Raw genomic sequence first — 141203 nt, 5'->3', positions numbered from 1 at the left:
TACCCTCTTGGCCCCAGCCTGGGCAGGCTGTACAGCCCCGGGAGAGGGCCAGAGACCCAGTGCTCCCCGCCCCACATTCCTGCGTCCCACGTCCTGGCTTGTCTGGCTGCAGCACTGAAAAGAAACCATCAGAGGAGGGTTTGGTTTGGTTTGGTTTTTGAACATAGCTTTTCTTACACACACATACACACACGTTTGGAGTCCAAGGATCCCCGATGCCACCAGATGTGCAGAGCCCCTGCACAGGCAGGGAGAGCTGTGGCCCTTCCCCAGCACCAGGGCACCACGATCCAAGTTTTCCGTCAAGTGTGACCCTGACGGTGATTCGTCCGTCCACTTTGCTGATGAGAAGAATGAGGCCTTGGGAAGGGAAAGACTTTCCTCCGCCCCCCCGCCCCCACCCCTGCCCCACCAAGTCTCAACACCTGTGGCAAAGCAGGCCACGGGAGTCCCCGTCGGAGAGAGCCCTTTCCACTCTTGTTTGCTCTCGAGACAGCGTCCATGGGCTCGCTGAGGGCAGCACTGCCAGCCTGCCTCCCTCCTCAGACAGATGTCGACTGCTGAGGAGTCGCTGCACTGAGTTATGGTTTTGGCACCAGCCGGCAGCCAGGGGACCCAAGCCTCTCCGAGCTCAGTGGGAAGGAACTCAGCTAAAGGCCCTGACACCCCCGTGTACCTACCTGTGGGGACGTCTTTGTTTCCAGAGCTGACGAAGGAAGGAATTTCACAGGTGGCAACATCAGACTTGTAGAGTCCTGGAAGGAAGGACCCAAAAGTAGCAGCTTTTGAATTCCTCGTGATTGGCATCTGAGGCGCTTGCCCTTAAAGGCTCCATCTGCCCAGCTGTTGTCCCCACACGACGTCGCCATCATAGAGGGATGGACACAATGGCTGCTTCGTGGGCTCAAACGTAAGAACAATTGTGCAGCTGGAGCAGGACTGGGCGGTGTCTGGTTCTGGGGTACACAGGGGCGGGACCAACTCAGGGGCCCCCACCATCAGCAGCGTTCCCCTTCCAAGCTCGCTGCGGCCTTACATCATCTGCTCTCCATTTGGGACTGAGAGGATGAAGAGCGAAGGGGTGGAGTCTAGGCTGTCAATCGGGTCACAGCCAATGAGGCTTCTGGGTGGGCATGGCCTTCTCCTGAGAACTCCTGTTCTTCCCCCCTTGGAGGCTGGAGAAAACTCTCTGCTCACTTCCTTGGAGATCCCTGCCAGCGCGGAGATGCTTACCGTGCCACTGGATCTACAAGACTTCCCACCCACCGGCCTGTGATCTTCCTGCATTTGGCGTCATTGCATGTGTTTCGTGAGTCAGTAGACTTTATATGGGCTAATAATCGGACTTAAGGACTTGATCTGGACTGGGCTGGGATGTTTTCTCCATATTCAACTGCTCTTGTGTACAAGCCTCTTTCTTATACCCATATGAGTGTCCGTGGTTTGTTTCTCTGTCTACCCAGATTAATACACTCGCCAATCCCATGAAGAAATTGAGAAGTCCTCAGAGCAGCTCTGGTGTCTCCAACTCAAAAAAATCAGAGATTCTGTTGAGATAGTGAAATTCACCAGACACAAGAGATTCCCAAATGCCTTTAAAATATACCAATTTTTGTTTTGTTTTTTGCTGTTGTTTTTTGCTTTTTCTAACTATACAACACTTAGCAAAAGGCCAAGCCAAAAATACCTAATAAGTGTTTTTTTCTGGGAAAATCATAATTGATCATTGTGATCTCCATTACAAACCTGTATTCAATAACTCACTGCCATCAAGTTCATTCTGAATCATGGTGACCCTATAGGACAGGGCAGAACTGCTCCTGAAGGGTTCTGAGACAGGAACTCCTCATGGGAGTAGAAAGCCCCATCTTTCTCCTGAGAAGCAGTTGGTGATTTTGAACTGCTGACCTTTCTGTTAGCAGTTCAAAGTGTAACTACTACACCACTACACCCGGGCTCTTCAGTGGGGTCTTCGCTTCCATATGAATCATTTCTCTAATGACTGTTTCTTGAGGACTTCCTATGTGCCTCACACTGTGCTGAGCAGGGGAAACAGTGAAGAAACTAGGCCCAGTTTGGCTCACATGGAGTTTATGGAGTTTAGCTGCCATTGAGTCGGGTCCGACTCATGGCAACTTTATGTAAAACAGAACAAAGCATGGCCTGATCCTGTGCTGGCTTCACCGTTGCTGTACGTCTGAGCCCATGCCTGCTGGGCATCGGTAGAGCCTTCCCACCATGGAGACTTGTCTTCTAGCGCTGTCTGTCTCAGACAACGTTCTGCATGCTCAGAACAGTTTCCCTGGCCTGATTTTTAGATTGCTAGGTCTGCTGAAACCTGCCTACATTTAAAAGACATCTATTTTATTGTGTTTGGGGTATAAGTTTACAAAGCAAATTAGGTTTCCCTGAAACCCATCCCCACTTGAGATACTGTTGGCATTGCTTCATAGCAACACGCAAGCCACTTTTCTGAAACAAACTGACAAAAGACACAATCCACTGTGTAGGAATTTTTTAATTGTCGCACATCATAATGTAATAAGGATTGAAATGTAGATTAATAGAAAGAAATGAGACTTTTTAATCATAGTATCAAAGCAGAAAATGCACGGGCCATAGCTTTTGTAGTATCATGTGGTGCATTTCTTTGTTTTAGGGCCGGTGTCCGTTGTGCATACAGAACCACAGGGAATTATTGATGGTGGGTTGAAAAATCCAGTGCACTTGGTTCTCTGATCATAACCTGCAATCACCTGGCTAATTAAATTTCCTAATTCAGGAACTGATAGTTATCAGAGGAGTTTCAGAAGAGACTTAAACTAACATTTAATTGTTTACTGAACATGGGCTGTGACTATGTAAGGGATAAAGCATGAAGCCGGCGATGAACGAAAACCAGGAGAGATGTGGGGCTCTTTGGTATTTGTAAGTAATAAGGGCCGTCCCACACTGGGCTCACCCACATGTTACAGATGGTTGACGCACAGGAGGATGCCCCATGTCACTAATTGACTGGGTCCATTCACTTGCTGCTTGTTCATCTTCCTCCTCTCGGAAGTGCCTGTCAGGAGATGAGGAACCCTGTCTGTCTCATTCATGGCTATCACCTACGGGCCTGCTAATTGCTCACCACATTGTAGCCCAAACCCACTGCTTGCGAGTCTACTCCAACCTCTAGTGACCTTGGAGGGCAAAGGAGAAGTGTCCCATAGGCTTTCCAGAGCTGGAGATGGTCGCTACGGAACCAGACTGCCATGCTTTCTCCCAAGGACAGACTGGGGAGTTCAAACGCCCCACCTTTTAGTTAGCACTCATGCACACAACCACTGTGCCACTAGGGCCCCGTTCACCACAGGATGTTGTTGCTTCTGGTTCTGACCCGTAGCGACCCCGTGTGCTTCAGAGCCCAACACTGCCTGGCCCCGTGCCAGCCTCACAGTGCCTCGAACTGGCAGCCACTGTGTCAAACCATCTTGTCGAAGGTCTTCCTCTTTCACGAGTCCCTGCCGCTTTACCAGGCAGATGTCCTTCCCCGGGGATTTGTCTCTCCCGACAACGTGCCTAACAGACGTGAGGCATCCTTGCCTCTAAGGAGCATTCTGGCTGTACTTCTTCCAGGAGAGATGTGTGTCCCCTTTTGGAAATTCGTAGTCCTCTCAGTACTCTTCACCAGCACCGTCATGCAAACGCCCCGAGTCTTCTTTGGTCTTCCGTAACCAATGGACAGAACTGGAGAAACACATTATAGGTGTCCAGTAAAAACGTGTGGGGTCAAAGGAAAAGGGTGACGGGATGGAGGAGGGATCCGAAAGCATGTCGTAGGAAGAACCTTCGCAGGGGCTGGGGTTGTTTAGCATGAAAAGGGGCACAGCGGACAAAGAAAGGACCCTGTTTTCAGATCTTAGACAGCCTGGGGGAAAGAGACAGACTGCAAGTCCAGTCACCACCAGGAAGGACTGAGCTCCGTCGGCCAGCGTTCCCAGAAAAGCAGAATCCATCTGGACCTAAGGAAGAGTTTGGTCCCATTCAGAGCTGTCTAAACATGGAACATGGTGCCCAATGAGGTAAGGAAGAACGCGTTCATTTTGGATTCGAACCAGGCAAGCACGTGACTCGGGTGGCAAGAGAAGGGATTCAAGTTACATTGGGCAGCTTTCAAACCATACCGGAGGGTCTCATTGAGTGTGGGCCTCTCCCTTCATCAATGGAGACGATCTCGCTCAATCCAGTGCGGTTTTACACATCTGGCTGCCACGTAAGCTTTCGTCCTAAGAAGGTGTTCTGCGCTGTGAAAGCACAGTTGGCAGCCTCTCTCTGAGCAGCATGCTTTCAAAAGTCTTGTGCCTGATGGTCTATGAGTTTCTCTCTGAGCAGTGTGGAGAAGAGGGAGGACAATCAAAGACTCACGGAAACAATTAGTCCAGAGCTCTAAGAGACCCCATGAGCAGCCTCCTGAGACCAGAAGAACTAGAAGGTATTCGGTCATCACTGCTGACCGTGCTGATTGGGACCACAGATGGTCCCGGACCAATTGGAAGAAGCACAAAGAGCAACATTAAGTCTTTAAAAGACCTCACTTCCTGGTCTGACAGAGTCAAGGTGCCGTGTGAGCATCATCTATAAGGAATGCCAAGGAAGCCAGGAACCCCCATAGCTACCTGCAGGGAGGGAATCAACATGCTCAAGACCCTGATTCCATCGCTTAGCCTCCAGAGCTGTGAGGAAACACAGCCTGTATAATATGTGTGTGTAATTGTATATTTATTATCTTATATATTCTAATTAAATATATAGAGTATCCATTCTAGTGCTGATGGTCACAAGTTGGAACCAAGTGAAAGCCCAGCTTGGGTGGACAAGGAGGAAAATGGCGCAAACGTGGTGTGAATGTTCTCCTGTCCCAGCACTAACAGTTACTAACACTGACTTTGACCAAGGTCCTGATGGTGTTTCCCTGCTCATTCTAAAGGCCAGCAGCTCAGACCTACCAGTCACTTTGAAGTACAAAGATGTGTCTACTTTTGTAAAGGTTACAACCTTGGAAACGCTGTGGGGGTGGTTCTCTGTGTCCTATAGGAACACTGAGTCAGGATCGACGCCTTGGCAATGAATCTGACCTTGACCGCGTTACTTAACTCTTCTAAAGCCTTACTTTTCTCATCTGGAAAAAAGAAAACCATTCTCTCACCATACAGCTTCAACAGCACAACTCCCGTGACGCACGTGGATAGGGGCAGTGCTTGATATAAATGAAAGGCAGTCGTTCTTATGGCCACCGTTGTGATTCTGTTACCACAACCATGGGCCCCAGTCCTCCAGACCTGCAGACTCTGGTCTGGCCTGCCTGCCCCTCCCCCACCCACGTCAGGCCTGCTCACCCCCACCCAGCACAGTCACCAGAGAAAGGGTTGAATGGGCTGGCACGGCCACAGAGCAAGTCACAGAGAGAATTCCAGTTTCCACACTGAGACCTGAGAAGGTTACCTTAGGTCAGTGATTTCCAAACTGTGGCCCCAGAGCCAGGAGATTGGGGTGGGGGAAGAGTTCAGCAGTTTACATATTAAGGTTCCATGGGAATGAGTGTCCCCAAAGAGGCCTACAGCTACTTCAACGTTTATAAAACCGAATGTGGTCTATGACCTTGAAGGTAATTGTCTGAGTTTTGTTTTTGTTTTTATCTATGAACTAGTATTTCTTGAACTATTACTGAAAGCAATCCTTCACTTTCTCTGTTCTCCCCCAAAACAACTGGTTTAGTGGCAGGAAACATACACACAGGGTGCAACAGGTCTCTCGACTCCTCGCGTGTCACTGTAGATTTGAAGCTAAGGCCGGGAGAGGGAGCACACAAGACTGTCCACCTGGCGCCTCACACTCGACTGCCAGGGCTTGGCTTGTCAGTTACTCCCATCTTTTGGTTCTGAATCTTGGGATGGATGCTAGGAAACAGGGCAGGCCAGGAGGCGGTCATCCACTTCGAGGCCACATCTGGGGGATCTACCTTGTGCTCTGCTGTTCCCAATGCAGAATGGTTCACTTAAAGACCCAGAATCCTCTTGGCCACTTAGTTTTTAGCTCCATGCTGGATGTACAAGCTCAAAGGCTTTGGGGCAGACAGACAACTTCTCTGGGAATGCGATGGATCTGGAAGGGGAGAAGAGACTCCAAGGTGCAAGGGTTACCAACTCTCCAACTGGGCTCCTCGTATAGCCATCAGAGCCCCAGGCCAAACACCAAATCTTAAGCTTCACCGGGTTGAGCCACTTCTCTTTTAAGTTTATATTTAGGGGGGGAAACTACTTGGTAGAGATGAGTGGTCTCTAAAGGGTTTCATTTCCTTTCTGAGTCAGAGTTCGTCAGCCTCTTGGGCCTCCCGCTTTCGGTCTCTGCAGCCTCACCATCCCTGAGGGCTCAGAGGGCTTCAGGTGAGGCCCCCTCTACTTTGAGAGCCCCCCAAAACTAAGTGCAGTGAGTAAAGATAAATTTTTGGTACTTTCCAAAATTAAATGATTTCCTTTGGTAAATTTCCACCAAATGAGCTCATTCATCTGAAAACAGGATGTGGTAGTGTACAGAAAGCCAGGCCAGATCGCCTGCTCTTTCTCACTTACACGGGCCTGAAGCAGTGAGAAAGAGGTGGGGTGGCAGTGGGGGGTGGTTCTAGGGACCAGAGAATAACTGTTTTTAGGCCCTGAATCCCTGAGAAAGTCTGCATCATAGGTTAGACTGAGAACCAATGAATTTTTAAATCAGAGAGTCAAATAACTCTTGGAATCATTTTCCCTTCTAATTGAAAACCCCACAGAGGTGGTCACCTCTGGTCAACCTTCCACAGTCCACAGCTGTTCTCTCCAGGTACAGGGATACAGCGATCCACTGCTTGTCCACATGCATCTTGATTACAGATGGTGAGACCTGAGACCCTGTGCTTGTGCACCCCACCTATGGGCGCCTCTGACAACTGGCAAGGCCACCTTTCGCCCAGTCGGGAAGGCCCAGAAGCTAGAAGACAGCTCGGTTTGGAGGGTATCCGAAGGAAAGCGTAACTACATCATTGGTTCAAAAACAGAAACCTGGAAGGAAGGTTCCCTGTGCTTAGAATCCTAGTAGGAATCAAGGGGGAAAACAGAACAGAGAGGTCCTAAGGGCACGTGGAAAGGTTCTTAGGTGGCACAAACTGTGTTTTCAACTGTGTAACGCAAAGTCTCGCAATTGAACCCACCAAGCGACGCAGCAGAAAGGCCTGGTGGAATGCTTCCGTAGACTACAGCCAAGGAAAAGCTATGGGACCGTCCTGCGTGGGAGCACAGGCCGTGGCCATGGGTTGGAATTGACCCCACAGTCAGGGAAGGAGTCCCGGTGTTACCCTGGTTAAACGCAGGCTGGTATCCAAAGGTGGGTGGTTTGGGCCCACCCACAGCTCTGCCGAGGAGGAAGGGGGGGAGGGAGTTGGGGTGGTCTGTAGATGTGACGGCTTACTGCCTTGGAAACTGCGGGGGAGGGGCGTGAAGGGGGGCATTCTACTCTGTCCTACAGGGTGGCCACGCGTCCGGGGTGTTTTGGTTTCCACAGCAAATGGTTTGTGAGCAAACAAAACAGAAGCAAGCAAGGCGGGCAGCTTCACCCTTTCAGCAAACAGACCTGAGGGGCTCAGAAGTCTGATGGAAGAAGGATCCGGATGGTGTGCACAAATGAAGCTTGCTTGTATCTTTAAGCAAAAACTTATCTCAACACCAAGTTTCCCAGCACTTTATTTCTTTAAGTTTGTTGGTATATAAGTCCCATATCATACAGTTCGACAGCTCAGTCACATCAGGGAGCGTGATCTTCCTTACCACAACTGGAGCACATGTGCTTCCTTCTTGCACTCATTGTGATTAGCCCCCAATGCCACCCCCCAACCTCCCCTGCCACACCCCTAAGAAACCCTTAGTCCCGTTTACTGTCTTTATAGATCTACCTATCTTGGATTTCATATACAGAAAGACATGCAAAATGAAAAAAAAAACTAACAGAAAAATCTCAATAAACAAGGAAGTAGAAAATACTAAAAAGTAGTGTGGTACTTACATCATCTGGTGTCCATTTGAGAGGATTCTGAGTGAAGGGGTGAAGTTTGGCATGTCAATCAAGATATAACCAATGAGGCCTCTGTGTGAGCATGGCCTTCTCCTGAGAATTCTGGGAATTCCTGGATTCCTCCCTGGAGACAGGAGACGTGCCCGCTCTGTTTACTACCTTGGCGACTCTCTACTGACAAGGTGGACTTCCTGCAAGACATCCCTGAAAAGAAGCCACATGAACCTACCCTGATGCAGTCCTGGGAACTGAAAGAGCCACATGAAGACCCCTGCCAGTGCTGAGATGCTTACAATGCCACTGGATCCAAAGACTTTCTACCCACTGGCCTGTGTTATCCAGCATTCGGAGTCATTGCATGTGTTTCACGGGTCTGAAGATGACTTCATAGATTGGTATCAGACATGTGGGCTAATATTGTACTTATGGACTTGGACTGGACTGGGTTGGGATGCTTTCTTAATGTACAATTACCCTATCTATAAAACTCTTTCATACACATATGAGTTTCTATGGATTTGTTTCTCTAGTCTACCCAGACTACCACAAGTAGAACACATTTTGAATGGTTCGAAAGGAAGATCAAATGATAAGGGGTTAAATTTTAACCTGACGGTATCTGAAATAATCCACTTTGCTATGGGACTGAAGGGAGACTTGACCCTTGTGTATTTCCCCTTCACTTTTTTTTTTAAGCTGAAAAACAACTTTAAACGGGTATGTTTCCTGACATTTTGAATGCATATACACACACTCCTGGGGACTAAGTGGCTCTGTGTGGGTGTGAATGGAGCCCTGGTGGCTCCGCGGACTAAGCACTGGATGGGTAGCACACGGTAGGTGCTCATAAATGTTTAATCTCGGACGCCCTCGGGCGCGCTTCTAGTTTATCACACAGTCGCTACAGCCGGGCTGACTAGATAGCAGTGGATGGGTGCATCTGTTTCGGGAACCGATCCCTTGAGCCGTCGTGTTGTGAGCGCTCTAGGTCCCCAGAGCACTCTGCGCTGTCTCTTTACTGGGGCAACCAGGTGGGCTTGGATGAGCCTGGCCCTGTGCTCTTGGCAGGACTCCAAAAGAAATAGGCTTTCTGATACTTCTCACCCCATCTTCGACATACAATTCCAGCCGAGAGAGAGTTTCCGATTCCAATGTGTTTCTTCCGTGAATACATTACATGCGTGCCTAGCACCGCACTAAGTGAAGGCAAGAACCGGCAGGGAGAGGAAGTGTGTTGGTTACCAATGGACGAACAGAAGGAGACTCACACACACACACACACACACCCCAGTCACTGCCATCGAGTTGGTGCGCCCTCATAAATGACCCTCTGTCGGAAATGGTAGAACTGCCCCCGTGGGTTTCCAAGATTGTAATTCTTTACGGGACTACAGAGCCTCGTTTTTCTCCCGCGGAGAGACTGGTGGTTTTGAACTGCTGACCCCGCGGATCGCAGTCATGCATAATCACTACGCCAACCGCAGGGCTGGGGCTTCAAAACGTTATTTGGGAATAGAGCGCAAAGAGAGCACGGTGTTTTCCTGCGCGGCCGGCTGCTGGCCTCCGTTTCGACCGGCGTGCCCGGCGCCGGCCCTGCAGCCCGGATCTGCCGGGCGGGTCCCCCCGCGCTTCCGCCGCCGCCGCCCCGCCCGCCGCACCGGAAGCTCCCGGGCGGGCCGCAGGGCGGTGCGGCGCGGCGGCGGCGGCGGCGACGGCGAGGTTGGTTGCACGGCGCCCCCGCCCCACCCTACTCCACCCGCCGGGGGCCGGCGGGGAGGCTCCTCGACCTCCGGCGCCCCCCAGCCCCGCGCCCCGCGCTCCGGCTCCGGACACCCCAGTTCCCGCGCTCGAGCAGCTCCCCCTTCCCAGGCCCGGGCCCCCGGGGAGCGTCCACCCGTGGGAGGGTCACTGGCGTGCGCAGAGCCCCGTGCTGCGCTGGCATCTGGGGAGCTGGAGGTGGCGAAGAGACAGGGCCCTGGTCCTCAGGGGGTGCACGTACAGCGGTGGGGGACACAGACAGTGACGGGGGTGGGGGTGGGAGGCGCTGTCACGGGGCTGGGCAGCAGGGGGCCTGAAGGACGAGGTGAATCTCAAACCCCAACGTCCAGCCCTGTTAGGTGGGGGCGGCCCACGGAGACTTCCCAGGCGAAAAGGAGGTGTGGACCCTGAAAGAGCCGAGTGGAAGTCTGGGGATATTGGGGTGTAGGGTGAGGGAGCCCTCCGTGGGGGTGAGGGAAGGGGTGTGAGATTACTGAATGGGGCAGATGCTGGTTAGGGGTGGAAGAAAGAGGAGCCCGGGGAGAGAGCAGCCAGAGAAGTCGGAGGGTGGGGGGCTACGGAGGGGTCCAGTCAGGTGCTGGCCAGAGCGGAGAAAGCGACAGGTTCGGGGCATTTGACAGCGGCCGGGAGATAACCGTGGAGATTGGAGTGAGCACGTGGAGCTCTAGCCCAGCCCAGCATTTCTAGCCGTTTTCCTGGCTCTGCAGGTCAGGAAAGGGAGGTGGAGCGGAGTTTGGATGGAAACGTGTAAAAGACATCCCGTAGTACGATGTGTACCGGAGCACAGGCCTTGGCAGGAGCTGCGAGATCTTGGGCTGTCCCCAGCTGGGTGAAGGAGGATGCTCGGGGGCAGACTGGAGAGACGGCTCCGAACTGAGAAAGGCCTGGGTACCTCGTCCATCCTGCACCCAGGGAAGGAAGGAGCACGGAGCTTGGATCAGAGCTGGGATGTACAGTTAAAGGAGCATCATTCTGGCCGTTCGTATTTTCTCTGAAGCAAGCATAGGGATCCCAGTGCTCGCTGAAAGCGTCCTTGGTTTAGACTCCGGAGAAAGGAGAACATGTCTGCTCCGGAGAGGACTTACAAGGCCTCCGGAAACCTACGGAGAAGTCCCCCCTCTGCCCTGTAGAGGAGCTGCAGAGTAGCAGTGCGTTTGGGTTCTGAAGTAGGTGTCAGGTCCTTTGCTGGCCCAGGGGAGAGTGGCCATCCTGACGGACACAGTGCTGTCAGGTGCCTTGCCTTCTCTGGCAGCCCAGGGCAGGTGAGCAGGTGAAGGTTTCCAGGGCCAGGGGACAGGATCCAACTTGTCCTGCCAACCTGTGAGACTACAGGCTGATGGTCCCCAGGACATTGTAGAAATGCTTTAACGTAATCCACTCCCCAGGAGCCCTGTTGGCGTAGTGGTTGCTCGTTGGGCTGCTAAGCAAAAGGTTAGCTGTTTGAAACCACCCAGAGGGAGAAAGACAGGCCTGATGAGTTACAGTGTCGGAAATTCACAGGGGCAGTTCTACCCTGTCCTATAGGGTCCCTATGAGTCGCCCCTGGTGTTTGAATGCTAGGAGAGTAGCTATCATCTGAGGGCAAGGTCAGACCCGTTGGAGCGCTTCGATTGGCCCAGGCACTGTGCCAGGTCCTCACCCAAGGTCTCAGTCATCACAACATTCAGGTGTAGCAGGCTAGGCACTCTTAGCCCCGTTTTGCAGGGGTAGATGCTGAGGTTCTGAGATGCTAAGGACTCTTGCCCAGCTTGGAAAGCTAGTAAATAAATAAGTAAATGAAAGGAGGAAGGCCCTCAAGGAAATGGATTGACACCATGGGAACGAGTGTGAGGATGGCGCAGGACTGGGCACTGTTTCGTTCAGGTGTCCCTAAGGTCCCTATGGGTCAGAACCAACTGCATGGCCCTCAGAGCAAACAGCAACATAGCTAGTAAGTGTCGGGCCTAGGATCCCCACTCAGCTCTATCTGCCTGTCCTGTGATTTGAAACTGCAATGAGAATTCACAAAACACGAACCCCCTTCTAGCACAGCAGGGCAGGAAGGTGTGTGGGGACCTTCTGTTCCAAATGACAGTTGAGAAAACAGAGGTCAGATGCCTGTCCCACCTCTGCAGCTTCCACCAAGTGGCCTTGCTCTCGTCTCAAGGCCTTAAGCTTTGAGTCAGACACAGTGGCTGGGGTCTGGCTTCTGACTGCAGAGGAAGGTTGTGCTGAGAATCAGGAGGCAAAACACTGGCCGACACACAGCGCACACACCAGGAACCCTAGCATGCGTAGTTCCCCTGCTTGCCTCTGCGTGCTGTCATGGATCTGCCTGCTTTGGAACTGAGCCTGACTCCCTGCGACCTTGTACGTTTAGTTCTTTGTTCCTCTTGGGGCAGAGAAGTGGTGGTGCCTGACCCGGGCGTGTGGCTACTAGGACTTCCTGATTGGGGACCTTCATGGGCGGATCCAGAGGAGTCTGTGGTTCCGAGACTTTGGGCCCAGAAAATCAGCTGGGGACGTCAAAGGAGGGGAGGACCAAAGGGCCCAGTGTCGTCACTGTCTATTAAAATGCCCTGGGTGGGCGGGGTCATCAGAGGTCTTCCTGCTGCCTCCGGTTGCCTTAGTCACAGACCGCCCGCCAGAATCTCAGCGCCCAGAGGGCACTTGGAGCCCACCTGTTGCATTACATTTTCCTTCTTCCTTTGTACAGATGGGGTACCGGAGAGCTGGTCTAAAGAAATGACTTACCTGAGGTCACCCAGCTTGGCTGGACCAGCCTTGGGCACTTCCCCCAGGAAGGTGAACCCTCCCACCAAAGAAGTCTAGCCTGCCTGGGGACTCCAGGGACCACAGCCCAGTGGCCAGCCAGCTGTGGCTCTCTCTGCTGAGTGGCCCCCAGATCCTTGGAGGAAGCCGGCAGCAGCCTGCGGTTCTCAGACAGGGGAACTCTAACTGAGGTTCCTGACAATCCGTGACATAGTTCTCTTTTCTCTCTGACTTGCTCTCTGGTTCTCTCTCTGTCTAAAGAATGGGTGGACACCCTTGAAGCCTCTAGTCACCGTTCAGGGGATTTCTTCACCATGAAGGGTAATTCCTGCTCCATCCCTGAGGTGACTCAGCTGTGACGTTGACCCACACCAGCCAGACAGAAAAAGATAAAGTCACCAGCGTCTCCCTGCTGGTCCGAGAGGGTGGCCCAGGCTTGAACCCACCTCTTCTTTCATCACAACTTCTACTGGTCTGGGCTCTGGCCTGACAGGGATCCCAGGATGGCCTCTGGCTCCTCCAGCAGCCCCCGCCCAGCCCCTGATGAGAATGAGTTTCCCTTTGGACTGCCCCCGACCGGCTACCAGGACCCAGCAGAGCCCAGGGCCCTCCGCTGCACCGCCTGTCTCTCAAAGAACATGAGGTGAGGAGGCAAGATGGGGAGCCAAGGGTGGGTCCTGAGAGGCATCAGGGAAGAGATGCGCAGAGGGTGAGGAGCACTGTGGGTGCTGGGCAGGTGCCTTCACCTCTGTGGGCCTCCCTACCCACACCTTGTCCTCACTGCCTTGGCGCTGTGTCTCTGCCTCTTGGAAGCCAAAGTAACCACAGAAAGTTGTTAGCTGTCACGGGGGAAAGCTGTCTGTCTGGTAGGGGGACAGGGCCTTTAATCCCCGCTGGGCAATGTTGGGGCTTCGTGGTCTGCTGATGTCTCTCAGTTTAGCTTGCTTGACTTTAAAATGCCCATAAAGTGATATTTTTACCTTATAGAAATGTTATGTTAGAAAATCCAATCAATAACATCTAAAACTGGCATTTATTCAAGAACGTATCCCTTCTTGGTAAATGGCAAATGTGTACAACTATGTCTCTTTGCACGACAATGACTGTGCACCACTTTTATACCGTTTGCCGAGGAGACCCCTTTGAAAGGGGTGGAAAGTATTTGTATGTATGTCCATCCGTGGTTAATTAGAGAGCTGCCATGTCCACACTATCAGCCATAGCTCCCCTTAACTAGGAAGCACCTGCTGTGTGCCATCTCTTTGCTCGGGGTCACCTGGTGAGGTGGGCACCAGTAGTTTCCACCGAGCCCTAATGCACTAGGTCAGTACACCCGGTCACTCTCCTGGCAAATCCCTCGGAGGCTGCCACATACCCACGTACCTCTGTGTGACCTTTGTTTGGGGTTTTACGGCACCATAGAACTGAGTCAGACCTGTGAGAAGGTCACAGGGTGGGGGGACCTGTGGGAGAGGGAGGGGGAGGCTGTGGCTGGGAAAGGCCAGGGGGAGGGGGAGGAGACAGCTGAATCAAAGCCTTATCTGGTTGTATCATCAAGGAGATGGCTATAAGGCTCCTCCCAACACTAGCAGAGGAGGAGGTGGGAACTAGTAGGGTGGTGAAGGGGCCTGGGCCTGCTTCAGCTCAGCTGATTCACTCTTATTCAATCCACCTGCCCATAAACTAGGCTAGGCCAGTGGGTGCACTCTGGCCTGCTGACCTCAAGGATGGTGGTTTAGGCCCACCAGCAGCTCTAGGGGAACAAAGAGCCGGCGATATGCTCCCAGAAAGCCTGCTCCCAGAAGCCAACTGGGGAGGCTTTCCTCTGTCCCCGTGAACCAACTCAACAGCACATGACAGCAAGTCACCCCTGGCATCAGACACCCCTGGGGTGCGTCTTTGACACCCATGTCCGAGTTAACCTGAGTTAGCCTCTGACCCCTGCTCTCCTGGCTAACAGCCTTCAGGTGACCTGGTCGCTGAGGGCCCTTCGGCCACTAACAAACCATGTGTGCCTCTGATGACTAAAATTAAGAGACTAAACCAAATAGGAGATGAGAAACCCGCTGGCCCACGAGTCAGTCCGCTGTCCCTGCAGCCCTGTGGGACAGACGAGGACTGACTGCCCATGGCGCTCTGGGACTCCACCTGGATGGCAGGTGGCTGCCTCATCTTTCTCAAGAGCAACAGCTGGCAGGTTGAAACCACCAACCTTTGGGTTGGCAGCCCAAACCAGCGGGGCTCCCGGGCATGGGCAGCATGCTGTTACCCAGCATGCAACGCGCTCTGCAGTGAAACAAGGCTGGGGTACGGAAGGGCTGGCACGGCCTCCACTCGGCTCAGCTCGGGCTTGGCCACCACATGAGTTCACATCAAACCTATGGATCCGAGGGTCAGATTCAGAGCGGTGGGTGCAGGGTGTGGACCTGCACCCCTCCGGGTATCTGCCACCATGCTGGCAAGGGACTGGCCTTTGGGAGTGGTGGCAGGGAACCGAGTGCCTCACCCAAGGAATTCTGCTCATGTTTCCCCAGGAACAGCGAGGATGAGATATGCCCCCAGTGCAGAGGGGACGACCTCCAAACCGTATGCCCAGGAAACCCACCTCAGAAGGTACGTGATGCACTAGGAAAAGGTCTTGGACCTCCCTCCTCGTGTTTAGTCTCTGTTGTGTCCGAGGTCCCCAGAGGTGAGCGGTGAGCCTGAGGCCACGGGGCTGGTCTGCGACAGACCCAGGGTGAGGACAGCCATCTAGACCAGGGTCTCCAGATGACAGCCAGATTTTGAATGGTTGAAAAAAAAATCAGCTTATCCTTCTCCAGTGCAACGAGTTCTGTTCTCAGCTGTGGTTCAGTGGGACATGCACAATAAGTCACTTTCCTGCTGTCTTGGTGGCATCTGGTTACACGTTGGGCTGCTAAGTACAAGGTCGGCCATTGGCTCCTTGGGAGAAAGACGGGTTTTTCAACTCCGGTAAAAGGTCACGGGGCAGGTCCACCCTGTAGGGTCACTAGGAGTCACTAGGAGTCAGCATTGACTCTGAGCCAGTGAGTTTGGCTTTTGCTCTTGCTGCTGTCTTATAATAATAATATTTTAAAAACAAAGAAAGATTCAATTCATTATCTTTATTATGGAAGTAGATGTTGTTTGACAGCTTAAATTGTGACAAAATCATTCAAATTTTTGTAAGAACAAAGAATAGATAAGTTTTACATTAAAACATGAAAGATCTATCTAAAAATAAAATATAGCCGTTTGCTGTCATGTTTTTTGGCCCAAGGTCACACTCTTCGCTCATGAATGGACTCAAAGAGAGATGGCCGCTTGCACCGGCCATGACAGAGCTGAGTGATGACAGAGAGAGTTTCTGGCCCACAAAACCCTAATAATGTCCTTTCCGGTCTTTTACAAAAACTGTGCTTAGTCCCTCGTGATACTCTTCCGGCCTGCCTCCCACAGGGAAGTGCCGTAGGCCAGGATCCTCTTCCTGGGCTCGGCCAAGCTGTGCTTCTAGAAACAAGAGGAGCTAACTTTGGAAATGTGAGAAAGCAAAGAGACAGGCTCAGCGGCCACAATTTAGAACCTTAGTCCTTCTAAGCAGGAAGGTCCCTCACGGGTCATCTCCCATCCAGCGGGCCCCAGATGCTGGCCAGAACTGCTCTGGTCCCAACAGTTCTTGGGAAAATGATTCAAAAAGAAGGCAGCAGCGGGTGAGTTTTCCTAGCAGTAAATTCTCCACCCTGAGATCCTGCGCTCCTGTAAATGACTTTGTGTAAATTAAATGATGGGGAGGGTGGATGACGAGAGTGGGGAAGCCTCTACTTGGTCAGAGAAAATGACAGCCATTTTCATGCTCCCCTCTCTATTCAAACAAACAAATGTGCATTGATCCATGAACCTCACTGTGAGAACCACTGCTCCCCTTTGTTTGGCTTGTGGGACCCTAAGACCCAGTGGGGAGTCTCCATGCTGAAGTGCCCTGTGGCCAGTGCTTACCACACTGCACTGGCCCCTCTGTACGGTGAGTTCATCTTGCACAAAGCACCCTTTTTGCTAGTAATTCTGGTCCAGGGCTCAGGAGCCAGGTGTCCATGCCACTTCCAAAGGGTCTGTTGTGTGGGCCAGGACTGGTCCTGTGCCTTCGCTGGGCCTCCGTCATACCATCTGTCAAATGAGACATTTCTTGGGCTGTGCATGGGCTCTCCTGCGGAGTCCGGCTTGTGGTCAGGGAGCAGCAAAGTGACTCCCCCGCCCCACCTTGAGGAGCCAGAGGTGGACAAGAGTCCAGCCTCCTCCTCCCATGCTGTCAGGCACTTTGGGGGGATTTCCTGCCCCACCCAGGGCTGCCTGAGGATTTCCCACCCCCTTTCAGCAGCCCCTGCAGGGCATGAGAACCCCCCAAACCAAGCCCACCACTCTCACATGCATTTCTACTCATGGCCACCCTCTGGGACCTGGCCAGAGCCCAGGTGGCACTGGGGGCTAGGCTGCTACCCAAAGGTCTGCACTTCAAACCTGCCTGCCTCTCCACAGAGGAAAAGACCAGGCTGTCACCTCCAGGAAAGATTTGGTCTTGGGACAGTAAAATTGGGAGAGGAGCATGAAAATGGGGTCAAAATCAGCTCAATGGCAGTGAGTTGGGAAAGTAGAACTGCCCCCACCTCCTCCCCCAGGTTTCCAAGTCTGTAACTCTTTTGGTTTGCAGCCTAGTGCTTTAACCACTGCACCACCATGGGGCCCTCCGTGGGATCCTAGTAAGGCTCAAAGGCATTGTCTGGAACCTCACGCTCCACTGCAGAGTTGATGGAACAGGCCCTGAGCCCCCCTGGGGGAGTCTTGGTAAAGGTGCTGTGTGGAGAGCAGGCTTCTCTCCACGCCACGGCACCCCATGCTCCACCTGCCACGTGCAGGACTGGCACGTGCTCGCTTAAGACTTCTGACCTCCCGAGGCTGGAGGGCGGGCTCGTGTTATCTCGTTTATTTGTTCCTCTTAGCAAACATAATAGGCTTTCACCGTACAAATCTTGGAGATAATACATATTTGAAAACCCTTAATCTAGTGGTTTTAGTATTTTCAGCTTCGTTGAAATGAAATCAGATAAAAGTAGAAAGGCCCCGATTAAAGGGCAGCAGAGAGCCTTGCCCTGGATGCCGCCCCAGTTCTCTCTCCCCAGCCGTCATCTCCCCCCGCACCCCGTCCACACACTTCTCCCCTCCACGGGGCTCTCGAGACCACTTTCCGCTTTCAACCACCCACGTGAAGTGACTCATCCTGGAGTCGCGGGCCTCTACAAAAGAAGTCCTGGTGGCGACGTGGGTTAAGTATAAATACTACAGTCTTGGAACTCTATGGTCAGTGTCTTTGGGAATCGGTTCAATGGCAGTGGGATTTGGGGCTTATCAGGCTATCAAAAGGCGCCTTGGGGACAATGGCAGTTCAGCCACCCAGTGGGGGAACACTGCGGCTGTCCACAACAGCAAAGAGTTACAGCCGCAGAGACCCCACAGATCAGTTCCAGGCTGTCCCAACACACTGCCCTTCAGGTCACTTCCACGCATCACAGTCCGATCGGGTTTCCGAGGCTGAAAACTGCCTGGGAGACTTATGGCCTGGACGCCCAGTGGGGCACTTCCACTCAGCCCTGCCGTGAGGGCTCAGCTTTAGAGGGCGCCCAGGCTAGCTTTGGGTGTGGGATCCGGCAGTGGAGTGGGAGAGGGGCATGGTCTCTGAGAAGTGTCAGTCATCTCTTGGTGAAAGGTTGTGTGAACCAGTGGTGTGATCACCTGCAGGAAGTCACATTGTGGAAATACCAGGGCCACCTTGGGCTCCTGACCCTGGTGGGAACTTCAGGGCACTTGACCAGAGAAAAGCAGCTGGTTATAAATCAACACTTGGCATGTGTGGTCATCGCTAAGTCTATCTGGATGTGGGCACTGTGGGAAGTGGAGGCGGCAGACGGCAGGTCTGGAGGCAGCTGTGCTGTGCCCACCTTGCCCACACTTCCTGTGCCATCTGCTTATCAGCTGCCCTCACCCCCAACTCCATTAGAGTAATACCCCCTAAGAAGGCCCAGAGCCAGGGCGATTAGCTGATGTCAGAAGCAGATAGGAAGGGGATTAATGGTGACCTAGTTAGAAACATGGCTCTCACCTGGAGTCACCTTCCTATGAAGTGACATTGAAGGAGGGGACGGCCTGGCAGCTGATAATTAAACCCTCAATTCCATCTGCCTGCGACCCCCCAAGTGGGCTGGTTTTCTCTCACTTTCCCCTGGGTCCCATTTTAAAAGATCAAAAGCCAAGCTGGCCTATGATGCCCAGTGGCTGAAAATCATGCCACAACCGATTCTTGAGTCAGAAAAGCAGGCTTCAAGCCATCAAGTCCATTTTCCATCTGTGCCAAGTGTCCTCATTTCCGTCCAGCAACAGGGGACGGCCACTGCCATGCCCCTGCAGTGTGCAATGTTTGCCTCCTAAATGTACTAAGCAGAAGTCTATCCCTCAAGGCCACAGAGGACAAATCAGCTCCTGCCCCACGCAGCCCTTTTGGAGCCTTCCGGAGTGTGTACGCATTTGAACTGTGCCCTTGGGTGGGGACCCTGTGCTCTCACACTGCTGGAGCTGGGGGGTCAGGTGCTGCCCCCTTTGCCGCCTGGGGCCTCCTGTGTACTGGGTGGAGGCCAGTCCCCTGGTTTGTGGATGGGCAGCACACTTGGCCAAAGTCACACCATAAATAAGAGACAAAGCCAGTCTCCAGCTCCTGCTTCCTAGGCTGGTGGCATCTTCTTTTTGCAGCCTCCAATAGGACGGGCCCCCACAGTGTTTCTTTTTTATATATCGTTTTATTAGGAGCTCGTACAACTCTTATCACAATCCATACATAGATCAATTGTATAAAGCACATTTGTACATTCATTGCCCTCATCATTCTCAAAACATTTGCTCTCCACCTAAGCCCCTGGCATCAGCTCCTCATTTTTCCCCTCCCTCCCCGCTCCCTCCTCCTTCATGAACCCTTGATAATTTATAAATTATTATTTTGTCATATCTTTCCCTGTCTGACGTCTTCCTTCACCACTTTTCTGTTGTTCGTCCCTCAGGTAGGAGGTCACATGTAGATCCTTGTAATTGGTTCCCCCTTTCTACCCCATCCTCCTGCCACCCTCCCTACATCACCACTCACACCACATCTGCCCTGGATTCCTTGTGTTTCCAGTTCCTATCTGTACCAGTGAACGTCCTCTGGTCTAGCTGGATTTGTAACGTAGGATTGGGATCATGATAGTGGGTGGGGAGGAAACATTTAGGAACTAGAGGAAAGTTGTATGTTTCATCATTGCTTCTTATTGGCTCTTCTCCTCCCCGAGACCCTTCTTTAAGGGGATGTCCAGTGGCCTGCAAATGGGCTTTGGGTCTCCACTCCACACTACCTGCCTCATTCTCAATGATATCTTTTATTCTGATAATGCCTGATACTTGATCCCTTCCACACCTCGTAGTCACACAGGCTGGTGTGCTTCTTCCATGTGGGCTTTGTTGCTTCTGAGCTAGATGGCCACTTGTTTACCTTCAAGCCTTTAAGACCCCAGACGCTATATCTTTTGATAGCCGGGCACCACCTGCTTTCTTCCCCACATTTGCTCATGTACCCATCTGCCTTCAGCCCCACAGTGTTTCATGCATGTTTGAATCACACCGCCAACCTGTGCTGCTCCTGATTCAGTGCTATGGAAAAGCAGGATAGGCGAGACGACTTTCAACTCGGAGGCTCAGGCAGATGTCCTGGAGGCCATGTCAGTTGGGTTGAGCAGAGCTTGTCCAAGAAAAACCTGGCCTCCCTACAGAGGAGAGACAGGCTAACAATCCACCACCCCCCACGCCACCCCCGGCATAGTACCCCGGCCCCCAGCACCAGCTGAGGTGCCAACAGAAAAGGCCCCAAGGCATCCAGACGGCTGTTGGCCTCTCCCCACCCTGCAGATTCCCCCCTCCCCTCCCCGTGGCTCCCCTGCTCCACACATAAGCCTGCCACCCTCTTCTTACTCACATTCTCCAAAGCCCAGGGGTTCCCAACCAGAGTCCTCCCACTGGGACCCTTGCTGTATGGAGCCATTGCACCGGTGGCCGTTTGTTACAGCAGCAACAGGAAACTAATCCCAGCACTTAAGAGTGTCATCTCATTTAGTCTTCACAAGACACTTCACTCCATGAGAGGCCCTACTGTCATCCTCCCTTTGCAGATGTGGAGGTCGGGGCTGTGAGGTCCAGCCTCCCTCCTCTTGGGGAGACACCGAAGCTCGGGTAGTCAGTAACTTGTGGGTGTCAGAGCTTGGGGCAAAGGTGAGGGAGGGCACATGGGCTTGGAGTTCACGTCCAGTATCCCTCCTCCCCACCACGAAGACTTCTCCTCGACTACCAGGTGCTTCACCAGCAGCCAGGGCTGGGGCCCGGGAGCGGGAGCCCAGCCCATGTCGTAGGTCACACCGGCTGTACATCTGGTCCCACAAGCGGTGCCTGTGTGAGTGCCTCGCTGCTTGAGAACGGCTAAAAATAAAATTCCCAGTGGAATTTCCTCTGAGGGGAAAGGCAGCAGAGAAAATAAAATCACCACTCTCAGGGAACACTCGTCCTCTGTGTCCGAGAAGTCTCCGGGTGTGCAGGTCGGTCGACTCCTGTGCCTTGGTTCTGTGCCTGGCTGGGGCCTGCCACTTTCTCCGCACCTCCGTAAGCACCAACCCATCTGAGGACAGTCACACATGCTGAAGAGGAGGTCAGATTGTAGAAACTTGAACACGGAGGAGTGAAGAAGTCTCCCAAGGTCACACAGAAACAGGCTTTGAACCCCCGACAGGCTGGCTCCCTGCAGCAATGGAAGGAGTGAAAGGCTAATGTGGAACTTAGAGTTGCCCAGCTTCAGACCCTGAGACTGGCCTTTGAGAATGGGCTCTTTCCAAACGGGCCTCCTGATAAGGGCGGTGCCTCGACCACACAGCACACAGACACCCCACAGCAGGCTTGCTGCTCTCGGCACCCGGGAAGGCTCACCTGCTGCCTGCCGTCTAAGAACCGCCCTAATCACATGTGCCTTTCCCCCGTTCCGATGCTCACTTCGCATTAATGTTGGATCCTTGGAGCAGCAGGGGATGCAAATCGTGGACTTGCAGGACTTAGTGCGGCCTAGCAGGATTCAGGGCCACATGGGCATCAGACACTGCGTGCCCGCCCCAAATGGTTCCCACTTGCAGGACACTACCTGCTGGGAGGCCGAGTCCCCACAGACCCCTGAAGCTGCCAGGCCCTAGTCTCCCTGGCCAGGCCGCCCTCTGCTTGCCCTCCCTAATAAAACATCTGGTTTCTGTTCTCTGTTGGGAACAGCTTGTTCCTACAGCCTGGGGGCGGTTCGTGGGGAGGTGCTTTGCTGGGCTGTGCTCTGTGTCCCAAACCAACGGTGCTCCCTGAGCCCACGGATCTCGGCTGATTCCACTTTGAAAGAATAACCACTGGTGAGGTTTGTCTGTGTGCAGCCCCAGCAGCATCGTGTTCGATTCCTGGCCTCTCATCCTCCGCATCACCCCCTGCAGTTGTCTTCTTTTGTAAACTCGAAAAACTCTTCTAAGCTCGATACCCTTTACAAATAACAAAATGTATGCGTTCGAAGTGTGCAATTGGGTGGATGCTGGTGACTGTGCACTCGTCTGGCCACCAGCTGTAAGTTCAACTAGCAGACGTACCAAAAAGGGATCCTGGTGTGCCTGTGGGGTACCAGTGCTCTCGCCAAACTCAGTGCCAGGCAGCCACTGGCCTGCCTTCGGTGACCTTAGTTGAGCTCTTTCTAGCACGCATAAGAAAACAAGCAAGCAACATGTCGCTGTGTGGGCTTGGCTGCCCACATTGGTCCCAAGATTCATTCATGTGATTGCGTAGAGAAGTTATTTGCTCCATGCGGCTGATTGGAAGTATTCCATAGCGTGGATAAATGACAGTTTACTCATTCCATCGCCAGTTGTAGACATCTGTGTTGCTTTATGGGTTGTCTCCCAGTTGTAGACAGTGCGGGGCCATTCTTATTCGTCATAGCTGCACAGCTTCACGTACACCTTTGTGTGGACACGTATTCATTTTGCTTGGGTAAATACCTGAGTAAAGTTTATGTGTTAAACGCTAACCGTTTGTTTACATTTTACGCGCATAGATTTTCTCCAAAGTGGCTATACTAACTTGCGCTCCTCCCAGCAATGAGTGAGAGTTCCACTAGTTTCACATCCTCACCAGCACCTGACACTGTCAGTCTCTTGTAAGTTGGGGCCATTCTGAGGAGCTCATAGTGGTCACTCATTGTGGGTTTAATTTGCATCTCCCTGATGTTGAGCATCTTTTCACAAACATGAGATTTGTCATTCACATAGCACCTCTTGTGAAGTATTTGTTCACATCTTTTGCCCATGTCTTAATTAGTTTGTACATCTTGTTGCCTTACAAGACTTCTGTATATATTCTGGGATCAAGACCTTTTCCATGTTTCCATATTTCTCCTGTGGGCGTATCCTTGCCTGGAGATGGGAAGGCGGTGTGGGTAGCGCCCGTGCCTGGGCTGCTTCCCAGCTGGGGCCTCCTTGGGCAAATATCTTCCCCATTTTGAGTTTCACTTTCTTCATCGGTAAAATGAGAACAGACAAACAAAACTCTACCCTGCCTATCCCACAAGTTTGTTGGGGGCTCTCAGAGGAATTATAACCATGGAAACATTTTGAAACCCGTCAGACTTATAAATAGTATTTCCAAGTTGCACTTGAAAGCTGAGTGCATCGTGTCACTGCCCTTGGCTACGCATCAACTGGAAGGCCCAGGACAGGCACACGCCAGGTCAGGGGATAGCCAAGGAGGGATGCAGATGGCAATGATGAGCAGAAGAGGCCCTGCCCTGTAAGTCTCAGAGAGTAGAAGACATCCATCCACTCACTCAGACAGTGTCCTGAATGTCTACTCTGTCCTGGACACTTCCCTTGGCACTAGGACCATGGCTTTGACTCTCACCGAACCCCCAGATCCTCAGGTCACTAGCTGAATGAACACTAAGGCTCCAACAGTGAACTGACCTGTGGTGGACGGGGGGTGGGGCAGAAGGCTCCAGCTCTGGTCTGCGCACCAGCCCTGACTTTGAGAGGCCCTGGGTTCCTCAGCTATAATAGTGAGGGAGATGGAGCAGGTGACTCTAGGACTCAAGGTGACCCAAAAAAACCAAAACCAGCTGCAGCCATTGCTAATTGGAATGTGGACTGTAAGGATGCCGCTAGGGGAACTGGAAATGGTCAGAAATGGAATGCATACAGGTGTGTCTATGTACTAGGCGTTAGTGTGCAGAAATGGACTGGCTTGAACCACTTTGAATTGGACAATCATATGGTTCACTATGCTGGGAATGACAAACTCAAGAGGACTAGAATCGAATTCCTTGTCAAAAGGGACACTTCAAGATCTATCTTGAAGCAAAATGCTGCCTGTGATAGGGATAGCTATCACCCATCAAGGAAGTCTAGTTAGCAAAACGATTCCTCAAATCTGTGTAGCAACCACTAAAGCTAGTGATGAAGAAACTGAAGAATTCTACTAACTTCTTCAGTCGGAAATTGTTCAAACGTGTACTAAAGTTGCATTGATAATTAATTATTGGCAATTGGAAGGTGAAAGTTGGAAACAAAGAGGTAGGACCAACAGGTCCTACCTGAATTTTGAGATCATCCGAAGAACAGATTTGTTACACTGAACACTAGAAACAGAAGACGTAGCAAGAGAAGAGACTCTGAAACTTGCTCTTAAGTGTCGAGTTGCTAAAGCAAATGGAAGAAACAATGAAGTAAAGAGCTGAATAGAATATTCCAATGGCCGCTTGAGGCCACAGTAAAGCTTCATAATGAAATGTGGTAAGACCTGGACGTAGAAGGCCAAAAAGGAAGAGAACATTCAGCCTATCTCAAGCTGAGAAAACCGAAGACAAATGCCAAGCCTTGAGTTCAGTGTTGAAGAATTCTCAGATCAGAACACGGAACCATGTATGAAGCATCAAAAGATGCAAGGAATACGATGGGCATTTGACCATGTCAAGAGATAACAAGATGATGGAGAACCAGTGGTGCTGCAGGAGGAAGTCTAAGCTTCGTGGGAGGCATTAGCCAAAAACCGGGCTCCAGGACCTGACGGAGGACCAACTGAAATGTTTGAAAGCACTTAGCTCTGCCAAGAAATGTGAAGACAGCTACTTGGCCAACCAGCTAGAAGAGGTCCATGTCTGCCCATTGTGAAGAAAGGAACCCAACAGAACGTGCAAAGTATCAAACAATGTCATTAATACACGTGAAAGTAAAATTTTGCTTTAGATGATTAAAAAACTATTGCAGCAGTTGATCAACAGGAAGTTACCAGAAATTCTTGCTGGCTTCGGAAGAGCATGAGGGCTGTCATTGCTGTTATCAGATGGATCTTGGCTGGCTGGAAGCAGAGAATAGTTTGTGTTTGCTTGTGTTTTATATACTAAGCAACTGCGTTTGGCATTGTGGATGGATTCGAACAAACTATAGATAGCATGGAAATGAATGGGAATACCAGAACATTTTATTGAGCTCCGCAGAACCTGTGAATGAATCAAGAGGTAGTCATTCAAACAGAACAAAGGAATTCGGGATGGCTTTAAAATTGGTCAGGGCTGTATCCTGTCAGCATCCGTCTTCAATTGTATGCCAACGAAATAATCAGAGAAGCTGCCCCCTGTGAAGAAGAATTCAGCATCAGGATTGGAGAAATGCTTATTACGCAACCTGTGACAGGCAAAGGATACAACCTTGCTTGCTGAAAGGAAGGAGGATGTGAAGCACTTGATGAAGACTAAGAAATGCAGCCTTCGGTATGGATTACAACTCAATGTAAACAAAACCCAAATCCTCACAACTGGACCAGTACCCAACATGATGAATGGAGACAAGATCAACGTTGGGAAGGCTCTCCTTTTGCTTGGGTCCACAGTCACTGCTCACTGGGAGCTGAGTCACGGAAGGAGACAACATATGGTGCTGAGCAGATCTGCTGCAGAAAACCTCTCTAAAGTGTTGAAGAGCAAGATTGCCACTTGAAGGACCCTGTAAGGTGCCCCTGACACAAGGCATGGTTTTTTCAGTCCCCTCACATGCATGTGAAAGTTGGACGGCAAATCAGGAAGCCCAAAGAAGAGCGGATGCATTGGCATGATGATGTTGATGAAGAACTTTGGAGTATTGTGGACTGCCAGAAGAAGAAGTCTGTCTTGGAAGACATACAGCCAGAATGAGCCTTAGAAGTGAAGGCGACATGTCATCTCACACCTTTGGACGTGGTCTCAGGAGAGGGGTCCCTGTTGAAGAGCTTCACGCTTGCTCAAGTGCAAGGGGCGTGAGAAAGAGGCAGGCTCTGGGCAAGATGGATGGACAGAGTGGCTGCAACAATGGGCAGCAGCACAACCACAGTGGCGAGGATGCTGCAGGACAGGGGCCCGGTCGTTCTGTTGTCCACAGGGTCATTCGGAACTGGAACTGACTCAAGGACATCTAACGACATAGCAGATGAGGTAGATGTGAACTGTTGCCTCTGGACTTTCTGACCCTAAATCTCCTCAGGGCTCAGACCCTTGCTCTACCCAGACATCTTGGAGCAGAACTTTACGAACATTTCTTTGGTAGGAGTCGATGATGGGCAGTCACAGGGTGTTTTCGCAGGCACTGTACTGGACCCTTCCCCAGGAGATGGTCCCTGCCTACCGATGAAGAACCTCCTCAGTCTGTGAGGAATGGCTTGCCAAGGCCACACAACTTAACTGAAAAATAACTATGATCATGCCTAGTCAACTTTGGAACTGACAGACCAGAATGTTGATCATTTGCCAGGTGGTTACTTCCCCAGCCATCTCCTGGCACATGGGAGTAGTGCTTTCTAGCCAAAGATGATTGTGAGGCTCAGAGGAGCGAGCAAACTGAACTGGGATGATGGGCCAGGTCTCCTGACAGCCAGGCCATGCTGCTCCCCAGAGGACGCACAGCCTCCTCATTGAATTCCATGTCACTGCAAGGCTCCCTGGGGCAGAGAAAGCCGCCACGTGCTCAGGACCCAGAGGAGGGTGTGGAAGCTCAGCCCAGCGCCGACCCGGGCGGCTCCTGGCTCCCTGAGAGAGCTCCAGTGTCGGCCACAGGTACCCCAGTAGCATCCAGTGACATCTTGGCTCTTGCTTCCAGGACCACCCCAACGGGTCTGAGGCTGGAGTTGGCTGCCCCTTCACAGACGTTGGCTGCTCCTTCAAGGTAAGTATCTGAGGGTGAAAAGGAGTCTGTCCACTAGGGTTGCAGATCCCTTGGGCCGCCACTCCAGCCCCCAGGATTTTCTCACGATGTCAAGTCAAATCCCACTGTGAAGTCACCTTGGTGCACAGGGAAGTTCATCTGAACGTCTCACCCAAGCATTGGAAGTTGTTGCTATTATGAGGAGCCACAGAATAGACTCTGACTCCTAGCCCCTCACCCCTTGTGATAGAGTAGAACTACCCCGCAGGGTTTTCTTACCTGTCACCTTGGTGGATGCAGATCCCTGGTATGTCTCCCACAGACCTACCCAGGTGAGTCCACACTGATAACTTTCAGGTGTGCAACCAAGTGCTGAGCCGTTTCTGCCACGAGGGCTCCAAGATGGCCCGTGGCTCTCTCAGACCATCGTGTACTCGGTTTGGGCAGGGTCTCCGCCCTGGGGGCTGGATTGCCTGTGGTTTCTGGGGTGCATCTGCTGCCGGGGCCCTCCACCCACCTGCGCTCCTCCCACTGACACCCAGCCTCCTCTCTGCTGCCTTGGGCAGCTCTTCCTACGGCTCCCTGCTCTTTCCTTGTCTCCTCCATCCTCACCGGCCGCCCCGCCCTCTCTGCAGGGGAGCCCAAAGTCTCTGCAGGAGCACGAGGCCACCTCCCAGGCCTTCCACCTAAACCTGCTGCTGGGCTTCGTGAAACAGTGGCAGGCGCAGCTGGGCTCTGGCCAGGGGTCCGGCCCCACGGCCCTGGAGCGGGACCTGTCTGGCCTGCAGCTGCAAGCAGCGGTGGAGGCGGCCGGAGACCTGGAGGTGGATTGCTACCGGGCGCCCTGCTCCGAGAGCCGAGAGGAGCTGCCCCTGCAGGACTTGATGAAGGAGAAGCTCCTTGCTGAGCTGAAGGAGAAGCTGCGTGTTTTCGAGAACATCGTTGCCGTACTCAACAAGGAAGTGGAGGCCTCCCAGCTGGCACTGGCTGCCTCCATCCACCAGAGCCAGCTGGACTGCGAGCACATCCTGAGCTTAGAGCAGAGGGTGAGTGACGGGCAGATTCCTGTCCTGGGACACCACCCCCATCACCCCCTGCCTGTTTATCTCCAGAGCCCTGGACCAGCCCACCCTCTCAGGTCCTCCCAGGTGGGAGCATTTGCTCCCCTCAAAGCTGTTCTCTCCTGGGCAGAGTACTAAGGCAGACTGACTCAGAGCCACCCTGTGGGACAGGGAAGAGCTGCCCCCGTGAGTTTCTGAAACTATAATCGGAGGAAGTGATATCTTTCCCCCACGGAGCAGCTGGTGGTTTTGAACTTCCATCCTTGTGGTTAACAGCCCAACCATGATGCCACCAGGGCTCCTGAGTCAGACTCATAGCCAGGGTCAAACCCCCATATCCAGTCCTGCATGAACTTCTCCCCAGGCAGCGCCTTCCACTGCTCACTGCACTGTGAGAAAGCTATACCTTATGCAAGGTTACAGCCTGCTCGGGGCTCTTCCCTGCATGTTCCTGGCCCTGGCCCGCAGAGCAGCAAACAGACCTGCCTGGGGCTTTCCTACCTCAGGCTGGCTGCCCCCAGAGCCTTCACCATTCTGCCAGGGTACATTGCTTCATGCTGTCCCGTGGGCCCCGGCTTCGTCTCTCACGGATTCTGCCTGCTCCAAGCTGGTCCAGGGTCCACCTCATCCATTTTTCCCTCCGTTCTTGCCTCCCAAGCTTTTCTGTTTCTTCCCATAGCAGTCACCATGGTGGTGCTGCTTTCCGGCAGCATCGTTGCCTCGTGATGTCGAGAGGCCTGGATTTGGGTCTCAGCCCAGTGAGCTGCCCTGGGCAAGCCACTGTCCCTCACAGAGAGGCTCGGGGCATCGCCACCGATGAAAGTGGGGATGAGATTATCTGTAAGGCACTCACCTCCACTCCTGGGCACACCTGAGAAGGAACTTGTGCCTCAGGAGGTTTGTCCCCATGGGTCACCCACCAAAAGGGTCGGGTGCCTAGTCTGAGTGAGCAAGTAAAACCTGTATCTGTGAGACTCAGGCCCCATTAGAAGGTAGGCTCGCTGAGAGTGGGGACCGGCTTCATTCCGCCAGCAAGCTTCCTGACTCTCTTCTTACATGCCAAGTGTCATGGCAAGCATGGGCAGAGAAGTGGGTTTGAGCCCAGGTCTCCGTAGGCAGTGGAGACCATCTGCAAGAGAAGGCACTCTCAGGGAATGGACTCTGTTCCCGGAATGAGAGGCCAGCTGACCTAGGACAGGGTGGAAGGTTCCAGAGGAAGCTTCCTGATGGATGCATAGGAGCTGGCCAGGGGCATAGGAAGGAGACAACTTCCCGGAAGGGAGGGAGGCACATGGGAAGATGTCGCAAGAAGGCACATCTGGGCAGGTCTGTCCCCCTGTCTTGCTGTCCCCCGCCCACCCAGCCCCAAGCTAAGCCAGCTGCTGGTGGCCCTGGCTGAACAAATGTCCCTGCAGGTGGTGGAGTTGCAGCAGACACTGGCCCAGAAGGACCAGGCTCTGGGAAAACTGGAACAGAGTCTGCACCTCATGGAGGAAGCCTCCTTCGACGGCACCTTCCTGTGGAAGATCACCAACGTCACCCGGCGGTGCCACGAGTCAGCCTGTGGCAGGACCGTCAGCCTCTTCTCCCCAGGTAATACCTCCCCCCAGGCATGGAGACCGGCCTCCCTGGGCCCAGCAAGCAAGCACACAGACCGCGCCTCCCGCCGTGGCTGCCCTGAGCCCTGCTAGGCCAGTGTCCCTTCAGGTCACCTACCACAGATAGCAGTTGTGCTGGGCCTGGGGGGTGGGGGGAGGGAGCTCTGAGCCATGGGGTCTGCTGTCTTCCAGTTCCTCCCCTCCCTGCTGGAAATGGAAACAAAGGCTAAAGGAGGTTTCCGCTGTGGTCACTCTGGAACCCTGCCCCCCAAGAGCCAGGGAGCCAGCGCCAGCAGGCTGAACAGGGCTGGGGGGCATCCGCCCAGAACCTGGCTGTGCTCTGGCCCTGGGCTTTGTCTGCCATAAGGGACTTCCTCCGAAAGTGCTTCCGCTAACTCTGTCTGTTTATATAGCAGTGCATACACTTGGACACAGAACACCCATGTTCATGCGTCCATATAGGGCAGTGTCCCCTGCCAGCGAGTCGATTTGGACTCACAGTGACCCTAAAAGGGCCTTCCGCAGCTATGAATCTTTACAGGGCAGACAGCCTCGCCCTTCACCAATGAGTTGTTAGTGCTCACTCTGCAGCGCCACCAGGGCTCTTCTACCGGGCAGTACCAGGTGCAGATGGGCAGCCGCTGGCCTTGCCGTGTGCAGATCCTCACCAGTCACCTGTTGCCGCGGGTCATTGTACAGACAACGAACCGAGCCCCAGGAGACCCAGTCTCTTGAGCACAGACTTGGTCATCCGCTTTCTCCCTGTCCCCCTCCCAAGCGTGCCTGTGTGAGCCAGTGGGGCAGGAGGAGGTAGCCTTGACCCCTCCCATCTGCCCAGGCCTCACACCTTTGATGGCCCCAGCTCCTCCTCGGGGGCTGGGATTCTGCCTCCCCATGGTCTGCAGGCCTGACTGAGAGGCTGAGGGTCCTGTCCTACCTGGCCCCTTCCTGCAAGGGCAGCACTTCTCCCCAGCAACAAAAGCCTCCCTTCCCAGAGAGGCTGGAAGGTACTAGCTGCCAGAACCTACCCCCTTGGGACGGACAGACAGAAGGCAGGCCTAGACCCCTGTGCGTAATCCCCGGGCAACACTGCAGCCCTTGGACCTGTGCTGAAGAAGGCCCGAGCTGAGCTGCCCCACTCTCCGCCAGCTCCTAGAAGGTGCCAACCAAGTGGCTGAGGACAAAAGCATTGGGAGATAGGAGGTCTGGCCCCAAATCCTGCCTCTGCCGCAACACACAGCCCTTGTCCAGCCCTTTCCCCTCCTGGGCTCTATTGCCCAAGTGTAAAACGCAGGCTCGGCTGCTTCGTGGTTCTCAAAGGGCAGGCCCACTAATGGCCACTCAGCTCAGCCTTTGCTTTGAGAATTTTTGAGGAATGCAAATTCCCCGGCCTCCCTCCCCCTCCCCCACAGCTCTACTGAATCTTGAGGCAGGACTTTTCAAAACCCCCTCAGAGATTCTGTTGGGCCGGCTGATTCTCGCCTGGCCGGCTGATCCCAGAGCCTGCTGGGACTCTGCCGGGGAAGCACACCATCTCTGCCTCCAGCTTCCTTGGTTTGGAGCCACTGACCATGGGCAGGCCTGACCACTGGGTCCCAGTTGGCTCCCCTGCACTCTCCGCCACCTCGGTGCTGACTCTGGCTTCCACATTGCAGCTTTCTACACTGCCAAGTACGGCTACAAACTGTGCCTGCGGCTCTACCTGAATGGGGACGGCACAGGAAAGAGGACCCACCTGTCGCTCTTCATCGTCATCATGAGGGGGGAGTATGATGCTCTGCTGTCCTGGCCTTTCAGGAACAAGGTCTGGGCTTCCCCCGCTGGGAAAGGATGGGAGGGGTGGGACATGTGGGACCCAGTCCTCGTGACACCATTCCTCTTTATGGGGCTTTATAGGGTCACTATGGGCTAGGCACTGAGCCACTACCCAGCTCAGTGGTTTGGACCCAAGCGTGAGGCTTTCTGCTCCCTTACAGATTGGCAGGCTCAGAATCCACAGGGACAGTTCTACCCTGTCCCCTAAGACTGCTCAGGGTTGACAGTGAATTTGGTTTGAGTTTATGAGACTGCATGGCCTCAGGGCAGTGGGTTAGGTTTGGTTGGCGCTCTGTTCTGTTCCAGCTTAAAGACCTGGAACTAAGTGTCCCTTGGGGGCCTGGAGAGGTGACATTCCGAAGGCTAGGGGAATGTGGAAATCTGTGGGACTTTCAGAAGACATTCCCTGCAGGTGACCTGGCAGCAGCCAAAGGGGCAGAGGTCAAGAATCGCAGAGTCCCCTGGGGTGGAGGGAAGGCTTGCCAAGTTGGTCTGGGTGTGAGTCAGCGGGCTGGTGGTTTTCAAATGTGCTGGGAGATGATTTAAATACCAATGGCTGGGTCTTGGCCCAGTGAAGGGTGAAGCCGGACCAGGGGAGTTTTCGAGCCACCACCACCAACCACCGCCCACTCCCCTCACCCCCATGCCTTTAGTGGAATGGAAGCCGCGGTCTCAGTCTGCTGATTGGCTTCTCAGTGACATGAACCAGGGAAGAAGATGTGCACGTTGCATCACTTTTAGTTCACCAGCATCTGAGGGGCTGAGCTGGATGGGCTGGCCTGACAACAGAAGCCCCGTGAACTTCAGGGCATGGGTAGAAGGCGTCCAAAGAGACCGCCTGTCTCCCGTTTGCCTTCTCCCAGAGGGTGCCAGTTTAATTGAGCAAGAAGGGGTATTGCAATAGACTGTCTGGATCCCACCCCTCTCCTGCCCCAGAGACTGATCCCTGACCACAGGCCACCCTGGAGTCCCAATCAGAGGAGGAGGTGCTTCTGTTTACTGTCTCTCTGAGGCCTCACCAGGGCGAGGGAGTCAATCTGGGCCAAGGGCCCAGGATACACAGGGGATGGATACGCATTGGAGCCTCTAAGCCTGACCTCCCACCCGCCCCACAGGTCACCTTCATGCTGCTTGATCAGAACAACCGTGAGCATGCCATCGATGCTTTCCGGCCCGACCTGAGCTCCGCCTCCTTCCAGCGGCCCCAGAGTGAAACCAACGTGGCCAGTGGCTGCCCGCTCTTCTTCCCGCTCAACAGGCTGCAGTCATCTAAGCACGCTTACGTGAAGGACGACACCATGTTCCTCAAGTGTATCGTGGAGACCGGTGGTTAGGTGGAGAGAGGGGACTTGAGAGAGCCCGCCCAGCTCCGGGAGAGCAGCAGCTGGGACTGGGGTCAGCCAGGCGAACAAGGGGTCCTACCCCAGCCAGCAATCCAAGCTCCGAGGAGGGGCTGAGGCGAGCGTGATCTGGGCAGACTGGCACATGGACTGTGGCTGGCCACCAGCTCAGGGGGCAGCGCCTTGGACTGCCCCCACAAAGGCAACAGACCTGAGGGAGCAGTAGCAGAATGGCTCCCCTCCACACCAGACTACACCCTGGGAAAGCTGAGCTAGATTTCAGCCAAGGTGGGGAGAGAATGCGGGCCAGCGCTGGGGTGAGCATGGTGGGCTAGGAGGGTCAGGCCTGAGTGAAGAAGCTCCAGAGGAGAACTGTTTTTCCCCTCTCGGTGGGAAGAAGCAGGCATGGCCCTGTGAAATCCTCTGTCCAGGCCTAGAGTGAGCTTCCCGTCACAAGACCAACAAGCAAAGCCCAGTGGCTACCTGGCAGGCTTCAACATCAAATTGGGGGCAGAACTGGAAGACCTTCACCCAGCAGTGAGCTGGGCTGGCCTAGCAGCCTGGGCCTGGCAGATCAGCTGCCCAAACAGGTTGGAGCACACAACCTCTGCTTCCTGTGCCTCCGCCAGCCCAAGTCCCCATCGCTTCATGCAGGGACACCAGGGATAGCCAGGTGGAGAAGGAAGGCGTAAGCCTTCCATGCGCCAGACAGCTTGGGGGTTCCGCCTTGGGTGCGTTCCAGCATCTCATATTACCTGGTTCATGAAGATGTTCACTTCTCCTCATTGACTGACCAAGGCTGCTGAGCCACTGATCAGAGGTGGTGTTTTGAAATACAGAGCCAAAGAGAATGAAAGATGAACTCTCTTGAAGTTGATGTACAGTGGATGGCTGTGGGGTTGGTCCTAACTGAGCTGGCCTTGAAACATCCATGGTTGAGGTGGGCTGGGCAAGGGCGGGCTGCGAGTGTCTTCAGTGATGGAGCTAGGCTGAGATGCAAGCATGTCAGGAGTAAGTCTGTACTGACATACAAGTCTGTACTGACATACAAGGGGGTACCCAAAAGAAGCCAGAATTAAAAACAAAACAGAATTTTAGTTATTTACTTTTTCAAAGCTATGCATTTAAACTTTTTTACCAAACAACCTTATCACCTTCAAAGTACTCTCCATTACACTTAATACATTTGTCAAATCTGCAATTCAATTCTTGGAATCATTTTCCAAACTCATCTGTTTGGATGGTGACAGCACCTCCCTTGTTTTTCTCTTTCCCTCTTCTGCATAGTCAAATCACAGCCCTTTATGGCCCTCTTCATTCTTGGAAACAAAACAAAAAAGTCACATGGAGTGAGGTCCGGCGAGTCAGGTGCGTGGGGACAAGAGAGGCATGCTGTTTTTTGCCAAAAACTGGTGCACTGAGATGGCTGTGTGAGCAGATACATTGTTGTGATGGCAAAACCAGTCCCTGTCTGCCATAAATCCGGGCTTTTTATCACCCACTGTTAGCCAATCTTTTCAGAACCTCTAAATAGAAAGCTTGATTAACAGTCTGACCTGGTGGAACAAACTCAAAATGCACTACAAGTCAACATTTTCATCCATTGGGGAAGTTGAGACATCCAGAACAAGGTTTGTCATCAATCACCATTTCACCTTTTTTGAAATGAGAAAAACACTCACATGCTTGAGTTTTTCCCATAGCGCTGTCCTTGTAAGCTGTGTTCAACATCACAACAGTGTCTACGACATTTTTCCCAAGCAGGAAACAAAATTTCACAACCACACACCGTTCTCTTAAGTCAACCATCACAAAAAAATGAGGTTAAAGCAAAACTGCCTTTTTGAAAAAATTCACTGTGACCAAAGAGAACCTTCCCAGGTGAAGTCACTGGGTGCACTAACTCAGAGCACATTGCTCAGTGCTCGCCTAGTGGGGAAAATATGTACTACAAAAGGTTTGCTCAGCCCAGCTCAATTCTGGTTTGGGCGGGGAAGGGTACCCCCTTGTAGGATGAGCAGTCCACCTCCACTCGGGCCTGGCAAGTTGCATCTTCACCTGACTTACTGAGGGAAAGGTGTTTGTGGGCCAGCTTCTCCTAGGGACTATTACACCTGACCTTTAGTTGCTTATTTCTGATGAATGGAGACACACACTCTTCAAACAGTGTGAGGCAAAACCTCACAACCATTCTTTTAGCAAAGTGATAAGGAGACTGCTGGTGCTACCAGCTTGCTAACTACTGGAACAGAGAAGTAAAGTTGCTCCCTGCCCTGAGAAAGTTCCCGGGGGAGACGTCATTGCAGCCGAGGTGAGAAGCTCCTGGGACTCGCCAGCCATAGACCATGGGAAGGGCTTTGTGGAAGCTCTGGCTTTAAATCTTTTCAATGTGAAGGACAGGTATAGGTACAGTGGAAACCCAGGTGAGAAGTCAGTCTTGGAAACTGGTGGGGCCTGTGGGGCAGGGGCCAACCTCTCTAGACTCTGATATCCATTGCAATGGCTACATAGAATTCACAGACAAAATTTGTGATTAAAGGGTTTATTGAAGAAGTTAACAGGTTGTAATGCCAGTGAGAAATCCTCAGGACAGAGGTGGTTTATCAAGACAAATTACAAAGTTCTTTCAGGTCTACTAATAACTGCCCAAAGGGCATGCCACTCCACTGTAAGCCTCAGTCCAAAGGCATCGAGCTCAGCTCTGTGAGTTAGCAAGCCCAGCCTCCTCAGTTACGTGCCCAGAGGCAGCCTCCTGCACAAAAGCGCTCAGCTTAACTTCTTCAGTGGGTTGTAAAGTCTCTATCATTCTGTTCCATGCTCTGGCTTCTGGTTCTGCTGCTGCCCCTCTGATATGGTTGTCCTCCGGATCCAGGTTCACTGTACAGGGATCTTGGGCTCCACTCCTGCCTCTTGCTGGTAATGAGATCCCTCCTCCTGCTTCTCAGAGGCTAGTCTTAAACACAGCAGGATCGCGTCCCAGGCCATCCTGTTCACAATTACAGGATCTTCCCTGACCTGCTTCCCAGCCCCATGCAGGAAAAGGTCGTTCAGTGAGAGTTGGAGACTGTCTAGAGAAGTCACGTTAAGTAATTCAGTGTCCCTGCAGGGGCCAACCCTGGGGAGAATCACATGATGCCAACTGCAGCAGTTCCGTGGGAGGGTGAGCACAGAGCAAGAGGGGGAGGGGGCTGCTGTTCCCACACTAAACCACAGGGAGTCCCAGGCAATAGGAACAACTATGATTTATGGCCTTCATACTAGTTCCTGACTAGAACGTGCTCATTTTGGAAGAACTGAGAAAGGGAGGAAGATACAGAAGAAAGGGAAGACCACCCCCGGGCTCAGCACCCATTCCTCACTCATCCCCGTGGTCAGGTTCCAGAGACCAGGTCTTTATGCAGAAACCGGCATTATGGGAAAACGGAGCGTACCCACTTCATTACATAATTGCGAAACCACTGAGCATCCCGGCCCAGCCATGTGGGCACATGACCGTAACCCTACAGCCAGTGTAGCTCTCTCCTCTCCTGCCCCACCCCCGCCCTGGAGTTTGTCATTGCCAGATGTGCATTGTTAATGTGCACAACGTTGGGTAGTGGGTTTTTTACTATTTTCATAAATGTGAAATGGTTGCTAGACGAGGAGGCGCGCTGGGAACATTGTACGACATGTTCCGTGCCTTTTGATGATAGCTGAGCCACAGACACGTGCATACATTCTCACACATACATAGTTTAAAAATCATCCTGTAAAATCCTGCTCTCTGCTCGACTGTTTCCACTTCCAATCCGACGATAAGAGCGTTCTCCCATGAGCCCCTGCGCCCAGGCTCAGTCATGGAAGCCAAGGAACGTGAAGTAACTTGCTCAAAACCCACAGCTACCGGGTTGTGACACCTGATGACCTTGGAGGACAAGGCAGCTAGAACTCCTAAGGATGTCCAACCCTCCGCTTGCTCCTTGGAAGAAGCCATGGGGTTTGAGCAGCCCCATGCTCGGGCCATCCGGGCCCCTTCACTTGCTCAAGCCCACTCCATGTTAGGTGGTGGAGTCAGGATTCAAACTTGGGTCTCTGGAAATCCCAGCCACGACCACAATTAGTATGAGATTATTTTCGGGAGGAGAAACGAAGGCCCGGAGAAGGAAAATAACTTGGCTGAGATCCCAGCCAGTGCCCAAGAGGGCTGGGCCCCAGTCAGGCAGGATGGGGCTTTGGAGCCAGGACTTGCCTGGTGGAGGCCATCATTCCACAAGTGGCGGGGGGCACACCGCCCACAGCCGGTGTCCTCAGCCTCGAAACGGCAGCAGTCCAGCAGAGCACACAGGCCGAGCAGAGACTAGCTAAGCCTTGGTTTACACTGCTGTCGGGGCAGAGAGTTTGAAGAAGGCCACCGGGACCACAGAAGCCACCTGCTCAGCACACTGCAGGGCGCCTCTGACAGAAGCAAGAGCCGGCCAATTGCAGCGAGCTTAGCTACCTGGCAGACTCTGCACAGACGCATGTGCGTCATTAAACCATCAGGAGGTGGGTGTGCTGTTGTCACCCTGCTTGACAGGAGGAAAACCAGAGGAGTGGAAAGGACTCCGTGGAGAAGTTTGCACTTGAACCCGGTCAGGCTGTGCCAGTCCTTAGGTTCCTTGGCTTGACAAGGAGCGGCAGAACGCGGAAAAGGAGCAAGAGCCACGCGCTCGGAGGTGCCATTTCAGTGCTGCACTGACTGCGAGTTCTTTTTTGCAAATTGGTGATAGCTACAGCAATGAAGAGGAGCTGGCTGTCCCACGGGAGCAGGGGCCGGGTGACCTGTTGCCGTCAGCCTACAAGCTATGACGCCCCGTGGGGCAGCTCTGCTCTGTGATGGAGAATCACCCACCCACCACCTAATTTATGGAGCAATTACACTCATTTGCATGGCTGCACTTAGTACGCACAGTGGACCCGGGAGTAAGACAGCGCTTTCCTCATTCTGTAGATGAAGCAACAAGGTCAGAGAGGCCAGGCAACCTTCCCCAGGACACACAGCTAAGAGGCAGCTCTGTGTGTCTCTCCAACCAGAGGTTTCCCTCACTGTGGGTCCTCGCCAGTGACTGGGGCAGACAAATGAGGCCTGTCACTCCTGGTTCCTGAGCCTTTGGCCTCAGGAGCCCTTGGGGAGATGGGCCTCACCTGGGGGGTCTCCACCCTGTGGGACCACTTGGACGGGACTGATGACCTGCCTTGGGGAGGGGTGAAGAAAGTCAGGGAGCCACAGCCCTGCCGGGGGTGGGGGTGACCCTGTGCCCCAAGCTGGCTCCCATTGGCTGCCTCGGTGTCTGCCAAGCATGTGGGACACGTCTGTGTGTTTAAGCAAAGCGCCTTCACATGACATTGTTTGGGGGAACCATTCCAAAGGCGGCTGGGATCTTACCATTGTCTTGACCCATGGCATTCTTTCTTGGTTTTTTTCCCCTCAATTTCTACCCATCTCCAGGCATTTCCTCCTCAGAAAGTCTGGGGTGTGCACTGCTAATGTAGCCACAGCCAACCACGGTGTGCAGTTGGGAGACTCGGGCCTTGAGAGGGGGCAGACACGGGTCAAAGCCACCCAGCAGGTGGCTGGCTTGGCTAAGGTCTGATGGGGGAAAGGTCAGCTGGGTTGTCTCCAGACCCCCTGGAGCCTCCCCCCTCCTTTGGGGCACTCTGCTTTTCTTCTAGCCACAAAAACTCTGAGCATGTTGTCCAAATGAAAAGACACTCAGAGGAGATGAGGAACCAGCCACCAAGAGACAGAATCAGCCTTGAACCTGGATCTTCTGACCTCCACGCAGGCACCTGCCCACTGCTCCCACCCTGCCACCTGCCGGTGGCAATATTGAAGATTGTCTTTACAGAAAAGACTTCTTTGTTGACTTCTCGCCCCCTCCCCAGCCCTCCCCAGGCCAGCAAAGGGACTGGATCCACTTATGTCACCGTGTCTGCAGAGTGGAGGAGCTTCTCTCTGCCGCCACACCGATCTCTCTGGGAAGTTGACCCCCACCATGCAGATCCCTCGGGCACCGCAAGACCATCAGCCTTCCAGAAACTCCATGCTCTCGCTGTGTGACCTGGGGGGCCTAGGCGGAGGTGAAAGCCAGCCCCCAGCGCTGAGTAGGTGGGGTTCAGAGCCCCGAGAGTCTAACCACAGGAGGCCCTCTCTCCGTGAAAGCCTTTGGTGCTGCCTTTTCGCCAAGGTTTCAAACTGGCTCCTCACCGTTCAGTCACGGCGGGAAGTGACACCAGAAGGGTCCCAAGTGTGTCATGTGTCGGAGTACCAGAACAACAACCAGGATGAGAAAAATTCCTGGTTTATGCCCTGACGGACACTTAGCCTCCCGTTGAGAACACAAGGGCACCGTCCACATCGCGTAGCGACCGGATCTCTTGAACAGCAGCATCAACAGCGCCAGGTTTACAGGTGGCAGTCAACCGCACTGTTTCAGTGTGTGTCCAGCTCCACAGTGAGGGCTGTGCTGGGCCAGTTGACTAGAGAAACAGATCCAGAGACACTTATGTGTAAGAGAGCTTTATATCAAAGAGCAATTGCATATTAAGATTATATCCCGGCCCAGTCCAGATCAAGTCCATCAGTCCGATGTGAGCTCATATGTCCGGCACCAGTCTATCAATTCCTCTTCAGATTCACACAACACACGCAATGATCCCAAGTGCAGGAAGATCACAGGCCAGTAGGTGGAAAGTCTTGTGGATCCAATGGCGGTGGAATCATCTCCAGGGCTTTGGTTGCCATCAGCATGGCTCCATGTGGCTTGTCAACAGGAAGGTGAAGTATATGTGTTCCACCTCCTGGGAGGAATACAGGAGTTCCCAGAATCCTCAGGAGAAGGCCATGCCCACACAGAGGTCTCATTGGCTATGACCTGATTGGCAGGTTAGACCCCACCCCTTCGCCCAAGTTGAAGGAGATTATGTAACTGCCACACTGACAATAATACAATGTCACACATCAGGCTGCTCAAAGGGCCCACTATGCTGCTTCCGAGTCGCCTATTCCAGGGCTTTGTTCCATAATTCTTCCCACTTCGGTTAAGGTTCTGCCACACCCACATTGTATACACTTGAGATGGTTTCCATTGCACTGTGTCCGCCATGACTTTTTGGGCTGGTCCTGCTTCGAGGAGCTAAGGATCTGGCCCTGTAGCCATGAGCTGCCTCACCTGCGTGCTGGGTCAGAGAGTTCAGGCCATCTCCTCCTGCTCCATAGCCTTCTGCAAACCAGATTCTCAGGTTCTCTTAATGGGAATAGAAAGTCTTATCTTTCAACCTGGAACAGCTGGTGGTTTCAAACTGCTGACCTTGAGGTTCATGTAACCACTGAGTTGTGAAGATGAAGTAAGCCAGAGCACAGCATAAAACGTAGCACGGAGCATGTGGGGTGAGCTTTAGAAATGGTACTTAAGTACCATCACTACAACCATTATTTTTTCTCAATTCTTTATATGATTTTATTTTCTCCCTTCAATCATAACAATATCCTAACTAAGTTTTGTCTTAACTGGAGGTTCTGTATACACAGATTTATCCAATCCACTTATAGGCAAGGCAAACACTGCTGCTTGCAATGTTCCTACCATGGCCCCTCCGGTCATCCAACCCAAGTCACTCCCTTCCCTGGCTTTAGCTTTGCTATATTGTGCAGTGACGTCATTGAACTTTTCCATGCCTCCAACTTCAACTTTTTCCATGGCTTCCCAAATCCTGCTGTGTTTCCACATGGAATGTGTCTGATCTGTATGGCATTGCCACCACCTTAGCGACCCTGAGCCTTGTTGTTAGAACTGCCACTCCCATAGGCTGCTCCCCGTTTCCTTGTCACAATGACCATTGTGCTTGTTTTGACCCCTAGCCTGCAACCTACTGAGTGAGTCATCAATCAAGGTCACAGCCACCTCCCCCTTCCCACTAGTCCTGTTTCCACAGCCAGATCGCGAATGCTCCTGAGGCTTAGTTCTAGAAGGGGCAGAGGGGAAAAGGCCAAGATGATTTGTGGTGGCCATTATCAGATGTGATTATTAAGCACTTGGGTAGACTGAATAATGGTCCCCAAAGATGCCCGTGGGCTCACCCACGGAACCTGTGGATGTGATTCTGAGTCCTGCCCGCACAACCACTAAACGTTCCGCTACTCATCAAAAGGTTGGCGATTCGAACCCACCCAGTGTCTGGAATTGCCGTTCTTCACAATGTCACCCTATAGTCTGTTATGATCCACGTAGTCAGAACACGGGTTAGCGTCTTTCTGGTAGTCTCTGATTTTCACCCAGATCCATCTGCTGTCAGCAATGCTACCTCTTGCCATGTCCTCTTCTCAATCCAATCCTATAAATTTCCGACAGTCCTCTCTTGGTGTCCTGCTGCACCCATTTTGAATATCTTCAGCAAAATGTTCGCAACATGTGGCAAAAGAGGCTCTGAGGGAAGGATGATCCGTGGTCTGGAGATGAGGAGATCAGCAGTATAATGCAGGTATCACCGTCAGGGTTCTTACATGTGGAAGAGGGAGGGAAAGAGAGAGGTCGCAAGGTACTACATTGCTGGCTTTAAACACAGCCAGGGGGTGCAGGAGGCCCCCAGAAGGAAGAAAAGTCGAGAGAATGGGTTCTGCCCTAGCACCTCCCCAAGGAACATAGCCCTGCTGACACCTAGATTTTACTCCAGAGAGACCCCTTCAGACGTCGAACCTCCAGAGTTGTAAATAAATGCGTGTGCGTCCCATTAAGCTGCTAAGCTAAGCGTGTGGTCCTCTGTTACAGCTGCAAGAGGAACTAATATAGCATGGTGACTAATCCAAATTGAGATGTGCAGTATGCCTAAGATACACACCAGAGTGTGAAGACTCAGTACCAAACGAGGGCATTTCTTTCATTGTTCACTAATATTTTTCTGTGGGTGGCATGTGGGATTTATTAAAAGTCATAATTTTAGTAATATACTCAGTGAAAGACAGTATTAAAATTCATTTCACATGGTGTTTTGTTTTGCTGTCTTGAACATGGTGAAGAGGAAAGTTTGAGTTCCACGTGTCCCTGGCACTGTATTTCCACTGGACAGCACAAGAGGGCTGACGTCATTGCCTTGGCTAGAGGGAGCAGGTCCCCCCAGCACGCCCTCCATGTGGGCCCCAGCCAGCTCAGTTGCAATTGAGCTAGATGAAAGCAGAGTTGGACCCACGCTGCAGGTGGGGGTTGCCTGCCTCTGCTCCCCCAATGCCATCTGCCTTGGGCAAGCCAGACCCTGGGCCAACGCAAGTCCCTGCAAGAGGTGACTAGTGGACAGCTGGCTCTGAAACCAGCCCAGGGCTGCCACACCCTGCCAGCAGGGATCCTGGGAGACTCCAACTCTGTGACTCTGGGGCCTTCAGGACCTGTAGTGACCTTCCCCAACACCCCTGCCAATATGAAATGGATGACAGGAGGCCTTTGCAAACAGGGAGGTGGCCGAGCTGGGCCAAGCAAATACCTCTTCCTGTGTCCCAAAGGCTCCATACAGAGTAGGGCCCAGCGCTGTGAGACTGACCCACTTCACATGGGGTGATTGTCAGGTCAGATGCAGCCTTTCCCTGGGGTGCTTCATGCCTTTGAAACTGTTGTAAGCAAAAGAAAAGGGAAGAAATCCATTTAGAAGGCTGTGGATAGGCAGAAGAATAAGCCACATCTCCTAATGGAATGAGTCAGAATAATAAAAACAGAAATAGAAACGACACACAGAGGACCGCCTTGTTAACAGGACAAGCTGGGCAGCAGGGAAGCCTGGGTCTCAGTCCCTTAGTCTCTTAGAGGACTCTGGCTTCTCCATCTCTAACTCTGCCTGCCTTGCTACTTCGAAACCCCAGAACTGTAAGATAATACAGATTCCCACCAAATATGCAGTAATTTAGTACAGCAGCCATGGGAAAGGAATATAGCTGTTGGGCGTGAGGCTATTCTGAATTGAGATGCGTTGAACTTCTCAAATACACATCAGATGATAATTCTTAGCATTAAAAATAGAGTTGGAAGGGGGAGGGAGGGGGAAAAGAGGAGGTGATTCACATCAGTCAGTGTAAGACATGAAATAATAATAATAATTTATAAATTATCAAGGGTTCATGAGGGAGGGAGGGCAGGGGAAAAATGAGGAGCTGATTCCAAGGGCTCAAGTAGAAAGACAATGTTTTGAAAATGAGGATGGCAAAAAAACAACAAAGAAAATGATGATGGCAACAAATGTACAAATGTGCGTGACACAGTGGATGGATGGATAGATTGTGATCAGAGTTGTAGGAGCCCCCAATAAAATGATTTTTAAAAAAGAGGAGCTGATACCAAGGGTTCAGAAAATGATGGTGGCAACATAATACAAAGATGCTTGATACAATTGATGTATGGAATGCTAAAGCCGCAGAGCCCCCGATAAAATGATTTTATTTTAAAAAGAGGGTTTAATTGTCATAAACAGCTCTCACCCCACATACTGTTTTGGATTCAAAAGGCTCCTTGGCACCTGTGCTCAGCCCAGTGCCAGATACCAGTGAGCCCGCCGTAAACATCAGCTGCTGGAGCTCTGGTGATGTCGGAGCTACCTGTTGGGCCGATCGATAGCCACCAGGCCAGCAATTTAAAAGGCTGTCTAGTTCCATAAAGATCAGTCTCAGAAATCCACGAGGGAAGCCCTACCCTGTCCGATAGGGTCCCGATGAGTCGGAAAGGGCAGTCCATAGCAGTAAGCTTCGGTTTGAGTTATTCTTGATCCAGGACCTAGTGAGTGTCCAGCACTTGGCTAAGCAGCTACACACATCCTCACACGGGGTCATCGTGTAAGGGAAAGAACCCAGCACGAGGCCTCACCTCATGCACATCCTCTTTCCCGGAAGGCCCCCAGCACCACCTCTTCCTTGACTAAGGACCACCTCTGCACTAGAAATCCCACCCTACTTCACTTCTGTAACCCTGCTCCCTTCCTGGTGCAAACAAAGTATAAAAGCTGGCCCCCCACCATTGGGGCCCAGACCTTCCAGAACGCTAGTTCCTCTGGGTAGCCGGCTAATACAATTTTCCTCATTCAAGTTCTCGAAGAGGGCCGCCTTATAGTTCCAGAGCCGATTTCGCTGTTACAATCACAGCCACCTCACAAGGTAGTGCTATTGTGACATTAGATAGGACTCTGAGGCAGAAAAGGGGCCATTGCTATTCAAGGTCACAGGACTAGTGAGCAGCAGAACTTGGCTTGGATTAGGGGTGCAAATCGCTTTAGTGAGCGACACCCCCCATGCCATGCATTTTGCCCATTGAGCGTGTCAGAAGGTTTGTAATAGTTCCAGAGTTGTGCAACTATCACCCACAATCAGTTTTAGAGCAGTTTCATCGCCTCTTAACTCTTTCCCTGCCACCCACCTCACACCAGCCCCCTCCTCCCTGACTTTGGGCAGCATTACTTTGCAGCTCTACAGATTTGCCTAGTCTGGATATGGTACATAAGTGGGACTTTACAATAGATGGTCTTTTGTGACTAGCTTATTATTCACTGTACCAAAAAGAACTGGTCAACAGTCAAGCTTTTCCAGCTGTACCGAAGGAAGAAGGCCAAGCTGCTCAGAAGGCAGACGGGAAAAGCAAGCCTCGAGGAACTGATGGCATAACAATTAGAATACTTGATAAAACTGATGAAGCACTGAGCACTCACTAGTCTGCTAGGAAAATCTGAGGACAACTACCTGGCCAGCAGACTGGAAGCGATCCATATTTGTACCCATCCCAAAGAAAGGGGACCCAACAGAATGCAGAAATTATCTGAGAATGCCAGTGACATCACAGCAAAGTGAAATTTTGCCAAATATCTTACAGAATGGTTGTTTCAGGTTCCTGGAGTGGTTTATGCCTCGGGGTTCTTGCTTCCCGCAACACTGACAGAATTCATGCAGCAGAAGCACTTTTGTAAATCCACGTGATTTTTTATGAGAAAAAGGGAAGTTTCAGGGATTGAAAGGAAATCCCAAGGGCCAAGAACAGGAAATCCCAAAAGAGCAGCCTGAGAGAGAGAGAAGCCTGAGAAGGAGCCTGGCTCTGCCCAGGCAGCATGTTTGCACTCCAACCCTCCACCCTGCAAGAGTGTGCTGGAATGTGAGAGGACACAAAAACCACACCAAACCAAAAAACCCTCTTCCTGTGGCAGTCTCTTACCTTCTCTGGCTGGGGAGGTGTGGCTGAAGGTCCTGGCCAACCTCATTGGCTGAGTTTAAGAGCACCTGGGTGATGTCATGTGACTGGGCCAAGTCTATGCAGCCAGGTGGACCTCCCACCTGGGCCTATCGGAGCATGCTTGACTTGGATCCTTCCACAGGTGTCTAATTAATGTGCCTGATTTCTTTCCAACCCCTGTGTTGTGCCCTGATGCTAAGGTGACCAGACGTCCCGCTTTGGGCAGGACAGTCCCGTTTTTAACAATTTGTCCTACGTCCCGCGGTGTATTAAAATGTCCTGATTTTTTTAAAGCATGCATGACAAGCTAGGGAACGGCAGGAGAACGGGAAGGGAATATATGATTTTCGGCTGCCATGTGGCTATTTCGCCAGGATATGAGCTTTATATTATTTTGGTAATTTTATGATGTTAAACTTTAATAATAACAAATAATTGTTGAGAACTGATGATCGAAACTGCTTATCAAAGTTCGCATTGTTGATCAATTAGAATTCGACCACCATTGTTTGGACTTAATGAACAATGGCATTTTTTGGCATTGGCAATGACGAAAACATTTTGTAACTGTCTCTCAGACGATACACATCGTACTGCGTGCTAGTGCTAGTTAAACAAAGGATGTCAACAAACCAGCTATTCAGATCATTTAGGTTATTTATTTATTTCATAAATACATAAATTTTCTCGAATTTAGTAGACAGTACTCATATTATTTATATTTTATAGTGGCAGCAAAAAGGCTAGTGAAAGTGACACTCATGACTTACGTTATGGCAAATTCAGAGAAAAAATCATACAAGTTAGTATTATTATTTAGAAAGGAATACAGGATTAAAATTAAATAATTTAAAAAATATAGTTACTTTACAGCAATCAAATTAAATTAATTTATAAACTAACAATAAAATATGTTCATGTAATTATGTACCTACTTGATGTTTTAAAGCAATATATATAATAATTTATAATATAATTTTTAAAAAATTTTTTTAGATTTTTAACATGAGTAAGAAAAGAGGATGCAAATTCAACGATGATCTAAGACGTGAATTTCCTTTTATTAAAAAAATCTAAAGCAATTACATGGTAAAATGTGAGAAATGTAATGAACTTTCTATTTCTCATGGCGGGAAGAATGATATTTCAAATCACTTGGAGACACAGAAACATAAGAGATATTTTTTTTTAACAATTTATTGGGGCTGATACAATTCCCCTCACAGTTCATACATATACATACATCAACTGTACAAAGCACATCTGTACAGTCTTTGCCCCAATCATCCCCTCATAAGAGATATTTAAATACTGCTGCATCTTCCTCCAAAATACAGGAATTTTTTTGGAAAACAACTTATGGAGACGAAGAAAAGAAATTAGCATTAGCAGAAGGACTTATGTCTTCTCATGTTATTAGTCACAATCATTCCTTCAGATCTATGGACTGTACATCACAAGTTGTCAAAAAGTTAATCAACCAAAAATGTGCCTGTGCTAGAACAAAATCCGAGGCAATTGTGTGTAATGTGCTTTCCCCATATGCATTTTCAGAATTAAACAAAAATCTAGAAAAATTAATGTTCTATCCATATATTCTGACATATATAATCATAAGGATATAAAGTTATTTCCAACCATTATTAGATTATTTTTATTCAGAAACTGGAATAAAAATTAGAATTTTAGATTTTGTTTCTGTGCCCGGAGAAACTTCTAAAATAATTTTCAGTTCCATTATTAATATTTTGGGGAAAAAAATTTAAAACATAAAATGATTGCATATTGTGCAGACAACACGGATGCAAATTTTGGAAGAAAAGCAAGAAGAGGTACAAATAATATTTTTTATAAATTAAACAAAAACCTTAATCAAAACATTATTGGTGTTGGTTGTGCAGCGCACATAATACCTAACACCATTCAAACAGTTGCTGATTTGTTCCCCGTAGATATGGAAAATATTGTTATTAAAATATATTCTTATTTCTATAGATACACTGTGCATGTTGAAATGCTTAAAGAATTTTGTGAAACTGTGGAAGTCGAATATCAGAAAATACTTGGATACAGTAAAACGTGCTGGCTAGCTCTTTTGCCAGCTGTCGAAAGAAATTTGAAAATATACGATCCTTTGAAATCCTACTTTCTATCACAGGATAAATGTCCTAGAATTTTAGAAGAGTTTTTTGAAAAAGAATCTTCAAAACTTTGGCCAGCGTTTGTACACAATCAAGCAGTTCTTTTTCAAAATGTTATAAAACTTATTGAAGGTGACAAAATTTCAGTAATCGAAGTAACAAATAAAGTTAGTAATTTAAAATTTCAATGTCAAGAGCGGTTAGAAAATAATTTTCTTCCGTTACCTATCCATAATAGTATAAGCCAGCTAGAAGAACAAGGTGCAATATATCATGCAGATATCATGAATCATGTTAAAAAATTCTATAATTCTATAGATGCATAGATGATTTAGAAGAGTGGACAGTACATTACAATGGTATTGAACATTTTCATTGGGTTACATTAAAACAAGAACTTAATTGGAATGATGTGCAAAAATCATTCGATCATATTACTCAAAATTTCCCATGTAGTAATATTTCCAAAAATGATATTTTAATGAGGTATCATTATTAAATATATATATTGATAAGGAAAAGGTTAAATCTTGGGCATCAGCAAAAATAACAATAGAGAAAAAATGGTTAGAAATATGTCATAGTCCCTAATAAAATGTAAAAGAAGAAAAGAGAAAAAAATGATTAGGGCAAAGACTGTACAGATGTGCTTTATACAATTGATGTATGTATATGTATGAACTGTGAAAAGAATTGTATCAGCCCCAATAAATTGTTAAAAAAAAAAAAAGAAATATGTCATCATTTTGAAAGAAACCATGTTCATACACTAATGCACTAAAAATTGTGGAATACACGCTCTCCTTATCAGGAACTAATGCTGCGACTGAACGCATTTTTTTCTACGGTAAATAAAGTGTGGACATCAGAAAAATCATAATTAAGTGTTGAGACTTTGAAAGCCATTTTATGTGTGAAATATAATTTAACAAATTCTTGTGAAAATTTTCATGACCTTTTAAACAATGGCAGCAATCTACTAAAAAAATTCACTCAAATGAGAAATATGCCAATGAATAAAATAATACTATACATAATTTTTAATTATTATATTTGTAAATTGTACTTATATGGAAATTTAAAAATATATATTACAATACTATTTTTGCATTGTATGAAAACGTTTGTTGCTCCATATAGACCAAAATTTTAATCAAGAACACACACACATGTCAATGGTGTCCCTGCTTTACCAATGTTAAAATCTGGTCACACATATCAATGGTGTCCCGCTTTACCAATGTTAAAATCTGGTCACCTTACCTTAGTCCCTCTTCTGGCTACCCAACAGTTGCAGCGCTACAGCAACATGGCTGTCAGAAGTTCAAGTTGGATTCTAAAGAGGTCATGCAAGGAGGAATATCATTGCAGGCATTGGCTGGATCTTGGCTCCATTCAGAGACCACCGGAGAACTGTTACCTTGTGTTTCGTTGACTATGCGGAGGCATCCTAACAAGCCATGGCTAAGATTGTGAAGAAGGCGCACTCCAGAGAAGTTAATTGGGCTCTTGTAGAAGCCACATGGATCAATAGGCCATCGTTTGAACAGAAGAAGTGGATACTGCGTGAGTTAAAAACCCAAAAATGTGTGTGTCAGGGCTGTATCTTTTTACCCTAAAATACAGGTAAATACTCTGAGAAACTGGACTTCCTACAGGAAGAAGGGAGCATCAAGATTGGAGGAAGGTTCATTGACTATAATATGCAAATGAGGAAACCTTGCTTGCCGAAGCAAAGAAGACCAGCAGGACTTCCTGATGACGACAGCCTTCATTGGGAATTACAACTCGATGTAAAGAACAAGAATCCTCACTATTGGACACCTGAATAAGCTCGTGATAAGCATAGGAAACATTTGATTTGTCAAGGAGTCATTGACTTGATCCATAATCAATACTCAAGGAAGCAGCAGGCAAGAAATCAAATGACTTGTTGGGGAAATCTGCTGCACAAGCTCTTTAAGGTGTTGAAGAGCCAGGATGTCACTCTGAGGACCTCTTTTGCATATGGAAGCTGCACAGTGTTTAAGGGAGACCACAGAAGAATAGATGCATTTGAGTGATTGTGTTGACAAATGTGGGGGGAGGTCAGACGCTTGCAGGCATCTTCCCTGAGGGCGATCAGTTGCCAGACTTCAGTGGGCCTCACTTCCTGCTGTGAAGAACAGTGAACCCCTGCAGCCATCTATTTACACCCTACTGATAATGGTTCCTATGGCGATCCAGAGAATAGGTCAAAGTTAGGCTGCCATCCTAAATCTAGGATGGCTCATTTTGTCCCAGGTATACTCCCAATTCCTCCTCTTCCTATTGCGTGTCTGTCCCTAGACCTGCAACCCCTTCTTGTGATGTAAGTCTTTACCTGTAATTAGTGGGCTTGCACGCCCCAAAAGCATATAAGCGTTCTCTCTCACTCTCTCGGCTGCCCCTCTCCTCTCCCTTCTACCTTCCACCGTTCCCTTGCCCTCCTTCCCTTCCCCCTCCATTTGGACCATCTAGTGGGGCTGAGGTGAGCATGCTACTATGAAATGTGTCTGACTCCATTATTCCAATAGCTCTTATCTCTCATGCTCTCAATGACTTTAATATAATGGATATATATCTCAACCATTCAATTGTGCTTACTGAACCCATGATTAGTGGGGGGGGGCTGGCACCCCCAACTCATACCACAAATAATATGGAAAGTACCATGAACTGCCAGAAGACTCTATGGCTCCATCCTGGAGAAAGTACAGCCAGGATGCTCCTTGTAAGTGAGCAAGGACAGTGAGACTTGTCTCTTGTGCTTTGGACGTCTTGTCAAAGAGAGACTACTCCCTACTGTTTTCTCATGCTTTATCTACCCTGCCTCGTGACAGAGGTCAGTGAAGAAGGCCGTTAGTGAGATTAATTTCCCCAATGGCAGTAGCAGTCACTTCGAGCATAGCAATTGTACGGATGGCACAGGACTGGGCAGTGTTTCATTCTGTTGTACATGGGATTGCAGTAAGCCTAAGCCAACTCAACAGCCCCTAACTGTAACATGATTTTCCATTCAATATGATGATGAGCAGTTTTCCCTACATGCCACTAAGAAGTCTATTAAGAAATCATTATACATGGTAGCATTTTATTCCATTATATAGATGGGCCATAACTAATTAAAATGCTTTATTATTAGATAATTAAGTATATCCAACTGTGGTTAGCATTCATGAACTTAAGTCAAATGAGAGGTGCATGGAAATACTATGATGGGATCAACATATATAAACATTTTCAAGCCTCTAGGTACATTTTGGAAACTTGCTTTCTAAAGAGAGACATTACTTTGAAACATTTCCCAGTAGTGTGTCAGAGTATATAATTGCAAATTTACTAAATGACAAATGCAATTTCAGAATTTTAACAGAGATATTTTGCTATTTGAGGAAGATGACACTTTTGCAAATGCTTATTAACCATATTCTACAGTTTTTGTTGTTAACTACCTATACATGTATACATGTCTTATACCTGATTTTCTATACAAATATTAGGTTGATTTTTGTTTCATGTTTTTTGCAAGCACTCGTCACAAAGTATAATAATTTTTCTTACTTTACTGATTGTCTAATTTTAATGATTTTTTAAATAGGCATATTTTAATTTTTTAATGGAGTTGCATCTCTTATTATTTAAATTTTTTCCTTTTCATCCAAATAAGATCTGTAGTTTAATGGATAGTCTTTTTTTGTTATAGTCTTATACCAATGTCAATTTCCTGATTTTGAAAATGTACTATGGTTATGTAAGGTATTATCATTAGGTAAACCTCAATAAGAGATACACAGGACTCTATCATATAGGTCAGAATAAACATTCCTATTAGGATTTCCAGTTCTCTAAATCTTTATGGGAGCTGACTACCTCAACTTTCCCCACCACAGAGTTGCTGGTGGTTTTGAACCGCTGACCTTGTAGTTAAAAATCTAAGATAAAATCCACCACACTATAACAAGACTTGTCGCATCATATCTTAAAATATACTATGAAGGTATGACAGCACTGGTGATATCGTGCTTGTCTCCAAGTGTTAATCCAGAGGTCAGTGCTTGACCCCACCAGCTGTCCCTAGGGAGTGAGATGTGACAAAGACCGAGAGCCGTAGAAGCCCTGGGGAACACGTCTGCTCGGCCTTTGGAGTTGCTATGAATTGGAATTGACTCTCCAGGAGTGGGTTTTAGAAAATTTTCATAATAATTAAAACAGAGTGGTAAAGGTATGGTGGATCCCTGATGATCCGTGGTTAAAACACTTGGCTGCTAAACCAAGAGGTCAGTGGTTCAAACCCACCAGCCATTCCGAGGGAGAAAGATGTGGCAATCTGCTTCTGGAACCAACCCTCACAGCCCTGGGAACCCAATGGGCAGTCCGCGGGGGTCCTGCAACGTCACCATGCGTCTGCAGGAACTCGATGGCAGTGGGCTTGGTTTTCCTAGTTTTGTAAAAGGTTTAAGAAATGGCACTGGAGTCACTCGGACTCCAAAGACAAGGTACTTATTACCATTGATGAACCTGAATTTCCTTATGGTTTTAAAAATTGTAAATAATATTAATATATTATATTATCACTTAAATTCTGAGCACCCTGGGTTGGAAAAGGCTATAGATCAGCGGTTCTCAACCTATGGGTCATGAGACCCCTTTCGGGGTTGAATGACCCTTTCACAGGGGTCACCTAAGATCAATCAGAAAACATTTCTGATGGTCTTAGGAACCGAGACACCGCCGCTCCTCTATCCCTCTCCAGGTGGGTCCACCCACATGCAGATACACCCACATACAAGTACCTCTTGGTGGGAAGACTGTTACCCTTGCTACACCATGCTTCAGGACAAAATTCCATTTATTTGTCATTAGAAATAAATATTTCATAATATATAATTACTTATTATTTTGTGATTAATCACTATGCTTTAATTATATTCAATTTACAACAATGAAAATACATCCTGCATATCAGATATTACATGAATATTCATAACAGTAGCAAAATGACAGTTATGAAGTAGCAACAAAAATAATTTTATGGTTGGGGTCACCACAACATGAGGAACTGTATTAAAAGGGTGGAGGCATCAGGAAGGTTGAGAACCGCTGCTATAGATGGTAGTGACAGCCCAGAGTCCATTTGCAGGGTCCCCACAATGTTGAAGCCTCTATTGAATGTTTTCTGGTCATTAACAAAGGATGTAGCTCATCTTGCCCTCAGGCAGAATGTCTTGGAGCTTGAACTGCCTCCACCCCTCCCCAGCCAGCCCAGGGAGGGCAGTCTCTCTCCAAGGGGCTTGCCTAGACCCGTCCTTGATGGAGGTCAGGGGGTTACATATTCATGAGTTGTGATCTATCAGTCTCACCCTGACTGCTTTGGTCAGAACGCCCTGGACCAATTTTGAAATCCCTTCCAGCTGAAGGTTTATGAGCCCCATTCACAGTCCTGTTCCTGCTTCTGTAGTCCACGCCCACCATGTCGTAACTTGTTTCCCAACTGTGAATCTTTTTTTTCCCAAGTGAATATATGTGTTTATTCTTTTTTTTTTCTTTAAATCATTTTATTGTGGACTCGTACAACTCTTATCACAATCCATACATACATACATTGTGTCAAGCACATTTGTACATTTGCAACAAATCATCATTCTCAAGACATTTGCTTTCTACTTCATCCTTTGGTATCAGCTCCTCATTTTCCAACTGTGAATCTTCAGAAGCCATTTTAACCTCATGTCAGTGGCCCCCCCTCATCCAGATGTTGTCTGTTTCTTGTGTTGGCTTTGTCTCTTTTAAGACTTGTTAAGTTTTTTCTTTAAATAATATTTTGGACCAGGTCTATTTTGTGCCCTCAGCAATGTAAAACAATTTTCTACCTGGTTGAGCTACCATGGGGATGAAATAAAGGTGTTTAATATATATATAAACTCCCAGTTGAGAATCCTTAAGTAGCACTGGTATGATAACCTAAAGGTCAGCAGTTCAAAACCACCAGTCTTTCCTCAGAAAGTCACAAGGGCAGTTCTACCCTGTCCTATAGGATTGCTATGTGTCAGAATGAACTCAGTGGGTAAGTGAACACTTCCAGTTCTAGAGTAAATAGCAGTCATCTTGGGCATCCTTATCTAGTGCTGAATATAATTGACTAGAGAAACAAATCCAGTGACAATTCATAAATGTATAAGAAAGAGCTTCATATCAAGAAGTAATCATGCATCAATAAAACAGCCCGGTCCAACTCAATCCATAAGTCTGATACTAGTCCATAAATCCCTCTTCAGACTCACACAGTCACATGCAATGATGCAGAATACAGGAAGATCTTAGGCCAGAGGGTGCAAAGTCTTATGGATCCAATGGATCCTCTCAGGGCTCTGGCAGGCCTCAGAGTGGCTTGTTGGCATGAAGGTGAAGGGAGGGGCGTGAGAGAGAGAGAGAAGATTCCCAGGATCCTCCTTATGAGAAGGCCAAGCCCACAAGGAGGTATCAGCAGGGTGTGACCAGATTGACTGATTGACAGGCTAGACTCTACCTCTTCATGTTCACATATCAAGTTGACATGAAATTATGTAACTACCACAATTGCTAAGCAAGAAACCATCATACCTGTAACATAAACACAGGGACCCTCCTTAAGGTAATCTCTTTCATTTGAAAAGCTTGAGACTTCTGAGAGTAGTGAGCAGAGTAAAGGGGCTAGAGAGTTGTTTCAGGGCCTTGTTCTCTTGAGGGGAACACCCAGCTTTTTATATGTCTTGGGGACTCTGGGAGCTGGGGGGTGGGGTACTCCAGGAGGCCAGGACGGATTGAAGCTGGGCCTCCTTGACGACTGGGGTGGAAAGCCCACTGGGTCTGGAGTTCTGTAACAGAGTCAAATCCTGGCGGACTCCTCTTTAGCCCTGTGACCTTGGGCAAGTTTCATGGCCACATCTACGGACCGGCTCTCCTCAAAGGCAGAGTCGGGAACACATGAAGGTCAGCTTGGGTTACACATGCAAAAGAAAAGGCCCCAGCACTTAATGTCAGTGAAAACTGATGCTCCCGTGGACTGTATGCCGGCTTATGTAAGAAGGTGGCCTCGTTAAAATCTTTCTACCTTTATACTCAGTGAAGGTCACACATCCATCCTGTGCTCCTGCTACCTGAGATGCACCTGGCTCTGATGAGCAGCCTTGGAGCCCACAGACTGGGCTTGGAAGCAGCGAACAAACATGCACAAATGTGCCTTTCCGCAGCGAGGCCGGGCCAGGGGCTAACACCAACGGGCAGCTGCCACCATCTTCCTGCACCGCCCCGATCTTCCCCCTCCTGGTCCCACCCTGAGCGCCCAGGCACCCGCAGCCATAAGGAATGCATTGAGCAGCGCTTGCATTCTAAAGGCGGGGTCAGTTCGCTTAACCCGCCCATTCACCCTCCAACACCCCCCCACACACACACACACACATACACACAGGCTCTGTCCCAAACCGCTTCCCTTCTCCTCGCATGCACGCCTCCAGGACTGGAGGTGGTGCGCTCAGGAAGGGACTGGAGGTGGTGCGCGCAGGAAGGGGCAGGTGGCGATCGTGTTGTGGGGGGGGGGGGGAGTGGGAAGAATGCATGTCCACCTCGGGCAGAGTCAAATAAAAAGACTGGCCTGAGAGCCGTGTCGCCCCCCCCACCCCCCATGTCTCAGATCACCATGTCTTCTTTCTCCTCCTCCCAGGCGGAGTCCTGCTCTCTTCGGAGCCCTTGCCTCTCACAGACTGGTGCCACGACCTAGCTGATGGATGAATGCCAATGTGAGGGGATTGCTGGCACCGGCCCTGTGACAGGCACACCGCCCACCCTCACCCTGGTGCGCGCGCGCGCGCGCACACACACACACACACACACACACACACACTAATGTCATCACATTTCCCGTGCAGAAGCCCACGGGATAAGAGCTGTCCCTAGAAGCTTCATGGCATCATCTGAGAGTGCTTCCCAGGACACCTGATGGGGCACGCTTTCTAAAGTGAGTGAATCCACCAAGCAAGAGTCCCAGCGGATTGCCAGGATAGGGCAGCCAGAACTGGAGAGGAAGCTGTGAAGAGCCAGAGGCTCCCATGAAAGCAGTGTAAGTGAAAGGCTGGAGCGTGGAGGGAGCAGGGGAGGCCTGCTCAGCGCCTGGCCCTGCTGTGCAGAGGGCTACAGGGTCTCTCTACTGTGACCAGGGGGTGCCTGGACTCAGTGGGCAGAGAGAGGCCTGTGACAGGCAACTGAGAGACCCCAGGACTTCCTAGAAGCCATTAAGCTTTACTCAGCACGTGGGACTTCCTTCACAGCCTCTCTCCCAGTTGAACGAGAGAGAGGGTCCTGACACACAGGGTATTTCTTAGGCTATTGGAAAATAACACTAATCTATAACAGGGTGTCAGTTACCCAACTCTAACAAAATAGGTGCTGAGAGTACCTCCCCCTCCACCCCCCACCCCCACAGTATACAGAAAAGAAAAGCTCAGGATGATTCAGTGATTGGGCTAAGGTTCTCCACCACCACCACCACCACCCCCACACACAGTATACAGAGAAGAGACTCAGGATGATTCAATAATTGGGCTAAGGTTCTCCACCACCACCACCACCCCACACACACAGTATACAGAGAAGAGACTCAGGATGATTAAGTGATTGGGCTAAGGTTCTCCACCACCACCACCCCACACACACAGTATACAGAGAAGAGACTCAGGATGATTAAGTGATTGGGCTAAGGTTCTCCACCCCCCCCCACCCCACCCCCCGCCTCCACACACACACAGTATACAGAGAAGAGACTCAGGATGATTCAGTGATTGGGCTAAGGTTCTAGAAGCTCAGAAATGACAGGGCATTTATTCTCTTCTTCTCTAAACCGTCATTTTTCTCCAGAGCACCCTGGCCCTCGGCTCCTGAACACCTGCTCCACAAGGCCCTAGGCAGGGTTTGAAGATGAATCATTGGAGTGGTCATTCATGCAACAAACTTGCGTTTTGATCACTTACTACTTTGTATGGGCTTATTTATTTATAGCACGCCTCATTCCAGAGAGCGCTTCCCTACTTGATATGCAACCAGAGACTACAGTTTTACAGGAGTGGCCATGTGATGAGTGGCCAATGGAACCTAGCCGTTGAGAAGGTTAGAGTAATCCAGAAGGGACAGGTACACAGACCTTGAGGTCCTTCTGCATGACACAAATCGTCCCCTGAGCTTTCCAGTGGCCCAAACTCAACCGGGAAGACACAACCAGGCTGAGATGAATGAAACGTGACTCCCAGAGGCCCTGAGCCAGAGAGAGCTTTCTCCAGTGAGCTGGTGTGAGGTGAGCCCCGCTGGCAGTGAGGGGCAATGTCCCCACAGTGCCCTCCCGGCAGTGCAGCACAGCACACAGCTCAGGGGCACTTCCTCACCTCCTTGCTGGCCCGAGGCCCAGAGTGGAAAAACAGTTCTGAGAAGAGAGAGAGCGCTGTCACCAGGAGGCAACCAGGTCATTCTCTAGCTTGCTCGGCCCTCTGGTTTGCAGCCCTCGCTTCACAAGGACACCAACCAGCTGAAGGCCATCTCCAGGTTTGCTTTGTCTGGCCTCCGCAACGCATGTTGAGGCAGTTAGTTTATTGTGCCAGCCTGGCCGATAAACACATGTGGGATTAATCAAAGGGTGGAGAGATAAATGGCTCTGTGAGCCTCACCTTTTTTTGTCTCTTGCTCTTAGATCATCAGACCAGTGTGCAGCTGCCTTGCTTGTTCTGCTCCTCAATTTGCAAGCTACACTACCTGTGGGACACCTAACCCGTGGACTGTGTCGCTGTAATTTGAGGTTCCTTCAAGACCTGCTTTGCCACACAACTGGAATTTACATCTCTTGAGCTGGGAACTGTCAGACCCTGTCATGTGACTGACTGTTGGTGACCTGCCTTGCTGTTTGCTGCCTGTGCCCGGATAGCCTGAATTGCTCCACAGATCACCCAGGAGTCCTTAAGACTTGAAGGACTGCCAGTGTCTCACAACTGTCTCGGGAGTGAGTTACACTGAACCCTTTTTACTGCTTTATAATTTAATTGTTTATTTCTTATGTTATATATCTATCTGTGTAAATATATATAAAATTATTAGCATTCTGGTTTTGTTTCTCTAGACAACCCTGTCTACCACACATATAAATGATTTGAATTAGTTGTCAACTTTAAATGGTTAGACAGGCTTCACAGAAAAATCCAAACCTGTGGAGTTTCTTTTAAAAATAAGATTGGGAAAAAAAGAGGACCTGATGCAAAGGGCTTAAGTGGAGAGCAAATGCTTTGAAAATGATTAGGGCAAAGAATGTACAGATGTGCTTTATACAATTGATGATGTATATGTATAGATTGTGATAAAAGTTGTATGAGCCCCTAATAAACTGTAAAAAAATCAAATGTAAAAAAAATAATAAAAAATAAAAATAGGATTGGAGTGTGTGTGTGTGTGTGTGTGGTGGGGGTGGGGGGCAGTTTCCACATTCCTGAAGTACAAGAATTGGCTGAGCGAATCCCTCCATGGTTCCCCAAAGGCCTTTCTTTACTTTCAGCTTCTTTGCCTGCCTTCAGGAGTCTGCAGCCTTCATTTGGAGTATGTTGCACTGGGGCACTTTAGAACCAGGCCAGGCATGGAAGACTCAGGGGAGGGCTCAGGTATTCATTTAACAGGTGATTTTTCTGCAAATGGTTTAAAGGCATGGAGGGCTGGGTGGCGCCATATTCATCACTGATCCAGATAAACCAAAAAAATCCAAACCCACTGCCAGCGAGACCATGCTGACTCAGCTAAACTCTAGGCCAGCGTGGAAATGCCCCTGTGGGTTTTCCAAGACTGACTCTCCACTGGCATAGGACGTGCCTGTAGGTTTTGATCCGTAGATGGCTAGGCTAGGACTTTTCTAAACAAAACTTTTGATCAGTAGGATAAGGCTGAGAGGTCAAGGTTATACTCCCTGAGTGGTTACAGTGGGTCTCAACAGTAGTATCACCTGCGGAGTTTTTCAGGGAAAAACTCTCTCTCCCCCCCCCCCCCCCCCACTCCCAGACCACTGAAAACAACACCTGAGGTAATTCCTGGAGCAAAAGCATCAGCATTTTTAAAGCTCTGGGGAGATCCCAATCCTGGGGGTGGGATTTAAAGCTGAGAACCTGCCCAGGGCTGTGTCCATTGAAAAGACCCTTGAGAACCTGAGAAGAATCTCTCTCCAGGGGAGGGCGTAGGATGGCAGAAGCGGAGGTGGAGACAGGGTAAATAAAGGCACTGTCAGATACATTTGACAGGTGAATACAATGGTATCTGAGGGCCCCAAACAAGGGTACTCAACCCAGTCTAGAGGACTCAGACCCTCCCTCCCCACCCCCCAACAGAAGTTTGGGGAAGGTCGCTGTGAGTTAGAATCCACTGCAGAGCAAGTGAGTTTGGTATTTTGGTCTACAGCCAGAGTGGTTTTGCCCCAAACCAATCCCATTGCCATCCAGGCAAGATGCCAGGCACATAAAGAAGGGATGACTCCTAGCCTAGGTAGGGGCACACTCCAAGGCTCTGGGGCCTGAGGATTGTGGGGCTTTGGAAAGGGAAGGTTGTCTGGCATAGCTGGGTTAAGAGAGTCAACCTAGAAGGTGGAACGTGCCAAACCAGGGCCATGAAACTTGACCCTGAAGCCTGGGGGAACCTGCAGAAGGTTGTCACAGATTCATATATGAGGGGGCTTCAAAGAGGTCATGGGAAAATTCCTTTCTTTTCCGTCCCTTTGCCCATGAACTTTTTGAAGCCTCCTCAGATCCTCAGATGTTTGTATTCTAATGTCTGTGGGTTTCATCACCTTTGGAATGGGGTTCTTTTTATCTAATGGCCCAGCAGCAGGTAGTGTGCATGCTACATGTATCAACTTCTGTGGTCTAAGGAGCCGCAGAGACCATTCTCAGGTCAGGAGAATCTGGCTAGTGAACTGAGGCTACAGAAGCTGTAAGAGAAACTGTTAGGTTTCTCTCTTCGGCCTAAATCTCAGCCTCGGTCCTTGGCTCCACGCGAGAAAGATTTCACGCCGAAGCCGGGCTCGTGGTCCAAGTGAATTTAATGAAGGTTCAAAGAAGCGTCAGGTTTTACGCGGCACCCATAGGATTCCTTTGACCATGCGGCCTGGCAGAGACTGCTCCGGGACATGCAAGGATCTCTCACCTCCCACGAAGACCACCCAAGCAAGACAAGACCAAGAGCCCAAGAGACCCTCTCCCTTCCGGTCCCTGCCTTTTCAAGGGTTCCCAGGGGAGGTGTGGTGAACAACCCCAGGTCAATTCCATTGGCTGAATTGCAATCACCCGGCCCAGGTAGGCTGCTCCAGGTGTAACGCCCATCCAAGCCCACCGGCAGGAAAATCCAGCTTTTGTCTTTTGCTGGCTTTCCTGGGCATGCGTAAATGGACTTCCCAATTCCCTAGGCTAAGCTACCTAACAAAACTTCCCCTCCAGCCAGTGCCCTGAATTCACACATCTAGCCCCCTAAACTGTGTGAAAGTGTGCTTCTGTTTTTCAGGTGACCCACATGTGGTACTTCTGTTATAGCAACACTAGCTAATAACCAAGACCAGAGTTTCAAAGCAAGGGGGTTCTGGATGAACAAACACTCCTGACAGGCTAGAGCTACCCAGAAGGGCTTCCTGGAGGAGGTCAGTCTAGAGCTGAAGGATGGGTAGTTGGGGAAAACTGCCCAGGAGGGGGATTAGGTGGGGTATTCTGATTGCCTGTTGCAGTGAAAGCTCTTGAAAGTCTTTCCCTTCCCCACACGGAGGGCCTCTTGAAACCGTTGGAATCCCAGGCTGCTTGTATTAAAGACGTGTTTGTCTGGGTTTGTTTTTTTTTGAAAGCTGTGGTTTCTCTTGAACAGATTCAGGGCCCCATCCTTTGACTGGGAACCAAGAAGGAATGAGTACAGCATCCTCTTGCCCAGAGAGCTCATTACTGAAAACCGTGAACCTCGCCAGGGTGGATGGCGTCACGGACCTCCGTCCCCCAGCAGCTTCTAATTTCTAATGGTCAGAGTTTTCAGTACATTTTTATGGCCTACCCCAAAGCCAGTTGGAAGCGTTTTTTCCACAAACTCTCCCTGAGACAAGTAGCCAGTTTTCATATATTAAAATGAAAATGTCAAGAGTTGTTAAACTATTAAAAACAATAGTACAGGCTCATTTGCGAGGCCTTGGTGCAGGAAGCCTGGATCAGCGTCCAGTGGCATCTGCCCGGATCTTCCTGCAATGCCTGGTGGTCAAGGGAGATCAAGGGCCACAGTCACTTCCTTACCCACTCGTTCAGCAAACACTGGGCATTAGCTGGGTGTCCTGGCAGCACAAAAGTTAGGCTGCTTACTGAAAAGACGGTGCCTCTTCAGGAGAAAAATGAAGCCTCTACTTCCCCAAAGACGCCCCTGTGGAGTTCTACTCGGTCCTATAGGTTGCTCTGAGTTGGAATCAGCTTGATAGCAGTGGGCTCCAGGGCCCAAGCTGGGAACCCAGGTGAGGGGGTGGCTCGAGCTTGAATCCCCCATCCCCTCCACCCTCTGGGGCTCATAGTGCATTGTAAATGACAAACGGGTTTTCACAAGGTGGTATGTACAAGTAGGTCCTGTTATCCTTCCCTTTTGGGGGAGGAGAAAGGCAAAGCTTTTAGAGGTTAAGTAACTTGACCAGAGTCCCAGTTCCAGCACTTGGCGGTAGGCATTTCAAGTCCAGATGCTCAATGGGTGCCTGTTACGTAACAAACACACCAAACTCATTGGGGAAGAGGTACAAGATGCTTAGCTGCCCTTCTAATCAGTCCAGCATCCATTTCCACCGCGGAGCCCTGATTCCTGATTGTGTGTGTGTGTGTGTGTGTGTTTAGGAGTTCCTCATTTTGAGAAGGGCCATCTAGCCTCCACCCCCTCCCCCAAATGCCTTCACTATGAAAGGCAAGTCCTTCCTCCGTCTCACCCCCTGCCTGGGAACCGGTGCTTGGGACATCCAACTTTGGCCAGTGAGACGCTCATTCTTGAACTGACTCTTGAGCAAGTGATGAGGGCCCCCTCGGAGGTCAAAGTTGCCTGGATCAGACTGTGCCCCACAGGTCGCCTTGGCCGTGGGGAACTCCTGTGACACTGCCCTGCTGGGCGGGCTCTGGTTCGTCTGTGAAGCCTCATTATCTCAGGTGATCCCCCTCTGCCTTAAGATGGCCAGAGCGGGTTTCGGTTGTCTGTAACCAAGACTTCTGACTTGACACAAGGTCACAGGTCTTCATCTCATTCACAAAGCCAGCAGCAGCGAATAGGCACCGCCCAAAGGGGTGGACAGAGGAAACCTGGAGACTGTGCATCAGCATGGTCTGTTTTTCTTTGCAGGTGTGATATTCCACAAGTAAAGGGGAAGCGTGCATAACATTAAAGTTTTAGAACAGAAAACGTGTTTGGGGTCCAACTTTGAGAAATATCATAGGCAACAGTCGTCCCCACTGGGGCCCTCGGGAGCGATCTACCTCCTCAAAAACTAGCCATGATTGCTTCTGGGGTCTCCCTGCTGAGTTCCAGACCTCTTGACTCTTCAAGCCACCATCCACCTGGCGCAGCTACAATTTCATTCCCATCTAACAGTTTCAGGATTGTGATGGTTAACCTGGCTGGGCTAGGGGGTCCAGCAGTGGGGTCAAACACTGTTCTGGTTTCTGTTATGAAGTAGATACCTGTGATTGAATCAGTGGGCCGTAAATAAAGTAAATTGTAAAGAAGTGTAAGCGAGAAGTACAGAAATGGCCCTTTTTGCCCCTGAGGTCTGCAGCCTAGAACTGATTGGATGAGGCCCACTCACATGATGGAGGGTCACAAGGGCATTTCCCCTCGGTGTTTTCTGTCACTTTGCCTTTCATGATGATGTCACCTTACCTGTAATTCTGAGACTTAAGTTTGTAGGAATCTTCAGCCTATTAGCTGATTTTGAGCTTGCCAGCTCCCACAATTATGTACACCTGTTACTTAAAAAAATCAATCTCTCTCTCTCTATATATATATGTCTTAGGCATATGTCTTATGCATAATATGTACATATATTGTAGATATATTTGCTTTATGTATAACATATATCCATAAAAATCAAACATGTTGCCATTTTGACTCATAGCAACTGTGTAAGATAAGGAAGAACTTCCCCATACGGTTTCCAAGGTGGTAAATCTTTATGGAAGCAGACCCCACATCTTTTTCCTTTGGAGCAACTGGTGGGCTTGAACCACCAACCTTCTGGTTAGTAGTCAAGCCCTGAAATTCTGTGCCACCAGGGTCCTATCTATCTATCTGCACGTGCACACACACACACAACGTATATAGAAGAAGTCTAAAAATGGAGTTAAAAGAGAAATAAACTTTTCACAAGCTTTTTCAAGCCCCCTTGTTAATGTGTGTGGGTATACATACTACATATACTGGAAAAAAAAAAACCAAACTCACTGCCATCAAGCCAATTCTGGCTCATAGCAACCTTATAAGAGAGTGGAACTGCCTCTATGGGCTTCTGAGACTTAACCCTTTACAAGAGTAAAAGTTTCATCTTTCTCCCACAGAGTAAGAGGTGGGTCCAAACCGCTGACCTTGGAGCTAGCACCCCAACATACATAACAACTATGCCACCAGGGCCGTGCAGTCTTGTGAACATAGAGGAGGGGGACTTCAAAAGGGTTTTGGAAAAGATAGAATTCAGACAGTGGAAGTTTTCCACAAACTTTTTGAAGCCACTCGTGTGTGTACTCCCTGATTCTGTATCTCTAGGACCCGAGGACAAGGGCCACAGAGACACAGGCAGAAGTCACACCCACGGCTGGCTCTGCTGAAGGTGCGCTGCGAACAGAGGGACAAGAGAGTAAGAGGCAAGAAGCCCCACGTCTGTTTGCGCCTCCGCTCAGCTGAAAAGGCCTTGGAGAGAAGGGCCAGCTTAGGACGGATTCCCTGTGACTGTCAAGGGGTGGGAGTGGACTGCTGGCAGGATGGACCAGCCATTTGAGTGGGAAACACTCAACCTTGTGCCAGCTCCTACCTGTGGAGAGGACCGGCTCCCACTATCACGCCAAGGCTGGTGACCAAATGTAGGCGTTGGTTCTGAAGAGCTTGTGAGTAATCGACTCATGGCTTGAGCCTGCCTATGCTCTTCTTGGCTGCAGAGACCTGGCCCCATCTCTCTCTCTCTCTGTACTCACTTTCTCTCACTCTCTTTTTGGGTCTAGCTCCCTTAATAACACTGTCTTGGCTCACACATGATGCCTGCTGCCCAACCAGCACTGCAGAATTCCCAGGAGCCTCCTTCCTGATCGCTGACTCTCCTGGATTCCCTTCCCTCTTCTCTTCTAGCCTCTCCCACCCCAGCCAGCACACACAGACCTCTGTCCAAGCCTGCCAGGTGGGCTCCAGACCCCAGTGATCTGAGCCACAGCTGAAACTGGGAGCTCTCAGCTCACACACTCCTACTCCAGGACCGCTCCCAGACAGCCCCGGCCCAGATGTTTCTTCTCTGCTGAGGCAGGAGGTGTATGTGACCTGGAATGGTGACCTTGGAAGAGGCTGTAACACAGACGCGTAGCTCAGAATGGTCCCAGCTACATCTTGTGGAGCTATTTCCCCAAGAGGCCTGAAGATCAGGAAGCAGAATGAATAAAAGTGGGAGACTGGTCCCAGGGTTTCCTCTGGGAGCATTAACAGAGTGAAAATCGCATCTTTGAGTCACCATGGTGTTCCTGGTAGCTGGATCATAGCATCCCCCAAGCTGAAAGAGGTCCTGAAGGTAGTTTAGATGTGCCCCCACCCAGACAGGAATTCCCTTAGGAATACATCCGATTATCACATATTCTGAAATATACAACCAGGGAGTTTTATTTTTATTTGTTTATTTTTAAATCATTTTATTAGAGGCTCATATAGCTCTTATCACAACCAGGGAGTTTTAAAGGCTCTTTCTTGACATAAAAAAAAGCAAAACTCTGGGGAACTGCTAGAGGTCTGACCAAGGCATCATGAGCTACATCTCTGGCAGGGAAAGCGAGTTCCCTGACCAAATGATGGATCATATGCTGACAAGCTTTCTCCTCCTCAACAAACCCTCTTCTCCACCTGGACATGAGGAGCTGGGGAACTCGATTCGGAAGGTCTCCTCCAGCTGCTGTAGGTATCGGCCTCTGAGTCCTGTACCTAAGGTGTCCTCGCTCTGGGACCTTGCTGTCGTCACTGCCTAGTCTTTTGCTGTCCTCTGATTATTTCTGGAGCAGTTAGGTCTTGTCTCTATGAAATGCCCAACAAGGGGTCTGGCCCCCAGGGTCTTTCCCCAAGCAGCCCTTCTCCCACCTGTCTGCCATCCAGTGGATTTGACACACAGGAACCCTGTAAGACAGAGCTGAACTGCTTCTGAAACTGTGAATCTTCACAGGTGCAGATGCTCCACTTTTCTACCATGAAGGGGCTGGTGGGTTGGGCGCAGGTACTCTGTGGTTAAGAGCCCAGTGTTTAACCCACTGCTCTACCAGGAGTCCTGATAAAATGGTATCGGTTCAGAAAATACCCAGTGTCTGGCTTTTGACTAGAATGCTAGCTAATCTATTGTTTATAACCACACTCTTTTTCATCATGTCAATCAAAAGCTTTGATTGGTTAGTATATCTGGGTTTAATTAATGAAAACAAGCGAGCATAGCTATAAAATAATGTTATTTTAACAAATGGATTTTGGTGGGAAACTCTTTTATAAAAAATTTTTTAAAGACCCATGATGGAGAAAGATTGACTGGGTAGTGCTGCTACTAAAACCTCTCTTGCTGCGACCCCATCTGCCTAGGCGATCCAGTGCCGCTATAACAAAAATACCACACGTGGGTGACTTTTAAAGACACAGGTTTATTCTCTCCGCCTGCTGGAGACTAACCAGAGTCTCTCCCACCAGTGATCCCTGTGGGGGTGTCTCTCCGGTTTCTGGTGTCACTGGGCTTGTAACCTCATCTGCTTCTGCCTTCCTGCGGTACCTTCCCTCTGCTTGCATCTGTGTCTATTCTAGGTTTTTCATGACTTCAGGGGAAGGGGTTAGGTTTTGGACCTACCCCATTTCCTATTCGGGTATGACCTCATTAATAAAGCCAAAGAAACCCCCTATTTCCAAACAGGAAATGAGCAGAGGTCATATGTACAGCGCTCAGGATTTCAACACTTTCTGTGGGTGGGGTGCGGTGGGGACACACACATTCCAATCCCTAACACAGTCATCACCGGTCTCCTTGCCCCTCCCACTCTTTGAAATTCCTGAATATTTCAAACATGCTAGAAAAAGACCTGAGACTTGAGAAAGGGGAGGATAAAGGAGGACAAGTATGAACCAGCCAACCAGGTTGGTCAAATCCTAGCATTTCGCTAACTTTGCTTCAAATCTTTCTCCTTTTTATAAAAATAAAATACTGTAGACAGAATTAAACCCTTGTGTATCACTTGCTGGTCGATCTCATTCTAATTCCTCCCTTCTCAGAGGAAGCTACCCTTCTAAACATGGCATTTTACTTCCCCAGGCATGTTTCCATGCTTTTACGGCCTGGCTGGATGTGTAACATAGTTAACATAGTTTTCAGTGCTTTAAAGTTTTTGTATATGATTTTACCCTCTACTGATTCTGCATCTTGATGGTGTTTTTTTCTAGACGGTACCTATGCAGATGCTTATAGTTTACTCTCGTGATATGAATATATCACAACATATCTATGTGGGAACGGTTGATGGACAATTCTTCAATTTCCTGTGAGAGTCCCAGTGGCTCTAGACCCTCACCCATCCTGATACTGAGACTCTCCACTCTTTGCCAGTCTGGTGGATGGAGATGAGGTATCACAGTTGCTTTAATTTGCATTGCTCACATAACCAGTGACGCTGAACACCCTTTCATATTTTGGGCCACTTGAATTTCCTGTTGATAGCCTTAACCCATTATTTTTTAAATGGGTCATTTGCCTGTTCCTTGCCCACACGCTCAGCTCCTCCAAATCCTAAAGCAAATTCGGATCACAACACACCGCCTCTGCTCTAGACTTTGCCACAGGACTCTCTCTACACTAAGCCCTGCACAATTTCTAAGCATGTGCACTGTGCCTGGTGTGGCTGTGGACTGAAATTCAAGCTCAGTTCATTAAGCCCTGTTCTTACCTGCCTTCTGCTGCTTCCCTCCCCACACCTGAGCTCCATTTCCACCACCCCATCCACACATAATTTGCCGAGCCAGCAATGCACATAGCATTCCCTTCACCTGAAATATGTGCTTGCCTGTCTCCACCTCCTGCTCAGATGCTCCCTTCTCCATGACACCTGTGCTCTCCCCTCAATTCAAAGTTAGAGCTTCCGTCTGTGAACCATCACTGGTGACACCATACCTTTCTTGTGGCATGAATAATTTCCTGTAGTGTTTTAACAACTCTCATTTTGCATACCGCTCTTTAGTTTACAAAGTCCCTGCTCCTTTCTTATCCTTGTTTGACTTTTGTCTACGCAACATCCCTGTGATACAGGTTAGCATAATTTCCTACCTCTGAACAGACAAGGAAGCCAGGCCTCACAGGAATGAGCTTACCCAAGAGTCCACACTGGCTCAGAGGCCGGAGGCCCAGCTGGCTTGGCGGGACTCCCCTAACCCCGGAACCAGTCCCTCTTTTTGATGTCTGTGTGCTGTTCACTGCTTACGCAGCATCTGAATTTGGGACTTTGGGATCCGTGTTTTGGACTTACCTATATGACCTACAGCTCCCAGAGGCAGGGGCCAGGGGGGTACACTCCATGAACTTATAGCTAATTTACAAAATTAGAAGGAAACACCAGCTACAATAACAATAATCACTACTATATGCCCTTTGAGTCCTGGTGGTGCCATGGGCTAAGCATTAGGCTGACAAACACAAGGTCAGTGGTTCTAACCACCACTCACTCCACATGAGAAAGATGAAGCTGTCTGCTCCCATGAAGATTTACAGTCTCAGAAGCCTTTACAGCAGTGGTTCTCAACCTTCCTAATGCCGCCACCCTTTCATACTGTTCATGTTGAGGTGACCCTCCCAACCATGAAATTATTTTCATTGCTACTTCTTAACTGTAATTTTGCTACTGTTATGAATTGGGCGACCCCTGTGAAAGGGTCATTCAACCCCAAAGGGGTCGCGACCCACAGGTTGAGAACCACTGCTGTACAGGGTTGTTATGAGTTAAAATTGACTCAGTGGTGATGGATTGGGTTGGGCTGGGCTCTAGGTTTGAGATGTAGCCATTGGACACCAAGGCTTTTGCATACATTTGCTCTAACCTCCCTACAACATGAGGAAACTGAAGTTTAAGAATCGACACCCAGGGTCCTAGGCCCTGGACCTGGTATTTGACCTTGGCATATGAGACTCAGAGCCCAGCCTCTGCCCCAAGCATCCCAAAGGCGAGCACAGTTCAGGGGCCAGTGCCAGGGCTCTCCTCATGCCACCAGTGTGTCCAGAGTAGGGACACATGTTCTCCTGACAGAATGTGGACAGAGAATACAGTCGTTCGGGCCTCTTTGGGACTTGGAGAACCTGCCTGGCAGGTCTTTCTCCCCAGTTTTCTTTTGGGGCACAGGTAGAGAGGGAGCGGGCACTCCAGGCTGTACGGTTCTGCGTTGGGAAGAGGGAGCTGCAGGGTCAAGGGGCGGAAGGCTGCGGGAGGACTTGGGCAGGTCTCCTGGATCTCCCAGCAGGGAAGCTGAAGACAAGGCTCAACAGGACTACAGGTGGGAGAGACCGTCCTCTGAGGCCAGGAGGCAGAGGGCCAGGGGTACATCACTTGATCATGGACAGGGAAGGCTCTAGAGTGAGGCTGCTGCCCACCTGGCTACACCCATGGAAAAGCAAGCGCTCTCAGACTCTTGAGGGTACCTGGGGAGTGTGATGGTAGCAGATGAGAGGAGTTGGGAGTTGGGGGTGGGGCGTGGCAAAGGATGGGTAAGAGGTTGTTGGCAAGTTGTCTGAAATTCCTTACCCTTCCCCACCCTCAAAGAGTTAAGTCTTGGTGGGGATCTGCCGGACTTTTCTGCCCACAGGAGCTGAATGGAGACAGGCGCATGCTCCAATCTGCTATCCCTATGCCTGTGTATATAAAGTCGCTCTGAGTTGGAATCACTTAATGGCAGGGCGTCGGTTGGGTGTGACTGTGCCCAGTGTCTTTCTGGGGTCACTGGTGTTTTGAAGTTGCGCTCTATGTGTAGGCAGTTCCATCTGTATGTTGTTTCCCTACGGCGTTGGTTGTTGGTGTGCGGTATCTCGTGTCTTGTGTTGTGCACGTCTCCCGTTGTGTACAGTTTCGGTGGCGGGGCTCTGCTGTGCTCACTGTCTCTCTGTGCTGTCTGCGTGTGGACAGTGACTGTCCCTGTATTGTGGGCTGGTGCGTTGTGTCCCTGCTCCTAGGGACCGCTTGCGGACTGCCTGCGCCGCAAGTGCAGGGCGTGTTCACCCGCTTGGGTTGCTCTGGGTGTGTACTGTGAGCCTTGTGTGTCCGTGCCAAGTGCCTGCACCTCTCCGCCGCGCGCCGGTGCCAGCGTATGTCTGGGCCCTGTGCACACCCGTCTCGGTGTCTCCCCGGCAAGTGGGCATGTCGCGCGCCGGTGGCGCTGGCGCTGAGCCTCGGCAGAGTGGCCGAGTCGCGGGGCGAGCTGCGCGGCTGGGTCCGCGCCCCGCGCCCGGTGGAGCGTGCGAGCCCCGGGCGGCGGGGACGGAGGACCGCCGGCTCCAATGGCGAGGCCAGCGCGGCCCCGGCTAATTACATAAGCGGGACGTCAATAATTCGCGGGAAAACGCGAAAAAGATGGCGTCCCGCGCCCAGGGGGCCCCTTCCTGAGCGCCCCGGCCCCTCCCTCCTCTCCTCCTCCCCCCGCTCTCCCCGCGGCGCCCCCGCCCCGCCCCGCCCCCGCCAAGACCCCGACCCCGGCCCCACGGGCGGACACTCGGCCAGGCAGCCGCGGGCCGCGCGCAGCCACCTCTGCTGCCGATGCTCCCGGTGGCCAGACTCCAAGTGGGACCGGCGGACACGCAGCCTGGCGGTGAGTCCCGCGCTGCAGGCGGCCTGGCGGCGCGGGGGGGGACTGCTCCATGGTCCCTTCTGCCCCTTCACACGCCCTCTGGGAAAGCTCCCCGAACTTCCGCGGGGCCACCGCCCCGGGGGGTTGGAGTCCTGCCGAGCCGGCGCGAGGGGGGATGGGAGGTGAGCCGTGCCGGCGGGGTGGCGGGAGCCCCCGGAGCCCTGAGTCTGCTGGGGACACGGTGACAGGTCGCTAGCCCCTTGCTCCAAACCTAGACTTTCCGTGCTGGCGGGGGCAGGCGGGGGCTTTTGGCATTTTGCTCACGTCCGAAGTTGGGCTGCGGCATCTGGGGAGGGGGAGGCTAGGCGTGCAGCCACCGAGGCGGCGAGCACTTGAATCGGAAAGGGGTAGTCCGCAAGGTCTCTCTCTCTCTTTTTTTATTTCCCCTCTTGAACACCCTTTTTTTAAAAAAAAGCCAACGGCCGCCCGGGAGAGGCCCCGGCGCATGAATCATCTTTGCTTCCTGCCCCCGCCTGGCCCCGCGCTCCGGTACCGGAGGATTTGAACTGGACGCGGACGGGAACCCGCAGATGGGTTTGAATCAGCCAATCACAGCCCGCTGGGGCCCGCTTCGGGAGGGGAGAGGCCGCCTCCCGGACCCCCCACCCCACCCCGCCTGGCCCCCAGCGACGCGGCCGCCCAGCCGGTTCCCTGCTGCCCCGCGGAAGAGGAAGGTTCGCTTTGTGAACCTGTGGCTGCCGGCCGGGGGGCCTAACCGGCGGGGACCTCGAAGGGCCGTAGGAGCCAGGTGCCAGGGCAGACCAGGGAATTAGATTGCATCCTCTACCCGCACCCTATGCACTGTCCTCCAGCAAAGAAAACCGAGGGGGGGCGTCTGGAGGGCCGCGGGGATGGGACTGGACCTCCTCCTAGAGACCCAACCCTGCTCACCTCAAGCCCCCTCAGCCACCTTCGCGCTTTCACGTGCACACCCACAAAATCATGGTACACACATGTATGAGTTTCATGGGCTCGCTGTTCATCATAGTGTCGCACTCGAGTGCACAATCACAGGGGAACCCAGCGCCTGGCTGACAGGGGGAGGGTGTCAGGGTAACGGGGCACAGGAAACAGCAAGATGGTTGGGCTGGCATGGAGTGTGTGGAGGGGCATGGCATGGAGCCAGGCCAGCTTGGAGAGCTGGCTGTAAAAGGGCATTTGGACCTTGTTCAAAAAGCACTGGGGTGGGGTGGGGGGGCATCGGAAGGTTATTCTGAAAAGATGGTTTTAGAAAATGGGAATAGGTGAGACCCAAGGGAAGGGTCTAGTGGGCGGGCAAAAGACCAGGGAGTGGCCTGTTTTCATACTAGGTGCCCCCATAGCTGGCACCTTCCCCATCCCAGGTTCCTTACACAGACAGGTGAGCATAAGGTTTATGAAAGTTATTGGATGAATGAATGACCCAGCTTTTAAAAGATGAGGTCTTAACTTAGACCAGCGCAGAGGGGCAGGAAAGGGGGACGGTGGCCAGATGTCACCGTGCAGAGGTGGTCACTGGTTGGGGAAGTGTGAGCTACTGCAGAGTTTCTGACACCCTGGCTTATCATTGGCAGGAAGGGAGAATGCAATTGGGGAGCAGCCTGTTTAATAGAAGAGTAAGAAGCAGGGATGGAGGGAATGGCATGGGGATGACTCAAGGGGTTGGAGCCCCTTTGTTTTGGGTAAAAGCCCCCGTGGGCTTCAGTGTCCCTGAGTCCGGTGCCATGAAACCACCCCATAACTGAGAACCGAGAGAGGGCTTACAAAGACACAAGTGGCCAAGTCAGCACCAGTTCGGGTGTTTTCCCTGGTGGGGTCTCAGGGTAGGGTGAGGGGGATGAAAACTTCCCAGGTGGAGAAGGCCCTCCCCCAGAGAGAAGTGTGTTTGATTAAAGGGAAATGCCCCAGGCACTAGATCATGGCCATAGATCAGGCCCTGGGCTGTGAGCCTTGGCTGTGGATTAGCAGAGAAATGGTCCCGCTTCAGAGGCAGCGTAGTAAAGAAGCCCAGATACAGTTGGGTATGCATTGGGCTGTCAATCCCAAGGTCCTTGGTTCCGGTCCACCAGCTGCTCCTGGGGAGAAAGATGAAGCTGTAGGCTTCCGTGAAGATTCAGTCTCAGAAACTCTTAGGAGCAGTTCCAACTATGGGTCCGAACCAACTCAATGGCAGTGATTTGGCTTTTGGGGTCATTTTTGGTATGGGTGGAAGGGGCCCTTGTGGTGCACTGGCTAAAGCACTCGGCTGTTACCCATCATTCCATTGGAGTGGGGAAGAGCCATCAGTCTGCTCCCAGAAAGATTTATAGCCTCCAAAACTGTCTGGACCATTCTATTCTGTCCTATAGGATCCCTGTGAGTGGGAATCACAGGTAGCGGGTATGGTAGCAGGAAGAGAGGATCTCCCCTTTACTTAGCAATCAGCTCAGCTCATTAGGAAACATGGCTCTGCCTTTGTCCACCAGCCAGCCACTTCCCCTGGTAAGTTTCCGTTTCCCCGGCTGTAAAATGAAGTCTCCTTTTACAGTGCTATCCCGAGGAATCTCAAGATGGTAACACGTCCGGCACATGGCCTGGCTGCATATATATTTGTGGCCTTCCTGCCCCCGGTGGGCAGCACGAAGCCAAGGAATCAAACCCAAGTTCTCTTTCTCTACCAGGGTTAGTAGAAGCCGATGGAGAATCGAGCTCTGGACCCAGGGATTCGGGACTCCTATGGCGCCACCAGCCACCCCTCCCACAAGGGGGCCCTGGAGAAGGCCAGGAGCAACATCAGAGACCTGATGTCCAAGCTGACTGAGGGCCAGTATGTGCTGTGCCGGTGGACAGATGGACTGTATTACCTTGGGAAGATCAAGAGGGTAAACCTTGCCTCCCTGCCCCCTGTTCCCAGGCACAGCATCTTCTCACTCTGCAGAGAGAGGGAAACAAATCCCTTCCTTGCCCTTGAACCCAAGTGAGGGGGGAAGGGGCAGAGCCTGGTTTTACAGGCGCCATCTTGCTGCCACCTTATTTAAACGGGTTCTTTAGAAAAGTACTCCGAGAGCCGAAGAACAGCCCCCGGAACCCAGGACCGCCTGGTGGGCTCTGTCCCTTATCTGGGACATTTCCAGGAACTCAGGAACTGGGAGCACATTCCCCCCAGGAACTTCCACCCTCTTGTCCTGGGCTGGCTCTACTTTCTAGAACACACGAAGTGGCTCTAGGGAAGTTCCTGTTCCACCTTGGCTTCCCCCCCCCCCCCCCCCCGAGCTACTTCCTCACACGGCCCCTCCCTTTCTGCACCACAGGTCAGCAGTTCTAAGCTAAGCTGCCTGGTGACTTTCGAAGACAACTCCAAATACTGGGTCCTGTGGAAGGACATACAGCACGGTGAGTGCTCCTGCGGTTTGGGGTACCCATGCCCTCAGGTCACCGCTCCTTGACCGACCACCTTCCTATTTTCCCTTTCTCCATCTTCTAGTCTTGACACCTGGCCCAGTCCAGGGAGCCCGCCCCACCCCCACCCCAGCTCACCTGAGATGGGGATCATAAGAGCAATTGTGCATTTGTACGGAAGGCACTTTAACTGCAGCCGCCATCCCCTGAGTCCCCATAACCTCTTTCAGAAGGCAGGACAGGTGGGCTGAGTGACTCGGCTAGGTGCTCGGACAGCCGGGACTGCTCTTGGGTCTGCTTCACTTTCGGGCTGCACGTGGTCTCCTGCACAAAGCTCTGGGCCCGTCAGGGACTAGGAATGGAGTGGGACACAGGTGTTCAGTCGGTCTGAATGGTCACCTCTAGATGGGAACCTCGTGTCCTCTAGTGACATGTGAAGACAATGCTGGAGGAGCTCTGTCACTGAGGACAGGAGAAAGACCTAGAAAGCAGAGTGGGACCAGGGGTGTGACAACCTACCGACATACCTGAGAGGGAGTGGCCCCAGCTTCGAGGGTTGAAAGGAAGCTGGGTTGGATCTGCACCTTTGATGCCAGGATTCTGACACTCACTCAGTTATATAGAGACTCGTCCCCACCCAGCCGGTAGTCATTCAACCGACACCCCTTGGGTACTTGCATGATCAGGGCCCTGTGGGGAATACAGAATGGAATCGGTCCGACCATCCTGCCCTCAGAGAAGTAGCATTCTCTCACAGAGATGCCGCTGTTCTCTAATCCCATATGCAAGACAGACACAATCAGCCACGGCCCAGAGCTCCAAGCAGCCGCGACTAATCAATCTAGGAGCCCTAAATGACTAAGAGTTTGCTGCTAAATGAAAGGTTGTCAGCTCAGACCCAGCAGCCCTGCAGGAGAAAGGCCTGGCGAACTATGCCTAGCAGACCCTACGAGGCACTTCTGCGTTGTCACAAGGAGTCCCGATGAATTGACAGGGACTCGATGGCACCCAGCAGGAACGAAGACTACTCACAGTTGGCATGAGAGAAGGAACCTGTTCGCCATTTGCATGGGAACGGGGAGAGAAGAGCAGGTTGTAGGATTGACCTTAGGCCAAATTCTCGCCCTGCCACCAACTAGTTGTGTGTTCTTAGCCAAGTGATGGAACCTAGCTGAGTCTCAATTTGTTCATCCCAAAAGGGGGGTCATGCGATGCTGGCCTCTCAGAGTGGTGGGGGGTCGATGAGCTCATCCACTTGTACTACTAATGCTGCTCCCCAAAGGTGACCGTGAGAGCAAGGCAGTGCCTAAAGAACTTGTTCTCCTCAAGGACAGATTCCACGAGGCTCAGCTGGAGAACAGCTCGTCCCCCCTGCCTGACTACTGCTGCTTAGTGGCAGAATGGGGGCCCCTTCCTGTCAGGACAGTGGCCCTTCTAGCGTCTTTCCAGATGAGAGCATAGGCTGGGAAGTAGTAACTGATGGATCAGTTCCTTAAGTCAGAGTGAGGTTCTTCTAACACCCTCTGTGGGCACCCTTTCCTGGGGCCATAAGCAGGATGAAAAGGTATTCATGAAATATTCATGAAATATGCAACCCTGTGAATTGATCTCGATTCAAAAGAGCCATTTAAATTATGAGACAATTGGAAACATGTTTTGGGGTTGGTTTTTTTTAATATACGAAGAAATTACTGTTAATGTGGAACAGAATTTCAAATTCTCATGGAACCAAAACTTTCTGAAGCCACTGAAGCTGACTGAACCCATGACACTCTTTCTGAGGTCATTTTAAAACCTTAAACCAAAAATATCCCCCAAAGTGTTCTTCAAACAATTACCAAAACCAAACTCACGGCCATAGAGTCGATGCCAACTCATAGCGACAGAACAGGGCTGAACTGTCCGTGGGGGTGTCTGAGCCCGTAAATCCTTCTGGGTGCAGATAGCCTCATCTTCTTCCCTCGTAGTAGTTGGTGGTTTCGAACTGCTGACCGGTTACTAGCCCAATTTGGTACCCACTGTGCCACTCGAGCTCCATTTAAACCAAACCATAGTTCAGTTAAGTCAGCAACTGAATGTCTGCCTTAAGCCCTGTTCCCTCTTTTATCTCCTGTACTCTCTTAAAGAACTGCCTGTATGGGTTCAAACGGGCAACAGCAGCCAGAAAGGTTAGCCAGGAAGCTCGGGGCCAGGAACATCCTGGAAACGGAGAGTGAGACTTGTTACACAACTTGAAGGAATCCGAGTCTCTGACTTATCCATGGAGAAATCTCCGAACGGGATAAGGGTGTTTTGCTGTGTCTATTTCTCACATCAACAAAAGTAAAAGAAGATATTTTAAAGTGTAGTAGCAAAAAAGGGAAATGGTAAAACTTCCTTAGTACAGTAAAGGTGCTGTAATGATATTGTTTAAAAGAATCCGATCTTCCAGAGACCCGTAGTGAAAAATATACCAAGTTTCCACACTCGGGAAAAATGGCTTGGTGTCTGAGACTTGATTCAAAAGAATGCAGGAGTGGGTGGGAGTAGAGTTGGAAGAAGACTGCCCGGGAGCTCATAATTATTGATGAGAACACGGAGTTCATTTATAATATCATGTCTGTTACGAATGCTTTAGCTGTTTTTAAATTTTTCACATAATAAACTTAAACATAGGCACCATAAACCCGTTTCACCCAACAAGAGAGGCAACAGGAGGTGGGCAAAGAAAAAAAGGACTTGTCAAAACTGCCATGGGTTTGAATCGCACCTCACCTATGGACTCCAGTCTCTGGACCTTGATGTCCCAGTCTTTGTGATGGGGTAACAACGCTGGACAGACTTGAGCTAGGCCTGCAAGTGGCAGCGAATCAGCAGCTGGGATGTGAACTGCAAACAGTGGTTGACACTGGAGGGCCTCTCTTTCAGCCGGTGTCCCAGGTGAGGAGCCCAGGTGCAGCATCTGCCTGGGGAAGACTGCCACGCCGCTCAACGAGATCCTCATCTGCGGGAAATGCGGCCTGGGTGAGTGCCGCCGAGGGCCCCCCCCCCCCCACCGCGGTCACCTTTCTCGGGCTTCTGGGGCTGCGGGGGGTTGGTTCCTGTGTCTCTCGGGACTCCAGGGTGTCAGGGGTCCAGTCTCTGGGAGTGAGGGCTCAGGGAGGTGACTCTTTAAGGAGAGAGGAGACTTCTGGAGAGTAAGGCGGGGTGCAGTGTGGAAGCCCCCCTTGTGTGGAGAGCATGGGTGTGAGGCACAGGCTGAAGGTGAACTTCGGTGCCTCCACTCCGTCACCTTTTTTTTCTTTTTGTAATCCTTTATCTGGACACTATCTTGGCCGTGCAGGTGGCCATCGCAGGTGCAGTAGGGCCATTGCCATCTCCAGCCTTGGCACTGTTGGGCCGAATGACCTTGGGACACTGCTTCCTTGTGGGTACTCACCACCCTCTCCTCTGCCGTAGGTTACCACCAGCAATGCCATATCCCCATAGCAGGCAGTGCCGACCAGCCCCTGCTCACACCCTGGTTCTGCCGACGCTGCATCTTCGCACTGGCTGTGCGGGTGAGCCTCTGCCTTTCCCAGTCCCTGCTTTCCCCCTCTGCCAGTCGGGAAGCCCAGACACCCTCCTTCACAGAAGCTGAGCTCCAAAAATGGGCCACTGCTAGGCTTTGGAGATCTCTGAGTGGTGTCACGGGTTACACATGGGGCTGTTAACCGCAAGGTCAGCAGTTCGAAGCCACCAGTTGCTCCATAGGAGACACGCTTTCTACTCCCATAAAAGATTTCCAGTCTCAGAACCCCACAAGGGCAGTTCTACTCTGTCCTGTAGGGTCATTACAAGTCGAAATCGACTCGATGGCATTGATTTATGGACTAGCTCTCTGCCAGGCTAGTTAACTTCCCAGGCCTCCCTGAGCCTTGGGTTCCTCAGCTGAACCATGGACATGGGTTTGAGGTGTCAGGAGGTCTCCAGTAACTGGTAACCAAGCTGCCTTCCCACTGATAGCAGCTCACAGCGCCCCCAGGCGTGTCAGGAGAGAGCTGCGCTACTGAGGGGGGTGCCCACCAGGTGTCATGTTGACCATCTGCATCACCCAGGGACCTCTCCAATAATCAGTGCTTTATTATCAAGAGGGAAAAATCTGGGTGTTCATGCCCACACCCATTCCATTGTCGCTTTGCTTGCATTTATGACGCCGAATAGCAGTATGAATGGCGATCCTTTGGGGATTGGTGAAGGGGAAAATGGGGTTCCTAGCATTTCTCCACTTCGGACCCCTCCCAAACATCTGGGCTGCTTGTGGTGACATGCCCAGCCCAGCTTGGGTCCCGCGGGTGACTCTGGCTTTCATCTCCCCCAGAAAGGCGGCGCGCTGAAGAAGGGTGCCATTGCCCGGACGCTGCAGGCCGTGAAGATGGTGCTGTCCTACCGGCCGGAGGAGCTCGAGTGGGACTCGCCCCACCGCACGAACCAGCAGCAATGCTACTGCTACTGCGGGGGCCCTGGAGAGTAAGGCCCCAAGGGGTGGGGTCTCGGGCATGAGTTAGATCATTAGGGGAAAGGTTCACAGTGCCTGTCTGGCACCGAATAAGCACTTATTTATTTAATAGGTGTGAGCTGCCTGGGGAAGGGGGTGCGAGGCTTACGAATGGAAGCTAACCCTTTCACTGTCAAAGCCAAGTTAAATAGGCTACCTGGTGTGATATTAAGATCCTTTTCCATGGAGGTGTGCAAGCCCAGAGCTGGGCGTCCTGCCTTGAGGGTGCTGTCAGGGGGGACTCTTGCTCTGGCTGGGGGAAAATGAGCTTGTTCTTTGCTGGCCGGGGGACTCCATGGAGATCGATGAGCCGTGTGCAGTTGCACCTGCTCCCTTTGGCTGACTGATGGCTGCACCAAGCATTGTGGGAGAAACCACAGAAGTAGGAGATGGGGGGTCTCTACCCTCAGGAGCTCCCAACCAAATCTCAGCCCCCAGCCCTGTTGTGGAGAACTAGGGGTCTGGAGGCTGCTCGACTCTCAAAGGGTCCCAACCTCCCTGGGGACCTTGGGAGGCCAAAGAGTAACAGATGAGGAGATGCTTGTGGGAACTTGACCAGCTCCAAGGCCGGGTTTCTCACTGCCTAAAGGGCAGCTTCAAGGTGAAGCTTCAGAATGCAACGCCTAGCTGGGTCAACCAAAAAGAGTGGGTCTGCAGCCTTGCGCTGATTTCAACCACGCAGGCACTTCCAGTCCTGGTGTCAGGTGAAGCACTCCTGAGGAGGTGGGAGCAAAGCATTGATTAAGGAATTGCCTTTTTCCCCTTCATGACTATTCAGTGACTCCTTGAGTCGCGTGGTGGTTCCCACCTGCTACATGGAGTTTACTGTACTCCTCCTCCCTGGGAGCCTCCTGTCAGTGGTCTTTGGGAAGCAGTGTGTATTTGGGTTCAGAGATTAGGACCCCCATGTGGCCAGGTGGGGTGAGAGCATGGCCTTTCAAGTTGGGGTGACCAGACTTTAATCACCTGCCACCCCTTGATTTCTTTTGCTTTTTAAATCATTTTGTTGGGGGCCCTTACAACTCTTATCACCATCCATCCATCCATCGTCCTTGTTTCCTAGTGACTTTGAGCCTGTCCTTGAAGTGCTGAGTCCTCAGTAAAATGGGGACAGTCTTGTATCAGATGGTAGCCTGAGCCCTGGCCCCAGGCATGGCCGGAGTGCCCTGAACATGTGGCTTCCCTTCCCTTTCCCAAAGTGGGAGGACGCGTTTGTGTCGGGGTGGTCCCTGAGGCTGGGGCAGTGGGAGGGTTGAGCCCGGCTCCCGTCTCCCTAGGTGGTACCTTCGGATGCTGCAGTGCTACAGATGCAGACAGTGGTTCCACGAGGCCTGTACGCAGTGCCTCAATGAGCCCATGATGTTCGGGGACCGGTAAGTACTGCCCCAATCTGGGGAGCATGCCCTTGGGGAGGAGGTCCTGGATGAGGGTTGACAGCAGCTCCTTCATATGGCCTGTCTGTGGGTGGGTGGGGGGCACTTCAGGGTGGTAAACCTCAGGGGGCTTAGCCCGGAGGGAAGGAGAGGCGCAGGTTAGGCCATGTCTACTTGCTGTGCCCTTGTAGGGCAGTGGTTCTCAACCTGGGGTCGTGACCCTTTCACAGGGGTCGCCTGAGTCATAACAGTATCAAAATGACAGTGATGAAGTAGCAACAAAATAATTTTATGGTTGGAGGTCATCGCAACATGAGGAGCTGTATGAAAGAAGGTTGAGAACCACTGTTGTCGGGGATTTTAGACAAGGCCCTTCCCTCCCTCGACCTCCTTCTCTTCAAATGTGGGGGGGAAGAAGGTGACATAGGCCCCCCCATCCCTGCTGTAGGAGCTGGAGGGGAAATAGGTACTTTGACTAGAATTCTAACGAATGGGGCCGAGCCGATAGGCCGTTATGTCTGGCAGTTGGTCAGTGCCCATGGATGGTGTTTTAGGGGAGAGGGTGACCTCTGCAGGCCAGCCTGGCTCATGGCCCTGTGAGCTCAGCCACACTCCCGGGTGATGGAGTTGGGGAAGGGAATTGGAGCTACGGACCAGACCTTGATTCCTGTATTGCTCTAACCTGGTGCCCCTCCCTCCTGTCCTCCAGGGCCCCAGCCCTAGGAGTGAGAATGCTGACTATGGAAAAGGCAGGGGGAGGGGGAGAGTACCGGACTAGGGTGGGATGGCAGACCCCTCCCCACCACAGACAACCTCTCCACACACACAGGTTCTACCTGTTCTTCTGCTCCGTGTGTAACCAGGGCCCAGAGTACATCGAGAGGCTGCCCCTGCGATGGTGAGAGGAAGGGTGGGGCTTGACCAGGATCACTCGGTCCCTTCCCAGACCCCCTTCTCCCCTGCCCTCTAAGAATAGTTCTGTTCCGGCGACCTGATCCCAGGAGGCTCCCCCCCACCCCCGATGGGTCAGGCTGCCGCCTCAGCCGCCCCCCTCCTTGCCCTCTTGTCCAGGGTGGACGTGGTTCACCTGGCTCTCTACAACCTGGGTGTGCAGAGCAAGAAGAAGTACTTCGACTTTGAGGAGATCCTGGCTTTTGTCAACCACCACTGGGAGCTCCTGCAGCTTGGCAAGGTATGCGGGGGCCGTGGGGCACCACAGTAGTGGGCGGGGGGGGCACTTGGGTCCACAGGGGCAGCACGTTCCTCCGAGCTGGATGTCTGAGCTCTCACTGTCTGAGGGCGGTAGCTGGGACCAGAGACCTGGAAGTGCCTTGCACTTAAGCCTCTGAGCCCGAGTCCAGGCCTGTGAGCCTGTAAGAGGCTTCTGGAGCCTACCTAGGTGTTGGCTGGGGCCACAGGGAACTGCTGAAAGGTACAGCTACTTCTGACTCCCTGCGGATCTCCTAGCTAGAACAGAAGCTAAGTGGGCTCGCCCCCTCCTGGTCCTTCTGTGAATGGCAGGTGTGAAGGGCCTGGGAGCTGTGGACCCATGAGGATGCCAGAGGTGGGAAACCTAGCACCACCCTTACTTCCAATGAGGGACAGCGTCTGCTCTTGCTGGGGGCACTCTTAGAATCCTCCCCGCCATATCCCAAGTCAGCATCCACTCTGCTGACCGCCCCCGTCAGCCTCTCTTGAGTGAGACAGGGCTTAGGGGGAGAACAGAACAACCTTTACACATCACCGACCGGTTTTGTTAATGATTGACTGTCAGTTGCAGTGTCTAATCCTCTATTTATATAAAAAAAAATAACAGCCCTGGTATTTTTGCTAAATAATCTTTTTTGTGCCCTAACTTATAAGAAACGATGACATGTTCCTGGCGGGATATAAAGAGGTAGACAAAAAACTGTCAATGTCCCTACCACCCAGAAATAACCGGTGTGTGAGGTCCATTTCCTTTCAGCCTCCCTGCTATCCATATTGCTCCTTGTCATATGATTCGGATTATACTGTATACATGATTTTAGGTCCTTTTTACTTTTAGTGTCTATCGTAAGTCTCACCAGCATCTTCAGAAACACTGTTGACAGCTGCATCGCTTCCCACTAGTTTGTTTCTGGAGAAACCTGGAGGCCTTTCCACCAGTGGTGGTGTTTTTGTTTGTTTGTTTTGTGCATTTGGCCCCCATGAGAAAGTGTTACTGCTAGCATTTTGTATTGGGTCTGCATGGAAGACTCCGGGGAATAGTAGTATGGGTCAGAGGTCTAGACATTTTCAGCCCTGGCTTAACAGACATCGGGCTGCTCACAAGGTCAGCGGTTCCAGTCCACCAGTTGCTTCTCAGAAGACAGATGAGGCTTTCTGCTCTCCCCACCCTCCACCCCAAAGATTGACAGTTTGAGAAACCCTAGGAAGCTGCTCTCTGCTCCCTTCAGGTTGCTAAGAGTCTGATGGCAGTGAGTTTTGGGGGGAGAGAGGAAGGAGGTTGGTTAATCCATTTAGGACAGGAGTTCTTCCCATTGCAGATGGCGAAGGACGCTCAGAAGGGAAAGTAGAGGGGGAGGTCAGGGTTCTCCCGTGCAGGGCTCTGGAAGGGAGGGAGGGAGGAGACAGGCTGGGTCCCCTCAGACGCCATGTTCCTGGGTCTGACTGTCCTGCTGCCCTGCCCCTTAGCTGTCCAGCACCCCCGTGGCGGACCGAGGACCTCATCTCCTCAACGCTCTGAACAGCTACAAAAGCCGGTGCGTGCAGGGAGGGGTGGGGGCTCCGCAGGTCCCTCCAGCAGGTGGAATTTCCCTCTAAAGCTTCCTCCACCTCCTGCTCTTTGCCGAAGCCAGCCGTGCTCTCTCTCTGGGTGTCCCTCCCCTACTCTTGCCAGGAAGCCCCCTACCTCCTTTGCAAAACCTCCCACGAGCTCCCCAGCTGCCTGACACATTTTGATGCTGGGTTCTGCCCCATGACCCCTCCTGCTCCAGCCATTTTTGGCTCTGGACTGGGCACTGGGGAGTTGATTCCTCCCCTCTAGGTGGACTGGTCATCCGCCGCCATCCCCCAGCCTGACCATACACCTCACTCCCGCCACAGGGAATGGGCAGGCCTCTGAGCCTGGCAGTCAAGACCCCTTTAAGATCACCCTGCCTAATCTGCTCGTTACATGTCCTGGGGGCTATATGTGCCAAGCCCCCTTCTTCCTACTCAGTGCCTTTGATCCTCCACTTCCCTCTGTCTGGAATTCTCATCTGACCCTTTTATTCATTCATCGTATCAACCAGCACCCACTCCTAGCTGCTGGGTCAGGCCCTGTGCTCAGTGCGGAGGACGCCGAGGGGCCCGAGACAAGGTTCTTGAGTGTGTGACGTCTTCCTGGACCTCTCTAGGCAGAATGAACCACTCTGCTATTGGGCCAGCTCCTTTCCTGGGGGACAGTATCCCCCTTCCCCCCCACCCCCACTGGGGGATGCCTGGGTCACGGCAGCTCAGCCAGTATTAGACAAGTGGTGTAAAATACCTGGAGTACTTTCCATCTCCTTGGGGTGGGGGTGGGGGGGACCAGAGACCAGAATGGCACAGAATCCAGTTGTCTGGGCCCCAGGATTTCCACTGGGCGGGAGGCAGCCTTGCAGTAGGAGGTAGGAGAGAGCCACTAGAACTAGCAAGTGCAGGAGGAAGGAGGTGCCAGCCACACGCTCACCACCACCTGGAGCTCCTGAGCCCCCTGGAGTCTCCCGAGTTGAACTCTGGAATTCAGCTGTGGGTCAAGAGAGGGGAGTTTAATGCTTGACCCCACTCACCGAGAGGACAGACGCCAGAGCTTGCTCCTTCCCCTGCCCACCTCTCCCACCCCACCCCAGGTTCCTCTGCGGCAAAGAGATCAAGAAGAAGAAGTGCATCTTCCGCCTGCGAGTCCGCGTCCCTCCCAACCCCCCGGGGAAGCTGCTGCCCGACAGGGTGCCAGGGCCCAGTGAGAACGGCAGCGCCTCGGAGCTGCACAAGAGAGGAAAGAGCAAGGCTGGGTCAGTGCCACAGAGGAACTGGGTTTCTCCTTGCTCCCAGCCCCGGCCGATGGGGTGGGTCCGGAGAGTGCGGTGGTGTCCACATGAACACATGGGCCTACACCTAGACTGTCCTGCCAGGGGCCCCAGATTCCTTCTACCACAGTCTCCTTGTTGCCTGGCTGAGAGGGAAGCCAGGCTCTGGGACCCAGCCTTACTAGGTTAGAGGAGGCAGAGGTAAAGGGAAACTGGCTGTGTAAGGTGGGGTGGGGGGGTGTCTTCGCTCCTCTGGCTGAGCCGAGCCCCCTTCTCCTAGGTGTGGGGTACAGGGCATTGGTGCAGGGCATTCCTCTTCCTGCCAGCCCTCCCCTCCTCCAAACCACATGCCCCCCCCCCACCTGCTGCCCCTCAACCTCCCTATGAATGGGCCGGTGGGGGGATGGTGTCCAAGGCCCAAGGCTCCTCCAGGTCCCCACCTGGGCTACCTCTGACTGGGCCACCCTCTCCCTCTTCTGTCTCCGCAGGCTGTCACCTCAGGAATTCCAGCAGCAGAAAAGGCGAGTTTATAGAAGAAAAAGATCAAAGTTTTTGCTGGAAGATGCTATTCCCAGTGTTAGTGTCCTGTTTTCTTCCCTCTGCCCTCAGCGTGTTAGGGACTCCTGGGTCGGTGGGTGGGGGGGAGCAGGGGAGGAGAAACAGAGTCTCCTTTCCCAGCCCTGGGGGGTTTCCCCCCTTCCCTCCCAGGGGAAGCCAGCTCCTAGCAAAGCCAGGCACCCCTTCCCAAGGCTCCCAAGAACACAAAGATGGGGAGGGTGGGAGTGGGGAGAAAGGGCAGGTAATGCCCTTGGGCCTTGCTGTCCTGTCCAGGTGGGGAAACTAGGAGTCAGTGGAGACAGTGATGTGCCTGAGGTCATCCATCCAAGCAGGGCCCCGGTGCACGCACGCACTCTTTCTTCACGCCCATCCTTGCTGAGCCCAGTGCTCAGGCGTTACAGTGAACAGTGCCATTCAGATACGCAGTAGATGCAAGGCCCTTTTATTACCACCGTTATGCCATTGTACTGCGCTGCCTGCCAGCACGAAGCATGAAACAGGGCAGAGGTTCGTGAGTGACCCACTGTGTGGCAGAGGAAACTGAGGTGCAGGGAGGTAGAGACAGTCAGGGCTAGAACCAGGTGACTTGGCTCCTTGGTAAACACTTGGGATGAGGAAGAAATGAGAAGTTCCCTTCCCCGAGGGGAGGGTCCAGCCCTCTGCAGCCCTGGCTGGACCCGCAGACAGCTGTGTGTGGCCTTAGGTGGGTGGGGATCAGGGGTGCTGGTGGGAGGTGGGTTTGCTGCGCCCTGCCTGATCCCCCCCGCCACCACCTCCCTCTGTCCACAGAGTGACTTCACCTCCGCCTGGAGCACCAACCACCACCTGGCCAGCATATTTGACTTCACACTGGATGAAATTCAGAGTTTAAAAAGGTAACCGTTATGTGGCCTAAGTGTCCATAGAACTTTTGGGGGAAGAACAACAAAACAGAGGTAATTGTAGGAGCCCCTGAGAGCTCTGCTCAGGGGACCAAAAGGGACCCAGCAGGAGGCAACCTGTACCCAAGTGAAGCCAGGTTCTGGAGAGGGTGAATCAGGAGAGGTGCCCAGGGCATCCTGCAGGGGGCCACCTCACCTGGAAGCGTCTTCCTCTGGGAGTGCTCCTAGCATAACAGTCCCCTGCCCCTCTCCCCCGGGTGCCCAGGCACTCCCACCCTGGCGCTTTTGCTGCCTCGCCCGCTTTGCCACTCATCCTGTGTCCTCTGCCTAGGACACCCCCCACCCACTATCTTCCCCCGCCCCACGGACAACTCCAGCCCCCCCAGGAAAGCCTTGCTATCCCTCCCCAGTACCATGTGCTCTCCACATTGTGCCGTAATGTGAGGATGCCACCCCGACACCCAGGGGAGGAGCTGGACTTCTCCGTGGCCCCGGAACAGAGAGAGCACGCTATTAGCCGGGTGGCCTTGGCTACCTTCGGTGACTCCTCTGAACCGCTTCTGTTTTCACATGGGCATCATGGGGCTCACGCCAGATGTGTCTCCACCGAGACCACGCTGAGCTGTAGAGGACTGCCCGAGTGCGCTTCTCAGCTTTCCTGTCACTGCCGGCACCGCCAGCTTCAGAGCCATAGACGTGAGGGTGGGAAAAGGCTAAGTAGTGGGGAGTAAGCCGCCCACCCCCACTTGGGATGAAGGTGGCATGCATGTCCAGGGTGGAGAGAGGGCTAGCGAGGCTACCAAGAGCCAGTTAGGCAGGCCCTCGCTGGACCAGGTGTCCAGCAGGCTCCCTCTCTGCTCCCTCTCAGCGCTAGCTCGGGCCAGACCTTCTTCTCAGACGTGGACTCCACGGATGCCGCCAGCACCTCTGGCTCTGCCTCCACCAGCCTCTCCTATGACTCCAGGTGAGCTTCCTGGGACCTGGCCCCGCCATCTCCCACTTCGGTGACAGAGCACTTCGCTTGCACATTTGAGTCTTGGGCTGGGGGTGTCTGGGCCGTCTGGGATAGCATGGGCCTGGCTGTGGGGCCCTCTGGTCAGCTCCCTGGAGCTGGATGCAGCTGCGTTGAGCGAGCATTCCCCATGCTATGGTCTCACCCCTGGTCGTGTGACACCACTTGCTGGACAGTTTCCATCCCAGGGTTGATTCTGCATGGCTGTGCCTCTGACTGCAGGCGTCCTCCACTCTGCCCCAGTCCCCTGTGACTTTCAGGGAGGGTCTGTGGAGACTTGATGGAGAGAGATGGCCTCCTGTCCAGGAGCCGTCTGCTGGCAGTCACTGGTCCTGAGCAGCACAGGAAGGGGGGTGGTGGTGCAAGAGCACATACAGCCATTTAGTAGGGACTTGGGAGGCTTCTTTAACGGTTTCATGGTCCCTGAGGCCTTTGCAGGAGCCCTGGTGGTGTAGTGGGTTATATATGAGACTGCTAACCACAAGGTCAACGACTCCAACCCACCAGCTGCTCCGAGGGAGGAAGATGAGGCTCTGCTCTCATCAAGACTCACAGCTTCAGAGACCCTAGGGAGCAGTCCTGTGCTGCCCTCTGAGGGCGACTGTGAGTTCGCAGGGATCCAGGGACAGTGGGGTTGATGTCTTGGGGTCAAGGCCCTTGAAAAAGTAGAACTGCAGTGCCTGGAGTGGCGGGGGCCTTGGTCTCTGTCTCAGTGTCTCCCTGCTGTTGCCTCTGAGCTCCTCAGTCAGTGTCTAAGCCTCTCTGCGGACCCCTTGTGTGTGAGCCCATCTCTCTGTGGAGTGACTCTGGCCTACCAGGTCCCCCCCACCCTTAGGCACTCCTTCATCTACCAGTGAGTGCTGCTGAGGGGAAGCGCAGTGGAAGCTCCCAGGGACAGGGGCAGCAGCCCTAGAACGGTGCCCTGCTGAGCCTTGAGTCTAGAGATCTGGCATCTGCTCTAGATTGGAAGCCTGGCTCACCTCCTCCCCAGCTGTCGGCCCGAGCCTCCTCGCAGGGCGACTATGAGGTCCCAGTGAGACTGCCCCGTGCCCACGCCCGGCTAGAGCCTGGAAGCTGGGAGAGGGCTCTGGGGGAGGCACTGGTGTGGGGATCGACCTGTCTCAGCCCACCATCTTCCTCTCCCCACTCTTGGTACAGACGGACAGTGGGCAGCCGCAAGAGGAAGCTGGCAGCCAACGTATACATGCCACTGCGGGCCAAGCGGCGGGCAGCCGAGCTGGGCGGGCGCTGCCCCTCAGACAGCAGTGCAGAGGGGGCCTCGGGCCCTGAGCGGCCAGACGATGGCATCGACAGCCACACCTTTGAGAGCATCAGTGAGGATGGCTCGTCCTTGTCCCACCTCAAGTCGTCCATCACCAACTACTTTGGCGCAGCTGGCCGGTTGGCCTGTGGGGAGAAGTACCAGGTGTTGGCTCGGAGGGTCACGCCAGAGGGCAAGGTTCAGTACTTGGTGGAGTGGGAAGGGACCACTCCCTACTGACCAGTCCTCAGGGCCTGCTGAGACCCGGAACAGCAGCCACAGCCTCCCTGTTTCTCTCCAGGTTGGGGCGGGGAGGAAAGGGGGGCTGGGCAACAAGTGTCTGGCTAAGGCCGTAGCCTGCCAGCCAGCCCACTCCCCTGTAGAGGCCTTCACCCCTCCTGTGTGCATAGTCTGTCTCCTTAGGCCAGAGTCGATCTTCATCCCCTCACTGACCCCTGACCCCGTGTTCACATGCCTCCCCACTGGCCCACGGGACAGCCAGTCTTTCCAAGGGCAACCTTAGGAGACTGGGTGATGGTGGCTAAGAGGATGCCTCTCAGCTTCTTTCTCCCACTTTCCTGCCCACCTCCTGCCCCTGCCCCTTGGGAAGAGGCAGTAGGATGGGGGAGTCTCTCTTTGGATACCTGTGCAGCAGAGACTACCTGGGATGCCCCGCGAGGTCAGGGCTCTGCCTCGGGCTCCAGTGTACAGGCTGGACGTGAAGGCTACAGAGGTTGGTGCCTGAGGTCACTTCCTTCTCGGACCCCATCCCTCTCTACAGAGGTTGGTGCCTGAGGTCACTTCCTTCTTGGACCCCATCCCTCTCCGTTTTCATGGAGCTGGGCCTGGCCTTGGGGACTGCAGTACCAGGCAACGAGCGAGTTGAAAGTGGAGGAAAAACCATGCCGTGTTGAGATCCCAGATCCCCATCCTGTGGCCCGCCAGACCCCACACTGCCAGCTACACACATAGGAAACACACCCCACACACACGGAAGCTTCTATCCACGTGTCTTCATCCTGCAGGGACACTTCTCCACGTGACAACACACCTTCACGTGTGCACACACCCTCCCTGCACTCCTTCCAGCGGCAGCCTGGCTCCGACCCTGGGTACTCCCGGGCTCTGTCTCAGGAGCTTGGTTGCTGCAGCTAAATGTGAAATCCCAGGTCCCAGCCCCCGTCAGCCACAAACCGACTCTGGCCCTACAGGGAGGGGAGCAAGGGACTCCCTTACCTGCTGCTCCGTCCTGAAATTGACAATCACTTGGGGGCGGGATGGGATTGGTAACGGCCTGCATCTTTCATTGCTGTCAAAGGGAAGCCTTTGCCAGTGGGAGGGTACCTGTATACTCGAGTATAAGCCGACCCGACTATCAGCTGAAGCACCTAATTTTACCACAAAAACGGCATTAAAAATGTGCTGAAAAACTCGGCTTATCCACGAGTATATGCGGTAACTAGAATTCTTTACACTGCCATATAAACTTGGTCCCCAGTGGAGGAAAACCAAGAATGGAGAGGGGACCCCTCATTTGTGCTGCTTCCAGAGATATTAGACTGACTCACTTGATTGGAGAAATGAGAACAAGTGCCTTGGCGGGGGGGGGGGCGGCACCAGATGGGGACCAGCCTTGCCAGCTGCCGCTGTGGCCTCCAGCAGGGCTGGGCCTTGCAGGCTACCCGGGAGGAGTGGTGGCAGCCACGGCAGAAGGCTTGAGGAGCGGGGTTTTTCATTACTAGGCCTCACACCCCTCTACCTCGAGGGGTCAGAGATAGTTCACCCCCCCCCCCAACCTCATCTCCTTCAGTGCCTTTCACACGGGGCCCTGCCCTCCTGCCTCGCTGGCATGGCCCGGGCAGGGCCACGATTCTTCCTCAGCCCCACAGCCGCTGCTCTGAGTCACCTGGCTGGGGACAAGTGGGGCGGGAGCTAAGACTGGCAGCCCCTAGCCCAGCAGGGGTGCGGGGCCTGGGGTCCCACCTGTGTCACTGCCTGGCTTCAGAGCACAGCAGCTCCCCAGGACTCCAGCTCCAGGCTTCCAAGGACACATGGAGGAGCAGGGCCTGTTACACTGCACCTGTGCCTGCCCTGAGGTTCCCAACCCTGGGCAGAAAGGTTGGGGGGTCCTCTTCCCCACTTGGAGTCTGTAAGGTCCCCGAGTCCCAGCCCTCAGCATTTCATTCAGACCAGATGAGAGCTGTGTGACTGCCAACAGAGCTCATGAACCCTGTGCACCTTTTAAAAGACTTAAGGTTTGAGTTGCTGCTTTTAATAACATTGGTTATATTAAAGTTATAATTAATGTGCTATGTACAATTTGAAAGCCGCCTAGCTTTGCATGACTAGGTGCTGGCTCTGCTTTCTGCCCTCCGGTTCCTGGAAGGAGAGGAGGAAGGGCCTGACCGCATCCTCTCTGGCCACCCAGTTCTCAGCAGGACTCAGCGGTCAGAGAGGTGGTGGAGCCTGTTAACTGCTGTACCTTACACATGCAGGGAAGGACACGTGGGCTGAGAGCCACCACACGGGGAAAGGCTCTTAGAAACTGCTGGAACGCAGCCACAGCACAGCTATGACTACACAGGCACACGATGCCAAAAGTGGGAGACTAGTTTCCAGCCTGGCTCTCGTGGCCTTGCTTCCCTGCTTTTCCCTCCTCACGTTGGGAAAGATGGTAATCCTTGCCTTAGCTGGTTTCCCAGGCAGGTGGAAGGGAGGGGACCCTATCGCAGAACACGTGGAAGATTACCATAAAACGGACTGCTCCGAGTTCGGCGCAGTTCAGTGAGAGAGGAGACTGGGGGGGGGGTGCACGTGTTCACCCGCATTCTTCAAGAGTGCAGCATAGACACGGCGAGGGGCGTCCTTGTGTCCTGCCTGCCATCAGAGGCTTCTTGACGGTGCCTCCGGCTCCTGCTCCAGCCTCGGAAGGAACCGCATGGGGGTTGGGAAGAAGTGTTACTGGGTTGAAGTGAAGGTTCTGGTGTGGCAAGAGAATGACAAGCTGTCAGGAGAGCCAGGTCCTGGCCTCAGCTTGAGTTGGCTATGTAGACCCTCCTGAGCTCAGTGCCTCAGCACCCAGCTGGAGAGTGCCTGCCTGGCCCATCCTCTGTGGTCTAAGTTAATCTTTCCAAATTCACAACAAGTTTATCTCTGAAGAAGCAAGAAGTTAGAATTATCAGCAATGCTGTACAAGTTATTCTTAAAAGACCTCCAACATTCTTCATGTTTTGATCATTAGACACTAGTGTCAGAGGAAACCAGTCTCCAACAACCAAAGGGCCATTAGGCATGATTGTATTGCAATAATATATGAAGACTAGCAACATCATAGAGGATAGAAAGAGAAACTAAAAGGAATCAGACATTTGATGGGAGCACGCTCACCTCAGCCCCTCTCGCTGGTCCACTTGGGGCATTTATAGGTAACCATAAGACTTGCATATTCAGTAGTTACAAGCGTCCCAAGGTGGGTGGTACCTATATTAAGGCCCCTGAGCTCACAGGTGAGGAAACCTAATACCTGAATTGGGGGAAGGTATGAGAGGGTGGGGAGAGGATGTCTGCTTCCATAGGGAGATAAAATCCACCAGGTTCTCACTTTAAGGCAGCAGAGCTGTTAGGGGAGAATGTGGGAATGGTAATTAAAGCAGGATAATGTACTTGAACTTTAACTTACCAAAGTGCAGGCTTTCCTACTATGGAATACTAGCTTCCCAGAGTCCCTCTGTTATAAGTTAGGGAATAGAATCCTCATCATATTTCCCTCAAGTGTTTAGTTTTCCACATTAATGACTTGCCGGTAACAAATATCAAGCCTGGTAGAATTTACAAAGAACCATAACCTTTAGGGACCATCCAAACACAGGGAAATGCCAAGGAGCATGACTGGTAACATTCAAATACACTCTAGCAAAGACTAACACCACTGCACTGAACCATGGGTCAAAATTACCAACGGAATTTATTTTGCTCCCAAGTCTTATTTCCTGGACCACCACTCACAGCACTTGTGTTCAGGGCTGTCTATAAATCTCATTCACAAAATGACTCACCAGCAGCTGGCAGATCGCTGGCGCACGAGCACTCAATGGAACACGGCAATAACTACAATAAGCTAGTGGTCATTTCTGACCGACTTGCTTCTGTCCTGGTGTCCTTCCACGTCCCAGCTACACGAGTCAAGAGTTTCCTGCCTGCAACTCTTTCTTGTTTTGGATGACAATTCCCTCAAACCAGTAACATCTCTGATGTTCCCTCAATACAAGAGACTGGCTTTTTCTTCCCCCAAGGGATTGGGATTCAAGAATCACTTCTGAGACATCCTGAGGAGTTGTTCCTCTTCTGACAACCCCAGCCTAGGTCTTTGCTCTAGTGCCCTCGGCGACATTGGCAAAGGGCAGCGCCCAGTGACCCCTCCCACCTGAGGAATGGCAGTGACACTGGGTCTCTGGAGCAGCGGTGAGTAGCAAACAATGAAATCCAACCAAATGGCCACAGAACTAGCTCCTGGGTCTCCTCCTTTAGCACTGACTAGAGCAGGCTCTCGGGGTCCACCTGGCATATCCAGGGGGATAGCCACCCTCTTTGGATGAAAGAAACGGAGACCTTGCTGCAAATCCTAGCTCTGCCACTTCCTGTCAGTGATTATACTCTCTGGGTTCATTTCATCTGCAAAATGACATGAGTTACAAGCATTAAATATAGACAAGGCTCTACGTACCTGGCAGAGGGAGATGTTTAGTAAACGTCTTCCTGCCTACCTTGTTGTCAGCAATAGTCAACTGAGAGGAAGGCCCCCAAGGGGCAGTTTTCTGACCCAAGCGCACAGTAAGCACAGAACAGGGTCCAAAGGCGGCCACAGACAGCGACTGTTAGCAACCTGGAGTCAGCCCTACTTTAAGGTAAAGTTCAAGGGGAAAAAAAATGTCTGATTCTGCCAAGTCCATAAACTACAAAAGCAACTCTGTTCTGTCGGGAAACAGTTACTCAATCCCACAGCCCATCAATTGGAGAAGTATGTGCCAAATCCTGTGCAAGACAGCAAACCGATTCAGACACATCCCTGACCGCGAACAGTTCACAATCGAGAAACAAGGCTGACCGGGCCCGGTTAGCACTGAGGTGAGAGGGACTCCTTCTAACCAGGGAGGCAGGTTTTTCCAAGGGGCAGCTAGCCTCACCAAGCAGCTCCTCAGAGGGCATTCCAGGCAGAGGGACAGCATGAACAGGCAAGCACACGAGGTGAGGCTGAAGGTGGTGATGGAAGGTGAGCCGAGGGGGGGAAGGGGCTGGCAAGTCAGACCAAGAAATTGGATATTATCTTCAAAGTGATGCCGGCAACAGTTCATTTGATGTTGGATTTCCTTGACCCAAGCTAGATGTTTATACCTATCAGAGACTGCCGTGAAAATCCAGAGACTTTGCCCACATCGCTCTTTGTTCTGGTGCAGCCCTTCCCCTCCAATCCCCCTGGCTACCCAGTGAGCCTTGGACCTTGGGAAAGGCCTGAGCCTGGAGTCCTGACAAGATCTTCACAGAAGGGCTCGTATAGATCTACCCTCCTTTAGTGTTTGGGGGAACTAAGGCCCAAAGCAGAACATGAATGTCAGAACTTGAGTTTGGTCCTACCCCCTCCCTCCCTTCTGCCCTTTCCCTCAGGTGACCCAGGATACTGTGCAGCCCTCCCATCCATGCCAAACAGCTCTGTCTCCCCAGAGTAGTGACCTTGATGGAGGATCCCTTGGTCAAGTCTTTGTTGTTCTAGAAGACTCTGCAGACCGCTGCCTTACTAGGCACTTCCACTTGAGCCCCTGGAGCAGGTGCAAGAGAGCATCTCAAGGGAGGAGCAGCTTGGGCTGTACCATCGGGCACTCAACCCACCCCTTCTGGACCTCAGTACAACTTAGTTTCTTTGAGTAATGCATAAAACGGAGACTGGCTATAACCAGCAGTGTGCAAACTTCTAGCAAAGAATTTTTAAAATCAAGCCAAATCTTCCGAGGGAACTCAAGACATAAAAAATAATAAAAGCCTAGTTGCATTGGTTGATGTATGGGTAAGATGCCTTATCCTTGCCCCAAATCAAGAAGCCCTCAATGGGAACTCGTGTCAACTCTAGGCTCTGTGGCTGTGAGTCCTGGCGACCCAGTGGATTATGTGTCACACTATTGACCTCAGGGTTGGCAGTTCAAAACTACCTTCCACTCTTCTGAAGAAAACTGAAGCTTTCTACTCTCGTATAGTTTGGTCTCAGAAACAAGGGCAGTTCTATTCTGCCCTGTAGAATGGCTATGAGTTGGAATTGATGTAAGGGCAGTGAGTTTGGTTTCAGGGCTCTGGGGAGCAAGTTGGAAAAGCACTGGTCTGGCAGACCCTCGGTGTTTTCCCCACTCTAAGACTGTTTCAATACTCAAGAGGTGTGGTGGGCTCAGAGCCTGTGTTCCACAGATCCTTCGGAAGGGTGTCACGTTCAGGCGAGCAGACTTGCTCCCAACCCATGAGGCTGTGTCTAAGCCCCAGGTTCCCTGCAGTCCACCACACTCAGGAAGGCCCTTCCAAGTGCCGCCTCCATAAGCCTCAGGAGCAACACATGCCATCTCTACCTTGGAGCAATAATGCTGCTGACTTCTGAAATGTCCGCATTAGTAATTCATCCTTTGGACTAAAGCACTGACAGTTCCAGAGAATCAGGCGTGCATCCCTTGTACTCCAGGGGGAACAAGGTTACTGGGGCTGTTTGCTCCAGATACGTAAGAAAGTTGCACACCCAAAGCCTCCGATGTGGTCGCAGTGGTTGGAGAGGATGACAAACTTCAGCCTCATTGCCATCTGCTCCTGGCTCTACACAACCACCCAGTCTTGCTCCCGACCCCTCAGCCACATTCACACCTGAAGCACTCAAAGAGAAGTTTCCTTGGCTTCTTGCTTGGCCCGACTGGCCCAGCCGCAGACCTTCCGCTCCTCTGTGCTGACAGGAACAGGGAGGTCAGAAATGTACTTCAAAGCGCAGCTGGTGAGGGCTAGAGGCGGCCAGCCAGATGCACAAAAAGCCTGCTTCTCCCCCACTCAGTTTTCCTGCATGCCCTCCTCAAGCCACTTAAAAAAGTGCCCATCTCCTTGGTCCATGGGAAAACTGAAGACTTCTGGGATTTCAAAAGGATGCAACAACCTATGGAAAGAGAACAGCCGCCGATTAGAATCCGTCCACGCAGTGGCATGAGCCGGCCGGTCTCACCTGAGGCCTTCTGTGGTCTGCCACAGCCACCTATGCAGCTCACAACCTGCCACGCCACAACCAGTGCTTCCCATCCATCCACAGGGTCAAGGGGGATAGCTACAGGCAAGTCACTTAGTTTCTCCAAAGACCCCCCTACAAAAGGGGATAAGCACTGTGTCTACCTGATGGGCCTGCGGCGTTATAAATGAGACAAGGTATATTAAGCATGTACCTAGTACCCTGACTGCTAAGGTATGCATTTGTTAAATGTTAGCAACTACTTTTATTGCTATCTCACACTAAGTACTCTGGTCACCCAGCTTTCTCCAAGCACATCCCTAATGCCTCTTTATTCTCATCCTCGACTAGAAAGTTCGCATGGCTCCTGTTAGCTAATCTAACGCCTCTCTACCCTCGAGGCTCAACTCCACCATTTACCTTTTCAAAAAGATCTTCTCTGATCATCTGAGCCCACAGGAATCTGATCCCAGTTCACCGTGTCTCCGTATCCTCTGTAAGGTCTCTTTACCATCCAGACTGGAGAAGCCTTGGGCCTTAGTACCCCATCTGTCAAATGGGGTAATGACCCCCACTTCCTTTCTATTCAGCGAAGCACTGTGAAATTCTCATGCTATAACATGCCTAACAAATCACAACATATTTATACGTATGCATAAACTTTAGAGTTAGTTTATTTTTTCTTGAGGATAGTACATCTTGTTAATGTATTTCCTGGAAGTCTGTAAACAATATATATGTATGTATGAGCAGCTTTCGAGGATTCAAAGTAACACTTTAGAAGAGCGGACACAGACACCATACTTCATGGACGCCTATCTAGTCATCCCAAATGTCATAACACCCCAAGGAACTAGTATAGTGCCCACTTTATGGATGAGACAACGGAGGCAGCGAACCTAAGCACTCGCGTGCACTTCTGGTGCTACTAGCAAGTGGAGGAGCCAGGCTTTAAACCAGGGGTCAAGTTCTAGAAATTGCTCTCTTAAACCTGACGTCCTTTCCCAGTTAAGCTGCAGTTTCTCGTCAGTGCAGTTTTCTACCAATCAGTCTGCTGATAGGCTAACAAAGGCCTTGTCTGTTGCTGGCATCGAGCTTAGGAGATAGTCTTATTCATGAGCCCTGGCCCCCTAAAATGTGAAGGAGAGGTCGTTTTCACCCAACTGCACATTAAAATACCATACTCGATCACCAACCCAGACCAATAAGCCAGACTCCAGGAGACAAGGACCAGACTGTTGGTAGTTGAAAAATTCTCCGGTGATTCTAATCTGTAGCCAGTGGTACGAACCAGTGGGCTGGACCAGCGCTTCTCAAGTGTTCATCTATACATTAAATTGTTACATCAGAAATGAAATTTTAATTCAGCAGCTCCAGAGGGAACATGAAATATCCAGGGGATGCCAGTTCCACAAACCACATTTCGGAGTGGTAAAGATTTAGACTTGTTTCTCAAGGTGAGGTCCACTGACCTTTGGAGATCTCCGAGACCATCAGGAAGTCCGTGAGACCAAAAAGATTTTCATCAGAGTATTGGTGTTTTATTCGCCCTTTGCACTCTGCCGATGCGGAGCAAAAGCAATGATGGCTAAAGGCACTGGCATCTTCGCATGCTTCGAGGCAGTGCTACCAAGTTGGACCAGCTGTCGTCGCATTCACCATCACAGCCTCGTTAAAAAAGTCACAGTCACTTAGGACGATCTTTGGTAAAGAGATACATTGTGTTGTTATTAGGTGCCGTCGAAACCCTGCCCAGTCCTGTGCCATCCTCACAATGGTTCTTATGTCTGCGCCCACTAGCTCAGACGCTGTGTCAATTCATCTTGTCGAAAGGCTTCCTCCTTTTCAATGCCCTCCTGCTTTACCAAGCCCTCTAATAAAACCTGACCCTTGGATACACGTCTTGTTATTATTCTGTGTGACCAAATGGGAAGGTGCTTTACACAAGGCACTCCTGCCTCCCTAAGTGCCACCCTGCTCTGAAGCACCTTTCTCACAGAACACCATTTTGACTCGAAAGAACTGACAAACTATAGTTTCTCAGATGAACATTTTTCTCTTTTGGGGGCTTCAATTCCCCCCGCCTCCCTGTCCCCCGCCCCCTCTCTGAGCTCCCTGCGGTTGTCAAAGTCTTGTCTTTGGCGTATAAACCACGTTTTTGTCTTTCCTTATAATAATGGTAATTATTAAATACTCCTCTTTGTACGACTAAGTTTGCTAAACATAATGTTCTTTGATTCTGTCCATGTCTTTCAGGGTTGCAGACTGATGTCATTGTTTTTTATTGATTCATAATATCCCAGTATTTGTCTACTCATTCCTCTATAGTAGGCATTTTTGGTTGTTCCTTTTGCTATTATGGAAATTGCTTCAATAAACATAGGCGTGCAGATGTCTGGTCTTGTTGTATTCGCTGTCTCCTTAGGGTATAGGCCCAGTAGCTGGTTTACAAGGTACGTGCGTGTACTTGCACTCGCTTAAGGAAGTGCCATGCTGACTTCTGCAGTGGGTGCATAGTTCTGCAGTGCCCCCAGCAACGCCAAAGCACTCATTGCTCCCCAGCCGCTCCGCATGTATCACTTTGCTTTAATGAATTTTGCTAAACATGTCAGTGTGTGGTGGCACCTCGTTGCTTTAATCTGTATGACTGCCACTGCCAGTGACCTTGACAATTTCTTCATCCGGTTGCTAGCCACTTGGATGTCGTCTTTGGCAAACTGTCTATTCATGTCTTGTGCCCGTTTTTGGATTGGGTTACTTGTATTCTTCTTAAGCTGTTGTCATTTTCTATAGATTTTTAGAGATTAGCCCTTTATCTGCTGTATTCTTACTGAATAGTTTTCCAAATCTGTGGGTTTGCAGTTGGTTTCTTGATGAAGTTTTTTGAGGTGCATAAATGTCTTTTCAGTAGGCCCCAATTCTTTGCATTCTATAGTGTGGATTTTCCCCCCATTATTTTTAGTAGTGTTTTTGCCTTGTATTAGGCGTCCATAAGTTTGTCCCTAATGTTTCATTCATAGTTTATATTTAGGTCTTTGATCCATCTTGAGTTTGTTTTTGTACATGGTGTGAGGTATGGGTCCTGTTCCATTCTTTTTCGGGTATAGATGCAGTTTTTCCAGCACTGTTTGTTGAAAGGTTATCTCTTCCCCATTTATTGTGTTCTAGTCCTTCATCAATTATTAAGTGTCTACGGTACTTGGTCGTATTTCTGGGTTCTTAATTCTAACCCATTGGTCTTCATACCTAACACTGTACTTCTACCAGGCCTTTTTTGTTTTTTAAGTTTCCCTGGGAAGAAAGTCCTAGTGCTTTTATTAATATTGGTGGCAAATACAGCGTCATGAGGGAAAGTGTTTTTTGCTTGGTCGCCTGGCACTGTTTGTGCATTGGCAGTCCTGGGCTGACATCCTAACCTGCCAGTTCTGGGACCGACTAGTGGTCCCCGCCTCCCAGCAGACTCAGTTCAGGGGAGAGAGCTGCTTCTCCAACAGCGGCCACAGGTGTGCGAGGAGAAACTCATTCCCCTTCGGTGACAAATGTAGTCCATCTGATAAGTAGGAAGAGAAATCCTGACTGTCCTCCTGCATCAGGGTGCACAGGCCACGTGCAGCGGTGCCGCAGGCTTGAGCTGCTTGTAAACAGGGCTTGGCATAGTCACCGGTAACCACGTTTAGGCAATGTAATTCGCAACCTTGTAAGATGCACTCCTTTTCCCACGCCCTCTCACAGAGGCGGCGGTGTGATGCGGACCACGCTGATCTCCGGATCACGCTGTTGCCTGGGATGTCCACAGACTTCAGGTCCTGCACCATGCTCTTGAGATTGTCCAGGTACTCCTCCAGCGGGATGTGTTGCTTAGGGTTCTCATCTTTTAAAGCACTGTCACTGGCACCAAAGAAAACCGTAACTGCTACAGGGCGGTCCAGACTGCTCCCCTTCCCAATGATTCTTGGGAGAATGATTTTGGCCCATCTGGTAATGTAGCCTGAAAACCCACGATTCAGAACGACACACTTTCTGACCAACTTGTCAGCCTGTGAAGTGCCCCATCCGCCCTGCTGAAAAGAAAAGAGCAAGACGCAAGGCCACAGCAGGGAGCTCCGACAGCCGCCTCAGAGAGTGCCCTGACAGACTGTTTTTATTACCATGGCTAGATTTTAAAGTCTAGGAGTGAAAGGCCTCCTCCTTTGTTCTTTTTTTTAAATAGTGCTTTATTGATCCTGGGTTTCACTCCTTTCTTTATAAAGTTGGTGTTGAGTTTTTCCATTCCTTTGAAGAATTATAGGATTTGGATCATAATTGCAGTGAATTTGTAAAGTATTTTGGGTAATACTGATATTTTCAAAATGTTTACAGTCTGCTTATTCAGTAACATGGTAGCTTATTCCATTTGTATAAGCTTTGTTTCTGGACGGGATGTTTTATAGTTTTCCATGGATAAGTCTTTTGCTTCTCTGGTATGATTTATTCCTAAATATTTTATCTTTTGTGCAGTCATTGTAAATGGTATTATCCTTTTACTATCTCTTTTGATATCATCATCTTTAATATACAAGAATCCAACTGATTTCTGTATGTTGACCCAGTGAACATTTTTTCGAATATGAATAAAGTGCGTCTATCACTCAACAGAAAACAACTTACATCATTTGTTGCCAATGATAAAATTCAGATTTTGAAGTCTAAGATCAGAGTCAATATTAACAAATAAGAATTTTTAATACTACATAATGAAATATATTAATATTTGAAAAGTCTGCCTAATTTAATATGTTACAAATGCCTAGTGTATGATGTTAAAGTACCATGCATGGCTAAATTGACATTCAAAGTGTGTGGGTTTTTAGAAAACAGTACAAAATGTTCACCGATATGGTTCAGATTCTACATTGTAACTAGAAACGTATCAAACCTTGGCCTGGTATCAAAGAATAATATCTGCAATTATCTAATAGGACTATTTAACTACACCTCTCTTTTCCACTGATATCGATGTGAGGTTAGAATGTCTTCATATACTTCAATCCGAGCTTTGAACCTGGTCCATCCAATTTGACTGCCTCCTAAGAATTTGCATCTCTGCCCCAGGCAGACTTCTCTCCAGGCAAGTGATGCCTACAGATCCCCAGGTGAAAACCCTTGTAAAATATAGATTCTGATTCAGTCTATTCAGTTCAAGGCCCTGACATCAACTAATGGAACATGTTGCACCAGACTAAACAGTTACAAATGTAAATTCTTCTATTTTTTTAAGTCACAGTTTAAAAGATTTTGCAAAATCATAGTAAATTAAAGTCATTCTTCTAATTTCTCTGTGAAAACAATAGGGGATTTCACAATGTTTATGAAAAAGAAAATAATGGGATTTTCTCTCAGACTTTTTGAAGTCCCTTCCTATATTATTTTCCTTATAAAGGTACTACGTTCATGTGGAGTAGGTTTATTATTTTTTTTAATGAACTAAAAAGTTCACAAATTCCTCAATTTCAATTACCAAGGCAGTGACTTACACAATGAACTGCTAACGCAAAGGTGAGTAGTTTGAATGAGGCTGTTGCTCCGGTAGAGACAGAAAGTCTTGGAAACCCAAAAGGAAGGCCTACACTGTCCTATAAGGCTAGTTTGACTCAGAATCGATGGCAGTAGATTTGTTTGTTTTAGTTTGTAAATACTTTGATAGATCTGACACATATCAATGAAGCTCGCTGGGTCTTCAATCATTTGTAAGGCTATAACAGGGTCATGGGACCAACAATGTGAGCTCCACTGTGGGCCGGGCTCCGACTCTCCTTCTAGCTCACTTCACAGACTCAGAGGACAGGGACGGGCCCAGGGCCGTATCAGAAGTTGGTGGCTAGATTCAAGTGGCCTGCTTTTCAAGACAATTTACTTTGTCCCCAGACCTCCGCTGGCTGGTTTTGTGGTGAATGAGCAAGAAGAGATACCAGCCTTACCTGATGTAGCTGGAAAGCAAGTGGACCTTGGAAGTCTTTGTCTTTATTAACTGCAAAAGAAAAGAAAGCCCGAGCTTTAGGGCCTCACCCGCAGGCCAGCAGCTGCTCTTCCCGGCTACTTCAGGTCATCAGGCCCAGTCGCTAGTTCACTAATGACCTTAGAGCTGCTTCTGTGGCAGAGAACTGTTGGTTTATTTTTGCTGTCATTTGAACCTGAGGAAATATGAATCTCACTCCTTCTCTGATGAAGGCCTCCCGTTTTCACTCACCATTAGGATTTCAGTGACTTCTTCGACCTCTCCCTTCCAGAAGTACCTGGGGAAGAGAACAAAACCCAGGGTGAAGCTCTCCGGAGACGCGTCGCGAGATGTCAGGCCTGCCCCTAACTGGGCGACTCCCTCAGGAGGAAATTCCCAACACTCTCCAAGTCCATGATGCAAAGTGTGGAATCGATCAGCACCCAGGTCCTCTAACCCAACACTGCTTCCTCGGAGCGTCACCTTGAGGCTTGCCAGCTACAGCTTGGGGACATCCATCAAAATGTTACACAAGAACTGGGTTTTTTTTTAAGGTGATTGACTAGATGGAAAACGCCCAGGACAATCGGGAGGGTTCCTGTGTCTACAGTGGGGACTCCAGCTATTTTAAATGCTCAGTCCCTGGGGCTTATGGCTTCCAGGCCACTCCCCACCGCTCCAGCCGCTGGCCTTTGGATGGTACAACTGAATCACTCACTAGCTGCAAAGCTGAGTGTACACGTCAGGGAGCTGCTACAGGCAGAACCTGGGGCTCTCCCTCTGCATGCCAAAGCCTCCCTCCCCCCTTCCAGGCAGTCGGAAGCTGCTTAAGGCTAGAGGGTAAGCTCACATTCAGGTCCTTGAGACAGGAAGCCAGTACACCTGGGTGGGACCCCATCTAGGCCAGGTGGGCTTAATTCAGCCAATGGGGTCAAACAGTACCATCAACCACGCCTCCCAGCGAGGGGGTATGTGGGGGTGGTGGTGGTGAGTGGTGGCCTGAAAAAGCCAGAAACTTTTGAGACCACTGGCTTGCTCCCAGCAGCTCCTACACAGTTCAGTGTGGCCAGGCCGCCCTCCCACAGCTGTGCCGTGGGCTCTCTCTCCCTCTTGTATGCAGTTTACTGTGATGCTTGAAGCTGCTTCTGTCCTTTATAAAAAAACTCACTTGGATCACAAACCAGGCTTCGGCGTGAATTCTATCTTGCTCGAAGCCAAGGACCGAGGTCTTTCTAACTCAAGGAATCTCACACACACAGGTGAGCAAAAGGGGAGGCTGCAGGGAGGAAGCGTGCCTTGTAAGATCTGGAAATAAGTCCGAGAGCTAAAAACAGAGTCCGTGACAATGTTCAGGAAAGTGTGCGAACACATTATGGGAAAGGAACAGAAATTCAGCCTGAGCGAACCTACAGTACGGTGACCGGCTCTACCTCTCAGAGCTGTGGGCAAAGAACCGACTGAGAGGAGGGAATGCCACGCTGCCGCTCAAGTCTTGCTCCCAAGCACTGGTTCTGAATCACTTGTACAGCTTCTTTAGAATTCTGAGACCTGAGATCCTTTAGGAGACTGAGTGGCCCTAGGGTGGAGCTCTGGTGGCATCGTGGGTTACGTGTTGGACTGCTAACTACAGGTCAGTAGTTCGAACCCACCAGCCACCCCTTGGGAGACCAGTAAGGCCATAGGCTCCTATAAAACCGTGCAATCTGATAAACCCAGAGGGGCAGTTCTACTCTGCCCACCAGTGTCGCTATGAGTCATCACTGACTGGACAGAAATGGGGGTGAGGTTAGAGTGGAGCTCAGGAATCTAACCCCAAACCAAAGTCACTGCCATGGGGTTGATGCTGACTCAGAGACCTACAGGTGGTTTCCGAGTTTGTAAATCTGGATGGGAGCAGGTATCCCAGCCTTTCTCCATCTTTCTCCCACGGAGCGGCTGGCGCCTTTGACCCACCGACTTTGTGGCCAGCAGTCCAATGCTTACTCAACAGTGCCACGGGGGCTCCTTTCGGAATCTAAAACAGCCACATTTGAGAGCCGCTGAGGGGACTACCCCAAAACAAAGCAAACTCACTGCCAGCGCGTCGATTCTGACTCACAGCCACGTGCCAGGGCAGGGGGAACTGCCCAGTGGGTTTCTGAGGCGGTCCATCTTCACAGGAGCAGACAGCCTCGTCTTTCTCCCACGGAGCTGGCGGCTTGTGTCTGAGCCTGTGCTTAGCACCCACTGCACCGCCAGAGCTTCTTGGTGGGAGGCGGGCTCAACGATCGCGTTTATGATCGTATGGCCTTTCCACGGTGACATCTAAAATAGTAGAGTACTCTTTCCTTTTTCTCATGGGGAAGAGATGTACCGCGGATGAAGTAGCCAGAGAGCCTGATCCTGGGAGGTTGACATATTCTGATGGGGGAAATGGAGCAGACTGCGCTTAACGCAGTGAAGGTGCGATGACCTAAAGGGCCGGAAAGACAAGAAACTGCCTGCCTGTATGTCGATCTCCCACGGTCTTCCTGCGAGCTCAAAGCACTGGACGGTTTCCTTTCATATCTTCAGCGGGCTCACTCCAGGGGAGAGCACCAGCTGACTGCTGCTTTGCCCACAGCAAGCGAGTGCGTACTCGAGGGTCACCATCCCCAGGTGTACACAGCTTTCCCCTGCCTGCCTGTCTCCTCTGATAGCGGCTATTTTTGCTTTTGTTCCATGGCAGAAACCCACACACTGGTCTCCTTGGAATAAAAATCAACAGGGAGTTGTTGGCTAACTAAATGCCTTTGCTTTTCTGTGTGACAATCCCACGTGGTTTCAGTATTCTTTCTATCAGGGAGGACCTCACACTAGCACCCCTCCCCCCCGCCTCAATCCCCCATGCCCTGGCCATGGCAGAACTCACAGGGAGGCGGCCTTGGGCAGGATGTTCACAGAGGCAGCCAGTCTCTTATCCAGCAGGGCCCTAAAACAAACAGAGGGTGACAGTGACTCCGCATGTTGCCAGGACCTTAGCGAAGGGGCAAAGGAACAGGAGTTCCTAGGGATGACTCAGGACACCTGAGTCCAAGTAGGTCACCAATTAGGATCCCGTCCTCCCATTCTCCCACACAGCACACCAGCCCGGCCCATAACCACCACGCAGCGAACAGACGTCCACGCTCTGATGTCCTGGTGTGGGTGGAGAGATAAGCAGGGAAGCATTGATGAGGAGGTGGTTTTTCGTTTTAAGGACAGGTGCAGCCTGTTTGGGGCAGGGGAGTGAATCAACACTGGACCGGGAAGCAAGAGAACCTGGGCCCCATGCCTGGCCCTGCAGAGGCCGGCTGTGTAACCTTAGGCAAGCGCTATCTTTCAGGCCCACATTAAGTATTTAAGCACCTAGTCTGAGATGACCACCTTGGGCGGGCCGCTTCGCAGCTGACCGTCCTGCTGTGCAGAGAGAGCGCTGGTGGAGGGCAAGGCAGTGGTTTCTCGTCCTGTTGTGGCAAAAAATTCTTTTAAATTAAGCCACTTCCTTATGCTTTTATTTCTCAAGACACGTACCGGGCTGCCAGTCCGTGCGTCTCATCTGTAGCTGACCCTGTGACCCCACAGTTGACACGACTCCAAGCAAAAAGCACACAGGCGGCATCAGAGCCCACGTGTGTCTCCGGCGCACCGCGAAGGCGCTGGTCGTCTTCCACATCGTCGTCTCTGCACACCTCGACATTCTCTGCTTTTTTGAACAGCATACATGGGAACCTCTAGTCTGACTCTCTAGTCCCCCACGAGCTTCCAACCTCCGTCGGCTTCCTGTTCCCGCACTGGTAGACACGAGGAGCTGGGTTCCAGTTGGTTCAGGGGTCACAGAAACAGAGGCACCGTCAAGTGGTCCATGCAAGGAAGTGCTTCCTAGCGTCAGGATGCAAAGCCAGATCAGCCCTGGCAAACTGCTCAGCTCCGACAGACTGGTCCGTCTGCTGACAGACTGGGTCCCTGCGAGACAAACCTTATCAGAGGCCTGCTCACTGATCCCCTCTTCCTCAGCTCCTGCCAGGAGACTTAACCTACTCTCTCTTCCCGAGTCCCAGACTAAACAGGGCTCTATTTAGGGCTCTGTATGAATGCGGCTGACTGCCATTCTCATTCCCGTGGAAAGCTCCGAGAGCCCAATAAACCCTGGACTAGGAGGAGAGGCTCATGGGACAAACTGGTTAAGGCAACTGCTATGTGTCTCATTCAACCATGACCTGAGAAATCCCATTTTCTTGGTTGTAAAGGTGGCAGGCAAACCCAGGGACTGAGTTAAGCCTCTAGTTACAGTGGTTCTCAACTTGTGGTTGCCACCGACCCCTCTGGGGGTCGAACGACCCTTTCAGGGGGTCGCCCAATTCATAACAGCAACAAAATGACAGTCTTGAAGTAGCAACAAAATACTTTTATGGTTGGAGGGTCACCACAACATGAGGAACAGTATTAAAGGGTCATGGCATTAGGAAGGTTGAGACCTGCTGCTCTCGAAAAAAAAAAATTACATTGTGTGAACACCTCAGTGGCTGACCAAAGCAACCTGTGCTTGGGTGAAAGGTTACAGAATTGTGGAGGGCTGTATTATTCAAGAAGGCCCTATGGCCAAAAGATTTTTTTAAAGCATGAACAAGAAAGAGTTGATTGCCTAATGGCTGAGTGAGACACGTAGCAGTTACCTAAACCATACCAAGCAAGGAGCCATAGATGGGGTGCTCTGGCCCTTCGGCGCATGTGAGGATGGCAGAAGATAGCATTCTAGCTAGCAGGGCCTCTGGAGGTGATCTAGTCCAGAGAGATCACCAACTAGTGATTCACAGATAAATACAAGGCTTGGCCCACCTGCCACTTAAACAAAGACTGACTTTGTTACTACTATTTAATATCCAGTTATTTCACACACAGATTATCAACCTTCTCTCTCACAAACACAGAAAGTCTGTAACCTTGGGCCTGTGGTCCTACAAGGTCACTTTTAGCTAGAGCTGAGTGGTGGCTAGTCCCTGTAGGCCTGAAATACACTTTAAAGAGCAACACAGGCCCTACTGCACTGCCTTTCCTCCCAACACAAAGTTTGTATGCCACCCCGGAAAAAGGGGAGGCCTGTGACTGAGGATCATCCTGCACCGTTGACGCCCCGGCCGCTTTACTCACTGATATTGCATCTGTGATCACTGTGTTTGCCACCCTGGTCAAATTTAGGCTTGTTGTTCTACACATATGGAGATCAAAGCCCAGAGAGAACTTGTCTGAGGTCATCTGGGGAGTTGGCGGCAGAGAGGGGACCAGAGTCCAGGCCTCCTGACTCAGCATTCAGGATTGCCCCTGCCCACCCATCCCTACTAGGAACTCTTTCTAGTTATGAATGTGTCTGCCTGTCAATGATGGATTGAAGCCTACTGCCAGAAACTGGAACTGACAGGAGGCAGCGTCTGCGAAAGCAAGCATTGAACCTGAGCTAAGAGCCGGCCCCAGGGCTGCTCTTGCTCGTAGGCTTGAGCTTGCTGGGGAATATTTAAGGAATGCTCCTCCCCATGCACCTTCTTACTTTTCTTCCACAAGTCCTAGAACATCAGCCTGTCTGCTTCTTTTCTAACCAAACCACTAAAAAACAACCCCCCAAACAATAATACTAAACAGAACAGACTGTGGTAAGCACGCCATCGCTGCATCACTACAGACGTTGCAGCCTCCCCTTCATACCAAATCCTAGAAGGACAGAGAGTTCTTATTATCCAGCTCAGAGCACACAGAGGAGCATGTTTCACATGCCATACCCCGTGGGGGAGACCAGAGAACAGGAGATAGCCCTGAGACGTGGGTCGGGTGGGAAGCTGCAGAAGGCACTGCTGCCGCAATCGAGGGGGCGGCACGCCAGATTTGGGGACACCGCCAGACAGAGGAACTGGAAGCGGCCATGAGCACGAAGACAGAGAAAAATCCTGAATACGACTAGAGTGAAAAAGCATTGCCTACAAAGGAATGAGACCCCAAGGAAGGCTTAACTGAAGGGCAAACTGTGATGCAAGAAGTCAGCTATTTCTCTCCCAGGTTGATACTGGTTCATTTCCCCCTGAAACCCACAGGTATTAGTGGAAGTTGGGTCCTGGCGAGACCCCAGACTGGCTAGAATCCTGGGGGTGTGGGGGTTGTGTGTGGGGTGTGTGTGGGGGGGGGTATCCAAAGAGAAGACAGCTCAGCACAAGCCAGAAGCATCAGTAGATCAGTCTCTGGGTGCTAACCACTCTGGGTGCTAAGCATCGTCCTGCCATAACCAAGGGTTTTGGCAAGCGCTCTTCTCCAGAGGGCCTGTGAAGGAGGGAAGAGTTGGCATTCTGCTTGTGGGAGGGCATGATGGAATAAAATATTCCCTTTACCTTGAAATCCCTAGTTAGGCTGTACGCCCCGGAAGCCCATACTTGACATTTTAAAACACTGGAACTTGGCCTGACCTTAACTTCAAGGATGCTAGGTTGTGGTGAAAGGAGAAAGGGATTAAGGAGCCAGTCCCATCACCAATCCCCCAGGCCCACTAACCTTTGTCTAGAAAGAGAAGTAGTGATGTTTAGATAGACCAGATCCTTTCTGAGCATCGACTATCTTCCAGTCACCAGGGTAATCCCCCCAGTAACCTGGTGAGGTAGATGGTCATTATCCTATCATCCAGAACACTGGAGTTTACGGAAGGAAAATGTCTTGTCCCACAGTAAGGAGCAGAGCCAAGAGTCAAACCCTGTCTGATTCCATGCCCACTGCTCTTTCCGCCATACCACATCTGCTTCCAGAATGTTTACAAATACCCGGGCTGGCCTTTTCTTCGCATATCAGAGGGGGTAAGCTCCTCCGGGCCTGAGCAAATCAAATGCCTCCAAGAAAGAAGCTTGAATCATCAGCCTGAAGGGTTCCACTGTTCTGTTACCTTCACACCTTGAGCGAGTCACCTGTTACTCTGGGTCCATAATCCCTTACCTGCCCCCCCTAGACATGCAACATTTTCAGGCCTAGCAGCAGGACCCGTGGAGGAAGATCATCCAGCTGTGCTCCTAAAATCGCCCCAAGTAGAGGGCTGTGCAGTTCATCCTGGGACAGACAGAGTTGGCAGAAGCCAGAGGCGAGCCCCAAAGTGGCCCCTCTGGAGCATTTTAGTGGCTCCCCCAAGTGTCCTGGGGCAGCACCCGAGCCCTATCACCATACCTGGCAATGTCTCTGGCAATTTGCTCATTGGGACAGTTGGCAAAGACAACAGAGTACGTGCCTGAGACATAGCTGCCAGTGACAGTTGAATGGAGCTGCAGGGTAAGGGTCCGGAGCATGGGGTATGTCAGGAAGGAAGCTGCCGCCAGGACCTACATGGTGGGAAGGAAAAGCACAGGTCAGCAGAGGCACCCCCAGCTCCACCCCTCCTGCCCCAGCCCGACGTGTCCCGTTTACATCAGAATTCCTCATGACTGTCATGAGCCTTGATGCTGAAACAGAGTTTTCACGACAATTTTCGTATGCATTTTACAGTTGAGAAAAATGGGGGGCTCAGACACCAACTTGTTCAAGATCATACAGCTTTTAACTGATGGAGCCAGGATTGGGGCTCAAGTCTAGGTGACTTGAAATCCCTTCTGAAGTGTACAAAATTATCTGGGGCCAAGTCCTGATAATATGATGAAATGCTGCCACTTCATCAGTGGCGATACTTAGGGCAATGCTATGCTCCTAGGGCCACGGAGCACTGATGTTTCCGGGAGTCCTTGTATCTAGGCACCAGACACTCCGGGTAGTCCAGTGGAAAAGGCGACTTGCAAACAGACTGCTCGGAAGCGTTGTGGCCTGTGCTACTGTCACTGAGAACTGGGGAGCCCCGAGGAGGCCACTACCTGAAGGTGTGAGAAAAACTTGGAAAAGGAGATGCCACCTGACTTGGATCAGAAGTATTATGTAAGCACCCAGCAACAGTTTTTCTTTGATCTCGGTGGTGCGCACTGAAAGTAGGAGGAAAGAGAAAGAGCTGGGAAACATCTTCTGTTCCAGGGTTTGAGGACTTCATTAACAGGGACCAGGGGCAACTTGCTAGGAGTCACAGGATGACTCAAGTGAGGGCTGAATAAGAACGGGCTTCCCTCCCTTCCCTTCCAACCCAGGGCTCACATCTCACAATAAGGGACCACTGTCCTCTCACTCACTTGACATTACCGCCAGGGTGCTGGCTCCTCCTCCCTGGCTGGGCATTTCATCCCCTCCCACCACCTACACCAAAGCCTCCAATTCAACATTCTTATCCACTGAACTGCACCAGGGACAACCATGCAAGAAAAGGAACGGAAATGGGCTTTTCAGTGAAGCCTTTTATTTTATTGTATTGTATTTCATTTTGATGGCAACTAATTTAGCTTCTAGAGGGGGGAAAAACCACAGATCAGGATATGGATCCAAGGTGCCAGACCTGCTAGCTATCTGTGGCCGCCTTCTCCCTTCAGTCTCCTCATGGTGCAACCAGGACCGGTGACACATGTGCTGGCTACCTCCCAGCCTTGCCACGGGGCTCAAGCAGGATAATATGGAAAGCCGTGTGTAATCACTAATTTAATAAAGGCAGGAGCCATGCTATGCTCATTATTGTAGCCCCAGCACAGCACACAGCAGGTTCTGAATACCTGACCAGTGAATTCCTAAAACAGAAGATTCTGTTACTGAGACTCTACCCAGCCGTTTGAAGTGGGCAGGGCTTTGGGTCACCAGTGTTCTCAGCAGGGAATTGCTCTGGGGATGCAGGGTTGCACAATGCCTGGCCCGGCTCCAAACAAAAGGAGTTCTCCCAGGCCGTGGGTGGCACACAGTGGAATGAAGGTGCTGAGGAGGCTGTGGGAGGAGGGTCGAGCCATACTGGCCTGTTTTCCAACCCAGAGGCCATTCCTTGCCAAGATCGGGGCATTTCAGCAAGCAGGTTTCAGTACAGAGTTAATACAATTAATAGAAACTCATCTCAAACATGTTGAAGACCTATGAGCTCATAAAGCCAGAATCTTAAAAAGTAAATAAATGTGCCTTCTAACTCATTCACTGTCATCCAGTCTAGGCTGACTCACAGTGACCCCCCTGTGGGTTTCTGAAACTGTAACTGTTTATGGGAGTAGAAAGCCCAGTCTTTCTCCCGAGGAGCTGCTGGTTGTTTCGAACTGCTGACCATGCAGGCAGCAGTCCAACGCATAGCGATTACATCACCGAGTAACATTTAAAAAAAATCCTTTGTTGAATATATAAGGAAACCTAGACAGAATATTCAGAAACTCAATGACAGAATCAGGACTTGAATACAAGTTTTCTATTTTGGGTTTTTGGACTACAGCGTACATACCCAGGAGTGGAGAGGGGCCGTTTCAGTATCACTGAACCAAGAGTGTAACTAGTCTCAAGAACACTTTTGCAGCCCTAAGTAACAAAATAGGGAGAAAGATAGGCTTTCTACTCCTGCAAAGAGTTACAGTCTCAGATACCCAGAGGATGGTTCTACTCTGTCCTGTAGGGTCACTGAGTCTGGATTAACTCCATGGCAGTGAGTTGGTTTGTTCTGTCTGTTCAGGTTAACAAGCTTGGGAGACATTTCTGATCATGGAGAGGGGCCAGGAAGGCTGGGATCTTCCCACTGTACACACACACACACACACACACACACACACACACACCCCGACGTCCTCATTTACATGTGCCTCCCCCATTGGATGGGAGCTTCTCAGAGTCTCATTCCTTTCAGTATGCCTAGCACCTTGCCACCCCTGGCAGGGAGCAGGGGCGTGAGGAATGTTTGCAGGACAAAGTCTCATGCAGAAATAAGCACTAAAGGTCAGTGGGGAGCTGGGGTGGACTGCAGTCGTTTGGAACATGACATGATAACACGAATGCTAGATAATGGAAAATATGCCTATCACACTACTCCTTAGCAGAAACACTTCGTCTGATGATATTTATGACTATGGTATCTATTTACTATAATTTTTAAAAGAAAAGCTTGCAGGTTATGTTCCAACAATTCTGTGCATGTTTTTTATGCTACACCTTTGCTCATTTCACAATATTTACAGCCTCTCGCAGGGGTTTCTTAATTCACTCTGCCTTTTTACCTTTTGTCCTGGAGTATTCACTATGGTGAGAAGTTGGAATTGACCTTACAGCCACCGTAAGGAGGCAGAAAGGGGCACTGAAAGCAATCTGAACCCAGGGCTCTAAACTTGGATTCCAAGTGTTCTGAATCTGGGAATGTCCTGAAATTGAACACACGGTGTGTGTATATATTTTCCCTAGGTGTCCCTCCAGAACTTTCAAAACAAAACTAAAAATCAAACAACTAACTCCTCACATACACCCGCCCACTTTCAGGGATCTATTGCAAACTAGTTAATAGCCACTAATCTATCCCCAAGCCTGTGCCATCTTTCACAGCCCAATACGGGACAGACAGGGGGACCCAGGATCACCTGGAAAGTGAACAGCAGAGCTGGGCTGGAACCCTGGGCTTCTGATCATGGCCAACCATAACCTTTCCATTTCAGATAGGGGTGGCAGAGCTCCCAGGAAATTACAGAAAGGTTCCCATAGTAACCGCTGTTCGAGGGAGATCAAGAATCTTTCACATGACCCTTAGGTAAGTCCTCACCAGCAGACCCGCCCCTTCCCTTGCTCAACCAGGCTAGGACCCTGGCTGGGACAGTGGGCGTGCTGGTCGGCTCCTTCAGAGTCAACCTAATCGTCCTCCAAGGCCCTCACCTTTCATCCCACCCCAGGGCAGTGAAGACGAATTCGCCTGTGCTCCCTCCTTCGCAGGCCTCGGGGCTCGAGAACTCACCAGGAAGCACCCGAGGACAGAGGGCCGCGGGCAGCTGGGCAGAGGGCACCGCGAACCCAGTTTGTCCATGGCGTCTCTGCAGCTGCAGCAACCAGGGCCAGTGGGCGTCCCAAGCGGAACTGCCCCTGGCCTTCAACTGCCACTTTGCACCTGCTGCGGCCGCACGGCCCCGCCCCGCCGGGAAGAAAACAGTGGGAGGGCCAGCGGAATCCACAATAGACGACTGCTCCAGGAAACCCACGCCAGACCTACGCGCCCAAAAGAAAACTACTTTCCCCTCTCGTCCAGGCAAGCCGAATTCCTAGCGATGCCGGTCTCAGATGTACAAACCCCCAGAGCCACGGCGCACGCTGCTCTACCGCTTCAGGGGCCCCAACAAGCCACAGAGCCACCCCCTCCCTGGAGCTGCCTTCTGGCCCTCCTTGGCTTTGAACACGCTGGCTCTCTACCCCCTTCCACGTGAACTCTTCCGTCTTCCCAGGCCACACAGTCTGTGCAGCTTTTCCCAGAACTGCCCCCCCCCCCGCAATTCTTCTATTCGGCTAAGGAGCCGTGCACACCTGTTGAAGCATTTAACAAAATTGGGCCGATCTACAAACAAACAAGAAAAGCGGCAGCTAATTGGGAGACTTTTGCCCTTTTAGAGAATGCATAGTTCACCGTTCCCTGGGTTTCCTTTTTTAAAACCAGCTTTTCGGGCAAAATACATTAACTTAAAAATAACCACCCTAGAGCTGGGGGTGATTGAGGGCACACAAAGAAACTTTTAATGTTCTGTATCTTGAGTGTAAAGATGATTATGCAATTTTATGTTATCAACATTCAACACACTGTACACTTTAATGGGTGCAATTTACGGTACACAAACAAGTTACAGAGGGGGAAGAATAGCGTCAGCCAGTTTGAAATTATTTCCATCCCAGCAGGCCAAACAGCCTACACACAGTCAACACACTTAAAGTTGGCCTGTTGATGCCAGTTCACAGCCTCCAGGCTCACTGTAATTATCTGTGTTCCAGTCTGTCCTCTGGGTATCAATTCTTGAAGGTCTAATACACTCCCTGGCAGAGTAGCGAACCAACCACTGTAGCCCCAGTCCTGCCATTTATATCCTTAGCTGTGCACACTCAGAAGTTACTTTAACCTCTTAGCTTGTGTTGAGGAAGGCCTAACAGCTTCATAAGGCTAAAGTGCCTATTTATAAAAAAGGAATGTAAGAGTGTATTATAAAATGTAAGGAAAGCCCTGTCACCACTTCAAGAGCAAGAATCGGCATGCTAGCTGCCAAGGTTAACTCAAGAAAACTTCCATGAGTGATTGATAGACTTGGGATCTCTGGGGAAAATACGGCTAAGCGGTCCTTTTTAAACCCTTCCTAATTTAAGTCTACTCAATAAGGCAGTGATATTTTTTAATACATTACATAAATAATGCAATTACCTCAGATCCTGACATGATTTCCTGCAATATCGAGGGCTTAGCACAGGACCCTGGACAGTGCAGTATGCGTTTGGTGAATGACTACATGGTAAGGGTGTCTGGATGGTATCAGGATGATGGCGGCCAATGAAGGTGATAGTGGGGTAACGGGGAAGGATGGCAAGAAATGAACTGCTATTTAGGAAGAAGCCTCTGGAGTTTTCTTCTTCCTTCAGCCCAGGCTTTTTGACTGTCTCCAGGTCCAAGGTTAAATTCCAAAAATAGAATTCTGCATTTGTGGCTTTGGCGAATCTTCAAAGCAAAGGAGCCCTAGTGGCACTGAGAACTGGTCTGTTTAAACGCAAGGTCGATGCTTCAAAACACAAACTGCTCTGCTGGATGAAGTTGAGGCTAACTGCGTCCATAAAGATTTACAGCCTTGGAAAGCCTATCTCCAAGTCACCAAGAGTCAGAATTGGCTCCAGGCAGTAGGTGGGCTATAAGAACAGTCTGAGCTGCCAGTTTGGTGTAGTATCTGCTTCAATTATTTGGATTCCAGATCTTAAGGATGAGTAAATGAGCCTGGTTAATTTTGGATCTGCCATTAGGTCTTTAAGGCTCTGCACCCCTGCTGAGTATTTGCATTCCCACCTCAATATACTGAATCAGTGTTTACATTTTAACACATTCTTAGACTTTCAGGTAATACCATCACCCCTGCTAAACAGAATAAAGTGGTGTAACGCTTTGGGCGACTGGGTGTTCAGTGCACAATTAGCAACACTCTAAATTCACGATTTGTTAAATAGCATTGGGCTTGGAAGCACAAAGCAATTGTGATACCAATCCGTTAAGAAGGCGGTGGTGGCTGATACTTTGAGATGTGATCGCAAATAAGGAGGACTTTCAAAAACCTTCCTCCTTGAAATTGGTGGGATTTGTTTTTGTAATGTAGCTCCGGGTTTATCATTTTATCACCAAAACGAGAGAGGGAAATCATGTCTTTTGCTTCCTAAGCTTTCCACATGGCTGTCTCTCGCTCCAGGGCGAGGTGTGTATTGTCCAAACAGGCTCCATCTCCCGGTGTTGAGGACCTGCTGAGGCACCTTAGCCTTTCGCGCTGATCAGACTCTTGCAGACGACTGGTATACTTGGGGGGTCGACTCAACATGCGATTTTAAAACTTCTCAAACCGCCTCTTGGCACGCATGAAATTTCTCGGGATTGCCCTTTCCCGTAGATTCCACCAGCTGCTTGTAAATGCATTTGGCCTGGTTGCAAGGAACAGCAAGGTCAAGTTAACTCGGTCTTCGTCTTCTCGTTTGTACCTGGAGCACGCACAGCATCATGATCCAAATGGACGAAACACGCTCCTGCTGGCCTTAACCCCCTTCGTCTGGTGTTTGGTAATGGTGCACCCCTAGGCCCAATAATGCAAAAGGACGCTCCACCTCGGTCTTACTCACGCCTTCGTCCAAAGTATCGAGAAATTTCATCCGGTCTTCCAGAGACTGGCCCTCCGCGTCCTCTAGATACGAGTCTGGGGTGGGATAGTGATTCCACCCACCGCCTCCCCTCGGCCTGGTGCGGCCTCTACAATGGCTGCTGCCAAAATCCTGGTTTGAGCGTCGGGAAGGGCGCCCGCGAAGCCACCGAACCTTTGGTTCGTACCCATCCCCAATGCGGGGCATCTTTCCGAGCCTCCGCTCTCCGTGGCAGAGACCCAAACCGACAGGGCCATCCGATGAAGCGCCCAAGTCAGCAGCGCTCGGGGCGGCCCACCAGCCCTAACAAACAATCAGGGGCGATCGCTGACTCGGCCCGAACGAATCTGGTCGCGCCATCCACAGCCGCTAAACGCGCCGATTGCTACCTCGGCCTTGCGATTGGTTCGGCCTGGGAGTTCTCACGGAAGGGAGGCGGCTCTCGGCAGATCTCGCGAGACTGGACGGAACGCGCCCGGTTCCGCTACTCGGGACTTCGGGTGGGCGGGCTCGCAGCCTGAGCGGGGCAAGATGGCTGCGCAGGTGCTCAGCCTGCTGCGGGAGGTGTCGCGGCTGGAAGCCCCCCTGGAGGAGCTGCGCGCGCTTCTCTCCGTGCTGCAGGCCGTGCCGCTCAGCGAGCTCCGAGAGCAAGTGGCGGAGATGCGCCTCGGGCCGCTCTTCTCCCTGCTCAACCAGAACCATCGGTGAGAGAGGTCCCGGAGCCGGAGTGGGCAGGGACCCCCCACGTCGGGGGACTGGGAGGAGGGGTGAGCTTCCCAGGCGCAGAGAATGTAGGAAAGTGGCCGGCATTTCAGAGGGGTAAGGACCCTGGGAGAGAAAGACGGGGCGTTCTACTTCCATCGATCGTTGCGGTCCGTCCGAGAGTCACTAGGCGTCGGCATCGACTTGATGGCAGGGAGAATAGGAAGGACCCTGGGCGGAGAAGCAAAGGACGGGGCCTCTAGTCCACCCCTGCGGTGCTAGTTTTCTCCGGCCATTGGGCCTCCCCACCCTCTTTTTTGAAATAGGAGTTGGCGGAGCCAAGCAATCCCACAGGAAGGGCTCGACGTGTATAGGTCACTTTTTATCTCCCCCCTTCTCCTTCAAAAGGCACCCTGTCCCGACAGTTTGGCAAGCTTCTTCCACATTTTAAATGCACGCAATTTTGATCTAGTAATTCTTAGGTATGGAAATTCAAAATCGAGGTGTGTTGTAGTTGTTAGTGCTGTCGCGTCGGCTCCCACTCCTTGCCCGGTGCTGCAGCATCCTCACCTGGCTCCGAAGCTTGAGCCCCTTGTACAAAGTACAGGGAAATTCGTAATGGAAAACCAGCAACCACAGATTGCTGGATTTGTATGGCTGACATGGAAAGAACGCTGATACAGGCTTGTTGGCCGAAAGGAAAAGGGCACAGTTTTCAAAGGGTTGCTTCTTCCTCTCCCCGCTCCCCACAACATGGACTATCTAAAAAGAAAGCAGCAGAAACTATGAACAGTGCTGCCCATGGAAATGGGACTTGGGAGCACCTTTTACTCTTCACCGTATCTGTCTGTACCTATTTTGTTGAAGAAAAAAAGTGTTTCTAATATTTAAATATTGACAATCTAGAAATTTTTTAATGACTTGTACTATTCCGCCTTAAAGCAAAATGTAATTCGGATTCATACTAGACATGGGTAAACCTTAAAATCTCAGGCACAAAAAGGAAAATATCATGTCCCACTTCCATGAAATCATCTCGAATCTGAAAATGCACAGAGGAAACCGGAGATGAGTGGTTACTAGGTAGGGTCTTGGAAGAGAGGAGAATGCAGAGTGATTGCTTAAGAGTTACCGAGTATCTGGTTCATTCATAGGGACACTATTGAACAGAGTAGAACTGCCATTTTGGGTTTCCAAAACTAACTTTATGAGAGTAGAAAGCCTTATCTTTATCCCACTGAGCGACTGGTGGTTTCGAACTGCATACCTTGCAATTGGCAGCCCAGTGTGTAACTCACTCTGCCGCCATAGTTCTAGGGTCACTGTCCGCCAAAATCAACTTGATGGCAGCGAGTGAGTAAGTGAATTTGTTTGGGGTGATTAATGCCCGTTAGGAATAATTGCACAACAGGGTGAGTGTAATGAATGTCACTAGATTGTACATTTAGGATGGTTTTGGTGGAAAATTTTTGTTGCATATGTTTTGCAATCATGGGGAAAAATCTTTCTGCTTGAGAAAGTAGTCACTGGGCTCTGACTGCCCTTTTCCTTACTCCCAGTTCATCAAAATATTGGCCACCATTCTTTCACGTCTGCCAGCGAGCTATCTCTTTCTCAACCTGTCTTTAACTCGGCCCTGGTTCACTCCTGTTTGCTGTCTTTTGCATTAGTCTGACTACTCATGACCTCTAGCCTTCCTGATTTAGAGTATTCTACATACACTGCAGCCGTAGTAAGCTTTTTAGGATCAAATCTTACCTAGAGGTTCCTATTTCTCACCAATTAATGTGATGTTTAGACCCTAGGCAAGCATATTTCTACCCTACTTTCCAGCCTCATTTTCCCCTGGGCTCCAGTTAAACACTTGGTTTCCTCCCATCAGCTAACATGGCACTTACTGCTGCTTTTCCCTTGAGCATGATTTTCACTTTTCTAACTACAGTATGCACTTGTGTATAAGCTGAGTTTTTTTCAGCACATTTTTAATGCAGTTTTTGTGGTAAAATTAGGTGCCTCGGCTGGCATTCGGGTCAGCTTATACTCACGTATGTACAGTATGTTTGTGTCAGTCCTAACTGAAATATCCTCCCCCATCTCCAAATTCTATCCATCCTTTAAGGCCCAGGTAACGTACCAGCCTTTCCTAAAAAAAAATCTTTCTGGATCATTCCATTTGCAAGTGATGACCCCCCATCTCCTGAAGAACATTATGATTGTTTGTTAATGGTATTTATCATGTTGTTCTATGCTATAGTTCTGTGTGTGTTCATTTCTAGTTTTCAAGTTTTTTTAAGGGAGGGACGGTATTTGTTTATCTCTGCGTGCCTTTCAGGCCCTGGCACAATATATGTATAAGACATGCCCAATAAAAGATTAGACTCAATAAAGTTTAGAGAGGCCACCTAGTTTAACCTCTTCATGTTATAGATGAAGATTTTTTTCCCCATTTTATTGGAAGCTCTTACAGATATATAGTTCAATCTCATCAAGCATTATTGTACAATTGCTACCAGTCAGTTTCAAAACATCTTCTTTCTTGAACTCTTTGATATCAGCTCCCCCCCCCCAAATGTTTATTTTAATTATACTTTTTTGTTTTGCTGCATCTTACACCTAGATGAAGATATTTAATTGAAGGTCATACCACAAGTTAGCATAGCTGCAGTAGGAACTCAAATGAGGGGAGATTTAGGAATAGGACCTATGGGGGAGGATTGTTCATCCAGCAGTGGTAACTTAGTAGAAAACTTCAAGAGCCTATTTCAGAATTGGATACATGGTAGAGGCCAGTTTCAATTTGGAGGTAATAATTCTCTACATCATATTGTGACTGTCAGATCTATTACATTCTAAGACTTTTTTGAAGGGCATCTTGAGGTAACATAAAAGAATAAGAATGAGACACAAAATCGGTGTTGCTTGAGCTGGTGAGGAGAGACTCACCTTTGCTGAGACTTAGTTTGCAGGCATTACATGAGATCATGGTATGAGGCTTTCTGTTAAAGTTCATGGAAAATGGAATTAAAGATAACTTCCACAAACATTTTGAAATCCTCTTATCTAAAGGGCTTAGTACAGTGCAATAGCTCATGAAAGCTTTAGTCATTTTTAATATTATCACTTATCGTGGCCCAGCCTCATAGATTTTTATATCTTGATTATAGCTGACCTACCTGTGAATTCAGAATCTTGACCATTATTCTCTTGAAGGAGCTAAGATACAGCTTTATACATCCAAGTCGGAAAAGACCAACTATCAGCTATTAACTCTGGTTTGGTTCCAAAGGGCTACATGTGACTTGAAATTTGTGCACTATCCAGCTTTTTTAACCCTCTGTTCCTTTGTTGACATATCATTTATATGCCATAACCTGCACATGTTTAAGATGTACAGCTTGCTATGTTGATATATATGTGCACTCCCTCATGTAATGGAGTCAAAACATTCCCAGAAAAGTCTTAACCTTAGTGTTCCAGTCGCCTTTTCGTTCCATTTTCCCATGAACTTAAAAACTTCATTCTATTAATAAATCATGTTATTGTGGGCTATTACAGCCCTTATAACAATCTGTACACCAATTGTATCAAACACATTTGTACATATGTTGCCATCTTCATTTTCAAAACATTTTCTTTCTGCTTGAGCCCTTGGTATCAGCTTCTCTTTTTTTCCTTCCCTCCCTCCCCCTCCATGAACTTTTTAAGGGCCCCATGCATGCACTTGTATATATGTGTGTGCATGCGCATACACACAGGAGGGAGCTTTATGGAAAAATGAAATTAAAAGATAAATCGGACTTTTCCATGAAATTTTGAAGTTGCTTTATTTACACATGAGTACATACGAACACACAAAGGGGCTTCCAAAATTCATGGAAAGATGGTATGGAAAGATAAAGGAATTTTTCGTTGAGCTTTTTGGAGCCATCACCACAATTAAGATTGGGGAGTCTTGGTGGTGCTGTGGGTTAGACGTTGGAATGCTCACCTCAGGCTGCCCGTTCCTGTGAAGATCGACACTTGGAAACTATGTAGGATCACTGAGTTGGAATCAACTCAATCACAGTGGGTTTGCTCGTAGGTTTTTCATCACCCCCAAATGTTTCCACAGTTTTATATAATAGAGTCATATGATAGATACTCTTGTTTTTAAAATTTTCACTCAGCATAATTATTTTGAGATTCATCCATGTTGTATGAATGGATAGTTTATTCCCTTTTATTGCTGAGTATGGATGCTTCATAGTTTATTTATTCGCCTATAGATTCCATTTTGGGTTATTTCCAGCTTGGAGATTGAAACAGTGGCACGAAGGCACTCTCCTCTCACATCACCCTGATCTCTAACTTCACAAAAATCTCATCAGCACTAACAGTGTGAACTACCCCGCAGGCTGATTCCAGTAAGGAGAAAGTCAGACATGCTTCTGCTCTCCAACCTTCCCACAACCTTCTCTACTCCGCTAGGTTCAGTAACCTGTTTTACTGGCCACACAGAGCTCATAGATGAACCTCACGATGCTGAGTTTATTGGGGAAGTTAACAAGTTATAGTCTAGGTTCAGAAATGTTCAAGATACAGTTCTTTGGTCAGGACAGCCTCTTCCCATTCCTGCCCACAGACATGCCTCTCTGTGGTCCCCTCTATCTTAGCCACATTCCCCCCCTTCTCCCCCCGGCTTCTGCCCTGCAGATGTCACAAAGGTCTTTTAGCTCTGTCGATAGATGCCCCAGAGGCACTCTGCTCTGCCAGGAAGCCTTGGTCTTGGTGACCAGCAAACTTGGTTCCTCAGGCTGAGAGCTCTCCCACTCTGCCAGCAAGCCTCCTGCCCAAAGCATGCAGCTCACTTGCTCTGAGGGCTCGGGAACCTACTGCTCTGTCTTCTGCTGTTCCCTGTTCCACTGCTGCCCTTGTCTGCCTTTGTTTCTGCTCTCTTACCCCCTGCAGTATCACAGCTGTCTGTCTGCTGGGGTGTAAAGGGCACACTCCACTCCTGGCTTTTCTTTCCTAATGGTAGTGAGAGCCCCTTTTTGCTTCTGAGATGGCTCATTTTATAGCGGGATAGCAAAACTGACGTCTCCACATTAGCATTCTATATACCATTTTTTGTTTGGTGATCTCATATTTATGTCATTAACAAGCTGTCCATTGCCTTGGTGTGCTACAAACACCTCATATTTGTGTAGCCCTACCCAGTCATTCAAGAGCTTGGTAGTATCGTGGTTACCGTTGGACTGACAGCAGTTCAAAGATCAGCAGTTCAAAGCCACTAGCCACTCTGTAAGAGAAAGGTGGGGTTTTCTACTTGAGTAAACAGAAACAGTCTTGAGTAAACAGAAACAGTCTCAGAAACCCACAGAGGACCCTGTCCTATAGGGTGCCATAAAACAGAATTGACTACAGTAATCCAGTCATTCAGTAGGAGTTATAAAGACAGTGGCTATATGTTAAATAATCATTGCAGCACAAGATATTATTAAAAATACTAAAGTGAACATTTATACACAATATTTACATAGACATACCAGGAGGTACTAAAAAAAATAACCCAGAATTGCACTGTGCAGAGCAGAGCTTTCGTAGCACGCATTTTTCCAAGTAGGCAAGCAGGCAAACATTGAGCAACTCGCTCTGAGTCAGTGCACCCAGTGGCATCGCCTGGGAAGGTTCTCTCTGGTCCCAGTGAATTTTTTGTGAAAGCACTTTCACTCGAACCTCGTTTTTTTGTGACAGCCAATTTAAGAGAACAGCATGCAGCTGTGAACTTTTGTTTCCTGCGTGGGGAAAAATGCCGCAGACATTGTTGTGATGTTGAACACAGCTTACAAAGACCACGCGCTATGGGGAAACTCAGGTGTACAAGTTGTTTCTCATTTCAAAAAAGATGAAATGTCGATGGGTGACAGACCTCATTCTGGATATGGAGTTCGTCCCACCAAGTCAGACTGTTAATCAAGCCTTCTATCTAGAGTTTCTGAAAAAATTGCATAACAGTGTGCAACCAAAAAAAGCCTGATTTGTGGCAGATGGGACTGGTTTTGCCTCCACAACAATGCACCTGCATCCTTCTCAGTTCTCCAGTTTTTGGCAAAAAACAGCATGTCTCTCTTGCCCCATGCACTTTACTCTGCTGACCTTGCTCCATGCAACTTCCTTTCATTTCCTCAAATGCAGAGGGACACGGAAGGACAGCGATTTGATGATGTAGGAGAGGTGAAGAAAAAGGGAGGTGCTGTCAGCCATCCAAGCAGATGAGTTTGGAAAATGTTTCCAAGAATGGGATCACAGATTTGACAAATGTATTAAATGTCGTGGAGAGTACTTTGATGGTGATAAGGTTGTTTTGTAAAAAAATTTAAATACATAGTTTTTTGGTGGGGGAAATTACGGGGTATTTTTTGTACCCCCTGATAATGCTATCTTTAGTCTTGAGTAAATGTAAAGGAGCAGCATGGCTGAATCTTAAGGTAAAACCCCATTGTCATGGAGTCTGTTATGACTCATAATAATCATCTAAGACGGTGTAGAACTGCTTCATAAGGTTTCCAAGATTGTAAATCTTCATGGAAACCCACTGCACATCTTTCTCCCCCAGAGCAGCTGGTGAATTTGAGGTGCTGATCTTTCGGTTAGCAGCTGAGCACTTGATCGCTGCACCACCAGTGCTTCTGGATCGTGTGGTAGGTGTTTATTTAAATTTCTATGAAACCGCCAGACTATGTTCCAGAGTGGTTACACCATTACATTCCTACCAGCGATATATGATAATGGGTCTAAATATAAAAGGGTTGACTATAAAATTTATATAAGAAAAAAATGTGACCCCAAGTTACACAATTATTTCTTCATTTGATAAATTTGACTTAATCAAAATTAAAACTGTTGGCTCTTCAAAAAATACTGTTAGAGAACAAAGCACAAAGTGGGAGGAAAATATTTACAAATCTTATCTGATAAAGAGCTTGTGTGTATTACAAAGACAGGACTCCCAATACATTATAGCAAGAACAGAAATAACCTAATTTTAAAATGGGCAAAAAAAATTGAACAAGATCTTTGGGTGGCCTTTAAGCACATGGAAAGATAATGTCATTAGTTGTTAAGGAAATGCAAATTAAACCCACAATAAGCTATTGCTAGACTGGTGTTTTTGGAGCTCAGGTAGCACTGTTGTCCGGTGCTTGGCTGCCACTGGGAAGGGCAGCAGTTGGAGCCCTCTAGTGTCTCTGGGAGCAAAGAGCTAGCCGTCAGTTCCAGTCACGATTCTACTCTAGGAAACCCTGTGAGCAAGTTCTCTGTCATGTTGGATCATGATGAGTCGCAGCAGACTTTGCACAGGTGTTGAAGCAGCTGGAACGAGCATTTCAGTTCAGAAACCTTTATCGAGAGCTGCTAGGCACAGTGGGAAGTCCATAGGAAATAAAGAAGAAATCGAGATACAGAGCTAACTTAAGCATGGACTTGAGCCAGACCACATGATACCAAATTCCAATACTGCTACTTAATTATTGTGTGACTTTTAGGCAAGATAAACGGTTTTTGTTCATTCTATTAAAAATTGGCATAAAAATAGAAGTTCTTTTATAGAGTTATTATGAGTACTAATGAATTAAAGTATGTTCAATGTATAGACTAATGCTTGAAGCAGTGCACTGTGTGTCTTCATTATTATTGTGAGTTAATTATAGTTAGTGTCCCTTTTCTGTAGCTGAGAAAACAGACACAGAAAGATGGACTTGACCAAGAACATAAAGTAAGGCATAGAGTAAGCCAAAGTCCGTTTCATGAGCTTGCCTATCAAATAATGGATTGGGGGTGGAGGGTGAAACATAAGAAGGGAATGGGGCAGTGAAGAGGTAGCAAAGGACCTTGGGGATGTGAGGAAGACTTTTCACTTTTTTCCCCTAGCTTTTGTGATTTGGGTGAATGTTTATGGAAGAAGTCAGTTTTCCAGTCAACATTTCACGCACCTTTTGTGACGTGGATTGCAGTTCCCATGATGTCACAGTAATCTTCCCATCTCCTTGCTGCTGGGCCGGAAGGCTATAGAGGAGCCACAGCCTCAGGGGATCCTCCGGTCTCCACGTGTAAGCTGGGACATCTTGTCTTAATCTGAGTGTGAACTACACATTTTTCTCTCACTCTACCCGGGACCTCATCGGATCCCTTTCAGAGCAGTTGGGCACCATCCGGTTTTTCTGGTTTTGCTGTGATGGAGGTGAGGGTCCAGTGGTTCATTAGTCCATTGGACTGTTTCCATGCAGCTTTGGCTTTGTTTATTTTCCTTGGCTCAGCACAGGGAGAGACTATTAGTTGCACCTTACATGAGCACTCAAAAGCTTTCAAGACCTCAGTCACTACTCTCCAAAGTAGGATTGTCTCTGTGGACTATGTTATGCCAGTTGGCCTTGGTGTTCCCAGACCTGGTGACCCATTCCCTCATGGTGTTTGCTAGTGACTAGGAAGTTTTCATAACCTTCCCCCTCATGTGTTCTGTATTTGTGGATATACACTGAACCCTGGGATAACAATTGGTTTGAATTCTCTGGGTTCACTTATGCTCAGGTTTTTCCCCCCTTGGTGTTAATGTGGTGAGCTCACAAGTGTTGTGTGTTACCTGTTTGAAATGCCATATGATACGAACTGTAGGCCTCCTGAAAATGTGCATGTCCACTCCAGATAGGCAGAACATACAGTTTCATAAGATCTCCAGGTGAGTCTTGTGGAATCTCACGTGATTCCTATGTATACATGCTCAAATAAGCTACTCATGGCCCAGTGAGCAGTTCTCTGGACTGCCAGCCATCTCTGGAAAGGCAAACTACAGAGACCAGCAGCGTCATACAGTGTTTAAGGAGATAGGCCAGTGTTTCTGATGAGGCGCAGCAGAAGCAGGTACCTACACTTTATTCAGGATTATAGGCTCTAGTACAAATGGTTTTCATTGCCAGAGGGTGCTGAATCTCTCCCCCCCCCCCCCCCCCGTGGGGGATGAGGAGCAATAGGCCCAATCAGTTAGGGAACCTATGGAATAAGTTCATAGGCTCGCACTATCAGCAAGAAGAACAATCCATGTAGTCCAAAGGTCAGCTGTATGTAAATCATACTCCGATGGTCCACTGTGAGGGAGGGTGGCATCCCTAAAAGGTCAACTGCATTCATTACCTTCTATAAAGGTGGGCCCCATTTAAATGCATACTTGAGTAGTGGCCTCTGAGTATCTGTTTACTGTTTGCACTGCCCATTAAAGGACAGGGGAGTTCGTGAAACACTCCGTGGTCACCCCTCAGCTCACTGCCCTCAAGTTGGTGCCTACTCATAATGGCCCTCTGGGACAGGGCAGAACCGTCCCTGCGTTAGTATGGGTGACTGGAGAAACAAATTCATTGACACGCATGTACAAGAGAGAATATTATACCAAGAAGCATTTATGCATCAGTAGAACACCCCAGCCCAATCTAGATCAAGTCCATAAGTTCAATATTAGCCCATAAATTCCAATTTACACTCACACAGTCACATGTAATGATGCGGAATGCAAGAAGATCACAAGTCGGTGGGTGGAAAGGCTTGTGGATCCAATGATGGCGGACACATTTCTAGGGCTCTGGCTGCCATCAGTGTGGCTCCACGTGGCTTGTCAACAGGAAGGTGGAGCAGAGAGTGTCTTCCTCCAGGGAGGAAGAGAAAAACTCCCAGAATTCTCATAAGGCCATGTCCACAAGGAGGCATCAATCAGGCTGTGACCTGATTGACTGGCTAGACTCGCCCCTGTAACCTATGTATCAAGTTGACATGAAATTAGGTAACTTCCACAGCCCCTGTGGGTTCTCAAGACTAGCTGTTTACAGGAGTAGAAAGCCTCATCTTTTCCCTACGGAACCGCTTTTGCAAAAATCCAATCTATAAGAGCACGTTAAAAACCAGTTCGAATTTGATGCCTATCTTTCCATGTTCATTTCTTTCCATTCACACACACATCCCCCTTTTAACTTTTCTCCTTCCCCTTTCTCATTCCAGTCATGTCACACCTCTACTTGTCCATTTATTTATTTATTTATTTATTCGTTCACTTACTAACCAAATCCACTGCCCTCCAGTCAGTGCTTTCTCACAGGCTCCCTGTGGTTTCCAAGACTAGCTGTCTAAGGGAGCAGAAAGCCCAGTCTTTCTCCTGCAGAGCAGCTGGTGGCTTCAAACTGCCCCCACGCGGCTCATGGCCAGTTCATAACCACTACTCCACCAGGGTCCCTGCCTCTACTTGTCCCTGTAATGCACAGTGCTGGACCCTGTGTTCCTTACCTGGGCTCTAGCAGCTTCCATCCCAAAACTACAACATACGAGGGGATACCCGAAATTTTTCTCAAAGCTACTTATTGAATTTTTTTACAAAACAACCTTATCACCTTCAAAGTACTCTCCATGACACTTAATACATTTGTCAAATCTGCAATTTCATTCTTGGAAACATTTTCAAACTCTGTTTGCATGACTGTCAGCACCTCCTTAGTGTTTTCTTCACTTCTTCTATGTCATTAAATCGCTGCCCTTTCATGTCCCTCTTCACTCACGGAAACAAAAGGAAGTTGCATGGAGCGAGGTTGGCTGAGTAAGGTACATGAAGCAAGAGAGGCATGCTGGTTTTAGCCAAAAAGCTGGCTCACTGAGATGGCTGCATTGTGGTGGCAAAACCAGTGCCCCGTCTGCCACAAATCAGGCTTTCATTGTCAGTTAAGTAATCCTTTCAGAAGCTCTCAATAGGAAGCTTGATGAACCGTCTGAGCTGGTGGAAGGAGCTCCCAATGCCCTAGGAGTCGACATCTTCATCTCTTCGGGAAGTTGGTGGATGTCCAGAATGAGGTCTGAGAAAACCGCTTGTACACTTGAGTTTTTCCCATCGCCGCCGCTGTCCTTGTGATCTGTTCACCATCACAATAGCATCTGTGGTATGTTGCCCTGAACAGGAAACGGAATTTCACAGCCAGACCTTGTTCTCTTAAATTGGCCATCACAAAAAGCGAGGTTCGGGCAAAACTGCTTTCCAGAAAAATTTACTGTGACCCAAGAGAACCTCCCCAGGCAACGCCCCTGGGCTCCCTAACTCAGCGAGTTGCTTGATGCCCGTTTAGCAGGAAGATGTCTATACGAAAGCTGTGCCTAGCAGAGCGTTTTTTTTCTTTTTTTGGTAGCCTCTCGAAAGCCTGGATTAGAGTTGTTGTGTTTGCCTCCTCCTTGGTTTGGACTGAGCTTCTTGAGGCTAGCGACTGCGTTATTCTTCTCTCGCTGTAGCTCTGCACAGGCAGAGCTCTTAATGTAGGACTTAGCAAGCGCCTCGTCGCTGAGTAGAAACTGGCATTTTCAAGGGACGTCTGTGTGGAGAGCTGCCTTGAGCCAAGCTGCAGAGGCCATCCAGCTACGACTTCCCACTTGGCAGGTCATGGCTGAATGAGGTCTGTGGTGTCTCTCTTAGGGAACAGACGACTCTGTGCGTGTCCATCCTGGAGAGATTGCTCCAAGCTATGGAGCCAGTGCAAGTGGCCCGGAACCTCGGAGCTGACCTGGAGAGAGGGCTGACTCACCCTGATGACTCCGTGAAGATCCTCACTTTGTCCCAGGTGTGACATTTTAATGCTATGTGTAAAAAGGGACCTTACAATTAGTGACTGCCAGCTTTGGGCTGGGTGACAAACAATGCTCAACAGTCCCCAAGGAAGCTCTAGCCGAGTGAAGGAGACAGACATACACATATAGAATCAGGAGAATATGAGCTAATGTGAGAAATTTCCCAAATACCGCCTGAATCATTCATTCACCAACAAAGCTTACTTTATAAACCAGCCATTTTGCCATATGCTGTTCTAGTTGAAAAAATTCTTCTGTGTCCAGACAGCTCTACTCTGCCATGTTGGTCCTGCTGTAAGTGGGAGGATCTAAGTACTACCTTAAAGGACATGAAACCAGCAAATCAAGGTGCTTTTATCTTGGTATCTAGACCATCTGTGGTTTGAGTGATGATATGGTTATCTTGGTGAATTGCTGGGCGCTTAGAGAGGTTAGTTAGCTAGTAGATACCCAACTGCTGAGTGTCCTTTTCTCCTCCAACATGTTCAACAAGAAGGGAGCAGGCATTAATTTAATCATTGAACACTTTTATGCCAGGCACTGTCATAGGCTCTTGATCTGTATAATGTCTGCCAGGGAGTTGGCTCGGACTCATGAGGGCGCTATATAGATTCTCTGGGGCTGTAACTCATTACCAGTGCAGACAACCTCGTCTTCTTTCCGAGAAGCACCTGTTGGGGTTGAAAAGCCAACCTTGCAGTTAGCAACCCAACACGTAGCCAACAGTGAGTGCTACCTATTTACCTGTTCATTCTCATTGCATCTTCATATCCAGCCCACATTCAAGTATTATATTGCGGTTTTATAGATCAGAAAGCAGAATGTGTATGTGTGTGTGTGTGTGTATGTATTTCCCCTCTTCTTTAAAGATGTGACTGTGCCATATGTGTGATTTGACTCTAATGAAGCGAGGCATTCTAAACATTTACGACTCACTCTCCAGCAGTAGGCCAGGGAACGTGACCACCAGGAGATGTGTGCTGTCCCGCCTTAGCAGAGCCTTTCTGATTCTCCTCTGTTTTGTTTGCTTGTTGCAGGTTGGAAGAATTGTTGAAAATTCTGATGCCATTACTGAGATTCTAAATCATTCTGACTTGCTAAAACAAATTGTGTATTGCATCGGTGGAGAAAATCTATCTGTAGTTAAAGCGGTAAGTGTGTAGCACCATCTTGAACTTGGAGGTAAAGGTCTGTTGGAGGTTGTGGTAGGTGCCAGCAAGTCAGGTCCAACTTCTCAAGACTGTACAACAGCAGGCAGCTCTGCCTGCCTGTGCAGACCCTCCGTCATTGCCAACTCCACAGAGTCCAAATGGCTCGGCTTCGACGAGTCAGTGCTTCCAGCACAGCAACTGTTTGGTGAAGCATTTCAGTGGACAGTCTATCAGTTCTTGTAGCTTTTGGTTTTTAGGGTGTTTGGTTTTGTTTTTGCTATGCCTTCAGTCAGGAACTGTAATTTTCTTCAGCTTCCACATAATCTTACATGTGAGCAGTTTGGTCTGCAGTTGTCTCCTGGCCTAGTTCTGATTGATGATCATGAGCTTCTCCTTTGTGCCTTTCCACAGAAGTAGTCGATTTGATTCCTGTGTGCTTTTTCTGGGTAGCCCAGGTGTATAGTTAGCGTTTTTTTGTTGACCAAGGTCATTGGTCTTCCAAAATCCTATCATGCAACTTTCTGGAAGTGTTTCTGTGGCCAATGTCTTATTTTCCAACTGCTCATCTTTCTGTTTCCAACTTTTGCGTTCCAGTCACCAGTAACTATCAATGTATCTTGAGTACATGTGTGATCAATTTTGTGCTGCAAAAATGGGTAAGGATCTTCCGTTTTTCCTTTTTGACATTAGTGGTCAATGTGTAAATTTGAGGAATAGTAGTATGTGAGACACTATTGAGTCCGGCTCTTATCTCACAATACGAACACGCTGTAGAGGGCATGATCTGCAACCAGAACACTAAGAGATAAGAGATGCAAAGGGTAACAAAAGTTGGAGCCTGGGTCCCTGAAGCTTACACACTTCAGGGCCCTGAGCTTTATTCAAGGCAGATTTAAATTCCCTTCCTGCACGTAGCCTGCAACATGTGACAGGTTTACGCAAAGGGGCAGTTTTACAATTATTTGAGTGTGTACAAAGAAGCATTCCTACATCAGACAAGCTGTTCAGACAGGTGTGGAGGACCAGATTGAGAACATGAAATCACTGGTAAGTTTGCAGACTGTTGCTTCTGCAGTCTTGCTGGGGAACATGACACAAATGTCCTTTTTATCTCAGGCAGAGAGACAGGCCAGCTGCTGCCCCATCAGCTCCTGAGGTTCAGCCACCAGCTTTTCCCACGGGTCTTAAACCATGGATGCTGGCCATCCTGTCCCATTTGCCTAAGCAGCAACTTAGCTCCCCCAGTAGTATGAACCGGTGTGCTTGGTAGGCATGTGGCTATTATCCTGTCACGGGCAGTGTTGTGCTTCAGGATACAACTTTTCTGACAGTGAGTGTGACAGCACCGCTCTGGTTTGTGATTCTTGGCATAGTAGACCGTATGATTGACTTAGAATGGCTAACACCAGCCCATTTCAGCCCATTAGTGCTTGTGGCATCCATCTCTAAATGTTTCATTTTATTTTTTGCTAACTTAAATTTCTTTATACATTCTCCATTTTGCTTTTTAATGGGTTTTCCCAGCTGTTTCTTCTCCTTTTGAGTCATGCCACATCAACATATGAAGGTCCAACAGCTTAAGTCCAACAACTCATTAAGGTCAATTTAGTCTGAGAAATCGGCTCTCCCTGCCTTCACGTTTTAAGTGCTTGCCAACCTGAGTGACTCATTCTTTGTCACTCTGTCGACCACAGTGTGCTGCGATGTTAATGTTTTCACGGGCCAGTTTGTCCTTTAGAACTAGGTCGTCGTGCCCTTTCCTAGTCTGCTGTAGCCCGGAAGTTGAGGAAACCCTGACCATGTGTATTCGATGGCACAGCGTCCAGCATCACCGCAGCATGCGAGCCACCACGTGTGACAAGCTGGCAGACAGGTGGGGTCTCGCACGGTGTGTCTGTGTCATGGAATTGACACCCTCTCGTGCATGGTGGTGGTGGTGTTGGGAGTTCCGAATCAACAGTGACCCTGGGTACAACAGAGAGAAGCAGTGCGCTCGACCGCCATGTTTGAGCCCACTGTTGCAGTCGCTGTGCCAGTCAGCCTGGTTGGGGTTTCCCTCATTTTCACTGCCCTTCTGCGTCCTTTTCCAGGGACTGGTTTCTTCTGAAAACTTGTCCAGAGTATGTGAGAGAAAGTCTCACTATCCTTGCATCTAAGGAGAATTTTGACTTCTTCTTCCAAGTGAGGTTTGCTGTTCTTCTTGTCGTCATGGAGCTGCCATTGTGTTTCCCCTGCAGCGCCACTCAAATGCATCAGTTCTTTCCCTCTTCCTTATTCAACGTGCAAGTGCAGCTGAGGCTACTTCCTTAACATCGATTATAGATACTGTCGGTGCTGATCTTCTCGAGTGAGCCTCTCCTGTTCTCTAGGCTACACTCCGCCACAGCATCCACCGGAGGGCTTGCATTGGCTTCCTTGATAAGAAGCAACTTAGGCAAACAATTTTCTGTTTGAAATATTGTGTATCTTTCCAGTATAAAAATATTAGCGAAAGACTAATGTAACAGCTAATGACTAAAGAGATATTTTCTTTCCTTATAAGGCCATCAAATCCCTGTCAAGAATATCACTAACCCGAGCTGGACTGGAGGCTGTATTTGAAAGCAATCTGTTGGATGACTTGAAAAGAGTCATGACAGCAAGTGACATTGTGCGGTACAGAGTGCATGAGGTGAGAAGACACTGCGCTGTCCGGCACCCGTGACTCCTTCATTCAGTGCGTAATCTCTGTTGGGTGCCACCAGCAGAGGAATGCGTTCTCCGTATATTCTATGAGTTAAATCATAGGGTTTTTTACAGTGTAATATGAAAGCTATGATAGAGATGATAGTGCTGAAACCAGACTTTACAGATAGTGGCAGTGGCAAGCATAAATGGCTCTCATTTTCAGTGGCTTTGTACTGAGCCCTCTGTTTAAAACTTCACCTGTATTTTCTTTTTCAGTGGTCACGGTAAGCTATGTTAGAAGTATCGTTGGCTGCACAGTCTGGCTGCATGCTTGACAGAGGGCTGTGTAGCTAGCTCGTTTGCCGCATGTTCAGAACGTTTCCCTCTGCAGCTGCATTCCCTTGTCCTGTCCCTTCTTGCTTGCATGTCGTACTGCACGCCTGGTTTTCCCTCTGCGTCTAACTGTGTCCCAGCCTCCTGACTCCTCACCCTCTGGAGCGTTTCACTGTTGGCGAATCCCAAGCCCACGTCTTACCGTCCTTGATGGCACAGACACCTTTATTCTTTGGGAGAGTCCAGCCCTATTTATAGGACGATGACTCTGAGATGTAAACCTCTGTCGTAGACCGCTCTTCCGAACTCACACCTCGTGTCCCCTCTCAGACATTTTCTCAGCCAGACCGAACGCTGGTCCCCCACCCATCCTCTGCCGCCACTTGAAGTCAGCAACTAGCTAGCCCTGTTTCACAGCACCCGCCTTGCTTTCCCTGCCCTCCCGGCTATTCCGCTCCACATCCTGCCACTTTCTCTCAAGGTCGTGCGTTTCTCTTCCGCTGTGTGACCACCACCACCTAAGCTTTTGTCTCTCACCCGGACAATTGCACTTGCCTTCAAACCCGTCTTCCCTCATTTTACTTTATCACTTGCAGTCTGTCTTCCCATGCCCTGAGGATGATCTCTTCAAAATCCAGATCTGATTTTATTACTCCTCTGCGTCTGTCTTTCCATTTCTCTTTGTCACCCCTCAGGACATGTTGCTGAGTGAGTGAGAGATTGACTAATGATGCACATGTGTGAATATGTTTTATTTTTAAACTTCTATTGACAAGTAACTCACAGAAATGGGTGCATTTTAAAAATAACTCATTATTGCTGACACAAGTTTTATATCCTGATTTTATATCCTGATTGGCAAATCATTAAAAAACATTGTAGGTAAACTAAGATAAAATGGGATGTTTTTGTTCCAATTAATTTCTTATGTGCTCAGTAGGTTGTCCTACTTTGTTGTACTTAATAATGGTCTTTAAACTTTAATTATTATGTAAAGTACCTTGCTCTGAACTTAAAAGGAGAGCTTACAGGTGGCGATTATTTTCATCTTTCTATTTTTCCTGTCATTTCAGCTAATTGTGGAGATTTCTTCTGTGTCACCAGAATCTTTACGCTTCTGCGTCACCAGTGGACTGATAGCTCAGCTCCTCCGGGAGCTGGCTGCGGAGGACGTGCTGCTCAGGTATGCTGGCTGGACGTTCTTTAGGCAAAGTGGCCTCTTTGGAGGCCCAAAGATCAATCTTGGGACTTAGTGTCACCTGTCTTGTTAGGGTCTGTGCCCAGGTTGCAATCACATGACGAAGGCATGTACTAGAGAAGGGACCATTGAAGCAGTCCCAAGTTCTAGCATGACATGTTGGAAATGTCATGTGTGACAGTGCCACTGCTTTTGATTGACTGTGTTTCCTGATCCTTGGCTTGTCTGTTCTTAGAAAGTCACGCACTCTGCTTGATAGTACTCAACATTTTATCGGACATACCACCTTTCAGCTCGGTGAAAGAAAGCACCGTGCTATGATAGGAAAACATGGGCTTTTACAAATGAGGAACAGACTTGAGTTTGAAACTAGCTCTACCAATTCCCTGGGACAGATTCTTGTAACCTTCCTGTACCTCAGTGTGCTCATCTCTCAAATGGAACAGTAACAGTAAAGAAGATGTCATGAGGACTAAGTGAATCGATCAATGTATAGCCTAAACATAGATCCTCGAAGAAATGTTCATTCCATTGTCATCACTCACAGTCCCCTAATCGTCAGATCCCCACAATATCTGCCAGATATTGCACTATTGGCCTTCCACAGATTATACATGGTTTTAAATATACTTCCTTGTTAGACACTCGTTTGCTTCTAATGTTTGTTGGGTCATTCAAAATACTGCTGTAATTATTATCTTTATGTACACGGGGCGTGTTTGTTTTCCTTCTTTTTTAATTGACCTGTATTGTTTAAATAGAATTGTAGTTGTTAATCTCATAGTCATAGACCAGTCACTGATGACAGTGTTTTAAGTAATTGAATATCTGTACCTGCTGAAGGAATTGAGAACACTCGCGATGCAGTGGTTAAGTGCCCAGCTGCAAACTGCGAGGCCAGCAGTTTGGAAGCACTGCGGACCGTGGGAGAGAGGCCTGATGGCCTGCTCCTGCGAAGAGCGCAGCACTTCCCCTCGGGTCTATCGCTAAGAGCTGGGACTGGCGCAGCGGCACACAGCAATAATGAAAAGTCTCCTCTGCTAGAGTAACCCCGCAAGTCCTCAGAGTAACAAGTCAGCATTTAGAGAAATCTGATCATGGCTGACTATTAAATAATACCAAGGAATTATTGTTAATTTTGTGTGCTGAAATGGTATTCCTATTATATAATTATTTTGAGGTGCTTACTAAATTATGTAGGGGCAAACAGTAAGATGACCAGGATATGCTCTAAAATAACTTATTTTAAAATGTTTTTAAAAACCAGAATAAGGCAAAATTCTCTATACTATCTAAGCCAGTGATTCTCAACTTTACTAATCCTGCGACCCTTTAATACAGTTCCTCATGTTGTGGCGACCTCCCAACCATAAAATTATTTTCAGTGCTACTTCATAACTAATTTTGCTAGTTATGAATCGAGCAATCCAAAGGGGTCATGACCCACAGGTTGAGAACTGCTGATCTAAACAGACTTACTGGTAGATAGGGCTTTATTGTAATCATCCAATAAATCCTCTCAATTTTTGTGTGAAGTGTCTTAGAAAGCCATTATGTTGTCATGGAAATCTCAGTGGGCTTTGAGTTAAAAGACCAAGATCTAAGTCTGAATTCTGTCACATAGCAACCATATGATGCTGGTCAAGGCCCTGCAACTTTCTGGGCTTTATGTCCTCGGTGAAAAGTAGAACCATTATATATATTTTTTTTAATTAAAAAAAAAAGTAGCATCAAGGTTAATTACCTTTCAGCTTCAGGGTGGCAGTTAAGTAAGGAGGCTTGTATGAAAACACTTTCTGAACTATGCTGCTCCTATGCTGGATCCACTTACTGTCCTTCTGACATTGCAGAGCCACCTGCATAGAGATGGTGACGTCCTTGGCACATACTCATCATGGTCGACAGTACCTAGCTCAAGAAGGAGTAATTGACCAGATCTCTAATATACTTGTCGGGGCAGATTCTGACCCTTTCTCCAGCTTCTACTTACCAGGTAAGAAGCACTGGTATCTGTTTCTGAGTTATAAAAATAGTAATGACATTTAGAGGCTATGTTACAGAGTCACGGATTTTCTGAGTTACAGTCTTTAGAAACGCTTCAGTAGCTTTCTATGAGCACTTCCAGAAATTGGAGATGTATTCCTGCTTTAAGTAGCGTAGTTTATTTCATTGGTGAGTTTGCTTTTAAAAACTTCTTCCAAATAATGCTTTCAAACGTGCCTCTGTAGAATTTCTGTCGACTGCCTTGGGTCCGTGAATCTGACAGTGCTTCAGTATGTGCACCCAGCTCCATTGATAAGTCAGGGCTTCTATTCAGTTTGGAGCATATATTGGCCCTTTGACATCTCCTTATGGTTCTTGGGCAACCACCTGCCCAACCTTGCTCTTTCTGACCTGAGTTTACTACGGTCCCTATGAAAGGGCTCACAAAGTATATTGTACGTCTCTATTAAAATAGATTTTTGTAACTCTCTATAGGATTTGTGAAGTTTTTTGGAAACCTTGCTACCGTGGATAGCCCTCAACAGATTTGTGAACGTTACCCTGTCTTCGTGGAAAAGGTTTTTGACATGGCAGAAAGTCAGGACCCCACCATGATTGGTGTGTCAGTGGACACCATTGGAATCTTAGGATCTAATGCTGAAGGGAAACAGGTTTTGCAGAAAACAGGTTGGTATGCCTTGTCTTGGCTTTCTTTAAATATTATTTTGGACTGAGTCCATATATCAACTCATTTGTTAATAGAGTAAGTGCATTTTAGACGATAGCTGTTTTTATAGGTGATGGTCTGTTAAAACTGTATGAACTCATTTCTAAAAATATCTCATGATTATTGAAACTTTGTTCCTATTGTCATTATAGATAGCATATAATATAAATATGTGTTTTTAGGCCTATCCTTTGGTCCTGCAAATTTGTTTTTGTGTTGGTTTAGATTGGTAGGAGTTGAAGTGTATGAAAACAATTTTTAAAATGGTATTGTTACTTCTTCAAAGGCACTCGCTTTGAACATTTACTAACAAGAATAGGACATCAAGCAAAAAATGCCTCAACAGAGCTAAAAATCAGGTGTTTAGATGCAATTTCATCTCTTCTATATTTACCAGTAAGTAGACTGAGAAGCTAATGAAGGGCAGTGGGGGATGTTTGGGTGAATAAATAGTATTATGATTCAAATAGTTGAATACTACGATAACTTGATACTCTTAAACTTAATATAAATACTGATAAACTAATTTAAAAAAAAACTCATTCTATGACTAGTGACATTTTAAAGTTAAAGTGGAATTGCAGAAAATTAGAACTGGGAAAGATTCTAGAGCTTGCTTACTCAGCCACCTCAAAAATGAGGGTGCCCAGAGATAATGATGTAAGCACCTATGCCCTCCTGTCCCCCCATAACAGCAGCTAAAGAAGTGCAGCAAACCCGGCAGAACCAACTTTGTCAGGACTGTGGTGCCTTTCCCATGTAAGTTGTCCTTCATGAAACAATCCTCTTGTGTCCCATAGCCTGAGCAACAGACTGATGACCTCCTGAGGATGGCCGAATCCTGGTTTTCCTCCTTATCCCAGAACTCGCTGGAGCTCTTCCGTGGCATCAGTAACCAGCCCTTCCCTGAATTACACTGTGCTGCCTTAAAGGTGTTTACGGTAGGTTCCACCTCGTCCTCCTGGGGCTCTGCAGTTCCACAGATGAGCGGTCCCTGGCAAGACACAAGTCTTTCACACATTCCTATCCTCTGTTACCTGGTAGACTAATTGAAGGAGACAAATGTATAAGCAGATTGTTTTGGTAAAAGGTGTTACGTGGGCGACTTCCCTGACCTAACTAGTTGGGTCTCGGAACCTCCTGGGGGTTGGTCCAAGGTGCCCCCATCCCTTTCTCTACTATCCCTTCCCTCCCTGGAATTCTTTCCCTGCCTCAATAAAATCTTTCTCAACTCCAAAAAAAAAAAAAAAAAGGTGTTCAATGCTGTGGCAAAGACTTGACTGAGATCCTCTAAGCTCACAGAGTTAGTGTGGACCCTTTGTCTGCCATACAAGTAGCTCACTATTGACCCATTCCGGCCAGCTTCCTGAGCCTTAGTCAGCCAGTACCCTTCGGCACTTAATGATTTGGTAACATAAATGCTTTGATGTGTTTGCTGTGTTCTCTGCATCCGGCACTCGTCCCTAATTGTGTTAGCCTCTTCTTCGTTCTGCAAGGATTAGCTTAGGTACCTTTTAAGCATGTCTCTAGCCCAAATCCACGTGGTGTAGGGACAAAGAATCTTGGCTGTCATACTTTGGGTAAAGTGTAGTTTCTCTGTCTATCCTATCTTGGGATAGAACAAGGAGTAAGAGTCTACACAAACCCTCCCTGCATGTGGCTCACTGTCTAAAGAGGGAGCCAGGTGATAAATATAATCACACAGTGAACTACCTAATTGGGGTTGGGGGAAAGACTGTACAAGTTTCTTGAGAGTGGAATCCTACTGATTTATCTCTGTAGCCTAAGGACTCACCACAGTGTCCGGGCTTATCGAAATGTAGTAAGCTTATCACTAATGGGATCTGAGGCAGTACGTTTACTGGTCTGGGAAATGGAGGAGACTGCAGAGTTATCGAAGGACGTGGTTCATGATCTGGGTCATGAAAGATACAGATATTCCTGCCAACTTCAAGAGCATTTGTTTTTATCCTACTTCACCCTGAATCTTGGCTCTCCCTTCAGTATTCTCATTTTTCACGTGTATTATGTTTCTGCTCTTCTACCTTCCACCCTACTTAGTCAATCTTAGCTGGAGAAGTGAGGTTTTTGAATATTGGATTGAGGAACTTTTTATTTCAGCCCACTTAGTATTGTGAAGGTGGTCTTAAGTATATTCATTTTAGGCTGGAGCCTGAGATTCTGCTTTTCTGACAAGCTCCCAGTGGTGGTGTTGCTGCTGGTGGTCTGTGGAACACATTTTGAGAGGGAATAAGCTTTAAACTGGATTATTACCCGTTCCTCGTTGAGATGTAATGGTGAGGATTTTGTATTATAAAAGTGACTAAATATGTTAAAATTTGGAAAAGACTAAGAAGTAGAAATTTTAAATCATTCAAAGCCATCTGTTTGGTGTGTTTCCTCTTAATATTTATATTGGTTGATTGGTTCATGGAAATATTTCAGATTTATTTTCACACTTCATTACTCTTCCCAGACCCAGTTCCCTTTGCCCCTATTTGTTATCGCTGTCATGGATTCTGGACACATAGGCCTTACGTGATTTTTCACTTCTACTGTCTGGATGTACCCTCGAGCGAATAGAATATTTTGCACGCTCTTAAACTTTGTCAGTGGTATTGTGCTGTTTATCTCATTCTACAGTTGACTTTTTCTCTTCAACGTGATGTTTTTCAGATATACTCTTGTTAAAAAAATTTAAAAGTCCTCAATGTTTTGTTGTATTCCCTGTCTTTGAAGATTTAGGCAATATTCATTACAAATGTTGCTATAATAAAGTTTAAAACTATCATTTTGTTGACATCTCCTGCGGGAAGTCTTTTCTCTCATTTTAATTTTTCCCTGTACTCATGCATGTATAGTTTTATCTGCTTTTTTCATACAGCAGATTTATCCATTCCATTACCTCCTTTCTGCAAACAGAATTTAGCCTGCTTGATGCCGTCATCCCCTGACCCACTCCTCCATTGTTGGACAGTCGTTTTTCTCACTGTCATCAAGCTTTGGAATAGGAGTATTTCTTAGAGTCTCATGAGGGAACTTACCTAGGTAGAAAATAAAATTTTTATGGTCCATATTGTCAGATTTCTCTAAAAAATAGTGTACTATCTCATGAGCGAACTTAAGTAACTTCCTGAGGTTCTGAAGGAATTCTGTTCTTTCTATTCCAGGCCATTGCAAACCAGCCCTGGGCTCAGAAACTGATGTTCCAGAGTCCAGGTTTTGTAGAATATGTGTTGGACCGGTCTGTGGAGCATGACAAAGCTTCAAAGGATGCCAAATATGAACTGGTCAAAGCACTCGCCAATTCCAAGTCAATTGCAGAGATCTTTGGGAACCCGAATTACTTGAGGCTCAGGTCTTACCTGAGTGAAGGGCCATACTATGTAAAACCTGTTTCCATGACAGCAGTGGAAGGAGCAGAATGAGTTCTTCTGAAACTTACTGCAGAGGACCCGTTTTGGACCAGAACATCTCTGAAGGCACGGACTCCGACCTCCCTCCCCCCTGGAGTTAACATGGCGTGCACAACTAAGACTTACAGTGTCACTGGGAGTCAGTACTCACTTCATGGCAAAGATTTGATTTTTTTAGTTTAATCTTTTTATCACCAACCTTATTTTTGTTTGCTTGTTTTTACATTGAAATACAATACGAAACCAGGGATTTGGCGTGCACGAAGAACAGACAAATGGGTCTTCGTTAAAGCAGGTATCCCCATTGTTTTGCGGTGCCATTTTCTGTGCAGCAGCATGGGAGCAGCTCTGCTTCTGCTCTCCTCCGAAAACCCCATGGACGCGCCCTCTCTGCTTACTCTCCGAAAAACGGACCACACTTACTTCCGAACTCTCTTCCCTATTTCCCCCCTTCTTAATCCATTTGCAAAGTCTTGGTTATAAATGGTCTCTGAAAACTGGTATAGGATATGAAAATTATGTTCTCTTTATACTAAAACTAAATCTTTTAAATTAAGTCTCCTTTGTTTTTATGTTACTATTATTTCTTTGAAAAGTAAACAAGAATCTGAAAATATGTGTCCAGTGTTTTTAAAATTCTTATTGTTTATTAGTGAATTTTATTTTGTGTGTGTAGTTTGGGTGGGGGGGTTGATAATGTGCTAATAGTGTTCCTTTATGAGTCATCAATGGTGAGGCTGTACATCCAACTCTCTTGATCCGTAAAGTCAGACTTGGGCGGTGCACATTGAGGGAGACTTACTATGAATAATCAGAGTCAGGGGAAGGGACAAATGTATATAAACAAGGATGCCATCTCATTCACAGAAGGATTTTCCTGTTTGCTGACAAAATTCTCCCCTTCATATCCTAGTGTCCATGTTTACATGGCAGAGCGCGCTGATGCTTCCCAAGGTACCAGTCCAAAGGCTCCTGCAGGACCCTGTTAGGGGGGTGACAAGTGCAGACTCGAGGGGACTATTCCTTCTAGGCCATTCCTGGTGAAGTTGATAAGCCATTCCTACTCTCAATAAAATGGTTCTCACGTGACTGGAATCCTCTTGTCCCTGGATTCACTGTCTCTCTCCTGCTATCTTTACTATCTTGGAGCCGCCCATTTCCTTACTATTAATATCATTAGTTAGGCTACAGCTAGATTTTTCTCAGCCTTTTTAAAAAAGTGATTTTTGCTTTATCTCATTTGTGATGCTGATCTTAATCACTTCTGAGTTCAAAGACAAGGTGATCTCTTTCTGTCTGATTTATGCCTGTGGCTTTTTTTTCTTTGTAGATATGTTCACTAAGAAGTATTGACAGCCTATTCTGTACTTGACAATGAATAAAGAAATCACACTATATTACATATTGGCCTGAGTACAAAATCCCTATCATGAAATCTTTACATTTCTACTTCACAGATGAGAAAGCAAACAAGTGAAGTTGCTTATCCCCAAATCAGGTAGCAAGTGGCTAATAGTCGAGGTAAGTAAGGGTATGTATTAAGTGCAGCAAAGGGAAGGTACAGATACCACCTCTCCAAAAACTGGAGACTCGGTTGGAGGTTTTTCTAGAGGAAACACTTGTTTGACTCTTGAAAGAATGGAAGGGAGAGAAGTCAAGAATGGAGGGGAGGTGCATCGTAAACGGCTCCCTGGGTGGCACAGCAGGCCAACTGAAAGGTTACCAGTTCAAACCCACCAAGGGATGCCAGTTTTCTCCTACAAGTTAAGTATTGTGTAGATAAAGACACCAAGACAGAAATTAAGTACCTTCTGTAGGCCACCACCCCCCTCCCCCCAGGGCAGAACATTAACCTGGCTTTCTGAGAGGATCTCACATGTATTCTCCTTCTGTTGCGTGGCTGTATTTTTATAGATAATTACGGCTAACACTGAGCATTTACTGAGCCAGGCAAAGTTCTAGTAGCTTCTCATGTATTCATGATGTCTATACTTTCCTGGAGTTAGTTAGAATTCTTAATGAAAAACATCATCTATATTTCTCTGAGTTCTGATATCCATTGCAAAGGCTATACAGAAACTCGCAGACAAGATTCATGATTAAAGGGTTTATTAAGGACGTTGAGATGTTGTAAAGCCATTGAGAAATGCTCAGAGTAGTTGTTTACCAGGACACATTACAGTTTCAGGTCTGCTGATAGATGCCCAAAGGGGCGTACCACCGTTCTGTAAACCTTCACCCTGAAGACATTCAGCTCAAGCTCTGTGGGTCAGCAAAAGGCACCCACTCCTCAAGCCAGCCTCCTGCACAAAAGCACTCCACTCCATGGGTTGAGACGTCCATCACTGTCCCACGCTCTGGCTGCTTTGCTGCTGCTCCTCTGATGGGTGTCTTCTGGATCTCTGCTCAGGTCCAGAGGACACGTTCCACTGCTGGCGCTTGCTGATGAGATCCCGACTTCTGCTTCTCAGAGGGCTCATGTTATAGACTGCATGTCACTCAAGGGAATCCTAGTCATAATTGCTCAGAAGTGAAGCCTATTAGTATTTTCCCCACCTCCTTAACCAGACTCATTCAGGGCGAAGCCCTGTGGTGGGAGGTAAAGACTGGCTAGAAGAACTACATTAAACAATTCACTGTCACTGCACTTGTTTACAGATGAGACCAAGGCACTGCAAAGTTCAGGAACTCGGCCAGGGTCACACAGCTAATAAGTCGAGTCAAGATTTAAACCTAGGCTGTTGCAGCTCGGAGACCATGCTGCTGCCTCCTCCGACTGGAGACTTGACTGTGGGCCACATCCAGTGCTCACCGCTTGATACAGCTCAATAAGCATGACAGATTTCAGTTTGTGTAGAACAGGCTCAATATCCAAAATTATGCTGCTAGTACGTGTCTTGTTTAGAAGGGCTGACACTCGGGGTGACAGCTAGAGTGCTGGGAACCACGGGGCAGCAACCGCTGTTCTTGGGCTTAATTGTGCAAGCGAACGATCAGGACTTAGAAGCATGAAATGGGAATTTGTTGGACTCTCTGTGAAATGGCTGTTGCCGACAGTGGGGCAAACCACAGGTCAGCACTTCAAACGCACCAGATGCTCCAGGGAGAAAGATGAGACGTTCTTCTCCCATGAACATTAGCCTGGAAAGTCATAGCCTATAGGTTCCCACATGTCAGAATTGGCTGGATGGCAGTGAGTTTGTTTTTGTTTTGTTTGTTCTGTCTGTGAAGTAGGGCCTAATTGCAGGACCTGATGAAATGATTTTGCACACTGGAGACACAGTGCAGGAATTGAGGAATTGTGCCCAGTCTGACTCCTGCCCCCCGCACTCCCCACCACCACCACCCCCCGACCCAATGCACCAGGATGAAACACACAGGGAGCGCAACAGAGCAGCAAGGGGAGCAAAGCAACTAGATCCCCAAGGAGTTCTGAAAATAACTTCAGACTTGGAGAACAGAGCTTAGCACTTCATCAGGCCTGATCAGAAAACATTCATAAGGGTAAGCAGAAAGACCTAGAACTATTTACAGGCTTACCCCCCCCCTTTTTTTTTTTTCCTTTATGTCTATCTATATAAGATAGGCAGGGTAAACAGTCCCAAGGATAAAACAAGGGGACTGACGGTTTTGGGGGAACAGAGGACAGGAGGAGGCAGGGGTAAGGAAGGGGGGAGGCCAACAAACTCAGGACAAGGGAACAGGGATCTAAAATCAATGATGAGGTGGGCGTAGAATGCCTGGTGGTGTTGAATCAAGTGCATTGTAGCCAAGAGGAATAACCAAGAGTCTAGGGACCGTTGAACATGATAGTGGGAGAGGAGGAAAGTAGAAGAAAATAGAGGAAAGAACTAGGAGGCAACAGACATTTATAGAGGTATAAATATAGGCCTGTATATATGTAAATATATTAATATGTAATGATAAGGATATAGGTCTATACATAATAGTTGTATGGTAAGTATTAAGGCAGCAGACAGACATTGGGCTTCTACTCAAGTCCTCCTTCGACACAAGAACACTGTTATAACTTGGCATTCTGTGATGCTCACCTTCTCAACAAGATTGCTGAAGACAAAATGGGTGCATAAGCAAAGGTGGTGAAGGAACCTGGTGGTACCAGGTTATTAAAAGACAGTGTCCGGAGGTCTTAAAGGCTTGAGGTAAACAAGCAGCCATCTCGCAGGGAAGCAACAAAGCCCATGTGGATGAAGCACAACAGCCTGTATGTTCACGAGGTGCCCATGG

General features: G+C 49.5%; 4 protein-coding genes and 1 pseudogene across 6 annotated transcripts; 3 read left to right on the top strand and 2 right to left on the bottom strand.

Moving 5' to 3' along the window:
- Positions 1-9635: 9635 nt before the first annotated feature.
- TRAF1 (TNF receptor associated factor 1) lies at positions 9636-35575 on the top strand. 2 transcript variants are annotated; one of them, XM_075560419.1, is made up of 8 exons: positions 9636-9801; positions 12557-13255; positions 15147-15225; positions 26868-26933; positions 27548-27958; positions 29389-29566; positions 31227-31375; positions 32502-35575. In XM_075560419.1, exons 2-8 carry the CDS (start codon positions 13116-13118, stop codon positions 32718-32720), a joined length of 1242 nt encoding a protein of 413 aa, XP_075416534.1. In that variant the 5' UTR covers positions 9636-9801; positions 12557-13115; the 3' UTR covers positions 32721-35575. The 2 variants fall into 2 exon arrangements, with proteins under 2 accessions (XP_075416534.1, XP_075416535.1); XM_075560420.1 differs by lacking the exon at positions 9636-9801 and adding an exon at positions 10445-12210.
- A 33311-nt stretch (positions 35576-68886) lies between these two features.
- On the top strand, positions 68887-92936 carry PHF19 (PHD finger protein 19). 2 transcript variants are annotated; one of them, XM_075560416.1, is made up of 15 exons: positions 68887-69189; positions 71868-72068; positions 72498-72579; positions 75493-75588; positions 76024-76124; positions 76925-77073; positions 78379-78474; positions 79304-79372; positions 79546-79666; positions 81151-81218; positions 82329-82490; positions 82994-83081; positions 83853-83938; positions 84813-84908; positions 86115-92934. In XM_075560416.1, exons 2-15 carry the CDS (start codon positions 71883-71885, stop codon positions 86455-86457), a joined length of 1743 nt encoding a protein of 580 aa, XP_075416531.1. In that variant the 5' UTR covers positions 68887-69189; positions 71868-71882; the 3' UTR covers positions 86458-92934. The 2 variants fall into 2 exon arrangements, with proteins under 2 accessions (XP_075416531.1, XP_075416532.1); XM_075560417.1 differs by lacking the exons at positions 68887-69189; positions 71868-72068 and having other exon boundaries at positions 72526-72579; positions 76929-77073; positions 86115-92936.
- Positions 88382-110322, bottom strand: LOC142459145 (protein CutA homolog). The gene is made up of 6 exons (XM_075560418.1): positions 110254-110322; positions 106617-106768; positions 102319-102378; positions 99681-99726; positions 99412-99461; positions 88382-93388 (listed from the first exon to the last, which is right to left on the bottom strand). The coding sequence occupies exons 1-6, from the start codon at positions 110320-110322 to the stop codon at positions 93286-93288; spliced, it is 480 nt and encodes a 159-aa protein (XP_075416533.1). The 3' UTR covers positions 88382-93285.
- Positions 96804-98269, bottom strand: LOC142460186 (isoamyl acetate-hydrolyzing esterase 1 homolog pseudogene; annotated as a pseudogene).
- Positions 110323-113656: 3334 nt separating the features above from the next.
- Positions 113657-137507, top strand: PSMD5 (proteasome 26S subunit, non-ATPase 5). The gene is made up of 10 exons (XM_075560415.1): positions 113657-113860; positions 125329-125473; positions 126518-126631; positions 129174-129302; positions 130705-130814; positions 132680-132822; positions 133308-133499; positions 133826-133935; positions 134340-134480; positions 136710-137507. Exons 1-10 carry the CDS (start codon positions 113688-113690, stop codon positions 136965-136967), a joined length of 1515 nt encoding a protein of 504 aa, XP_075416530.1. The 5' UTR covers positions 113657-113687; the 3' UTR covers positions 136968-137507.
- The last annotated feature ends 3696 nt before the right edge of the window (positions 137508-141203 follow it).

The sequence above is a fragment of the Tenrec ecaudatus genome, chromosome 10 (genome assembly GCF_050624435.1).
Source record: "Tenrec ecaudatus isolate mTenEca1 chromosome 10, mTenEca1.hap1, whole genome shotgun sequence".
NCBI lineage: Eukaryota > Metazoa > Chordata > Mammalia > Afrosoricida > Tenrecidae > Tenrec > Tenrec ecaudatus.
This window is presented reverse-complemented; position numbering and strand designations above follow the sequence as displayed.

Bases quoted from the DNA above. Each gene is read 5' to 3' on its own strand.
- LOC142459145 (XM_075560418.1), bottom strand. From the start codon at position 110,322: ATGGACAAACTGGGTTCGCGGTGCCCTCTGCCCAGCTGCCCGCGGCCC. The intron at 102,379-106,616 runs GTATGGTGATAG...TGTTTGTTTTAG, and splicing joins ATTGCCAGAGACATTGCCAG to GGCCCTGCTGGATAAGAGAC. The intron at 99,462-99,680 runs GTGAGTGAAAAC...TTTCTTTTGCAG, and splicing joins AAGTCACTGAAATCCTAATG to TTAATAAAGACAAAGACTTC.
- PSMD5 (XM_075560415.1), top strand. From the start codon at position 113,688: ATGGCTGCGCAGGTGCTCAGCCTGCTGCGGGAGGTGTCGCGGCTGGAA. The intron at 130,815-132,679 runs GTATGCTGGCTG...CTGACATTGCAG, and splicing joins GCGGAGGACGTGCTGCTCAG to AGCCACCTGCATAGAGATGG. The intron at 132,823-133,307 runs GTAAGAAGCACT...AACTCTCTATAG, and splicing joins CTCCAGCTTCTACTTACCAG to GATTTGTGAAGTTTTTTGGA.
- PHF19 (XM_075560416.1), top strand. From the start codon at position 71,883: ATGGAGAATCGAGCTCTGGACCCAGGGATTCGGGACTCCTATGGCGCC. The intron at 79,373-79,545 runs GTGAGAGGAAGG...CCTCTTGTCCAG, and splicing joins GAGAGGCTGCCCCTGCGATG to GGTGGACGTGGTTCACCTGG. The intron at 81,219-82,328 runs GTGCGTGCAGGG...ACCCCACCCCAG, and splicing joins CTGAACAGCTACAAAAGCCG to GTTCCTCTGCGGCAAAGAGA.
- TRAF1 (XM_075560419.1), top strand. From the start codon at position 13,116: ATGGCCTCTGGCTCCTCCAGCAGCCCCCGCCCAGCCCCTGATGAGAAT. The intron at 13,256-15,146 runs GTGAGGAGGCAA...ATGTTTCCCCAG, and splicing joins TGTCTCTCAAAGAACATGAG to GAACAGCGAGGATGAGATAT. The intron at 27,959-29,388 runs GTGAGTGACGGG...ATGTCCCTGCAG, and splicing joins TCCTGAGCTTAGAGCAGAGG to GTGGTGGAGTTGCAGCAGAC.